This window comes from Polypterus senegalus, chromosome 13 (genome assembly GCF_016835505.1).
Source record: "Polypterus senegalus isolate Bchr_013 chromosome 13, ASM1683550v1, whole genome shotgun sequence".
NCBI classification, from domain to species: domain Eukaryota; kingdom Metazoa; phylum Chordata; class Cladistia; order Polypteriformes; family Polypteridae; genus Polypterus; species Polypterus senegalus.
The window spans coordinates 18,327,805-18,471,983 of NC_053166.1; the positions used below are offsets into that span (position 1 = coordinate 18,327,805).

The 144,179-nt window shown below is 40.0% G+C and overlaps 3 protein-coding genes across 9 annotated transcripts in view; all 3 read right to left on the reverse strand.

The window, feature by feature from the left end:
* Positions 1 to 25,859: 25,859 nt before the first annotated feature.
* arl3l1 (ADP ribosylation factor like GTPase 3, like 1) lies at positions 25,860 to 46,314 on the reverse strand. Its single transcript, XM_039775239.1, has 6 exons — positions 46,071 to 46,314; positions 41,642 to 41,785; positions 37,047 to 37,163; positions 33,047 to 33,097; positions 30,601 to 30,786; positions 25,860 to 26,425 (listed from the first exon to the last, which is right to left on the reverse strand). Exons 1-6 carry the CDS (start codon positions 46,086 to 46,088, stop codon positions 26,378 to 26,380), a joined length of 564 nt encoding a protein of 187 aa, XP_039631173.1. The 5' UTR covers positions 46,089 to 46,314; the 3' UTR covers positions 25,860 to 26,377.
* A 331-nt stretch (positions 46,315 to 46,645) lies between these two features.
* On the reverse strand, positions 46,646 to 85,984 carry LOC120543056. Of its 4 annotated transcripts, none has more exons than XM_039775898.1 (9): positions 85,880 to 85,984; positions 82,333 to 82,458; positions 76,740 to 76,799; positions 73,789 to 73,890; positions 70,799 to 71,011; positions 61,933 to 62,199; positions 53,692 to 53,805; positions 50,056 to 50,104; positions 46,646 to 47,267 (listed from the first exon to the last, which is right to left on the reverse strand). In XM_039775898.1, exons 2-9 carry the CDS (start codon positions 82,397 to 82,399, stop codon positions 47,258 to 47,260), a joined length of 882 nt encoding a protein of 293 aa, XP_039631832.1. In that variant the 5' UTR covers positions 82,400 to 82,458; positions 85,880 to 85,984; the 3' UTR covers positions 46,646 to 47,257. The 4 variants fall into 4 exon arrangements, with proteins under 4 accessions (XP_039631832.1, XP_039631833.1, XP_039631834.1 ...); XM_039775899.1 differs by having other exon boundaries at positions 85,825 to 85,884; XM_039775900.1 differs by lacking the exon at positions 82,333 to 82,458 and having other exon boundaries at positions 85,880 to 85,982.
* Positions 85,985 to 104,831: 18,847 nt separating this feature from the next.
* Positions 104,832 to 144,179, reverse strand: part of LOC120542298 (vegetative incompatibility protein HET-E-1-like) — a 117,915-nt gene continuing 78,567 nt past the window's right edge. For all 4 annotated transcript variants that reach the window (XM_039774644.1, XM_039774646.1, XM_039774643.1 and 1 more), the window contains 7 exons: positions 140,178 to 140,274; positions 136,128 to 136,222; positions 130,919 to 131,073; positions 124,510 to 124,693; positions 123,811 to 123,923; positions 107,060 to 107,153; positions 104,832 to 105,676 (listed from right to left, as the gene is read on the reverse strand). In XM_039774644.1, coding sequence (XP_039630578.1) covers positions 105,611 to 105,676; positions 107,060 to 107,153; positions 123,811 to 123,923; positions 124,510 to 124,693; positions 130,919 to 131,073; positions 136,128 to 136,222; positions 140,178 to 140,274 — 804 coding nt within the window. In that variant the 3' untranslated portion in view covers positions 104,832 to 105,610. The remainder of the gene's footprint in view (positions 105,677 to 107,059; positions 107,154 to 123,810; positions 123,924 to 124,509; positions 124,694 to 130,918; positions 131,074 to 136,127; positions 136,223 to 140,177; positions 140,275 to 144,179) is intronic.

Below are 144,179 nucleotides of genomic sequence, written 5' to 3' on the forward strand. Positions count from 1 at the left end.
AGGAATTCGCCAGGCTGATACAGTAGAGCACTTTAAAACACTGCTGAAAACACATTACTTTAACATGGCCTTTTTATAACTTCATTTTAATCGTAATTTAACTTATTTCTGATACTCTGTATGTTCAATTCATCATAACAACTATTCATGGTGGCTCTAAAATCCGTACTGACCCCTACTCTCTTTTCTGTTTCTTTTTCCGGTTTCTTTGTGGTGGTGGCCTGCGCCACCACCACCTACTCAAAGCTTCATGATGCACCAACAATGATGGACGGATTAAAAGGAAGAAGTCTACGTGACCATCATAATCATCAAGCCCTTCCGTGAGAATCCTAAATCCAAAGAGGACTGTTTCATTTATGTTAGGTAGAATGCCCAGAGGGGACTGGGTGGTCTCATGGTCTGGAATCCCTATAGATTTTATTTTTTCTCCAGCCGTCTGGAGTTTTTTTTTTCTGTCCCCCCTGGCCATTGAACCTTACTCTTATTCGATGTTAATGTTGATTTATTATCTATCTATCTATCTATTATATAGTGCCTTCTATCTATCTATCTATCTATCTATCTATCTATCTATCTATCTATCTATCTATCTATCTATCTATCTATCTATCTATCTATCTTTATCTAAACAATGTTTGCAATTCAGAAAGTTTAACAAAACCATTCATTTTGAATTTTTAGCGTTGAATTTTGCATTTATTTAAGTTTTTGGCTGAAAGTCCCCGAGTGTGTGACACTTCAGGTGTTTGTGTTGCTTCTTCCTGGTGCAATCGTACACTCAGGCTGAGGGTGACAGCACTTTATTTCCACTACCAGTTAGTTTATTGTGAATGTTTTATAACAATATGTTTGTCAAGCCAACCTGGCGTATCAGTTTTATGGATGTTGACTTCAAAACACATCCTTTCAGCAAACAGACAATACCCTTTGACTCATAACGAAAGTGAAAGTTTTAGACAAAACCATCTTCTTATTAATTACCACCCGTCAACTGAATAAATAGGGCTAACACTTTCTTCACAAGCCATTCACTCCAGCAGAAGCCCCAAGTGGACACACCAGAGACGCTGGCCAGGTAAGTCCATCTGTCCGTCTGTCTACATCTGCACTTTTAACACAACTGACGCCTGAGCTTTGCACTCTTTGATTGGCGACTTGCGTTGTTTTAGGTGAAGGAATCAAACGCGACTTCCCAAAGACCGCAGGGCCGGCAGGACTCCATGGCAGCCAACTGGTGCTATTAGGTTGTTTTTTATTTTCTGAATGCTTGCACGTGGTTTTTGAAACTAAAGTTTCTTCAAAACTCTACACCCAGTACCCCCAATGCACTTAACACTGCATGAAAGCAACTGTTACTATTAAGCAGAACTTCAATAGAATTTCTTCATTTTTCTTACTTAGTTTATAGAAGCATGAAAATTATGGTGGGGCCGTAAAAGATGTCTCTAACTTAAAACATCAGACTAGTGATGAAACTGTGACAAGAACAGGCCCCTCGGCCCAACCTGCTTGTCCATACTGTTCACCAGGACTGTCCAAAATAACATCAAGCCAAGATTTGAAGGTCTCTAAAGCCCTACTGTGACAGGTGTCTAGTGACACTTTAGATAATCAAACATAAACACAGTTAAAATATCCGACCACGCCACCCAATCTTATTAAGAATCTGGGAACTCTTGAAATTTACAGATAATGGCACAGTTGTGACCCACTGGGCTGGCTACTATGAGCAGCTGTTTAAAGCTGATCCTCAAGCTGGGACGTTGGACATCTCTTGGTCCACAGTTCATGAGGCTTATCCTCCAATTAGCTGTCAGTCTTACAGAGATTGCACAGATGGTGAACCACCTTAGGGTAGGTAAGGCTTCTGTGATCTATGGTATTGGGTTGAACTTCTCCAGGATGGTGGTAAGGCTGTCCTCCTGGCATTTCAAACAATCTTTGCTTCCATTGGGGAGAGTGCCATCTGGAAAACGGGACTTCTCATCCCTACCTGGAACGGCAAGGATGATCGCCTATGCCTAAGGTCGTCCTCAATAGAATCCGTGATCACTTGCTCACCTACCAGCGACCGGAACAGTCTGGTGTTACGCCTAAGAAGTCTACCATCAACCGCATCCTGGCACTGAGGGTTCTCATGGACCACAGAAGCGAATATCAGCAGTTTCTTTGCAGCCTTTGTTGATTTTCATAAAGCGTTTGACTCAGTTGATTGGGATCCCCCTAAAGATGCTGGATATCATGTACACTGGTACTGGGAGTGTTGTGCAGAGTTGAGGTAGACCTTCTGTGTTTTTCCCAATTGATTCTGTGGTTTGTCAGGGGTGTGTTCTGCTCCTACTCTGTTCAATGTTTGTATGGACTGAGTCTTGGGCAGAGTCATGGGGCATCTGTTGGTGAAGAAAGATTCACGGATCTTTTGCTGACGATGCTGTGATCTTCGCTGAGTCAATGGAGGCTCTGATCAGTGTGCTTGAGAGACTGAGTGAGGAGTCTGAGTGTCTGGGTTTGTGAGGATCCTGATAAAAACAAAGAGTCAGGCCTTTAATGACCTATTGGGCATGGCCATCATCAGGGTGTCTGTCTGTGGAGAGAGTGTCGACCTCATCGACAGGTTTACTTACCTTGGTAGTGACATTCATGTCTCTGGTGACTCTTCCTATGAAGTCAGTAGATGGACTGGGAGAGCATGGAGGGTCATGAGGACGCTGGAAAGGGGTGTGTGGTGCTCCCGATATCTCAGCAAAAGGACGAAGGTCCAAGTCTTTAGAGTCCTGGTGCTTCCTGTCTTGCTATGTGGTTGTGAGACATGGACGCTATCCAGTGACCTGAGATGAAGACTGGACTCCTTCAGTACTGTGTGTCTTTGGAGAATCCTTGGGTACCGTTGGTTTGACTTTGTATTGCTCATGGACTCCCGAATGAGGCACATTAACAGCATTGTGAGGGAGCGTCAGTTACGACACTACGGCCATGTGGCGTGATTCCCTGAGGGTGATCCAGCTGACAGGATCCTCATTGTTGAGGACCCAAGCAGCTGGACCAGGCCAAGGGGATGCCCACCTAACCCTAGAACGCCATCTTTATATTTCATGTGGGAAGAAACAGAGAGGACACAGACACAGGAGAACATACAATCTCCATGCCTTGGCCAGCCCAGCATTCTGGAGCTGTGAGGGAGCCAATGTCTCGCACTTCTTTACAATTTGATGATTGAACTGTAAAGGTGTAACTGTAGTAACTTTCTAAGTGTACTTAATGTAAGGATGGAGAAGTTTTCCTGGTGGTTAAATAATTACAGAATTCCCAGAACGGACCTTCAGAAGACATGCCTCTACACTCCTGGCTGCTCCTCCTTCTGTCTCATCAAGTTCTCTGGACCAAAGTCAAGTCGGTAAGCAGCTCTTGCTCTCAGATGTTTTCCGATGTTCCTTCTGGCTCCTGTTGGTCTTAATAAGCAGCAGAGCACTTTTCTTGGTGTGGCTTTGGTCACACAGAATAGTTACTGACCCTCATTTCTGTCTCCTTTCAGTCCTCCTACATGCATGAAAGCTCCTATGATGACAATTATAAGGGGTGCCAGCTAGAAAGAAAGAAGGAAGTCAAAGAGAGCTTCCTGACCTATGAACTTAACAACAACACGGCCTTCAGATGTGCCTGGAAGAAAGCAGAGCAATACTGGAAAAGCAAGACATTCCCTTCTGGTGTGGACAAGGAGGTACTCCTGGCTGTCACGGCCTACACAAGTAATTCATGCCATTCTAATTTAAATGAAGTTGTGAAAGCTGGCGTGAAAAACGTGACAAGCAGCAACTACAGGTCCATGCATTTTCTGCTCACCACGGCCATGAAAAACTTAACAGTTTACACTAATGTTACATATAGAGGAGTAAATGTAACAATTAGGCCTAAGGTAGGAGAGGCTTTTCGCTTTGGAAGATTTGCATCATCTTCTAGAAATCGTAGCAAAGCTGAGAAGTTTGGAAATGAAACAGTATTCATCATCACGACACGTCATGGCATAGACATTGCCAATTATTCTCTTTTCCTAGATGAAGAGGAGGTGCTGATTCCCCCCTATGAAGAGTTTCAGGTGACTGCAGTCAATAACAATGAAGTCACGCTCCTCTCCCAGAAGGCGACCGTCTACTACAGATGTGTTCCTCTGAGCGGTAAGTTAAGGGGATGTTTCCTACTCCCGTGTGTTGCTGGGCTTGACATTTATGGTCAGATGTTTGGGACCACAGACTATGTTACCTGGTGGATGTGTTTAGCGTATCATTAGTGATGACCTGGTCTTCCACGACCAGACGTGAATCTTGAAAATAGAGAACACACATCTTGGGACAACTTGCTTGGTAGTGGACAGCAGTGAAGTCCGTCACTGAAATGGCTACTTCCACACAAGTTCTTTTCTAAAGAGCTGTCCCTCCATTTCCTCCAGTGCTGTCAGTGCAAACATTCGGAGGTACAACCAAAAACTCAAACAAAGCAGCATTCATTTTTATTTGGTCAGTGCTTTCATCCAAAGTGACTTACAATGTTTGCGATACAACTGGTTACATTTCTTCTTGTTTTTTTCCCAACCGGAGCACAGGTGGGTGAAGTGACTTGCTCAGGGTCACAGAGAGGTGTCAGTGGTGGGATTTGTACCCACAACCTCAGGGCTTGAAGTTCAAAGCCTTAACCACCACATCACACTGCCTGCCTCATTCTGATGGCTGGCGAAATGAATTGAATTTGTTATTAGTGGAAAAAGATTTCAGTATTGTGGTCTGAATATATTAGGGTATGGCATGTTTGACACATGCAATTCATAATTTTAATTTACGTCAGTTACTTGTTTAGGCGTGCACTCAGAACATGTCTTCTGTTCTGCTACTTTTACCAGCGCTCGACATGTTAGACGCGTTCAAGTGAACCGAGTACAGAAATCTGCTCCTCCTGTGGCTCTCCATTGTCACCTCACTTGGCGGGAGCTCCTTTGAACTGGCTGTGGTGACACAGCGCTTTGCTCGGACGCACATTCTTTCTGAAGAGGATGCTGCTGCTGTCTTTGAGCCTCACATGATGCCCGACTGCATCGTTGTAACTGTGAGTGACAAACGCCATTTACGGTCGGCGGCGACTGACTGTTCTCTATGACCGCTAGTCCAGTGGTATCTGGGAATGCCAAAGTGCAGTCTGGTTTTACAGAAGGGTGTAAAACGTTATTATTATTGTTAACGTGTAAATATGTTCTTCATACACGGCACACATTTACACGTATAACTGAAGGACTTTTCAGCCTGAGACGTTTTATCCATCGCAGCCACAGGCTTGCTACTCATCTGATGACGTCAACATGAACACCGTTGCTCCCTGCAGTTTAAACTGGCGGCCCTACATTGAGCTCAGCCTTTATGAGGCATTGGATTGGCTTAGAAATGTAACATTGAGTGAAACATCTAGTTGTTCTCACTCACATTTAAACCAAATTCATTCACAGTTGACTCATTCAGATGATTCAGAAAATTTTCAGATGTAAGAACATTAGGAAACCTTTGATAAGAACAGGCCAATAGGCCCACAAAACGCTTGTCAATCCTATTCTCCTAATTCCCTTAAAACAACATCAAGTTGAGTTCTGAAGGTCCCTAAGGTCCACCTTTCCACCACATGAATTGGTTACTTACTCCAAGTGTCCATAGTTGTCTGAGTGGAGAAAAACTTCCTGATGTTTGTGCGAGATTTACCTTTACTGAGTTACATCTGTGTCTCTGTGTCCTTGCTGAGCTCATTTTAACGTCATCGTCTCGATCCACAGGACTAATTCCCTTCATAATTTTAATCACTTCAGTCAGATCAGCTCTTAATCTTCTTTTCCTTAAACTGTAAAGGCTCAGCTCTTTTGATCTTTCCTCATAACTCATCCCCTGTAGTCCTGGACTCAGCCTAGTCGCTCTTCTCTGGACCTTCTCTACTGCTGTTATGTCCTTTTTGTAGCCTGGAGACCAAAACTGCACTCAGTACTCCAGATGAGGCCTCACCAGTGTGTTATAAAGGTTAAGCAGAACCTCCTGTGACTTGTACTCCACACACACATCAAGGCGCTATATAACCTGACATTCTGCTACCCTTCTTAATGGCTTCTGAGAACTATCTGGCAATTGATAGCTTAGAGTCCACTACGACTCCTAAATCCTTAAGGTGTACTTTCAATTTTCAGGCCCCCCATTGTCTATTCAAACTTGACATTTTTACTTCCTATGTGTGATACTTTACTGATATTAAATTTCATGCTATATAACCTCACATTCTGTTAGCCTTCTTAACGTCCTGAGTTGACAGTGTGGAGTCCTCTGTGATCCCTAATTCCTTCTCATAAGATGTACTCTCGATTTTTCACACCCCATTGTGTATTCAAACCTCAAACTTCTACTTCCAACATGTAAAACTTTATACAGGTAGTCCCCAAGTTACGGACATCCGATATACGACTTACGAACGGGGCCGCAGCTGCTCTTTCATCTGTCTGGGGGACGCGACGCAGGCGCCTCAGAACTGCCACTCCGTCACCTTCGGCCTGGGGACACTGCAAGCGGTGGCTGGAGAGGGCGATTTCACTGCTCACGCTGTGTAGTGTCCCTCGGGCGGCTCCAGTTGATGGATGGGGTGGTGGGAGCCTCAGCCCATTCATTCTCAGTGGGCGGTAAGCGGTGACCCGGGGTCCATAGTATATATGTGTATATATGTTGTGCCGGGCGACTGGGTCCAATGCCCGGCCGGGAAGCCCCTTCTGCATATGTTCCAGGGGAGCAGCCATGTGCTCCTCAGTACCTCCCTCAGAACGCTTGGTGGCAGCCTCCCTGGATGACGTGGGTGCCTCAGTTTCCCGCAGGGCTCCATGGCAGATGGAGTTCTCCACAACCCTGTGGGGATCTTGGGTGGCCGCCAGGGGTGCTGCCTGGATCCCAGAGCCTGTGTGGACACCTCTACAGCCCTGTCCGGAAGTGCAATTAGCCACAGGTGATCAAGCACTGGCTAGGCTGGGCCGGATGGGCTATAAAAAGGGACAGCATCCACGACTAATTAGCCAGAATCAGGAGTGGCAGCATAAAGATGAAAGACGCCTCACGCCTGGAAAAACTTGTTAAGAAGGCAGGCTCTATTGTAGGAATAAAGCTGGACAGTTTAACATCTGTGGCAGAGCGACGGGCGCTGAGCAGAATCCACTGCATCCACTGAACAGGATCATCTCCAGACAGAGGAGCAGCTTCAGTGACAGACTGCTGTCACCATCCTGCTCCACTGACAGACTGAGGAGATCGTTCAGACCCCACACTATGCGACTCTTCAATTCCATCCGGGGGAGTAAACGTTAACATTACTCAAAGTTATTGTCTGCTTTTACATGCATTTTTATTACTATTTAATTTAATATTGTTTTTTGTATCAGTATACTGCTGCTGGATTATGTGAATTTCCCCTTGGGATTAATAAAGTATCTATCTATCTATCTATCTATCTATTATATAGTGCCTTTCCTATCTATCTATCTATCTATCTATCTAATATATAGTGCCTTTCCTATCTATCTATCTATCTATCTATCTATCTATCTATCTATCTATCTATCTATCTATCTATCTATCTATCTAATATATAGTGCCTTTCATATCTATCTATCTATCTATCTATCTATCTTAAGGGGCAGACAGCACTTTTTGAATGAGCTGGAAGAGCACCATCACGTATGTCCACATCTGTACAGACAGCTACATGTGTGCGCCTTTCTAAATGATGCCCAGTCACTTCATTTTGCAACAGATGGACTCCAGTCAAGTTCTCAAGGTGTGTAAACATTTGCAGACCTTTATGAGCAGATGTTGCCACTTTGTCATTGTGGGTTACTGAGTGTAGTTTGATGGGCAAAAATGGCCGATGTGTCCATTTAAAACACTACAAAGCGTGCAGAGAGTGTGGGGTCTGAATACTTTCATTGTGAGCCTACTGTACGTCTGGCCCTGTGAGGCTGGTGATGGGCCAACGACTCCAGAGAAATTGAATTTAGTGCAGAACTTGGAGTTTTGCTTTGCAAAAAGAGTCTTAATATTGTTTCCCCACCTTCTCTTATGCTGTGGCGTTTTAATAAATGAAGCAGACGGTCTAATTGTGTGTTTGTCTTTCTTGCAGGTTCACCCAGGATTGGCATCACCACGCTGGAAGTGGGCCTGTGCTCTTCTTTCATTGTAACTCTTCAGATATTCTTCAATACTTCTATATTGTAATGGAATTTACTCGAGAGTTCTGAAACACACAAAGGCCCAAAAATACTCAAAATGTCCAGTAGAGAGGGTAAAACCTTCAAAACCTGGTTGATCACCAAAAAACAGCGACAAAGAATCTTTACAAACACAGTAACAACTAGTAATTAACAAAGCTACCAAAGAGCACAAAAGGCAAGTCTGCAAAGGCAAAGGAATTCCAAAACAAACAAACAATGTTCCAAAATACAAATCCAAAAAATAGACAAGAAACAAAGGACAGAGGTCAAAAACTCAATAAATCACAAAAGCACAATAACAGTAATTATTACAGAAACTAACCACTACCACGAGAACATCCGCAATGAACTGCAAAGGACTCTGTATTTTCCTCAGCCTTTCTAGGCTGGTCACAGTCAGGTGGCTCCGCCTCTCGGAGTGCCACTCACTGATATATTTCAGCCAGGGTCCCTCCCCAGTCTGGAGTTTAAATCTTTGTTTTGTGTCTGCTTAGATTAGGGGTGTCCAACTCCAGTCCTGGTGGGCCGAAGTGGCTGCAGGTTTTAATTCTAACCATCTTCTTAATTAGTCTGCCGTTTTTGCTGCCGATTCACTTGTTTTGCCTTTGTGTTAATTGACGTGATTCAGACCCCTTAGTTCAGGGGTGCCCACACTTTTTTGGCTTGCGAGCTACTTTTAAAATGACCAGGTTGAAATGATCTACCTACATTAAAAATGCTGTGTGTATATATATATATATATATACTGCTCAAAAGAATTAAAGGAACACTTTTTAATCAGAGTATAGCATAAAGTCAATGAAACTTCTGGGATATTAATCTGGTCAGTTAAGTAGCAGAGGGGGTTGTTAATCAGTTTCAGCTGCTGTGGTGTTAATGAAATTAACAACAGATGCACTAGAGGGGCAACAATGAGATGACCCCCAAAACAGGAATGAATGGTTTAACAGGTGGAGGCCACTGACATTTTTCCCTCCTCATCTTTTCTGACTGTTTCTTCACTAGTTTTGCATTTGGCTACAGTCAGTGTCACTACTGGTAGCATGAGGCGATACCTGGACCCTACAGAGGTTGCACAGGTAGTCCAACTTCTCCAGGATGGCACATCAATACGTGTCATTGCCAGAAGGTTTGCTGTGTCTCCCTGCACAGTCTCAAGGGCATGGAGGAGATTCTAGGAGACAAGCAGTTACTCTAGGAGAGCTGGAGAGGGCCATAGAAGGTCCATAACCCATCAGCAGGACCAGTATCTGCTCCTTTGGGCAAGGAGGAACAGGATGAGCACTGCCAGAGCCCTACAAAATGACCTCCAGCAGGCCACTGGTGTGAATGTCTCTGACCAAACAACCATAAAGACTTCATGAGGGTTGCCTGAGGGCCCAAATGTCTACTGCGCCCTGTGCTCACTGCACAGCACGGGGAGCTCAATTGACATTTGCCATAGAATACCAGAATTGGCAGGTCCACCACTGGCGTCCTGTGCTTTTCACAGATGAGAGCAGGTTCACCCTGAGTATATGTGAAAGACGTGAAAGGGTCAGGAGAAGCCGTGGAGAATATTATGCTGCCTGTAACATCATTTAGCATGACTGGTTTGGTGGTGGGTCAGTGATGATCTTGGAGGCATATCCATGGAGCGACTCACAGACCTCTACAGGCTAGACAACGGCATCTTGACTGCTATTAGGTATCAGGATGAAATCCTTGGACCCATTGTCGGACTCTATGCTGGTGCAGTAGGTCCTGGTTTCCTCCTAATGCACGACAATGCCCGGCCTCATGTGGCAAGAGTATGCAGGCAATACCTGGAGGATGAAGGAATTGAAACAATTGAATGGCCTTCACGATCCCCTGACTTAAACCCAATAGAACATCTGTGGGACATTATGTTTCGGTCCATTAGGCGCCGCCAGGTTGCTCCTCAGACTGTACAACAGCTCAGGGATGCCCTCATACAGATCTGGGAGGAAATGCCACAAGACACCATCCGTCGTCTCATTAGGAGCATGCCCCGACGTTGTCAAGCATGCATACAAGCTCGTGGGGTCCACACAAGATACTGAAAAGCATTTTGAGTAGCAGAAATTAAGTTTTGAAAAAATGGACTAGCCTGCCACATCTTCATTTCACTCTGATTTTAGGGTGTCTACACAATTGAGCCCTCTGTAGGCAGAAAACTTTTATTTCCATTAAAAGACTTGGCATCCTTTTGCTCCTAAGACATTGCCCTGTCGTTATTTGTATAGATATCCAACTTCATATTGAGATCTGATGTATCTAATGTGTTTCTTTAAAGTGTTCCTTTAATTTTTGTGAGCAGTGTATATACATAGCATTCGAAGTCTGAATCAAAATCTGATTGTATAGGTGGTTACCTACCAGGTAACGCGTATGGTTGGTCTGCAAGTCAGCAAACATCCGCCACAGGTGCCCTCTCAGTTGCGAGAAGCACATCACAGAATGTTACATAGCTGACTGTTAAATAATGCAAAGAGTACGTGACGCGTGTTTCGGCCTATTTTGGGCTCATCAGGCGTACACACTCACTGCACCCCTCATCGAGGATCGAACTTGGGACGTCAGACAAACGCACTCCGATTGTGACATTGTGAGAAAAAAATCCTCTTCCAATTCCAAATCCAGCCCATAAACAACATTTTTTTTTTAAATCCCTTCTTTGGTCGATATAAATTGGAAGGCTAACTAGATCACAGCTGGAGTTTTGCAGTAGCTGGCGTGTTTGATTGTGCATGCGGGATGACCAGTGTGTTGGAAGAAAGGAGATCTCAGACTGGCCGCCCTGTGTGTCAATCAAGAGGCAAATGCCATAGGGAGGATATATGATAGACTAACATTTAAAAAAATATTTGTTGAGTGCAAAACGATCTACCTGCACTACCTTTGTGATCTACCGGTCGATCGCGATCGACGTATCGGGTACCCCTGCCTTAGTTGTTTCTTTTTCCATCGTGAGCAGCCAAACAATAATGAGACACAAAATGAGCCTCCATATGATCAGCTAACCTGAACATAAAGAAAGGTGAAGGTCTCGGCCATGTTGGACTGCTCAGGTCACCAAAACATCTTGATGGAAGTCTTCGAAAAAACAGAAAATCAAGAGTTTGTTGTTGCAGAATGAGAGCAGCAACAAGTCCTGATATTCAATAACGACTTTAATTAACAGCAAGAATTGGCTTCTCATTAAGAAAATGGATGGATTGAAATAGGCTGGAGGTTGAAGCCCCAGTTTAGCTGGTCATCTGTCAGCTCGTTTTACGTCTCGTTTCTGTTTGGCTGCCATTCACTGAAGAAATGAATCAATTCAGAGGACTGACTCCTTCAAAACAGGGCTATTAAAATGAAGGGCAAAGGAGTTAATTAGCAGTGAAAAATGATTAGGAAAAGGGTCAGAATGAAAACCTGCAGCCACTGCGGCCCTCCAGGACAGGAGTTGGATACCCCTGGCTTAGATCATGTTTAACTTTTTTTGTTTATGCAAATATTGTAAGTTATGTTAGAAATCTGCTATTACTTCTATATGTTATTAGTTTGGGGTATTAGTTTTGTCTGAGTGTGTACAAGCTGCCTTTGTTATGTGCCTTGAGTTTTGTGGGTGGTCCCCCAAGAGGTGGGACCACCTGCCCATCACTCTATTGAGGTGAGGGATTCCCACAGTTCCTGGAGGTTCATTTCGATTGCACTAGTGGTGTGCTGAGCTTCCCTTTTTTTTCTATGCTTAGTTTACTGTTGTGATTTTCTGTTTTTTGACCCCCTCGTTTTCCTTGGCAACTCCTTTGTTGGCTTTGTGCTCCACGGAGCCCTTTTATTACACAGTATTATCAAAGTGTCTGTGGTAAAATTAAAAGGCATAGAAATTGAGATATACAATACCTATAAAAAATTTTCACCCCTTGGAAATATTCATATTTTATTGTTACACAACAGTGGATTTAAGTTGGCTTTTTTTGGGCACTGGTAGGCAGAAAATGATTCTGTAATGTCCAAGTGAAAACCGATCTCTACAAAGTGATTAAAATTAATTACAATTCTAAAACCAAACATAACTGATCAGATAAGTATTCGACCCCTCTAATATCCATCCATCATCCAGCCCATTATATCCTAACTACAGGGTCACGGGGGTCTGCTGGAGCCAGCACTGGGCGCAAGGCAGGAAACAAAGCCCAGGCATGGCGCCAGCCCACCGCAGGGCACACACGCACACACTAGGGACAATTTAGGATCGCCAGTGCACCTAACCTGCATGTCTTTGGACTGTGGGAGGAAACCCACGCAGACACGGGGAGAACATGCAAACTCCACACAGGGAGGATCCGGGAAGCGAACCGGGGTCTCCTAACTGCGAGGCAGCAGCAGCACTACCCACTGCGCCACCGTGCCGCCCCCCTCTAATATGACACCCACAAGGTTTTAGAAGTCATAGAAGCAGCTCAATGGAGGTGACCTGACTGTATGTTCGGCTGATTGCAGTTTCAATGCGCCTGAATGTGGAAGGCCAGTGTGTCGAGTCACCGCACCCGTCTGTCCCGGCAGCTCAATTCTCCAGCTCCTCGAGACCACAGTCAATAAATTACAGGGTCCTTTGTAACTGCTGTGAACGCTGGCCCTGGCACAGACAGACGGACATCATATTGTCACCACGCACCATTTATTATATACACTATGTACAAAGTTTTCTCACGTGCACCCCCAGTGCCTTCTTGCACCGATCTCCCCAAGTCCAGGCCACACAGTCCTTTTGCCTTCCTGGCTGCCTCCCGTCCTCTCTCTCCAGTTCAGTCAACTTCCTCCCGACTTCCACCACCAACTGGAGGGAGGCGGCCCCTTAAATAACGCTCCCAGATGAGCCCCAGGTGTTCCCGACATTCCCTCCTTAAACACGCCCCAGCGTGGCAGAAGTGTCGGCTGTCTTACTGGCAGCTCTCCGGGCGCCACATAAAGTCTTCCCCCCGGCACTTCCTGGTGTGGCTGAAGTGCCGGGTTCCCGGGATAATTAGGCACTGGGGCGCCGCCTGGCGGTGGCCACGGGTCCCTACAGGGCTGGGCTTCCAAGCCCTTTACCCGAGGCACCCTGCATAACCAGGACGGACGCCCCCACTCGGTCTGGAGGAGGCACTCGCCCTCCTCTGGTCCTCCAAGGCGTCCCGGCCAGGCTCCAGCCCCAGCTGAGGACCGTACGGGATAAACCGGCAATGGGGCGCCGCCTGGCGGTGGCCACGGGCCCCTACAGGGTAGGTCTTCCATGCCCTCGACCCGTGGCTCCCAACAGAACTAGGACGGACGCCCCCTCACAAGGCACAAGCCCTCCTCACGTCCTCCTGGGACCACACCGCAAAAGCAAAAAATGCAAGTAACTTATGCGGAAATGAATGAAAAAGTAAAGCAGCTCTCTAGCCGAGGCCGAGTGACGCATTTTGCATGCAGTGAATAAACGAGTGCGCGTGGTTTGTGTTACGCTAAGGACAACCTCACGGCTGCTTTATCTGCAGATATTTCTCTGACACTTTAGTTTATCAGTGAAGCCTCAGCTCTCCATCCTGGCTGTTGAGATTTCATCAGAGATTTTAGCTTTCCCTCAGTATTGCATGTCATGTTTATGATATTTAGGCTCTTCACAGCCAACAATTCAGTCGATGCCATTTTTACATCATTTAGGCCGTCTATGAACGCAGTTGAGCGACTCCATGCACACTCTGCCTGTGTTTTTGAACTAAACGACCCTGTAAAGCGCTGTATTTAATGGAGTCTATGAATGAACTCAATGTGTAGCTGCATCTTTTCCAGGTTGTCAGAATCGAGTGGGTACCGAGTTGGCCTGGTGGTGCCCAGCATGAATCAAACACGTAACACAAGATCTTCCACGGTCCAATAAAGTCTGTTTTACAAAAAAAGTCAAAATAGAGCTGATCAGAAAATTCGGGAAAGTGTTACTAATATAGAAAGGTGTATCCTTAAATCTTAAAGAGAATCATGAGCATATATGAAAATAAGCAATGTATCTTGATGCACGTTAAAATAGTAAGGGTTACAGTTAGTCTTAGACCATGAAGGAGTTAATTAAGATTTTAGCATAAAAGAGCGGCCTGTCTGCTCTTTAACTCGCTTTGTCGTGAGTTTCTGTGAGTCCAGGACGTTGTGTTCTTTGAGGGAGGTGAGCTAACGAGCACAGAGGTTTCGTTTTGGGGTCTTCTGCCTGAAATAACAGATTAAACAAGTTTATCTAAGCAAGTCAAGTCAAGTTGGGGAGCATGCACTGGTGCAGTGGGTTTCTGCACCGACCACACGACGAAACAACTCAGGATCCCAGTTGGTAGCCCCCCAGGCAGACACGCGGTCCAGTCCCACCCTCCGGGAATGACCCTCTATCTGCCGTAGCCAGGTGTTACGTGGGTGACCCCTTGGCCTGATCCAGCCAATCAGGTCCCCAACAATGAGGATCTTATGAGCCGGATCATCCTCGGGGAAACGCGCCACATGGCCGTAGTGCCATAACTGACGCTCCTTCACAATGCAGGTAATCTGCCTCATTCGGGACTCCATGAGCAACACAAAGTCAAACCAACGGTACCCAAGGATTTTCTGGAGAGACTCAGTACCAAAGGAGTCCATTCTTCATCTTAGGTCACTGGATAGCGTCCATGTCTCACAACCATATAGCAAGACAGGAAGCACTGATGGAACGGTCCTCATGGATGACACTGCAGTTGTGACCCGCTGGGCTGGCTACTTTGAGCAGTTGTTCAAAGCTGATCCTCTGGCTAGGACGTCTGGGTCCACGGTTCTTCAGGCTGATCCTCCAGTTAGCTGTGATCCCCCCAGTCTCACTGAGATTACACAGATGGTGAACCAGCTGAGGAGAGGAATGGTTGCAGGGATCTGTGGTATCTGGGGTGAACTTCTCCAGGCTGGTGGTGAGGCTGTCCTCCTTGCATTGCAAGCCATCTTTGCTTCCATTTGGGAGACTGGCATCATCCCAACTGACTGGAAAGCAGGACTTGTCGTCCCTATCTGGAAAGGGAAGGGTGATCGCTTGGATTGTGGCAACTACAGGGGGATAGCACAGGTCTCGGTGCTGGGTAAGGTCCTTGCTAGGGTCACCATTAATCGGATCCGTGATCACTTGCTCACCTACCAGCGACCAGTACAGTCTGGTTTTATGCCTAAGAAGTCTACCATCGACCACATCCTGGCACTGAGGGTTCTCATGGAGCTCAAACACAAATATCGGCAGGGTTTCTTTGCAGCCTTTGTCGATTTTCGTAAAGTGTTTGACATCCTGAGGGTTCGCGGGATCCCCTCGAGGTTGCTGGATGTCATGGCTGGCCTATACACTGGTACTAAGAGTGCTGTGCAGAGTGGAGGCAGGACTTCTGTTGTTTTCCCAGTTGATTCTGGGGTTCGTCAGGGGTGTGTTTTGTTCCTACTCTGTTCAATGCTTGTATGGACCGGGTGTTGTGCAGGTCGTGGGGTCCAGCGGCTGGGGGGCATCTGTTGGTGAAGAAAGATTCACGGATCTTGACTTTGCTGACGATGTTGTGATCTTCGCGGGGTCAATGGAGGCTCTGATCGGGGCGCTCGAGAGACTGAGTGAGGAGTCTGAGTGTCTGGGCTTGTGAGGGTCCCGATAAAAAACAACAGCCAGGCCTTTAATGACCTCTTGGGCACGGCCATCATCAGTGTGTCTGTCTGTAGAGAGAGTGTCGACCTCGTCGACAGGTTTACTTACCTTGGGTGTGACGTTCATGTGACTCTGGTGACACTTCCTATGAAGTCAGTAGATGGATTGGGAGAGCATGGGTGGTCATGAGATCGCTGGAAGGGGTGTGTGGCGCTCCCGATATCTCAGCAAAAGGACGAAGGTCCAAGTCTTTAGAGTCCTGGTGCTTCCTTCCTTATCTAAGCATTCATAGGAACACAAGCTTTCCTATTAGCGTGTATACATATAGGTTAAAGGTGCATTGAAGTTTATATGTTTGTCCCTGTAAGAGCTAATCTTAGAAAGTTAATGCTTTAAGTTAACTTCATATTAGTGTTTGTTTAATTTGAATACAATATCATTTTCTTTCATAGCCATAGACAATGGTATAGCCTTTTTCCCCCTGTAAGTTTTTGCAAACTTCAAGAAATGAAACAAGAATTTTAGACAACTTTTCTTAAACAAGATTGTTTCTTTTCTTTGCTACATCAGTTTTTCTCATATTTTGTGTTTTACTTTGAATTTTTACTAAAGTTTTTAAAATGAAGATATCTTGTCTGTTGAATCATTTCGACGTGTCAACCTTTGCCTGAATCCCATTTTGCATATTAGAGCTGCTGAACTTTGGTCACTTTGGGAAAACGCAGCTACAGTTCCTCTTTATGAATAATAATGATAATAATAATAAAGTTACAGAAGAGTATATTAAACCAGTTTTAAACTACGTAAGAAGGAATTGTTAAGGACCTGTACTTTTATTTAAAGACGGGGGTCAAGGGGCATCTTGCAGCTTAGCCCTTATCAGTGAAGCTGTGTCCTGCCACCTGACTGGCATGGCTGTCTGTTATGAGATGCCAGTGCAACAAGTAAACTTTAATTGAATTATTAATTAAGCAGTCCAGTTTTCACAGGTGGGTTCTACTGAGTCCAAAGTAGCGGTGAGAACTAATTAACCAAAGGCCCTCAATCTTCAACAGCTCAGGATTAGGGAGGAGTGATTAGGTGACGCTCACCTTCAGGTGGCAAATGTGTCCTTGGAGCCAAAGGGATTTTAATGAAGAAACAGATAGTGAGGGGTCAATTGTCATGAGAAAGTTTATGATGACAGGTGATTAATAGGAGAAAAGGTGCTGACCGAGGTCATTATTATTAGAAACTCCGTAAAGCAGATGATGGGAAATTGTGTGGAGAGGAGATATTTTGTGACAAGAATTGTAATAAATCTGAAGCTCATGGAATGTTTGGGGCTCAATTCATCTGAACTGGGACCGTGTGGGCATCACGAACTGTAATAAAGCTCGATTCTGCTGCCTGTGAGTCCCTCTCTTGCACCTCAGTACTTTAGTGGCACCAGCTTTATTCAGCTTGAAACAGGAAGAGCACGGATATTTATTGTAGCGGGATCTGCCGCGCTCCTATACACAGACACAGCCATCAGGCAGGGTTGGGGGTTTGCAGGTTAATGGTCACGTAATACTGTGCCCCTATGCAGACGCATGGATGCCAAAACCGAACTGCCCAAAGATAGATTTCGACGTACCAAGCAAATGGCGACACGTTCTAAATTACTTACGGTTTCCGGAGCTGTCGAAAGGTTTAAGTCAGTCGACGATGTAAGTCCTGGAAAGTACGCCCCACCAAACCAACATTCCAAAAACCAACCGAACTTACTGTTATCTGCTCGAACCAACACCGACTTACTATACTCGGCCGTCCAGCGGCGTCACTGTAGCGTTCAAACATTCTTAGCCAATCATGCAATACCGTGTCCACGTGTGCCATGTTGCCTTCTAACTACAGAGGCATGGTTCTAACTTGTATTGAGTCGCGGTATTGAGGCGAACACCATACTTACGGATAGTATCAAATTATATATAGGATATAAAATCCAATATCTGTCTGTCTGTCAGTCCGCTTTTTGCAACAGAACTACTTAATGGGTTTAGATCGGGTTTTTTTCTATAATTTGCTTGAACATTCCGGTTGATTTTGCGACTTCTCTCATTTCGCTATGTATCATAGTTCGCTTGAGGTATCGATTTATTAAGAAACGCACAGCAGGCCCGGGGGGAGGAGGGCCTTCCTCACTCACTCGCCATCTTCGGCGCGTGGTCCTTAACTCCGCTTAGCTAGCAAACGAGAGAACAATTGAATTCCACTTTGTTTGATATTTAAAATGAAGTGTTACTTAGGTCTTGATGAGTTTGAGTCCGAACATTCTCTTAAGTGTATGCCACATTGAAAAGACAGATTGCAATTCAGATTGTGGATTATGATTTTGTGTTAAAAGGATCGTGATGTGATTTTTTGGAATGATCACCCACCCCTAATTTGACTAATCAAGTTTTCAAATTTATGTAGGACTAGCAAAATACCCGCGCTTCGCAGCGGAGAAGTAATGTGTTAAAGAAGTAATGAAAAAGAAAAGGAAACATTTTAATAATAACATAACATGATTGTCAATGTAATTGTTTTGTCATTGTCATGAGTGTTGCTGGCATATACCTGTATATATATATATATATATACACATATATATATATATATATATATATATATATATATATATATACACATATATATATATATATATACACATATACACACACATATCTATCTATCTATGTATATATATATATATATATATATATATATATATATATATATATATATATATATATATATATCTCCTTTGGGATGCGAGCAACTGTTGCTGGGGGTGCCAGAATCCATCAAGGAAGAAAAATGAAAAACATTATTTGTACAAAATCTTAATTTATTTATCCATTCCTAAATAATTAAATGGGCAGGCTATTCCGTATCAGTGCAAAACGCTGTTTGTTAAAACGGATGACTCGTAATCTTACGTGCACTTAGTGCTGCGTGGGTATTATGAACTATCGTATTTGTTCAAGTTCTATTTAAATTTTAAATATAAGTAATTTTTATTTGGTCGACAGAAATATGTTTAGTAGGAATGTAAGTTAAATTTAGTCATCATTGCATAAATTTTTCTTTACCATAGAAATTTAAAGACTAAATTCAACTTCCATTCCTAACAAAGATATTTCTGGCGACTAAATAGAACCTACTTATATCCAAATTCGAGGTATTGAGCTGTCGCCTGCCTGCCTGAATAAGTCATCCTCGCTTCGCTCTTACTTTTTTACCGTTCATTTAATCCTGGCTAGTGGCGGAAAAATAATAAAATGGAAGGACAATTACACTGAGTATGGCTTTACCAAAACAATTATTGATGGCGAATCGATTATTCATAAAGCTTCAATTGGTGATGTTTTTCTGTGTTAACCGCATATTTTTTCAAACTTCTTCTCAAACCAAGGGGGTGCGAGGGTAAAATGAACCGGGAAGCGCTGATATATATATATTGAATATATTGAAATAGTTTTACTGTCAAATAATGCAAACAGTACGCGGCACGTGTTTCGCTCCAATTCTGGGCTCATGAGGCATACACACTCATTGCACCCACTCTCAGGAATCGAACTTCGGACGTCAGCGCCAGGGTGTGTGGTTTGTTTATTTGACAGTATGTATATCGTGTATATATATATATATATATTACTTTTGAGAATGCAACGTACAGTTTTGTCCAGGAGGAAAGCAATGTTGCCTCAAATCAATGGCAACCTTTTGTAGGGTGTGTCCCTGAGACTTATTAATTGTCATCGCGAAGCAGAGCCTTACTGGAAATTGGAGGTACCTGAATTGAAATGGGAGATCAGAGGGTGTAAAGGGGACGCGAGTAATACATTGAGTGTGGAGAAACTGTAGAGACAGCGTGTGTATTAACTTGTGGATTTTTCTGTGAGTATTTGGTGGCAGTCTGACGAAGTTGCTTCGAAAGACGGTGTTAGCCGCGGAGCTCAGCTCAGAGCGAAATGAGGTGAATGGGAGGGGAGATGATGACGTGACTCCCCCACCTGCCTTAACTGTCAATCCCCCCACAAATTTGCATAAGCACAGCCCTTCACCTGCAATTTTAACTTAGTTACAAAGTGATCAAAACTCTCGTTTATATCCTGCGTCCTCTCATTAAACTTGTATCCCGCATTACCTGTGGGCATGTGAAATGCCAGCGGTAGCCTGTCTATGAACTTAATATAAACTTTAGGTTTACACTGTGCTTTGTTTCCGAATAGCAGCACTTATGAATATGGTTGTATATGTCACTCGCTCGCTTCTTATTGTTTTGCTGCCTTCTCAATTATATAATGCATGTTTTCTTCAGCGATTTTTGGAGCTCTTCCTTGTTTTCTACGTACTGCGTTGACAGTCAGTTCACGTGATTACGTGGGAGGCGTGATGATGTCACACGAAACTCCACCCCCCACGGCCATCGAGCTCAACTCCATTACAGTATATGGAGAAAAATAGATTCCAGTTATGACCCTCACGTGTAGAATTTCAAAATGAAACCTGCTTAACTTTTGCAAGTAAACTGTAAGGAATGAGCCTGACAAATTTCAGCCTTCTACCTACACGGGAAGTTGGAGAATTAGTGATGAGTCAGTGAGTGAGTGAGTGAGTGAGTGAGTGAGTGAGTGAGTGAGTGAGTGAGTGAGCGAGTGAGTGAGTGAGTGAGTGAGTGAGTCGAGTGAGTGAGTGAGTGAGTGAGTGAGTGAGTGAGTGGAGTGAGTGAGTGAGTGAGTGAGTGAGTGAGTGAGTGAGTGAGTGAGTGAGTGAGTGAGTGAGTGAGTGAGTGAGTGAGCGAGGACTTTGCCTTTTATTAGTGTAGATTCATTAACCCTTTGGCGAGCTACTTGGAAAGGGGTTGGGAGCTACCGGCAGCTTGCGAGCGATGTGTTGGATACTCCAGACTCTAGACAAATTTTTTGCATTAATGTGGTGTTATTTTGTTTACTGTGGCTCCCATGATGCAATGCTTGGTTTTTAAGGGGCTTTAAAAGCTGTCCCCGTATGCTCATTGATATCCACAATGGTTGTTGGTTAATCTTCGGGGTATTTAACTGTTAACTATGATATACTATTTAAGACTAACAGCGAACCCTTTTTTTGACTACAACTGTTGCTAGCGTTTTGGTTTTGTTTACTGATTTTCTTGATCTCTTGATTTTGACTTCCGTATTCAGTCCGATTTTGATCGCTTCATTTAAGTTTCTGGTCCATCCCCGATAACCTTTTTGCCAGCTTCTTATTGTAGCAGGGATATCAGGTGGGCTACATACAACACAACAGACCTACTAGGAGAAATTGTGTTTTGGTTTTCTTTTTTTATGTTACTGTTTTGGGTTAAAACTTAGCAAAGCAGACATTTCCCAAAGTCTCTGCATCCTGAGTAGAGTCGCAGGAGCCAATCCCAGCAAGCATAAGGCAGGAACAATGCCTGGACAAGGCCAGCTTAGCATTACCAGTTCACCCAACCTGCATGTCTTTGGGAGGAAATGGGGAGGACATGCAAACTCCACACAAGGAGAACCCGACTCCTGAACCAAGCAGCCTTACTTACCATTGCGCCACCCTAGCAGAACATTAATTAACTAGAATAAATTATTTAGCTTAACATTTTATAAGATGTGTGCAAAACTGCTTAAATGTCTAAGAAGAATGAATAATGACAGGCGCTGCATCATTTGAATGATACATTTGCACATGTTTGAGTCATACAAAGAGATATAATATAATTTAAATAATATTATAAAGAATGTAATCTCTTTTCAAGCCTGTTTAATCCAATTTGATGGTATGGAACTGGCGCCCATCCAAGAATCAGCACTGGACGGGACAGACGTCTACACAAACCCAAACTCACTTAGCGTATCTGAGGCCAGTTTAGAGAGCCCACTCAACGTAAACCCTGACAGTCTTCACATAAAGGAGGAAAATCGAAGACAAGAACAAGCAAGTGCCACACACAAACTGACTGGGCCGGGGATCAAACCAGTCTGCTTGGGCTGTGATCCATCAGTGGGTCAAACACAATGGAATAAGAAAACGGCAATGAAATAATCACAATAACAATGTGAACTTTAATAATAAAAAGCAAGAAATCCAAAACAAATGAACTCGGTTGAGTGCCTTCACAGCCTGTCTAATGGGTTACAGTGGCATTAACAGCCTGCACCACTGGCACATGCTTTACAGAGCAAACACAATTACAACACGGCAGTGGGGAATAAATTACTCACAAACACGGCAAACAGAAGCAAATGCAAGCAGAGCAACACTGAAGAAGATGAAAAGAGACAGAAACAGAAATGATTAACAGAGGCAACACAATCAAAAGCAGCTACAGTGTGACACTTCACAGATATAAACCCACTGTGCTACCCCAGATGAACAACTCTTGGACCCTTGTAGTTGCTAAAGCTAATGACTTTATGTGAGATTTAGGAGGACATCTCTACACTCCTGAAATATGTCAAACTGAAAAAAGAAAATGGATCCAATGAAGAAGGAGCCTGCACTGTGTGCTCACTGATCAGACCAGTCATTCGATGGAGCAACATTTAACAAGAGCAGCTTAGATGCTGGTTATTATGCTGTGTTCACAGTCTACCGGACAGACGGTAAATTGGAGTTTCCGAGTCAGAAATTCCACTTGAACACCCTGCTGTCTTTAACCAGATAATAATAAAAATGATAAAAATCAATTGCTGCCATCTGCTGGATGGAGGTTTCAACTTTATTTATCCAACTTCTATCTTATTAAAAGCATAAATGTCTGTGTGTCTGTCTGTATGTTTGTCCAATTGTTATGTCTATGTCATACCAAATGATGGTGCATCTGCAGTAATAAAATGCATCATATTTTTTATTCCAACAGATGGCGCATCACAAACAATAACACTGCTTTTATGAATCCCATACTAAATGTCATATAACGGACACACATGCATTTCATTTGTTGTTTAAAGTGATGCATCACATTTGTCATTCCAACAGATGGCACATCACAAACAATAACACTGATTTTATGAATCCCACACCAAATGGCATGACAGAGACATAGTCATTACATTTGTTGTTCCAACAGATGGCATCTCACAAAATTTGTTGTAATAAAATGCATTGCATTTGTCATTCCAACCGATGGCACATCACAAATATTAACACTGCTTTTATGAATCCCATACCAAATGTCACATAACAGAAACACATGTATATCATTTGTTGTTTAAACAGGTGGTGCATCACAAATATTTGTAGTAATAAGATGGATTGCATTTATGCTTCCAACAAAGGGCGCATCACAAACATTAACACTGATTTTATGAATCCCATACCAAATGGCATAAGACAGAGACATAGTCATTGCATTTGCCATTCCAACAGATGGCGCATCACATCACATTTGTCATTCCAACAGATGGCGCCTCACAACATCACATTTGTCATTCCAACAGATGGCGCCTCACAACATCACATTTGTCATTCCAACAGATGGCGCCTCACAACATCACATTTGTCATTCCAACAGATGGCGCATCACAAACATTAACATTGTTTTTATGAATCCCATACCAAATGTCATATTACAGAGAAAAATTAATTTCATTTGTTGTTTAAACAGATAGTGCATCACAAATATTTGTGGTAATAAAATGGATTGCATTTATGCTTCCAACAAAGGGCGCATCACAAATATTAACACTGATTTAATGAATCCCATACCAAATGGCATATGACAGAGACATAGTCATTGCATTTGTCATTTCAACAGATGGCACCTCACAAAATTTGTAGTAATTAATTGCATTGCATTTATCATTCCAACAGATGGTGCACACAAACATAAACACTGCTTTTATGAATCCCATACCAAATGGTATAACAGAGACATATGAATTGTATTTTACATTCCAATAGTTGGTGCATCACATACATTAACACTGCTTTTAGGAATCCCTTGTCAAATGGCACATAACAGAGATGTCTGCATTGCATTTGTCATTCCAACAGATGGTGCATCACAAATATTAACACAACTTTTATCAATCCTTTAACAAATGTCTTATAATAGAGACGTATCCAATGCATGGTGCACTGCAGCTGTTAATGTTGAGGTCAGCATTGATTACTTAGATTTCAACCCGTTGTAGATGGATAGCACAGCTATTTATAATTATAATTTTTAATGCTAGTATTAGTAGTAGTATTTAGTAAAGACTTTAAAAAGAATTTTAACAGAAGTGGTGTTTTTTTTGCATAAATTTTTCAATTAGATTTTGTCTTACCCTACTATGTTTCAAACATGAGACCATTTAATGTTTTAATGTTTCTTTAGTACCACATTGTTCACATTTCCTCGCATTATGATTGAAAATATAATAATAGCATTAATGTAAACCAATACGCCCAAGCTGTAATCTGTTAACTGCAGACCTGAAGACTGGCGGCCACCACCACTGATGTCACTTCCTACGTCTTCCTGCCGGAAGGACTGATAAGCAGAAGATCGGCCGTCTTAGTTCAGCTCACTTTGGGCCTCAAATCTGCAGAAGGCGTCTCCCCCATCGTTCAATGAGTTTTGTTATTTTTCAGTCATACAGCATCACCAGGGTGGTGCCACAGCTTTTTGTCTTTGTCTGTCTCATCATTTACAACAGATATTGTTGGTTTCCATTTATGTTTAGTCAGTTTCTATGTAGTTCTCTGTGTTTTTAACAAATCTGTATTTATAAGTGTATCTGTTCTGTGTTTAATAATTCGTATATGTTATATTTGTATTTTAACTGAGTATTGTTCACAGTGCTCTGCACCAGCACTCATACAAAAAAATAAGCTGTATTGGGGTTGTACAGTGATGCCCACTATGAAAGGCGCTATATACTGTAAAACAAAGAGAAGTCTTAATACAATGACTTATTATGGTGCCAACAAAGACAATTGCTAAAGAAAAAGAGATTAGTGTCACAAAACTCTTTATGATGGTGCAGCTGGAAAATAAAGACATGACCTTCATAAATCACTTGATGAAACGGCTCCTGACAAAAGGTGCTGTATAAGATCAGACTAAGGCTTATTTTTGCAAAGGTTTAACAAAAAATATTTCATCATTTTCTAGTCAATTGCTAACCCGCTTATCCCTGTGGAGGATGGCCGGCTGTTTATCCCGGTCAATACCCCCAAGCCGCCAGGTGGAGCCCTCCTTGCAGCATGGAGATCCCCAGAAGACCAGCAGGGCATCATGGACAATGGAGTTTTTATGCACCGCCCTGCTGGATGCAATGGGGGCCACGAGAGGGAGCTGCAGGGAGGACCGAAGAGTTCTTCGTGCCCTATGACCCGGAAGTTCGTCATAGGAAGAGCGACGGGCTTCCGGGGTGAGAAAAAGCATTGTTTACCCTGACCCGGAAGGAATAAGGACTTATGGACTGTTGAATTGGGAACACTTCCGGGTCGGGGGATATAAAAGGACTGTGGGAGCTCCCAGACGGCGAGCTGAGTTGGGAGGCAGGGTGGCTAAGCGTCTGGTAGTGGAGGATTGGTTTATTGTATTTTTGTGATTTATTATTGGAGAATTGTGGAGAGGAGCGTGCTTTGTGCACATAACTATTATAATAAATAATTATTTGGACTTTTATCTGGTGTCTGATATGTGGTCCGAGGGTACAAGGGTGCAAGAAAACCCTTTTAATCTGTCACACCCTCAACAGGGTCTTATGAAGGAGCAAGGAGCCTAGTTCTGCTGGCACAGGGTGCAAGGCAGGAGCAAACCTTTGACAGGACGGCAGTCCATCGCTGGGTGAATACACGCCAAACAATCACTAGGGCCAATTTAGTGTTTCCAATCCACCTAACCTGCTTGTCTTTGGATTGTGAGAGGACAGCCAGGCAGACACGGGGAGAATCTGCAAACTCCACAGAGGGATACGAACCCCGGTCTCCTTACTGCAAGGCAGCAGCACTACCACTGCGCCAGCCAAACAAAAATGGCATCTTTCTAAACCCTCATGATATGAGTCAGTATGAGGAGTTTACGTGACACGTCTCATTCTATTCACTCACAAAACGCTTGGTTCGACTGCTCACCATTGAAGATGTCGCCGAGCAAACCAAAGGCCGCTGCTTCATCATCAGAGGCTGGTCGTTCTGAATTGACAGGCTGGTTAGGCTTCATTTCAGTTTCCTTCTCTTCAGCACACTGCGATCTCGTCATAAATTATTACGTTTTGCTCCAACAGCAATTTTCATTCCCCGGTCTTAGGAGTGTGTATTTCAAAATAGGAAGCAAAAAGGCAGAACTTTAAAACTTCTTTGGTAAATTTCAATGTTCGTAGTAACAAAACACAAAATATAACTGCAGCACTTAAAAGCAAGGGATTTTCAATTATCTTTTTAAACAAAATGAAAATAAAAAAAACAAAAGTGTACATGAAGACAGCCTGAGTCCATGGGTGAATTGCCTATTTTTTCTTTTCTACAATATTATTACAAATCCAGTTCATGCCATCCTGCAAGGAAAAGAGAAAAAACTATAAGCATTATATCTGACACTCATGTTCATCGTCACTCTTACAAGTTCTCACTATAAAGGAATGAAGAAGAGCAAAACTTTAGCATCCAGCCCTGCCGGCGGCCATTTTAAATAAGTAAAGGAAGGCGGACATTGGCAGAATACTCTCCTTGTATCTTTGCTTTTCTGTTTCTGTTTTGTTGGCATTTGGTTCAGAACCAGGGTTGTGTTTTTAAACATGCCAACTTTATACCAGCTTATTATTAACCAACCATCTGTAAAGCTTCTATCCTGATAATCTGCTTCAGGGCTGCAGGGAGCCGGTGCTGATCCAGCCATCATCCACAACAAGGCAGGAAAGAACCCTGGATGGGATACCAGCTCATTACAAGGCACTCTCAGGAGTGCCAGGCCAAAGTACAGATGCCAATCAACCGCACATACATCTGTGAGATGTGAGAGGAAAACTCGACGAGGACACAAGATAGAGAGCCTTCAGAACGCATTCAGGCCCCTTCATTTTTCACACATATTGCTCTGTTGCAGCCTTGTGCTAAAATCATTTAAATTCATTTTTTTTTCCTTCAATGCCCCAGAATGACAAAAAGAAAACAGGTTTTAAGGAGATTTTGCTAATTTATTAAAAATAAAAAAATGAAGTATCACACAGACACGCGTATTCAGAGCCTTTGCTTTGGCTCCAGTGCACCCTGCTCTATTGATCATCATTGAGATGTTTCTACAGCTTATTTGGAGTCCAATTGTGGTTAATTCAATGCACTGGACTGTTTGAGAAAGACGCCCACCTGTCTATAGGGGGTCCTACAGATGCACAAAAACCAAGCCCAGTGCAGGATTTATGTATAAGCTACACAAGCTATAGCTTAGGGCCCCCCCAAAACAAATTGTCCGAGTGAGCAATTGTCATATATGCTTATAAAGGGCCCCATGTCTCAAATAGCTTAGGGCCTTATCAAGTCTAAATCCGGCACTGACCAAGCCATGAGGTCAAAGGCATTGCCTGCAGAGTTAGAGACAGGGCTGTGTTGAGCTCCAGATCTGGGGAAGGAAACTGAAGCACTGAAGGCTCTCAAGATCACAGCGGCCTCCATAATTCTTAAATGTAAGTGATTTGGAACAAACACGACTCTTCCTAGTGCTAGGACCTTGGTAAGAGAGGTGACAAGTAACCTGATGTTGGGCTCAGGTACACCATGAGATGTTTCTGCACCTCTTTGGAGTCCACCTGTGCTCAGTTCAAATGACTGGACTGATTAGGAAAGGCACACGTCTGTCTGAAGAAGGTCCCACACTGGAGTGAAAACCAAGCCATGAGGAGGAAGGAATTTCCTGCAGAGCTCAGAGAGAGGAGTGTGTTGAGGCCCTGATCTGGGAATGGCTACAAAACAGATTCCTGCTGTTCGTAAGATCACTTTGGCCTCCATAATTCTGGAAATGGAAAAAGTTTAGAACAACCTTGTCTTTTCCTAGAACTGGCCACTCGGCCAAACTGAGCAATGTGCTAGAAGGGCCTTTTTTTCTTGTGGAGACTCAAGGGAGATCTGCTCTAGAGTGGAGGTCAGTAGGAAGAAGACAGAATACATGTGTGTGAATGAGAGGGAGATCAGAGGAATGGGAGTAGATTTGTTGAAGGTGACATTGTGATGTGTAGCGATAGTAGGGAGCAGGTTGAGGAGACCCTGGAGAGGTGGAGATCTGCTCTAGAGAGGAGAGGAATGAAGGTCAGTAGGACCACCAAGACAGAATACATGTGTATGAATGAGAGGGAGGTCAGTGGAATGGTGAGGATACAATGGTTAGAGTTGGTGATGGTGGATGACTTTAAATACTCGGGATCAACCGTACAGAGGACTGGGGATTGTGGAAGAGAGGTGAAGAAGAGAGTGCAGGCAGGTAGAATGGGTGGAGAAGAGTGTCAGGAGTAATTTGTGACAGACGGGTATCAGCAAGAGTGAAAGGGAAGGTCTACAGGACGGTAGTGAGACCAGCTATGTTATATGGGCTGGAGACGATGGCACTGACCAGAAAGTAGGAGACAGAGCTGGAGGTGGCAGAGTTAAAGATGTTAAGATTTGCATTGTGTGTGACGAGGACGAAGATGATTAGAAATGAGGACATTAGAGGGTCAGCTCAAGTTGGACGGCTGAGAGACAAAGTCAGAGAGGCAAGATTGCGTTGGTTTGGACATGTGCAGAGGAGAGATGAGGGGTATATTAGGAGAAGGATAGAGCTGCCAGGTAAGAGGAGAAGAGGAAGGCCTAAGAGAAGGTTTATGGATGTGGTGAGAAAGGACATGCAGGTGATGGTGTAACAGAACAAGATGACGAGGACAGAAAGATATGGAAAAAGATGATCTGCTGTGGCAACCTCTAATGGGAGCAGCTGAAAGAAGAAGAAGAGTACTGAAGGGAATTGGTTGGCCATAAGTCATTCTTACCACCTTTTACAGGGGAAATGTGGAGAGCGTCCTGACATACTGAATCACTGAGTGGTTTGGGCACAGCAAAGCCCCTGAGCACAAGAGACACTGCAGCACGCAGTGATGACAGCTGATGACATTTTTCAGACACACTGTCTGTGTAGAACCTGTACTATTGTAAAAGATGTCTCTCACCCGTCACACACACCGTTTAACCTCCTGCTGTCAGGTAGAAGATACTGCAACATTAGGACCAGCACAGCCATGTCCTATAACAAGCTGCCAGACTCCTGCATGTCACCCAGCGCCATATCCCCATTAGATTCCCCCAATTATGTACTGTCACTTGACACTCTGCACTTTACTGTGGATATACAGAGTTGTTTGAGCTGTACAGTTCTGTGACTTTTGTTTTGTTATATTGTATTGTTGCACTGGTTTTGGTAATGTTATAGTGTATATTAAATGTACTTTGTGTTGCCTGTGCACTGGGGACAGTAAGGAACAAATTTTGTTTGGCCATGTACGATATATGTAGATGAATGACAATAAATGTAGAGCTGAGTTAGTAAGAGAGGAATCAAGAACTGGGTGATTGTTCTGAGGAAACTCCAGAGAACATGTGTGGAAACTTCCAGAAAAGCATTCATCACTGGAACACTTCACTAATCTGGGTCAGGCAACACATGAAAGTCACTTGGAGATGCCAAAAAATCACCTAAAGGATTCTAGAAACAAGATTCTCTGGTCTGATGAAACCAACATTGACGTGTCTGGCGGAAGTTCTGGAGGAAACCTGGCACTGCTGATCACCTGTGCAATAGCATTCCTACAGTGGAGAATGGAGGTGAAACATCAGACCATGGCAGGGACTAGAAGACCACTCAGAGTATAGGGAAAGCCTAAAGGAGTAAATACAGAAATATGCTTAATGAAGAAAAGCTCTAAAGCACTCAGGACCACAGACTGGGTCAAAGGTTCACCTTCCAACAGAACAAAGCAAAGTCATCACAGGAGAGGCTGGGAGTCAACCCAGTGAATGTCATTGAGCCTGGACTTGAACTCCATGAAAGATCTCTGGAAAGACTTGAACATCGCTGTCCACCGCTATGAGTAGTGAGAAAAGCGCTATATAAAATGTAAGGAATTATTATTATTATTATTACCTGATCAGTACTCCGGCCAAATTTCCCATCCTGCATAAGCTTAAAAAAAACCTGGAATATTTTAATTTGAGGGGTACATCAGCTAACCATAATGAGAATATTATGAAAATACTTAATTGTTTTCCATTGAATGCTGTTTCTTTCACTTCTGTATGAAGCATGTTATGCTTCTTGCTATGTAGCACAGATTGGGTAGTGACAAGGACAGATTTCGCCCCAGTATGTAGCACTGATCCCCTTCATCACAGCCTCAGCAAGGTGTGTGTTAGTCGTAGTGACAGGAGCTCGAGATGAGCAGCAGCATGAAGCATAATTTTATTTGAAGGAGGTACGGTGGTGTAGTGATTAGCACTGTTGCTGCACACTTCTTGTCCCATTTTGGCCCACAATAGTCGGGCCAGCATCAGAGGTTCTGTAGCTCTCTGGGACCCTTCAAAGACCACTGTACCATTAATAGCCACTCAGAAACGAGTTCACCCTCTCCTTCCCCATTGACTTTTATGGAGTCCCACTAACTCAAGGTAAAGCGAATTCAGCGGGGTTTGCTCAACGCTAGTTGACACTTACTTGCACGCCTTCTCCTGAAAGGGCTGAGCAGGCCTGGATCTGCCACTGCCTGTCTCTGTATGTGTGCAGGTTTAGTCCTTCAGCAATTTCACTCGCTGGAGCGGCGGCGACAAGGTCTTGTTTATTGGCAAAAATCAACACAGGAACACCTTTCAGATTCTCCTCGTCTATAAGATCTGACAGCTCCTAGAAAATAAAATGAGTAAAGTATTGCTGGGTGTTAAAATTGAGAATCAGGTAACACATACACTTACTGGCCACTTTATTAGGTACACCTTGCTAGTACCAGGTTGGACCCCGTTTTGTCTTCAGAACTGCTGTAATTCTTCTTGGCGTAGATTCAACAAGGTACTGGAAACATTCCTCAGGGATTGTGGTCCATATTGACATGATAGCATGATAGTTGTTGTAGATTTGTCAGCTGCACATCAATGATGTGAATCTCCTGTTCCACCACATCCCAAAGGTGTTCTATTGGATTGAGATCTGCTGACTGTGGAGGCCATTTGAGTCCAGTGAACTCATTGTCACGTTCAAGAAACCAGTTTGAGATGATTTGAGCTTTGCGACATGTCACGTTATCCTGCTGAAAGGAGCCATCAGATGATGGGTACACTGCAGTCATAAAGGGATGGACAACAGCAAGAATACTCAGGTAGGCTGTGGCATTTAAACAATGCTCAATTGGTACTAAAGGGTCCAAAGTATGCCAAGAAAATATCCCCCACACCATTACAACACCAGCACCAGCCTGAACCATTGATGCACGGCAGGATTGATTCATGCTTTCATGTTACTGATGCCAAATTCTGAGCCAACAATCTGAATATTATAGCAGAAATCAAGACTCATCAGACCAGGCAAAGTTTTTACAGGATTCTATTACCTAATTTTGGTGAGCCCATGTGAATTGTAGCCTCCGTTGCCTGTTCTTAACTGACAGGAGTGGCACCCGGTGTGGTCTCCTGCTACTGTACCCCATCTGCTTCAAGGTTTGACGTGTTGTGTGTTCATTGATGCTCTTCTGCATACCTCGGTTGTAGCGAGTGCTTGCTTGAGTTTCTGTTGCCTTTCTATCCACTCGAACCACTCTGGCCATTCTCCTCTGCCATTTGGCATCAGCAAGGCATTTGTGCCCTGAGAACTGCCACTCACTGGATATTCTCTCTTTATTCGGACCATTCTCTGTAAACCCTAGAGATGGCAGTGTGTGAAAATCCCAGGAGGTCAGCAGTTTCTGAAAAACTCAGAGCAGCCTGATTGGCACCAACAACCATGTCACGCTCAAAGTCATTTCAATAACCTTCCTTCCAGTTCTGATGCTCTGTTTGATCTTCAGCAGGTGGTCTTGACAAGGTCTACCTACCTAAATGCCTTGAGTTCCTGCCATATGACTGGCTGATTACATACTGTATCTGCATTAATAAGCAGTTGAACTGGTGTACCTAATAAAGTGGCCAGTGAGTGTATATAGCCATCATGCACACATACATTAGAAGTGTGACTCCCAGGATGAGACCATTCAGTCCATCAAGATTGTGTTTTTAGCTATTAGCCGCACAGTCCTCACATCTCCACTGGGTCTCTGCTTCAGCTCCATGTCTCAGTAGTTTGTTCAGAGTCCCACAACTCTTTGCATACAGAAGTGCTTCCTGGTGTCAGTTTCAAATGCACTTCCCCTTAATTTCCATTAATGTCCTTGAGTATGCGATTCACCCTTAAGCCGACAGAATGTTGCTGGAAAAAGCCGCCATTTAAGGGTTAGTGTCAGGGTTTAATGTCTATTCTGCGCAGTGCATTTCATGGCAGTAGAGCTGCAGTGTGATTTACAAAATGAATAAGAACAATTCTGGAAAAGAGCAGTGAGACACGGAGTGACAGGAAGTATCAGGAGGGTGCAAAATAATGTATGAAAATGTCAGAAATTTTTAAATCCCAAAGTAAAAATCATGCAATGTGAGAAAAAACAGAAACAGCAACAGAACTACAAGTGTCATAACTCGGGAGTAAAGGAAGAGTTCACTGGTTCAAGTGTGCTGAGGTGGCATTGACCAGATCTGTGGTCCGGAAAACAACTGAAAAGCTCCTCCAGGAAGAAGGAACCAGGAAACGTGAACTCTGAGAAGTAAGGAGCCACTAGGTGGCAGCATTGTCATTTTATTCTTGATGTGGGACTCAACTCTGCTTTCCATAACGAGGTGCTAAACTGGCAATTCAAAGCTGCCCTTTTAAATGTGAGCATATCTGAACTGCATTAAAGGAACACACCACTGAAAAATGATATTTGACTCTGGCTACATTTATGGGTTAGGAGGGCCTGTTAAAAAAGTCCATTCTGAGAGGCCATACTGACGCTGATGGGATCGAAACGCCATATGAGTCGGGCTCAGTGTGAATGTCCATCTAGTCAATTTAAAGAATGGCAGGCTGAAATAAAACTGTGTACCTGTCCAGTTTCTTCTAACCTCTTCTTGTCGGCACTGTCTATGACGTAAATCTGAAAGAACAAGAAAACAGCACACTTCACTTGATATAAACACGGGACGTATCACAAGAAGCAGTCGCTGCTGCAGCAAATGTCCATAATGTCCATTTCTACTGTACTTACTGACCCAGTAGACGTCGTGAAGCCTTTAAATGTCAAACACCCCCAAGTTACAAGTACAACCCCACTGGTGGGTTACAAGGAGCTTTTGCAGCCAGTCTTGAGAGTCTGAATGTATTTGTTGTATAAAAATGTCAGAATGAAGTTTTATTACATTTGGGGTAACTCTTTAAATTGGGTGCTACCTGTTAATTTATCTCTTAGTCACAAGCTGTTATGTAATAAGATATTAAAAAGGCTTCTTCTGGTCTTAATGACACTTAAAAAACATCAATACGCTGGATAGCCATCTCTGCACAGTCTGACATATTGAAAGCTTCTGATATGCTGGTAAAATATGAAAATATATGAGAGCTTGTGGACCCTTAAGTAGGGATTACTGAAGAATGCACACTTATCACCACATAGTTAAACATCAAATCATTTAGTATTCCACATTACACAGAGATAAAGTGCCTACAGAAAGTATTCAGACCCCTTCATTTTTTACACATTTTGTTACGTTGCAACCTTGTTCAAAAATCATTTACATTCATTTTTTTCCCTCATCAAAGGAAACTGCCCTTGATGCTTTCTTGATTCCTGTAGATGAAAGTTTGTTTGCTTCAAGCAGCTTGGAGCGTTGAGTTTCATTACTTTAGGAATGAGATTGGCAAGACTGTCACCACAACTGGCAAAGTGGGTGTCCTCTTACCAGTACAAGCACAATACACGTCTCAGGGCGCAACAACACGTCTACATGTCACTGGGAATGACACGGGGATTCATTTATGTTTTCCAATAGAGAGCTAAATGACATGCAAACACACGTGGAATTAATGCATGTGAACAGGACAGACAGGAGCTGAACGTCTCGCTTCTCGTGTCAATGACACAGACTTCGCTGGAAGTGAAACATCGCTTGTGAAACGCTGAGTTTTGCTGCAGATTCAGTTGATTAGATAGATAGATAGATAGATAGATAGATAGATAGATAGATGTGATAGGCGCTATATGATAGATAGATAGATAGATAGATAGATAGATAGATAGATGTGATAGGCGCTATATGATAGATAGATGTATAGATAGATAGATAGATAGATGTGAAAGGCACTATATAATAGATAGATAGATAGATAGATAGATAGATAGATAGATAGATAGATAGATAGATGTGATAGGCTATATGATAGATAGATAGACAGATAGATAGATAGATAGATGTGAAAGGCGCTATATGATAGATAGATAGATAGATAGATAGATAGATAGATAGATAGATGTGATAGGCTATATGATAGATAGATAGATAGATAGATAGATAGATAGATAGATAGATGTGAAAGGCACTTATTAGATAGAGATAGATGTATAGATAGATAGATAGATAGATAGATAGATAGATGTGATAGGCTATATGATAGATAGATAGATAGATAGATAGATAGATAGATAGATAGATAGATAGATGTGAAAGGCACTATATGATAGAGATAGATAGATAGATAGATAGATAGATAGATAGATAGATAGATAGATAGATGTGATAGGCACTGTATAATAGATAGATAGATAGATAGATAGATAGATAGATAGATAGATAGATAGATAGATAGATGTGATAGGCTATATGATAGATAGATAGATGTATAGATAGATAGATAGATAGATAGATAGATAGATGTGAAAGGCTATATGATAGATAGATAGATAGATAGATAGATAGATAGATGTGATAGGCGCTATATGATAGATAGATAGATAGATAGATAGATGTGATAGGTGCTATATGATAGATAGATGTATAGATAGATAGATAGATAGATAGATAGATAGATAGATAGATAGATGTGAAAGGCACTATATGATAGAGATAGATAGATAGATAGATAGATAGATAGATAGATAGATAGATAGATAGATAGATAGATAGATGTGAAAGGCACTATATAATAGATAGATAGATAGATAGATAGGCTATATGATAGATAGATGTATAGATAGATAGATAGATAGATAGATAGATAGATAGATAGATAGATAGATAGATAGATAGATAGATAGATGTGAAAGGCACTGTATAATAGATAGATAGATAGATAGATAGATAGATAGATAGATAGATAGATAGATAGATGTGAAAGGCACTATTAGATAGATAGATAGATAGATAGATAGATAGATAGATAGATAGATAGATAGATAGATAGATAGATAGATAGATACTATGGTCTGTACAAACACCAGAATGACTGAAAAGAAATAAAACTGCAAAGGAAAGAAAGCTTCTGACGTTTCGGTGAGGCGCTATACAGGCATAATTCCATTGTTATAAAGGAGCCCTCATAGTGTTTCTTGACACATTTCTGCTGAATAATGTGTTGTTTGAAAGTCCTCAGTGTTGGAGTGTCAGAGAGAGGATGTGCAGCTTTGTTCATAACGGCACTCAGTTTTGCTTTCATTCTCTCCTTCACTACGACCTTCAGGGGGTCCAGACTTTTCAGGGGTTTTTCTTTTGCTGATCATTAGTGACACCCATAGCATTATTTACAGTAAAAAGTACTGAGAAGACACCATTAATCAGTCCGGAACTTTCTATATCATTAATGATCTGCATTGTCTTTACCACTGCTGTAATGTCTTGCAGTTGTAAATTTAGCAATTTTTAAACCAGATTAAAGCATTTTAAACCTAAATATTTTACAGTACATGAGAGGTTTGGAAGTACTCATGAACCTTATATGTGGCCAGTCCAAGGAAATCTCCTTGTTACGACCATAAAATAATGAGTAAGAAAACACAATGTTGATTTTCTTGAAGTAAAAGTACGTGTTACATTACAAAACAGATATGCTTTAATGTGTTACTAAGGAGGCTTATTCCTGACAGTCCAAAAAAAGCAAGAGTGTATCTTTCAAACAAGTGAAAAGAAACAACAAAAGCTGTCAGTATTCATTCAGTCCTGCATGTGCTCAGTTTGGGGTCACAAGGAGTCAGTGATTATCATAGCAGCACTGGGCGTAAGGCAAGAAGCAAACATGGTGGGCAGTACGGTGGTCCTATGCAGGGCTCAATTGCACAGCTGAGCAGTAAAGTGTGCTGTGTGTGATTCATCAGAAGAAACGTATAAATAAAGATATAGTTTCGTTTCCATGCTGCTATTTGCTATTGATATGTTAAAACAGTGTGATCGGGGGGCACAGGGGCCGATGTTCATATCATTATTTTCTGCACTCGGGCTGGGATTTGAAAAAGAGGATGGATGGCACTTAACCTCATGGCATAAGAACGTATCTACAAAACATAAGAAGATTCATATCTGGGCATAGAATTTAGGCAGTGCCTGAAGAGGAGACAAATAAGTGCTGATAATTTCCGCTTTTGTCAGCTTCTTAGTCTTTGGTCCTCCTCGCAATGCATTTCAACTTACATACATTAGATCAGAGGGCGGGGTGGTGGGTTGCAGTGATAGGTTTCCCCTTGGAGTGTCCATCTGAATGTTATTCGTAAATTTGAAATAAGAGCGGGGTGTGTATTGGAGGTTAGATGCTGAATGGGATATGCTGGTTACACCAAGGCGAGAAATGGAGTAAAGTCGGTAAACTGTATGTCTGCTTCAAGCACTGGGCTTAATAACAAATGCTGACAGGTCTTCATACAAAAGAAGAAAAATGTACGCAGTGTTTGTAATGCACAACATTTTATAATAATTAACTACAGTACATATCATATTTAGTTACTTTTTTGTAAGAAGTGAGCAATGCAACTAAGTTACTTTTAAAAGAAACGTTGCCCACCACTGGTGGTGACAGAGTCTCAGCGTCTCATATGGGAATCATAAAAAAGTGGACAGACTCACCAGCACGTCGGTGTCTTCCAAATATTTCTTCCAAAAAGGGCGGATCTTCCTTTGACCTCCAATGTCCCACACATTCAGTTTCATGCCATTTGATGCCACACTTTTAATATTGAAGCCCTTTATGAAAAAGCAAATGTTTAACAAAGACATGTAAAAAAACATGTACCCAATTCATCAGATCAGATTCAAGCTCGAAGACGCCACTTCCGGTTCCGGAGCCAAGAAGCAGGTCACTTCCGGTTTATGACACCACTTCCGGCTGCCACATTTTCAACCTTTCAACAGTTTAGCTACGGACTCCAACCGATGCACATCAGTGCTATTTCCAAACCCCATTTGCAGCCAGGCAGATTATACAGGTGACTGCTCTAAACCTCTCTGAATGTGTTGAGTCTAATCATTTCACTATATATATATATATAAACTACTCAAAAAAATTAAAGGAACACTTTGAAAACACATCAGATCTCAATGGGAAAAAGAAATCCTCCTGGATATCTATACTGATATAGACTGGGTAATGTGTTAGGAACGAAAGGATGCCACATCGTTTGATGGAAATGAAAATGATCAACCTACAGAGCCCTGAATTCAAAGACGCCCCAAAAATCAGAGTGAAAAAATGATGTGGCAGGCTAGTCCATTTTGCCAAAATTTAATTGCAGCAACTCAAAATTGTACGCAGCACTTTGTATGGCCCCTGTGTTCTTGTATACATGCCTGACAACATCGGTGCATGCTTCTAATGAGATGACAGATGGTGTTGTGGGGGATCTCCTCCCAGATCTGGACCAGGGCATCACTGAGCTCCTGGACAGTCTGAGGTGCAACCTGGTGGCATTGGATGGACCAAAACATAATGTCCCAGAGGTGTTCTATTGGATTTAGGTCAGGAAAGTGTGGTGGCCAGTCAATGGTATCAATTCCTTCATCCTCCAGGAACTGCCTGCATACTCTCACCACATGAGGCCAGGAATTGTCGTGCACCAGGAGCCACTGTACCAGCATAGGGTCTGACAATGGGTCCAAGGATTTCATCCTGATACCTAATGGCAGCCAAGGTGCCTTTGTCAAGCCTGTAGCGGTCTGTGTGACCCTCCATGGATATGCCTCCCCAGACAATCATTAACCCACCACCAAACTGCTCATGCTGAATGATGTTACAGGCAGCATAATGTTCTCCATGGCTTCTCCAGACCCTTTCACTTCTGTCACGTGCTCAGGGTGAACCTGCTCTCATCTGTAAAAAGCACAGGGCACCAGTGGTGCATCTGCCAATTCTGGTATTCTATGGTGAATGCCAATCGAGCTGCATGCTGCTGGGCAGTGAGCTCAGGGCCCATTAGAGGACATGGGGCCCTTGGGTCACCCTCATGAAGTCTTTCTGATTGTTTGGTCAGAGACATTCACACCAGTGGCCTGCTGGAGGTCATTTTGTAGGGCTCTGGCAGTGCTCATCCTGTTCCTCCTTGCCCAAAGGAGCAGATACTGGTCCTGCTGATGGGTTATGGACCTTCTATGGCCCTCTCCAGCTCTCCTAGAGTAACTGCTTGTCTCCTAGAATCTCCTCCATGCCCTTGAGACTGTGCAGGGAGACACAGCAAACCTTCTGGCAATGACACGTATTGATGTGCCATCCTGGAGAAGTTGGACTACCTGTGCAACCTCTGTAGGGTCCAGGTATCGCCTCATGCTACCAGTAGTGACACTGACTGTAGCCAAATGCAAAACTAGTGAAGAAACAGTCAGAAAAGATGAGGAGGGAAAAATGTCAGTGGCCTCCACCTGTTAAACCATTCATTCCTGTTTTGGGGGTCATCTCATTGTTGCCCCTCTAGTGCATCTGTTGTTAATTTCATTAACACCACAGCAGCTGAAACTGATTAACAACCCCCTCTGCTACTTAACTGACCAGATTAATATCCCATAAGTTTCATTGACTTTATGCTATACTCTGATTAAAAAGTGTTCCTTTAATTCTTTTGAGCAGTATATATACTGTATATATCATCCCACAATATTCACCTGTTTGTAAGAACACCCCGAAAATCATCACATCCTTGTGCTGCACCCTTTCTTTTCATTTTGACATTTTGAGCTCCACTGTCCTTTTACCTCACCAGCTTCTCTTTGTATTTCTTGTGTGTGTCTTTGTTTGTCATTGACTCAGTCTGAATGTTTCGCAAGTTATAAGAGGGTGGTGGTGTCATAGGGAATTTTTATAACATTTTTGCAAATGAAAGCTCTCTGTGATGTGTAAATGGCATTGTTTCACTTAACTACAGCTGTAAATAGTACACCAAATAGATGGCACTGTATAATTTATGCTTGGGCACATTTGGCTAATATTACTACACAGTCATGCATGTGGTGACCCATCACAGTCATGTCACCTGTCATTGTCTAACAAGGCTTAGTCCTGAAATGGGTTGCAGGGAGTGTTGGAGCCTCTCCCAGCTAGAATCGGGAACAAGGCAGGAACAAACCCTGGACAGGGCGCTAGTCCATCACAGGGTGAACACACACACACACTACCCACACACTTTGGCCAATTTCAGCATCACCAATCCACCTGCCCTCAATGTCATTGGACTGTGGGAAGAAACTGTAGCGCCAGGAGGGGACACAGACAGATATGGGGAGAACATGCAGGGTGGACCCGGGGTGCAAACCCAGGTCTCCTAACTGTGAAGCAGCAGTGCTACCACTGCACCACCATGCCAATTTGGGTCATCAACAATAGGCTGATCTAAAGAGGTTACGCTAAAAGAATCAAAGAAGAGAGCGATTGAAGACACTAAGGAATTCACATACTTGTCTGTTTCCTTCACAGTTCTGAAGTCTGAGGAGTATCTGTGATCTTCGGCTAACTCCTAACCCTCAACGCCCTCTGCTACTTCAGTTTAAGTGCATATTACAAAGTTGTCTAAATCATGTTTCTTCCATTTTAAAAATGTTGGGGAATTAAGGTATTTTCTAAATAACCGGGATTCTGAGAAATTATTTCTCGCAGAATTTGACAACTGCAATGTGGTGTTCACTGGATGTTCAAACTGTTCTGCATACAGCTTCCAGTTTATCCAAAATGCTGCTGCAAGAATTATTACAAGAACAAGAAAATACGAACTCATAACTCCAGTTTTTAAATGCTTACACTGGTTCCTGGTTAAGTTTCAAAATCCTCCTTTTAACAAATAAAGCTTCAGATGGCCAAGGTCCAGCTTACTGCTGTCTGAACTTATCTTGACTTAAGATCTCAAGATACCAGACTGCTTATGATTCCAACGATTAATAAAATAACAGTAGGAGGTCGAGCTTTTAGTTACAGGGCCCCTAAACTGTGGAATGGTCTGCCTGTTACTATAAGAGATGCCCCTTTGGCCTCAGCTTTGAAGTCCCAGCTGAAGATTCACTACTTCAGTTTAGCACACCCTGACTGGAGCTGCTGATTAACTGTACAGACTGCATCTCTGCTGTTAGTCCTTAGCAAAGCTTCATGATGCTCCAACAATGATGGACGGATTAAAAGGCAGAAGTCTATGTGACCATCATCATCATCATCAAGCCCTTCCGTGAGAACCCTAAATCCAAAGAGGACTGTTTCATTTATGTTAGGTAGAATGCCCAGAGGGGACTGGGCGGTCTCATGGTCTGGAATCCCTACAGATTTTATTTTTCTCCAGCCGTCTGGAGTTTTTTTGTTTTTCTGTCCCCCCTGGCCATTGAACCTTACTCTTATTCGATGTTAATTAATGTTGATTTATTTTGTTTTATAATTGTGTCTTTCATTTTTCTATTCTTTAATATGTAAAGCACTTTGAGCTACTGTTTGTATGAAAATGTGCTATATAAATAAATGTTGTTGTTGTTGTTGCTTATATCTAAAACATAAGTAACATGATAGTTAGAATTTGTTACTAACCCTCACCTCTTCTCTTTCTCTTGTTGGCACTCAAATGTGGCACTTGGTGCCACTGCCCACCTGCCAAGTTGTTCTGCCTGCCTAAGGTAAAGTCATCCCTGATGGAGGATCGCAGGAATCATCAGGTAGAGGGGTCCTTTCATCAGATTGGCTGGTCCAGCGCCGACTCCAATAGGGGCAGTCAGCTTGATGGCTGAGGTCTCCAGGACTCTGAACAAATTCAAATCCTATTATTTGATATCATCTACTGTTGAATTCTGATCTGTACTTGTAATATTTCTATTGCACAATTATATTGTATTGAGGATGACTTCTGTTCTGCTCTGTGTATTGTATTGCGTTTACCCCCCTTTTTTTTGATGCCCACTGCACGCCCAACCTACCTGGAAAGAGGTCTCTGTTTGAACTGCCTTTCCTAAGGTTTCTTCAGTTTTTTCCCTACAAGATTTTTTTGGGAGTTTTTCCTTGTCTTCTTTGAGAATCAAGGTTGGGGTGTTAAAAGGCTGGGCCTGGTAAAGCCCATTGCGGCACTCCTTGTGTGATTTTGGGCTATACCAAAATAAACTGCATTATATTGTATTATATAACTGCACCTTTGGTTCGTCAATATTAATTGGGACCCCAAATCGACTATCCTTGGTTGTGTTTCTTTTACATATGGTACGGCACTTACCTGGGTCGGTGTGATTGTGCTCACATCTTCAGAAGCTAATTTTCTCAGCAAAGTTGTTTTCCCTGCATTGTCCAAGCCCAGCAGAACAATCCGTAGTTCCTGTTCTGTGGTGCCTTTCAGTTTCTGGATGACAGAGAATAAGCCCTGTGAGAAGAGAAAAAAAAAAGTTGTGCATCTCTCAAGGGGATACGAGAGGCCGCAAGGACAAGACAGAACCTTTTATTCTGCTGGAATTCAGGCAGGTGGCACAAGTGCATTGAGAAGGGTGGAGTCTCCATGGAGAAATGACAGCATCAGTTTTGTTAAGGTTTGTTCCATTTTCTAATAAATCCCATTTTCTAACTTTAGCTTGACCCCCTCGTAGTTTACTAGTTTCAAACTATTTGGTTTTCCTGTTTGTATAAACAAATCTGTGTCTTGCGGGGCAGTGGCAAGAGCCAAGGCAGAGGCTTTGGAAGAAGTTTAAGAAAAATTGGAGGTGACAGAGGGAGACAGAATGATATTTAGAATAGTGATGGACAAGAATAAGGCTGGAGAGGATTTTAGTCAGATAAAGCAGATGAAAGATGAGCAAGGTGTGGTCTTGATTAAGCGTGATAGGATCAAGAACAGATGGAAGAGGTACTCTAAAAAGCTGAAGAATGAAGAAAATCCAAGGTAGTATTCAGAGATGGAGTCATAAGTGAAGAGTTAGTACTGAGGAAGTAAAGGAAGCACTGTACAGGATGAAGAATGGAAAGGCAACAGGGAGAGATGGAATATAAAACAAGTGCGGAAGAGTTTAGGAGAAGAGGAAGAAGATGTGTTGTAGTATTTAATTCAGATAATTAATGAACAGGAGGGAATACCAGAGGAGTAGAGGAACAGTGTGATTGTACTCATTTGTAAGGATGATATTCAGAATTGTGGAAACTATAGAGGGATAAAGCTGTAAAGTTATAAAGAGAAGAGAAGAAGATACCACCAAAGGAGAGGAGCAGTTTGGTTTTATACCAGAGAGAAGAACAACTGATGCAGTTATTGCATTGTGACAGCTTACAGTGAAGCATCAAGGAAAACAGAAAAGTTTGCAATGGTGTTTATTGATTTGGAGAAGGCTTATGGTAAGAGTGCCAAGTCAAGAGGTCTGGAGGTGCACGAGAGAGAATCAAAGACCGGAGAAGAATGTGAGGATTGTCCAGGATATGTATGAGGGAGTGAAGGCTCAGGTTAACAACAGTGTTGAGGTACCAGACAAGATCCAGTTAGAGTACGTCTGCACCAGGAGTCTTCTTGATGTTCTTATCTGTTTGATCTAGTTATGAATGCTTCAAGTCATGGGATAAAAGACCAATCAACCTGGTGCAGGCATTTTCTGATGACATTATGTTGTGTAACACCAGAAAAGAAGAAGTGGAAAGGATGTTGGAAGAATGGAGAAGGGCTTTGAAAGATGGATGGTTAAAGAAAATTATGAAGAAGACAGAAAATATGATGTTAAATGATGATCAGGATACAGGAATTAGCCTGCATGGAGATGAGAAGTTTAAATAGCTAAGATCTGTGGTAGCCCAAGATGGAGAATTAGAAGGTATCAGGAGTATTGTGTGATCAAAGAATTAAGATGAAGGTTAAAGGTCAGGGCTGATAAGACCAGTGATGATGTACGGATCTGTGACATGAGCAGTTAAAGGGAATGTTGGGGAAGAAGTTGGATGTGGCAGAAATGAGGACGTTGAGGTGGATGTGTAGAGTTACAAACAAAAGACAGAATAAGAAATTAGACCTTCAGAGGTACAACAAAAGTGGGAGAGAAATCTAAGAAAGCACAGGAAAGTAGGCTTAGGTGGTATGGACATGTGATGAGGAGAGAAAAAGAGTATGTGGGCAAAAGAGTAATGGGAATAGAAGTACAGAAGAAAAAGTCAGGGAGGCCAAAGTGGAGGTGTATGGATAAAGTAAAGAAGATCTGAATTAAAGATCTTGACTGGTGAGGAGGTACAGGACAGAGCTGTTTGGAGAAGGTTGATCAAACACATGGACCCCACATAGAAGTGGGAAAAGATGAAGAGGAAGATAAAGAAGAAGAAGTGAGGGAATACTTTTCTCATCTATATACACATAGCACCTTCTATATCTCTATTTATATAAAATCCAACGTCTGTCTGTCTGTCTGTCTGTCTGTCTATCCGCTTTTCACGAGAGAACTACTTAATGAGTTTAGATCAGGTTTTTTTCTATAATTTGCTTGAACATTCAGGTTAATTTTGTGACTTCTCTCATTGCATTAAGTTCGCTTGTGGTACCGATTGATTTGCGTGAATCCGAGAGAGACGCAGTGGGCCGAGGGGAGGGGGGCCCTCCTCACTCATGCGCCATTCTTGGGGCATATCTTACACCCACTTAGCTAGTGAACGAGAGTACTACTTTTTTTCTAGAATTTGATTGAACATTCCGGTTCATTTTGCGACTTCGCTTATCGTGCTAAGAATCATAGTTCGCTTGCAAGAGCGATATATTTGCACTAATCTGAGACAGAGGCTGCGAGCCGAGGGGAGGGGGAAGCATGATGTCAGGAGTGGGAAGCCGGAAAGGACCCTCCTCACTGTCCTGTTTTACTTCTACACGGGCGAAGCCATGGGAGACGGCTAGTACTGTATGTATTGCCTGTCATTATTTATCTAATAATGAGGAGGAAACAAATATACTTATATTTAATTATGCTTAAATAATTAAGGCTACAGCCCTGAGTGAGTCAGAATATTCAGGTGTTACTAGGTATTTAATTATGAATTTAGGAAACAAAAAGGTTAATCAACGCCATAAGGTCTGATAAGACCTGATGACAGATGGCTGAAATAAGGGTTAAAAAAATAGACAGCAGCCAGTACAGCAGAAACATTTGCATGACTGTCTACACGAGGTAGGGACTGGGTTAAATGGCGACAAAACAACAATTTGAACAAGTGGAAAGAGGAGATTGAATTCAGACACAATAGACAAAAGGAACAAGAAGCCTTAGAGTCTTCCTGAAAATGAATGAAAAACATTAAAACTAAAACAGAGTAAGCAAGTTGGATTTTTTCTGTGGCAGTCTTTATGTGTAGTCATTATGTAATTAGTAATTTGTAAAGTGTAATTATATCTACTAAAACAATTGTTACAGCACTTTGGCCTGAACTCAGTGAATAGCTATGCAGTAATGAACTGAGTTGAAATGAAAAACTTATATAAAGTCCAACTTAATATATGAAGTGAATTCTCAACATATAAAGTGAAACTTTAAATATATAAAGTATATAGAGAGTGAATTCTGAATAGCATACCATTGTTAAACCTCACTTAATCCACTTTAGGGCCGCCAGATTTTTCTTTCACCACTGAACTCAAGACAGGAACCCCAGCATTGTTCATCACAGGAGAATTTTCAAAATACTAAGTCAGCTTTAATATTCAAAATTCACTCCATATCCTGCATGTCTACTGTACTTTATATATACAAAATTGACAATTACTTTCCAGAATTTGTGCCATAGAAGAGACTGAAATGCTCTGTAGGGATAATACGCAGCATGTCATAAATGAAGAGATGTAGACAGCACGTGAAAAGAGGTAATAAAGGAGCTTTGCTCTCCCTGATCCCACATCTTATTGGTCATTAAAGCAGGGTGGGCAGCAATGTTCCCTCTAAGCTGAGCGCGTGAGCGATCGCTCACACGAATTCAGAGCGTCGCTCATACTTCCCGCACGATCGCTCATTCCGACGGCGATCGCGAAAATTGGTGCTTATAAATTTTTGGCTTAAACAAAATGTCGCTCATAAACAATGTTTTTTGCTCACTATATGCTACTCCTTAGAGGGAAAATTGGTGGGCAGCACTAAGTTCGAACATCTAATGGAATGATACCTCCTGAAAGGTGTAGAATTAAGTCTGAATATTTTGGTACGTTTATTTTTATTTTCTTTAATGTATATGGTAAGTTCTGAGAGTGTCTACAAATATTGTCTGACAGTACCTTGCTTCTGTATTTGTTAAACAGATTTTAGAGATGCTCCAAAACTGGACCTACTGTATAAACAAATTAAGTGTCACCTCATATTTACACACTTTCATTATTTTACTAACCAGGATTAATAAACATTTAAATTAGGTAACACATGCAGAAACAAACTAATACTGCCTGGTTTTACTTTGCATTTCAGGCTCCTCTACTTGGCTGAATATAATTAAACAACAAGAATTCAATAATCAATCAATCAATCAACATTTATTTATATAGCACATATTCATACAAAAAATGAAGCTCAAAGTGCTTTACAAAATGAATAGAAAAACAGAAGACACAATAAAAGATAAACATAAGTCAACATTAATTAACATAGAATAAGAGTAAGGTCAGAAAAAACAAAAAAAAACTCCAAAGGCTGGAGAAAAAAATAAGTGCCTACCTTCTGAACTTCTCCCATGGTGACTTGTTTTCTTTAAAATCCCTGTGGGACAAATCTACATTATAGAGCAAGTCAGCCAGCCTCGGTAGTCCACAGGAATTAGGTGAAGTGTCCTGCAAGTGTTCTATTTCTCTGTCTCACCCCACGACGGCGGTGGATGTGATGAGGATTACAGGTCCTGAAATGGATGTCGGCTTCCACATATATCCTGAGTATTAAATCATTACCTGGATAATCCCGTCACGTCCAGCTGTCTTTCTTTCAGGAAGTTATATAAAAGCAGAGGGAGGCCAGCACAAATGGCTAATTTTAGCAGCTCCTTGCAAATCTCCGACTGGTGACTGAATGCCAATTGGTTGGCAGATCTTTTCGTAACAAAGGTTTCAGGCCCTGGTATTGAGCTCCACCAGGGTATCTGCACCTGTTGCACATCACATTTTCAAAGGCTTACCTGAACATTAATGTTACCATTGAAAATATTCAATCATTACATAAAGTTTATTTATCATTCTAATTCTTGTAACTACAGTATATACAGTATCAGTAAAAATCCATCAGGCAGTATTTCTTGTTAATGTACATTTTTATTTATTCTCTTTAAGAATGCCCAATGAATGCTGGGCATGAGGGCAGAGATGACAGTTTTAAATGAGAATCTTAAGCAGTATGAATAATTTAAATTAAATACCCTTATCTTTGGCATGCATGACTGAATACCACCCCACTGTCGCCAAGCATTCCAGAGAAAATATATAGAAAACATATCAACATAATAATTCCTAATAATCATTTTTTATGTAAACTTTTCATTTGTCTAGGTAAAAATTATACAGGATTTTAAATATGAAATTCAAATTAAAGAAAAAAATACAAGATTATCTAACATACCTTTTATAGCTTTTAAACTGCAAGGTAGCTATTTGATACCATGAAATATATACAGTTATAAATGACATTACAAAAAATTATTACAAAAAAAATGACAAATTAACAATGCATAGTCTATGATGTATGTACAGGACAAGTGAAGAAGGTTAGCCACTCAAATCGGGTGACTCATTCATCAGAGGAAGACGGGTACCTCCATTATTTAGCCTAAGATGGGACAGACAGTCACTTTTTGCTCACAGTGTTCTGCTTTTTCTTCATCAAAAGGCCAGTGTTTATAAACTTTATAATTATCTTGCTCAATATTCCCTATAAGAGAAAAAGAAAATCAGGCGGAATTTACAGCGTGAAATTTTATGAAAGACCTATCAGTCGTTTACTAACCCACTTACCGGCTAGAGCCTATCCCAACTAGCATAGGGCGCCAGGCAGGAACAAACCCTGGACAAGGTGCCAGCCCATCACAAGGTGAACAGACATACACACGCACATCTACTAGGGCTAAATTAGCATCACCAATCCACCTAATTGCATGCCTTTGGACTGTGGGTGGAAACCCACGCAGAGATGTTTAGAACATGCACATTTCATGCAGGGTGGACCCGGGATGTGAACCCCGGTCTACTTACTGCGCTACAGTACCACTGTGCCACCATGCCACCCAAGAGACCAGTGCCTGTAGTTATTAAGCGTCTCAGAGTAGGAAAAGGGTCCTAGCTGGCTCAAAAATCGCAGTGTGATGCAAACGTGGTCAGTGTATCAGTGCGCATATCCTGGGAAAGGCGGAATGTATTGAAAACACCAGACAACACTGAACTCTTAAAAACCTATTGATCTGACAAAAATGGGAATAATAGTAAAAGTCATAAATCTTGAATGTTACGTCAGTGGTGATTAATGTCCGACTCGGATAGCCACAGTGGCTGCAGCCTTTTGTTCCAACCCAATTGCTTAATTAGAAACTAATCCTGATCAATCACCGTTCTTATTTAATTTCATGGCTTGTGTCACATTAATGCACTTTGGAGGCAACTTAAGGGCTCTGATGATGATAATTCCTCAACTAACCAGGGGTTGGCGCTGTGTTCTAATGCCTTCTCTCTTCCGGACAGAAGCTTAATTACCACTCCACCGCTGACATCACTTCCATTGTCTGCCCTCCTGGACCCTCTTGGTCCTGCCTGGAGCCCATATAACCGCAACACAGGCAACATTGTGTTAGTTCTGTGCTGTATTTGCCTCTGAAAAGATGCTGCTAAAATCTTTTTTAAAAAGATCATCCATTTTTTTCCACTTAGATTATGGAAACAGAAGCTTAATAAATACGGCCACAGGTCTGACGTTGTGTTGTGTTTAATACTGTAGAGGGCATCCCTCACCCTTTAAAATCCTAGTTCTTTAATGGCACTTTATGGATCTTCACGGAGTTGTGTGGTTCCACATAGAGCTATTACTTGACCAAGCACCATTTCATTCTGGGAAGGTTTCTTTGCAAGTTAAGTTGGTCCTTTGTGCTTTGAAAAACTTCCTAATACGTAGAAGAAACCTGAAACCTGAACCCCTGTGTTATTGTGTGAAGCAAAAGTCCTTTAAAAATCGTGAAGAATTGGTACTTCACAAATTTGTTAACATCTCTTCATGGTTATTTACTGCACAGATCTAAGTTAAGTTTTTTTTTTCTGGAAACTTCAAGTGGATGGGTCATTTGGGAACCAAAAATGGTTCCCCCTATATGGCAACGCTCAGAAGAACCACTCTGGCACCTTTATTTTTAAGAGTACTCCAGGGATTTGTCCTGCTTTATGTGCGAGTCTGTGTGGCATTTAAAAGGCAGAAGGAGAATGATTTTGCAAGGAATAAGATGACAACATTGCATGGTGCAGCCATCTCTCAGTCTGGCAAATTCAATCTACAGTATATAACATCTGCAAGATCAGAACAAATCTGGCAGAGTATTCAGCACAGCACCTGGTCCAAGTTTTGGTCTTGTCACATCTGAACTACTGCAACACTTTGCTGATAGGTGTCACCAAACCACTGCAGAAGATTCAAGATGCTGCGACATGTCTAGTGTTCAACCAGCCAAGGAGGTCACGTCACTGTGCCTTCCTATAGCAGCATGTATTGAGTTCAAATCTTTGATGCCTGCCTACAGAGTAAATAATGGGTCAGCACCTATAGACATGGAGGCATTTCTGAGGTTCTATGTACCTTCTTTACCACTCAGGTCTGCTGATGAATGCCACCTGTTGATGCCACCTCTGTGTGGATTCAAATCTCAATCCAATCTCTCTTCATGTTTAGCTCCTAGTTGGTGGAACGAGCTGCCCACCTCCATTCAAAATTCTGACTATCTCAATGTGTTTAAGAAATGTTTGAAGACTCTCGCTGGGTGAATTTCTGCCTAACTGATTTTAGCTGTTAGGTTTTTATAACCTAGAAATTGTAATTCGTTTCTATATTGCTCTGAGCTCTTCACTTTTATCAATTTTGTACCGTTGACCTATGACACTCTATTATATTGAACTCTATTGTGAGTTGCTTTGGATAAAAACATCTGTTGAGCAAAAATATATATAATTGCAAACGCAGTCAATGCATGTCACACATGCTCATCAGAGGATCTCCTTACGGGCTCTGTCGAGGTGTATGCTAACCCACTGGGACGAGAGGGGTCGCTATCGCTAACATTGTCTTCTCATTGTCTCCCTGCCACATAGAGAAACCACCCAGTGAGCGCACTTGACTCCTTCCTTTTCAGTACCCCGTTCATAAGAACTCCAGCTATTTGGCATCATTTTGGCAAGAGCAGACAACTGGACGGAGCTCCTGAGCAAACTGTTCCTAATCCATGGCTAAGAAGCCAAGTCTTTCTTTTTTTTAATTTGCAGCCCAGAGACAAGGCCAACAATGCCTAAGGGACATTTCTTTTGTTTATTTTGACTTCTCATTAAACAGGATGACCCTGTTGGTGCCCCAAATTTTCTTCCAGCAGTCTGTCATTCCTGCACCCACCAAAGTCAGTATGGAAGTGAATGAATACTTTCAAACAGGTGATTGGATCACTTCTTGGGTCAGTTGGGAGGTTTATACTTACATGGTGCTGGTCACATTGGAGTCCATACGTGCTCTTGACTGTGACTTGACTGCATAAAATAAAGAAACAAGTAAATAAAAAGCAACTTAGGTGTCATACAGTAAGTGATTATCTCACTGTGAGCTCACAGAGGTAAAAAGCACAGCCGAGAATAAAACAGGAATAAAGTGTTGAAATAAAAAACAGCAAACAGCGCACAGTTTACAGTAATGGATGGAAATACACTAAGTGGTAAGTGTTATATATGCTGCCTTTTATTTTATATAAGTTAAAATGTCACGAAAGTAGCAATGAGCAGAACAGGCAAATTTTGATTCACATACAATTTTAAACTAACACTAAAATGTATTTTTCAGGAGATTTCGCAGTTGTGAAAGGCAAAATTCAGAAACCAATTATTTTGGGATTTTAAAGATTTTTAGGATGCCCCTTGTCACCACTGCTTTTTGTAATTGTCATTGAGCCACTGACAATTCGCTGTCGAAATGTTATTGAGATAAAGGGGATTATCAGAGAAGGACTTGAACAGAAAGTTTCTCTATATGCAGATGATATGGTACTGTATATATCAGATCCACAAAGTACTGGAGCTGCAGTGCTAACAGCACTAAGAGAATTTCAAAAGATTTCTGGTCTCAGAATTAATTTGAATAAAAGTGTGCTCTTTCCAGTGAATTCTCAAGCATACAATATTACAGTTGTGCTTGAAAGTTTGTGAACCCTTTAGAATGTTCTGTATTTCTGCATAAATATGACCTAAAACATCATCAGATTTTCACTCAAGTCCTAAAAGTAGATAAAGAGAAACCAGTTAAACAAATGAGACAAAAATATTATACTTGGTCATTTATTTATTGAAGAAAATGATCGACTATTACATATTTGTGAGTGGCTAAAGTATGTGAACCTTTGCATTCAGTATCTGGTGTGACCCCCCAATAACTGCAACTAAATATTTCCGGTAACTTTTGTTCATTTCTGCACACCGGCTTTGAGGAATTTGAGCCCATTCCTCCATCCAGAACAGCTTCAACTCTGGGATGTTGGTGAGTTTCTTCACATGAACTGCTCGCTTCAGGTCCTTCCACAACATTTCGATTGGATTAAGGTCAGGACTTTGACTTGGCCATTCCAAAACATTTACTTTATTCTTCTTTAGCCATTCTTTGGTAGAACGATTGTGTGCTTAGAGTCGTTGTCTTGCTGCCTGACCCACCTTCTCTTGAGATTCAGTTCATGGACAGATGTCCTGACATTTTCCTTTAGTATTCTCTGATATAATTCAGAATTCATTGTTCCATCAAGGAAGGCAAGCCGTCCTGGCCCAGATGCAGCACAACAGGCCCACACCATGATACTCCCACCACCATGTTTCACAGATGGGATGAGGTTCTTATGCTGAAATGCAGTGTTTTCCTTTCTCTAAACATAACACTTTTCATTTAAACCAAAAAGTTCTATTTTGGTCTCATCCGTCCACAGAACATTCTTCCAATAGCCTTCTGGTTTGTCCTCATGATCTTTAGCAAACTGCAGACGAGCAGCAATGTTTTTTTTTGGAGAGAAGTGGCTTTTTCCTTGCAACCCTGCCATCCACACCATTGTTGTTCAGTGTTCTCCTGATGGTGGACTCATGAACATGAACATTAGCCAATGTGAGAGAGACCTTCAGATGCTTAGAAGTTACCCTGGGGTCCTTCGTGACCTCGCCGACTATTACACGCCTTGCTCTTGGAGTGATCTTTGTTGGTCGACCACTCCTGGGGAGGGTAACAATGGTCTTGAATTTCCTCCATTTGTACTCAGTCTGTCTGACTGTGGATTGGTGGAGTCCAAACTCTTTAGAGATGGTTTTGTAACCTTTTCCAGCCTGATGAGCATCAACAACTGTTTTTCTGAGGTCCTCAGAAATCTCCTTTGTTCGTGCCATGATACACTTCCAGAAACACGTGTTGTGAAGAGCAGACTTTGATAGATCCTGTTCTTTAAATAACACAGGGTGCCCACTCACACCTGATTGGCATCCCATTGATTGAGAACACCGGACTCGAATTTCACCTTCAAACTAACTGATCATCCGTGAGGTTCACATACTTTTGCCACTCACAAATATGTCATATTCAATCATTTTCCTTAATAAATAAATGACCAAGTCTAATATTTTTGTCTCATTTGTTTAACTGGTTTCTCTTTATCTACTTTTAGGACTTGAGTGAAAATCTGATGATGTTTTAGGTCATATTTATGCAGAAATATAGAAAATTCTAAAGGGTTCACAAACTTTCAAGCACCACTGTACATTGGACACATTCCCTTTTATCATCGCAGATCAGTTTAAATATCTAGGGGTAAACATGACAAGTAAGTTCTTTATCAACAAAATTTTGCTGTCTGTATAGAAAAAAAGTAAGCAAGACTTGCATAGATGGTCTACCCTTCATCTCACTTTAGCTGGAAGAATTAACATTGTTAAGAAGAATATCTTGCCATGCCACCTTCTGCCTTAGGTCTTTGTAGTCACCTTTTAAATGCATGGGCATCTTCCAGATAAATGAAGCTATAATTGAGTCTAGTTTCTTAATGAACTGTTTTTTCATGTATATAGGGATGCTCTGAAATAAAAAATAAGCTTAGGAAAGATATTCTCCCTGCTAATATAAGATTAAGGGTAGACCATTTTATATGATTTTTTTTCCATGCTGTTAGAAAAATTGTGTTGAAAAAGATCTTTATATTTACTTGTGACATTTACTCCTAGATATTTAAAATGTTTCGGTAGAATGAACACATAGATGTCCATTCTAGTATGTTGTGCTGGAGAGTTCACTGGAAAAAGCACACTTTAATTCAAATATATTTTAAGCCCAGATGTATTTTGAAATTCTGCTAATGTCTTCATAACTATAGGCAAAGATGTTTGTGGGTCTGATATATAAAGTACCGTATTATCTGCGTATAGTGATATCTCCTGTTTGAGTCTTCCTCTGATAATTCCTTTTATCTCTGATGTCCATCCATCCATCCATTTTCCAACCTGCTGAATCCGAACACAGGGTCACGGGGGTCTGCTGGAGCCAATCCCAGCCAACACAGGGCACAAGGCAGGAACCAATCCTGGGCAGGGTGCCAACCCACCGCAGATCTCTGATGTATTTCTGAAATTAATGACTAATAGGTCATGCAAAAAGCAATGATGATAGAGGGCACCCTTGTGCTTTCCTTTTTTAGACAAATTGTTTTACCAGCTAACATTTGTTGATAACTACAACTTTACCCAATTTTATCAAAAATTGTGTAGCAGTAGTAGTGACTGCAGGGTCATTGGTTGAATTAACTATAATTATTTGTGAAACTGGCAGGTTGTAAACTTTAAATGAAGGGGTTGTGTGAAATTGTACTGTCACAGGTGAAAAGAAAAAGTGCCAGTTTCATAAGGTAAAGGGTTGTGAAAACGCAAAAGGACTTTTTTGTGTTTGCAAAATCATACATAATTTGAAGAAAAATAGCCCAAAATGAAGAGTCATGGCCAAGGCATTTTTTTTTACTCACTATGGAGTTACAAATAGCCCAAGTGGGTGTGAAACCATTTCACCTGTCAACTATGAACAGAAATCAAAATACACTCCACAGACTTACCATTTGCCTGATTAGCTGCACATCTCATTAGCAATATGAAGCCAAGCAGAAAGAAAACTGCAATCACTCCACAGATAATTATTAATACAAATGATGGCGGATTGGTTTTGGATGCTAGGAAAATAAAAATAAGAAAATTACTAATTAGCTGTTTTTTTAGATAGATAGATAGATAGATAGATACTTTATTAATCCCAAGGGGAAATTCACATAATCCAGCAGCAGTATACTGATACAAAGAAACAATATTAAATTAAATTAAATAGTAATAAAAATGAAAAGAAAGTTTTTGGGGACCCCAGCTACTGCAGGGTTTATACTAGGACTTGCAGACATAGGAGACAAATTAAAAACCCCAGTTACATGACATGACTTAAACCATGTAAGTTACTTAGACATACAGTATTTATTCTGACTTATGTGTTACAACCAATTTTTTTTCCTGGCTTGTATTCATTTTCTGTTTAATTGTTGTTTTATTATTTTCAAATTATTATAATGTTTGATGTTTTGGGAAAAGATAAAGAGGAAAAAGAAGATTTAGATTTGTTTTGTTATTTAACATTAATGTACTGGTGGAGCCCCAGGAGGCGGGGACACTCTGATGTCACTGCTGATTGGTTTTCTCTCTGCATTTCCATTCAGCTGAGAAGGAAGGCGCTAGCAGGAGATCCTTGAGTTTGTAAGGAGCTGATGGTGAGTTGTGCTTTTTCATTGGATTCTCTGTTTTTTTTTTTTTATAATTATTTGCTTCTGTCTTTGGATTTTGCTTTCAGGTTATGGGCTGGAAGTGTTTGCATTGAACAGCCTTTTTAGGCACACCGTTTTGCCCTTTTTGTGCTTTTTTTTTTCTATTTTTTGTTAATAAAGCACCCATTTATAAAGATTCCTGTTTGGGTTGTCTTTACAAGCCTGAGTTTTTATGGTTTTGTTTTTCTTGTAAGACATTTTTATATATTTTTGGAACTAGTTTCGCATTTTGGCCATGATGGATGCTTAGGGGGGAGGTTACATTCAGGGGAGACTCTAGTAGGGTTACTAGGTCCCTAAAAAATGTATAGCTGAAGGACAGCTTAAAGATAATGAATTTGCCCAAAAAATAGCCCAATGCCTGAGGTCGACAAAATAATAACACTAGAAAGAGGGGGTTAGGTACACACCATCAAAGATCTTTAAGGTTGGAGGCTGTCCCCTCAGAGATGTTTCAGAGTGATAGAATGGGTATATACCATCACACAATGAGGGAGATTGGTGATTTTACAATTGTAAAGACCTGATACGAGTCAAGCAGGGAAAACAGTGCCAGATAGATGAAAAACATATTAAAAATGCAGTGGCAGGGGGTTGAAAATTAGAGCAAAATACCACAATGTTTTTAAACATCCATCCATCCATTTTGCAACCCGCTATATCCTAACTGGTCTGCTAGAGCCAATCCCAGCCAACACAGGGCGCAAGGCAGGAAACAAACCCCGGGCAGGATGCCAGCCCACCTCTGGTTTTTAAACATGTAGCCCAAAACAATGAAGCCTGCAAAAGCCCATTTTTTCCAACAGACAACGATAAAAAATCACATATTTGAGTCAGGAAACCATGGACCTGGCAACACTGGCTAGGCTAAGGTTGAATAGGCATCAGCTTAGACACACCATGACTTGAGTGGTGCTAAGACACAGCCAACTACAACACCTCCACCCACCCAACGCATCTACTAAATGTCACACTAGCGTGAAAAGTACAAGAGGACCTCACCCCACTCTTTGATTTCACATCTAAATATGAATGTGCTATAATATCCAAGAGGGAACCCCCAAAGGCATGATTTTATATATTATTATGAACATGTTTAGAACTTTAGGGGGTACCTAAATTGTGCTCTTCGACTTAATTTATTAATATGAATATTCTCTCTCCAAAGCCCCCCATTCAATTTTAATATATTACTATAAATGCACTATGATGGGCAAGGGGGAACACCCACCCACTAAAGCCTAGGGACACCATGTACCTTTGAGCTGGCGCTGTCACTGGCTACATTAAGATCGGCCAGTGAAGGTCCTGACCTGCGTTGTGGTTCATTTTTAGGCCTCACACTCCCTTTCACCATGTCTGCAACGTCTTTTCACAAAAGTGACAATCTGACTGAAAATTTTGTCATGACTAGAAGAGTTTTTTTTTAATATTCTACTTTATTTTTAAAAAGATTGCAGGATTTAATAACATTTTAGAATACCGTATTCACAACATTTCATTAAAAAGAATTTTTGATTTTTCCGTATGTAATATACATAGTTATAGAATTTTTCTAGGGTTGGGTCCCACCTCTCATCCAGCTTTGCCAAGAGTGACGCTGGCTACCCATGAACCTAAACAATAATAAAACTAAAAAGATTTCAAAATAGCATCAAATTGAATGGCATTATAATAAAAGTAATAATGAAGTCACTGAATATGAGCTGTGCACTCTGTGTGTTACAACTAATGAACTTCAAAACACAAGGTGCAGGACAGAAGTGGACATTAGGCCAGCAGTGGTGTTGTGGAGTGAATCGCTTGAAAACCGAGCCAAGACATTCGGTTAATCATCGTCACGTGTCAAATCCAGTCTGTAATTCTGAGATACACCTAGTTGGTATAGTCAGTTAGTATTTTGGTCAAGATGAACATGGCTTGTCCTAAAAACCAAGAGATTTGGAGCTTGAAAAGTGGAAACCAAATGGCTAGTCTGAGAGCAATGAGATCAGAACTGGCTTAGTCAAAAGAACAAAGCTAAAGGTCTTAAGTAGTTGTTTCCAAAATTTATTGCTAAGGAAAACACTGACTCCTTTTATCAGGCATAAGGTGATGTCCCCAGAAACAACAAGGCCATGGCCATTAAAAAGCAACAGCAAAACAACACCATATAACGGAAATGATACAATGATAAAAATAAATAACTATAACAAATCTGATATCGAAACGAAATAAAGCATACAAAACGACACTCCCAAAATGTCTTCAGAACAATTAGCCTATCTGTCTGAAAAACATGTTCAATAAAAATAAAGTTTAACTTATATCTGAATCAAATGTTATGCCCGCAAGAGAATTTGGATTATCATAACTGTAATGGACGTTCAAACTCTGCATTTATGTATGTGTCAGCTTGAGACTTCATCCCCAAAAATGGGATGCAAAGATTCTTGTGTATGTATTGTGGACATCAGGATTTTTTTTACCTTAAAAGCATCACAGACCACTTTTACTAAATTGAGTAACAGAGATTAAAGAAATGTTAGGGAGAGCAAATAAGATCAACGCAAGAGGTTGGTGTCATTTGTAGTCAAAAGGACCCCTAAAGTCATAACCAGGTATTTTTAAGCAGAAAAGTACTCAAAAACAAAGATTATTTAGTAAGTGTTTCATCTGTTTTTCAAAAACATTCAGATATAATTTTAACTGCACAGCCACTTTAGAGATTAGTGACATTAGTTAAACAAAATGGCAGTGCCCATTAAAACAAAACAATTGCAGGAAAAACCTACATAAACAATGAAAGAAGTGCTATGTGAAACTGTCATTATGTACCGAATTCACTTTGGATTGCATACTTGTCTTTTATTTTTTTATAAAAGGGTTGAGGGTTCTGTATTTTATTCGTATCTTGTCAGGCTAATACTGTGGAACATTTTAAAAACTGCTAAAAACACATCATTTTCATGTGGCTTTTTGTAGCTACTTTCAGTTGTATTCTTAACAGACTATATGGGCATAGAATTAACATCTTTAGGGATCTGCTATTTGCATTACACCCATCCTCACTATTCTCTGTGGTTTCTTTCTGGTTCTTATGTGGTGGCAATCTGTGCCACCGCCACCTGATCAAGGCACCCTGCAGCCTCCTTAGATGTTGGAATGACAGGAGATGTATCAGCTGTCCACAACTTCATCAGAATCCTATCAAGTGATGCATGAAAACTAATAGTTTTGATTTAGCAACATTTGTGTTAAGTAGAATGTCCAGTGGTGGCTGGGCAGACTTTTGGCCTTGGAGCCCTGGCAGATTTTGTTTTTCTCTCCAGCCTAACTGGAGTTGTTTTTTTTTTTCTGTCCTCCAGGTCATCTGACCTTACCTTGTTTTGTTGTTATTTATTTGTTAATCTGTAGTCAGTCAGTCATTTTCCAACCTGCTATATCCTAACACAGAGTCACGGGGGTCTGCTGGAGCCAATCCCAGCCAGCACAGGGCGCAAGGCTGGAACAAACCCCGGGCAGGGCACCAGCCCACTACACTTAATCTGTAGTGCCTAATCTTACATTTATTTCTTCTTGTAACTTTCTTTTGTCATCTTGTATAGTTTCTAACCCCAAGTGTCATGAAGTTCTCTCTCTTTTTTTCAGGGTGACTGCCTTTTTGCTGTTAGAACATTGCAATATTAGAACAATCTGGATCAGAACAAGCCATTCAACCCCAAAAAAGCTCACCAGTCCCATCCACTTAATTCTTTCAAAATAACATCAAGTTGTGTTTTGAAAGTCTGTAAAGTCCTTCTGTATTCCACACCACTTAGTCACTTATTCTGTCTGTGGTCCTCTGAGTAAAGAGAAACTTCTTAATGTTTGTGTGAAATTTATCTTTAACAAGTTTTCAACTGTGACTCAATTTAAAGTCTCAGTCCAGACCCACTGGACTAATTCCCTTCATAATTTATAACACTTTGGTTATGTCACTACTTATTATCTGTTTGCTTAAACTGAAAGGGCTCAACTCTTTTAATCTTTCTTCAAAATTCATAACTTCCTCATAGCACTGAAATCAGCTTAGTCGCTCTTCTCTTGACAGGACTCCAGATGAGGCTTCACCAGTGTGTTATAAAGCTTGAGCAGAACCTCCTTGGACTTGGACTCTACTACACATCAGGGCGCTATATAACCTTACATTCTCTTAGCCTTCTTAATGGCTTCTGAACAATGTCTGGCAGTTGATAGTGACGAGTCCACTGCGACTACTAAATCCTTCTCATAAGATGTACTTTCGATTTTCACACCTCCCATTGTATAGTAACAAGGGTAGTTGCTACCTACATGATTGTTGACATCGGCATGTTCATGTTATGAAGGCTGTAACATCTGTAGAGATTTAGGATGATACTGGGACTGTAACTTATATATACCAAATGGGAAAGCCTTATTAAAGAGGTTCATGATATTAAAAATGTGCAGCCCATAAATCACTTGTTGACCCAAAAATATTTTTGCTTCATATAAAACTTAGACTGATGAACAGTTTTGTGAAAGCGACGAACAAGGAAGGTGACAGATTTCAAAATCTGAAGCAGATATTTCTATAAATAAATGATACTAAGATCAAGGAAGACATTTTTGTTGGTCCACAAATCAGACACGCCATTAAGTGACAGGTGGTTTGAAGATCTGCTAGCACGGCACACAGAAATTGTATGAAAGGCATTCAAGGATGCTTTTGATCATTTTTTGGCATCTACAGATGCAATTCAGTTGGTTCACAACATGCTTCTAGCATACAAATCCATGAAAGGCAATATATCACAAAAGGTTCATTTTTTTTTATTCATACGTGGACTTTGTCTCTGCTAATCTTGGAGCAGACCATGACAAGCACAGTGAAAGATTTCACAAGGACATTGCTATGATGGAAAAGTGGGATCAGGGCAAGTGGAATCCACCAATACTGGCCGACTATTGTCAGACATTGAAATGTGAAGCATCAGATGCTGAGTACAAATAAAAATCAGCTGCCAAACACTTTTAGCTCAACTGAACTAATGTAATGTAACAGCATTCTTAAGTGATTAAACACACTAAATTCGATAAACGTTAATTTAGTGTTTCTCCAAATTTACATGTGATAGAGTCAATCTGAAAGTACATTACTGTTAAACTTGAATCTGTCCAGCATAATCACAAAAAATGTTCAGGAAGCAAATTTGTTCTCAGTGGTTGTAGTTTTGGAACGACTTTTGACTCTGATCTTTGATTCCTGATAATTGATTTTATTGTGCAATTTTCTAGTTTTGACGCATCCTGTTTCCTGACTACTCTAAACCCACTGTGATAAATCAAGAGTCCAAGACGTTACAAAGGTTTGGGGCAGACACCCGTATATTGTTTTTCCCAGCTGCAAAAGGGTTTTTCGTATCACCGTGTCCAAAACAGAACTGACTATAATAGACCAAGATGGAGGCTTTTAAGGTCTGGAGAGGAAATGATGTCATCAGAATGGCCGGAACCAGAAGTGACGTCAGCAAAGGGGCCGGCTTTGGAAGTGACGCCTGAAAGCGCCGGAACCTTGCAGGATTTCCCGGGAAAGGTCTGTAGGGAACTGAGAAAGACAGTTAGCGCACTCCGCCACACCCTGGTCAGATGTTTTATTACACTTACTCAGACCCTTTAGCTGCCTCCTACTGGCACATGTGTGACAACACATAATCTATTTTGCTGTACCTCTGAATTTGATCAACTTTCAGTCCTGGTCACAACTTATGATAAAGTCAGTGCTACAATATTGAACATATTTTGAAACATGTAGATAGTATTTTTTTTTTCCTTGTTTAAATTATAACTTGAAAACAAAACACTGTGTTTTGAATTTTTTTTTTTTGTGTGATTGCTTTGAGATATACCTGTATATTACTGATTTCACGTTTTGCCATTGTCACACACATCCAGGCCCTGATGACACCACTTCCGGTTCCGACCCCATTGATGACGTCACTTTCTCTGCTTGCCTTTAAAACCATCATCTCAAATCAGTTCTGTTTTGGACTCCAACCTGTTCACTTCAATACAATAATTCATTCTATTTTGCAGCCAGGAAATAACCTTTCTGTGGTTTTTGTCGAGTTTGTGACACCATGTTCAGTGATTTTGTTTGAGTGGTTGTTAAGGTAACGTCTGGTACTGTCCAAACTAGTTACCATAGCACAACAAATGATGACGCCCATAAAAAAAAAAACAAATGGAGTCAAAAAGGACGTGAAAAAACGAATCTGAAAAAGATTTACTGAGCAGATATTAAAGTTTTCAAAGATATTTACAGTAATCCCTCGCTATATCGCGCTTCGACTTTCGCGGTTTCACTCTATCGCGGATTTTAAATGTAAGCACATCTAAATATATATCACAGATTTTTCGCTGGTTCGCGGATTTCTGCAGACAATGGGTCTTTTAATTTATGCTACACGCTTCCTCAGTTTGTTTGCCCTGTTGATTTCATACAAGGGACGCTATTGGCGGATGGCTTAGAAGCTACCCAATCAGAGCATGTATTACATATTAACTAAAACTCCTCAATGCTATAAGATATGCATCCCACACGGAGCTCGATTGTTTGCTTGTCTCTGCCTCTCTCTCACCCTCTCTGACATTCTCTGCACCTGACGGAGGGGCTGTGAGCAGAGGTGCTGTTTGCTTAAAAGATACTGACGCTCCTCTAAAAATGCGCTTTATTGCGGTGCTCGGCATATTTAAAAGCACACGTATTGATTTTTTGATTGTTGCTTTAATCTCGCTCTCTCTCTCTCTGACGTTCTCTGCGCCTGACGGAGGAGATGTGAGCAGAGGGGCTGTTTGCACAGAGGCTGTTTGCTTAGAAGATACTGACGCTCCTCTAAAACATGCCGCGGCAAACTTAAAAGCACAAGTATTGATTTTTTGATTGTTTGCTTTTCTTTGCGAGCGCTCTCTCTCTCTGAAATTCTCTGCTTCTGAAGAGAAGATCTATTTGCATTCTTTTAATTGTGAGAAAGAACTGTCATCTCTGTCTTGTCATGGAGGACAGTTTAAACTTTTGACTAAAGGGTGTTATTTCATGTCTAGAGGGCTCTAATAATGTTAACAGTGTGGGAGAGTTTATAAGGGCTTAAAATATATAAAAATAACTACACAAACAAATGGTTTCTACTTCGTGGATTTTTAGTCTATCGCGGGGGGTTCTGGAACGCAACCCTCGCGATCGAGGAGGGATTACTGTACTGATATTCCCATCTCTACTAGTACTTTTCCTGACCAACATCATTTACCTCATTCTGCCCAGTGAAATCAAGCATTTGTTATTGCAAAGAACAACAGTTTTAATAAGTATAATTGAAAATTCTCCTGTCATGTGTTACTATATACTAAGTGATAGCAGAATGAATTCATGCGACTGGACCTCTATACCAAGTGCATTCAATCCAAAGCATTTTGTATATTTCATCATCTGTATTTTTTCCCCAGACTCACCAGTAATTGTCACTTGTATCATGGCCAATACTAGTCCAGACGCAGATGTGCCAACGCAGAAGTACGTTCCATTTTGGTCCATTGTTGCTTTCCCAAGATGCAGCATATTGTTGCTGATGTTGCTTGAGGAGATCTGAGTAGAGTTTTTGAACCAGGAAACATTTTGTATAGTTTCATTATAGCAAGAAATATTAAATTCTGTATTCAATAAGACTGAGATGTTCATAACACTCAGTGTTGCTGGAATGCAGTTGTTGGAATATTTTCCTGCAGGGAAAAAAACAAAAATCTATTCAGTACTTTACCATAGAAAACATTTTAAAAAGCAGAACTGGGCATGAATCATTTGGCATTACTAAGTGGAAGAGGGTCCTCCAGGTGCAAAAGCTTTGCAAGATAAATGGGGTAAAGCTGCCACAATCACAGTCTGCCACAAGAAGCCCGGGTATAGCAATTAAGACCTTCAAATATATTAAACTGTGTGTACAGAATGATATTTTATGTATGATATAAATACACATATACACTGCTCAAAAAATGAAGAGAACACTTAATCACCTCAGTCTAACACCAAGTCAATGAAGCTTCGGGGATATCAATCTCTCCGGTTAGGAAGCACGAGTGATTGTGAATCAACTTCACCTGCTTTGGTGCAAATGAAAGTGACATCAGGTGACTTGGAGAGGTAACAGCAAGATACCCCCCATCTTCCAGCATGACCAATTTGGCAGTGGGTCATTGATGGTCTGGGGTGGCCTATCCTTAGAGAGTTGCACAGGCGTCCACTTACTAGGCAATGATACCCTGACTGCTGATGAAATCCTCTGAGCCATTGTCAGACCTTACATTGGTGCAGTGGGCCCTGGGTTCCTCTTGGTGCAGGACAATGGGCAGTGTATGGGCAGTTACTGGATGACGAAGGCATTGATGCCATTGACTGGCCCGCATGTTCCCCAGACCTTAATCAAATTTGAGAACCTCTGGGATGTTATGTATCAGTGGATCTGATAGCACCACTGACTGTCCAGGAGCTCACTGATGCAGGTCTGGGAGTTGATTCCCCAAGACACAATCCACTGTCTCATGTGCAGAATGCCCAGACATTGTCGGGAGTGCATTACAGGCACATGAGGGCCATACACACTACTACACTGTGTGCACAATTATTAGGCAAGTTGTATTTTTGAGGATTAATTTTAATATGGAACAAACACAGTGCTATCAGTCAATCCAAAATGTTAATAAACCTGAAACCTGAATGTTTCACAACGGAAATGTGAGTGTGAACATCATCAGGGGAATACATATGTGCGCACAATTATTAGGCAACTATTAGTGTGCAGATTTATTATGCAACTAAAGGAAAAATGAAAATTTTCCCATCTCACTTGTTTATTTTCATCTGTTATAGTGAGAATAATAAACAAACACCTCAAAATTTACAAATAAACATCTCTGACATTTCAAAAAAAATCAATCAATCAATCAATGACCAATAGAGCCACCCTTCTTTCCAATAACAGTCATAAGCCTTTCCATTCATGGAGTCTGTCTGTTTCTTGATCTGTTGACGATCAGCTTTTTGTGGAGCAGTGACTACAGCCTCCCAGACACTCTTCAGAGAGGTGTATTGTTTCTCTCCCCCGTAAATCTAGCGTTTAAGAAGTGCCCACAAGTTCTCGATAGGGTTTAGGTCAGATGAGGAAGGGGGCCATGTCATTATTCCTTCATCTTTAAGGCCTTTACTGGCTGGCCACGCAGTGGAGAACTTCGATGCAAGTGATGGAGCATTGGCTTGCATAAAAATCATGGTCTTTTTCCTGTATCACTGTTTGAAGAAAGTGTCTTCGAAAAACTGGCAGTAGGTTTGGGAGTTGATTTTGAGTTCATCTTCAATGCAAAAGGTCCAACTAGCTCATCTTTAAAAATACCAGCTCATACCAGTACCCCACCTCCACGTTGGAGTGGAGCTCTGTGCCCATTACTGATCCACAGGTCCATCCATCTGGTCCATCAAGAGTCACTCTCATCTCATCGGTCCATAAAACCTTTGAAAAAATCTGTCTTCAGATATTTCTTGGCCCAGTTTTGACGTTTCAACTTATGTTTCTTGTTCAGTGGTGGTTGGGTTTCAGCCCTCCTTACCTTGGCCATGTCTTTGAGCACTGAACACCTTGTACTTCTGGGCACTCCAGGTAGGTTGCAGCTCTGGAATATGAAAGTACTGGAGGATAATGGGTTCCTGGTAGCTTCACGTTTGATTCTTCTCAAATCTTTGGCAGCTAATTTGCATCTTTTGTTCTCAACACGTTTCTTGCGACCCTGTTGACTATTTGCAACAAAATGTTTGATGGTTCTGTGATCACACACCAATATCTTAGCAATTCCAAAAGTGCTGCATCCCTCTGAAAGACTTTTTACAATTTTTGACTTTTCAGAGTCAGTTAAATCTCTTTTTGGCCCATTTTGCCTGAGGAAAACTAGCTGCCTAATAATTCTGCACACCTTGATATAGGGTGTTGATCTCCTTAGGCCACACCCTCCCTCATTACACAAATACACATCACCTGACGTGCTTAAATCCAATAAGCATTCAAGTTAATACAGCTTGGAGTTGGAATATATGCATTAAAAATGATGATATGGTCAAAATACTCACTTGCCTAATAATTGTGCACACAGTGTAAGTCACATTAGGAGTTGCCAACTTGTTCCTACAAGTTGGATCAGACTGGGATTTCAATTTTTGACATTGATTTTCGGTGTGATGTTGAATACAGGACTCAATGGGTTGGTGATTTTGGTTTCCATTCACCGTTGTTACATCATTTTGTTCATTTTATTTTGTGATGTGCAATATAAGTATCCTTAATTTTTTGAGCAGTGTAATCAGTGCATGCTCCAAACCTATTATGGCCAGGAGGCTATAATGGTTGGATTAAATTAGCATGGGTGCTGGAAGCAGATTGCTCCCCCACACCACAGGTGGCAGTGTTTCTCAGGGCTGGTCCCACTCAGGACACCCACAGGGCATGCTGGGAATTGGAGTTCTAGGACATAGCCTGTCAGGGTCCTCAGGTGCCACCAGAGGGCGATACTTGGGTGGACAGCCCTGGTTTCCACATGACCTGGAAGTGCACTGGATGATTTGTGTGATACCAGAAACAGTTCCCAGGTCTAATTCAAAAGAACTCAGAGAGTCAGATTTAAGAGGACACTCATTTGGAGGAAGGAAGAAGTGAGGAAATCGATTACTTATTGCATTTTGATATTGACCTTTTGTCTGGTAATTATTAGAAACATGCTGTTGATAAATAAATACATTTATCTGAACCTGGAATCGTTTTGGGTGATGATGTGACTGAGGTTTAGTGCTCAGCGGCACCACCCTTGTGGTTACTATATACATGTGCTGTTAAGATATAAGTCCTGTTACAATAAAGATGGGCTAATAAATGGAGAGATGACTTTCATAAAAATGGCTTATAAGGGTGAGAAACGGCTCTGTAAAGCATGTAATCAAAAACTGGCAATGAGAAATGTTAATAAAGAAGATCTGTACTGGAACTAGGCAAACATAAATAAATATGTTGTGTCATGTATGTGCATCAGATGAACTCCTCACAGGCTCCACTGGGACGAGAAGGAGTACTATCACTAACACTGTTATCTCATTCTGTCCCTACAGTGCTGAGATACCATCCAATGAGAGCAACTGATCCCACTCCTACCAGTTCAAACTCAATAAAAACCCGAACCTCCCAGAAGGAGGCATCATTTCTGGCGCAAGCAACCTGCCAGTTGGAGTTCTGTTACGAGTTCTGTTACGAGTTCTGTTACGATTGTGACCCGAATGCTGGCTAATCAGCCAGTTGGAGTAGCTAGGGGTGGACGGAGGGGGTGGTCCACCCCGGGTGGCACATTTTTGGGGGCAGAATTATTGGCCAAAAGGCTCAGTACAATTCTTTAAAATTAAATTACAACAAAACTGAACTCAAATTGCAAATTGGGACTAAAATGCAACTTAATAAAATGAGCTCCTTCCCAGTCCATCTCGGTGGTGATCTCATCAGACCTGCCTCTACTGCAAAGAATCTTGGTGTCATTTTTGATTCCTCCCTCTCTTATTCTGCCCACGTAAATCAAATTAAGAAACTTTCTTACTTTCACCTCCGTAACATATCCCGTGTTCACTCCTTCGTCTCCTTTTCTAATGCTGAGAAACGTGTCTCTGCTTTTATCACATCCCGCATTGATTATTGTAACTCACTGCTGGCAGGTGCCCCTTCTAATCTTATATCACAGCTCCAGTTTATTCAAAACTCAACTGCAAGAGTCCTGACTCAAACCAGCAGCACATCACACCCATCCTGCTCCGTCTTCACTGGCTCCCTGTGTCTTACAGAATCAAATATAAAATCCTACTAATAAACCTACAAAGCCTTAAATAACCTCGCGCCAAACTACATCAGTGACCTTCTCTATCACTAGGTGCCTGTCCGCCCACTAAGGTCCTCTGATTCTGACAATCTTATTGTGCTCCACACTAACCTACACTCCATGGATGACAGCAGGGCCTTCAGCTGTATAGCGAGTGCCCAGACTCTGGAATGACCTACCGAAATGAATCAGATCAGCCGACTCCATGAAATCTTTTAAAAAACAACTCAAGACTCATCTGTTCAGGAAGGCGTTTAGCTCTACTTGACTTTATTACCCTTCTCTCAGTTTACCTCTCTGTCAAGATGCTCATATAACTGGTGTGTGTGTGCGCTAGACCATCAATTAGATAGATAGATAGATAGATAGATAGATAGATAGATAGATAGATAGATAGATAGATAGATAGATAGATAGATAGATACTTTATTAATCCCAAGGGGAAATTCACAATTATGTTGTTTGTTAGGCTTTATCTCTGACTTTACTATCTTAATCTTCTTTATTTATTTATTTGGTTTGTACAATGCTATATACTGTATACCCTGCCGCTCTTTCTTATATTCTGTAAGCGACGTGAGCATGGGAAAGGCGCTATATAAATAAAATGTATTATTATTATTTATGTGTAAGCAGCAGCATTTGGAAACATATTACTCATGGATAAAAAAGTAAAATTCTTTGATTTTTATCCACAGATGCTTCAAAAATAATTTTCAGGCTGTCCTTCTGTGACGGCATCAGACACAGCAGTTGAAATTTATGAGGCAATAACAAAGATAAACATAAGCATTACACCGAGAATAATTTCTAGGAAGATAAACAACTAGTTTACAATTTATAATTTTGTTTTGTTATCAATCCAAATGCGTTCTTGTTCTGCACAGAAAACATCCCCACCTATCACTAGTACACTACACTGGTTCTGGTTTTCGCAGTGTAATTATCTTAAACTAATAATGAGAACACGGCTTATCAGTGCTTCTATACTATATTCTTGTCTAGCTGATGCTTATAAATAATTATATGTGAAAAATTATTGCTGTTTCTCCATATATGAATAAAACTATGAAAAATATATCTTAACTTTTCTCTATATATCATTTTAAGTTTTTATTTAAATAGGTTAACATATTCAGATATGTTGGAGGGTTGGCAAATTAAAGCACCACCCCGCCCCGAGTGGCACGAAGTCAAGCTACGTCACTGTTATCAGCCCATCGGCTTTATTTACTTGTTTAGATTTTCCTACATAATGGGAAATCCATGCCAAAAAGCACTTCTTTTGTTTTCCTTTTGTGTCCTTGGACGATAAAAGGGGCAACCTGGTTGGCACCCCAGATTTTCCCAGTTTGTGAAGCTGTTATTCCTGCACCCAGCCAGTTTCTAAAAGGCAATCCAAAACTAATACTTAAAGTATACATTCATCGTTTTTCAAGCAAAAGTTATTTCTTCACAATCTTTGTATATATTATTTTGCCACATAAAACTGAAGTTTTTTTTTTATTTTTAAAATACCTTGTCTTTTTGTGCAGTTTACAATGGGCCTGAAGGGTACCAGGGCCCATACATGAATGACAAAGCCTTAAAAGTTCGAAACAGCAAAAGATTTGGGTTTAAGAAAACATGAGTTCCACATTTATGAGGAATTCTTACGATAATGAAAGGAAATCAGAAATAATTATTTTATCACAGATTCACAGAGGTAAGAATGAATTTCCTGCTTGCTTGTCTCCTCACATCTGTCATCATGGGTGACATTTAGACAAACATAAGGAAATTGATCAACAGAAAACCAAACAGTTTTTTTGTCCTTTGAGAAAACCATTTGAAAATGCACAGAATCTAGACTGTGAATAAAAACTAAAAAAACAAAGTCACAGTTTCTATCGACTTTCTTGTGGTAATCACGATACCTTCAAGTTACGGCTTGTGGCCTGTAGGTTAAATGCAAACTTTCGTTTGGAAGACCTACTGAAAGTGGACTTGTGTGTTTTTTGCACTCATTTCTCCATGGACAGCTACTTGCAGCCAAAGAGGAAAAGACAATGTGTTCATGATCAGCCATTATTGAAGCCAAATAAAGTTCCACACATATTTCAGGCGAGTCATTTCAGCAGCTGTAAGTGAAGTGGACAGAAACGTAGAGCCGTAGAATAATAGTAACAATGGAAATGTCATTTACTAGCAAACTGAATGCTGTTCCAATAGCTAGCTCTTACGTGTTGCAGCAAAGTTGAACAATCGTTACTGGTGGTGCATCACAGATTTAGTATCTTGGGTGTGATTCATGTGTCTGGTCTTTGTTAATCTGGAGTTTGCACCTTCTCTCAGATTGAGTACAGTATTCTCTTTAGCACTTATACAACACCAAAAAGCTAATTTGAAATGTCTACTCCACGTTAGCATGATGGGCGTGTGTATGTGTGTCTCAGCTCTTCCTGATAGGCTGGCTCCCATTTCTTGTCTTCCACACAGTGACGTAGAGGAAGAGACAATCGGCGAGATAAGAAGCAGAACCAGTTTCTGTTAAAATGACTGAATTTCACAAATGGCTTATTTAACTTTTTTATTCCTTAATAAAGCAAATTGGATACACTGTGTTAGAGACATTTGCACAATCTCAGTACATTAATTAATATCTGATAACAGTCTTCACTGCACATTAAATAAATGAGGGTAGAGCGTTATCCTGCACTTCTCTAAAACATCCACAAAATGAATTACAATATTTTGACACATTCAGATCTTGTTTCGGTTTTACATGAAGTCACATGGTCATGACAAAAGTGTGCCCGAGGCCAGAATGTTAAATGCAGTGTGAGTGCAGGCCAGCGGGGGAGTAGAGAGGAGGGACAATCACGTTTGGGCATGGTACAGAACAAACGTGCCTACTGTGAGTATACCCTAAATGTAACTGAAGCATAGTGTGGCATTTTAGCACAGATGACAAAGTTGACAAGAGAATGCTGAACTTGATGGCAGCTCTTTTATCTTCATGACAGCATCAATGACAACGTTTTCTGTAATGGAATTTTCTGCTGTTTGTTCTATAGCGAGTTGCCCATGTGGTCCCCGGCCGGGGCTGGAGCCTGGCCGGGACGCCCAGGAGGACCGGAGGAGGGCTTGTGCCTCCTCCAGACCGCGAGGGGGCGTCCGCCCTGGTTATGTTGGGGGCCTCGGGTAAAGGGCTTGGAAGCCCAGCCCTGTAGGGACCCATGGCCACCGTCAGGCGGCACCCCAGTGCCTGAATATCCCGGGAGCCCAGCACTTCCGCCACACCAGGAAGTGCTGGGGGGAAGGACAACAGGGGACACCTGGACGGCTTCCGGGTGTGCAGTCGGCACTTCCGCCACACTGGGGTGTGGCTATGGAGGAATGCCGGGAAGCAGCTGGAGCCCATCCGGTTCCCATTTAAGGGGCCGCCTCCCTCCAGTCATCGGCAGAAGTCGGGTGGAAGAGGACGGAGCTGGAGAAAGGACTAGAGGTGGCCAGGAGAAAGGCAGTGGAACTGAGAGGCCTGGACATTGGGGGAATAGGTGCAGGAGGCACTGGGGTTTTGTGAGTGCACGAAAACTGTAAATATATTGTTAATAGACGTGTGTTGGGTGAACTTACGATGTCTGTCTGTGTGTGTCCGGGCCAGCGTCCACACCCATTTATTTTTTAACCTGGAAAAATTTTACATAGATCATGAAAACAAGATCACAGGATGCATAAATTTGCTAGCACAAAATTCAAAGACACATTCAAATGTAACAAAAAAAAAAGATTATGGTGTGCAGCTGCCGAAAGGGTAAAATCACGGTGAGTTTATGAAAGTGGTCGAGTAACATAAGCAAGGGGGAACCTTAGCCTTAGGGTGACCAAATATGAATCCCCCTATCTAGTTGATGTGCCGAGTGTGCCTCAAGGAACCCGGAAATAAGTGACACAGTCTAGCTGTGGACTTCCACAGTCCTGCAAACAGAGCTGAAGTCCAATTTAATTGACAATTGGCCCAGTCCTAGATCCACCCAAAATGTCTCCACTCTGCAATAATACGCTAGTCGAGCTCCACTCAGATGTAGGATTATGATGACTGTCAAGTGAACCAAGTGACATAAATGTGCAATCCAATTGGCTATTCAGTGGAGCTCCTGAATCGTGATTTTTGGGCCACGGTAAAAAAAATGTGCATTTTGCTGCTTTTTTTGTGAAAAACAACTTCATTGTATGGATTTTGCAGAGAAAATCACTTTTCTCTAATTAGGCTTTTTTTTTACAATCCTAGTTCTATGAGAAACTCTTAATGAAAATAGAAATCACAACAAACAAGCCTTATAATTAACCAAGGCTTCAATGACACTGATGTTCAGCTGATCTTCTTTCCAGGGTAGATCAGACTTACTTCTGCATATTAAAATTACATTCCATTCAGACTCACCGTTTAAAATTTGTTGAATTCCAAGCAGTAAAAAACTTTTGCTCACAGGTGTTTCAGTACAGGTTTTATTTTGGGAAGAGTTTGCAGTGCCTGTCGTTACGTTTTTGGAAAAGGAAATGCTTAATGTTCTTTCATTAGGACAACCAGGAAGACTTTTTATTGAGAGTTGGTCATCACCAGATATTGTTTGAACACAGACATTGTAAGTATCACCTGAAAGATAAAAATTACAAGATATCCAGCATTGTTATATAATTTGAAAACTCGAACAATATCAAGCTGTATTGGACAAGGTTAATCTCCATGACAGGAGCAGAACAGCTGTGGCTAGTAACATAGGAAAATCTGTTCTATCGATGGTCTCTTCTTCACAATTCACATGGAGACCTAAATTCTTTATTTAGGTACTTCCATTTATTCAACTGACACTTTTCCCTTGAACAACTTACAAAATCATAAGTTGAAAGTGCAACATCAAGATTCATTTCAAATACTGTACTGCAAAATTTTGTTCCATATTTGTACCTCTATGGTGTTAGTGCAGAGCTATGCAGTAGAGTGTCGAATGGGTGAGCGAGAGAGAGCCCAACTGGCATCACCAGGAAGTCATTAGAATCCAGAGGTGGTGGGTTGGCAGTTCGGTTAACGCAGTTCAAATTTGCAAACTTAGAAGGCTTGTGGTGTGACCCCTCGACAGAACAATTGGTATAGTCGGCAGGATATGCAGTGTGGTGGGGGTGGATTGTGGTGTTGGTGCAGAGCTGTGCAGCAGAGTGGGGACTAGGTGAGAAAGAGAGTCCAGCTGACATCAACACAGAATCGTTGGAATCCAGTGATCACAGGTTTGGAGGCTGGCACTTAACCCAGTACAGATTTGCAAAGTTGTGTGGTGTGCAAATCCTCAACAGAACAATTGGTGTAGTCAGCCGGATTTGCACTGTGGTGAGTGTGGATTATAGTGGTGCTCAGCTACACAGCTACACTAGGAATAGCTCTGCTCTGTTTACAGCCTCTTCTTGTGCTTAGAGATAAAGGACAGTCTTAATTACAGACATTATTGCTGAAAAGCGCTTTATTATTTTTCATTTACAATATATGTGGTTGTGGTATCGCCCCAAATCTTTATCTGCTATTGTCTTCTTTTACAGAATGTTCTTTCATTTGCAAACCATTTTTCAGACTTACAGTGCATCCAGACAGTATTCCCAGCGCATCACTTTTTCCACATTTTGTTATTTTACAGTCTTATCCCAAAATGGATTAAATTCATTTTTTCCTCAGAATTCTACACACAACACCCCATAATGACAACATGAAAAAAGTTTACTTGAGGTTTTTGCAAATTTACTAAAAATAAAAAAATTGAGAAAGCACATGTACATAAATATTCACAGCCTTTGCCATGAAGCTCCAGAATGAGCTCAGGTGCATCCTGTTTCCCCTGATCATCCTTGAGATGTTTCTGCAGCTTCATTGGAGTCCACCTGTGGTAAATTCAGGTGATGTGACATGATTTGGAAAGGCACACACCTGTCTATAGAAGGTCCCACAGTTGACAGTTCATGTCAGAGCACAAACCAAGTATGAAGTCAAAGTAATTGTCTGTAGACCTCCGAGACAGGATTGTCTCGAGGCACAAATCTGGGGAAGGTGACAGAAAAATTTCTGCTGCTTTTAAGGTCCCAATGAGCACAGTGGCCACCATCATCCGTAAGTGGAAGAAGTTTGAAACCACCAGGTCTCTTCCTAGAGCTGGCCGGCCATCTAAAAATCAGGGGAGAAGGGCCTTAGTCAGGGAGGTGACCAAGAACACGATGGTCACTCTGTCAGAGCTCCAGAGGTCCTCTGTGGAGAGAGGAGAACCTTCCAGAAGGACAACCATCTCTGCAGCAATCCACCAATCAGGCCTGTATGGCCAGACAGAAGCCACTCCTTAGTAAAAGGCACATGGCAGCCTGCCTAGAGTTTGCCAAAAGGCACCTGAAGGACTCTCAGACCATGAGAAACAAAATTCTCTGGTCTGATGAGACAAAGATTGAACTCTTTGGTGTGAATGCCAGGCGTCACGTTTGGAGGAAACCAGGCACCGCTCATCACCAGGCCAATACCATCCCTACATTGAAGCATGGTGGTGGTAGCACCATGCTGTGGGAATGTTTTTCAGTGGCAGTAACTGGGAGCCTAGTCAGGATAAAGGGAAAGATGACAGCAGCAATGTACAGAGACATCCTGGATGAAAACCTGCTCCAGAGCGCTCTTGACCTCAGACTGGGGCGACGGTTCATCTTTCAGCAGGAAAACAACCCTAAGCACACAGCCAAGATATCAAAGGAGTGGCTTCAGGACAACTCTGCGAATGTCCTTGAGTGGCCCAGCCAGAGCCCAGACTTGAATCCGATTGAACATCTCTGGAGAGATCTTAAAATGGCTGTGCACCGACGCTTCCCATCCAACCTGATGGAGCTTGAGAGGTGCTGCAAAGAGGAATGGGCGAAACTGGCCAAGGATAGGTGTGCCATAATGTTGTCATTATGGGGTGTTGTGTGTAGAATTCTGAGGACAAAAATTAATTTAATCCATTTTGGAATAAGGCTGTAACATAACAAAATGTGGAAAAAGTGATGCGCTGTGAATACTTTCCGGATGCACTGTATGTGATCCCACTCAGAGTGCGCCCTAGAAGCAACAGGAAAAGTCACATCCACTTTTTGAAGGAAAGCTCACTCATATCAGTTCAACATCCTTCATTGTTGCTTTCATAGAAAAAGGCAAAGGGTTTATGCACGATGAAGGGAATCCAGAGTGAAACAGTAAAAGAGATTATGTGTTACATCAATGACTCCCTAAAACATTACAAATGAGTGAACAGATGCTCAGATTTAGAAAACCCACAAATTACTCCAAACAAACAGAAAGAAAAGAGACAAATTTAATGACTAAACAGAAACCATGAAATGCACTTCAGAAGTTTACTAACTAAAGGTACATACCAAAATCTTCAAAACAGAAGAATGAGGCGTTATAATCTGGGAAGCACAATGTCTCCCACTCTGATGCTTCGGGTAGGAGTGTGGTTTGAAGAAACCACATACCTGAAATGAAAAATACAGAATTCTTCAGTAGGGTGAATTAGTAGTGATATTAAGACCCCCTCAGTGATGTGCCCTGGCCCGGTTCTTAGGTGTCTTTGCTATATTTGAGTCTGTAACTAGCAGGGTCTGCTGTTCATGCTTATTCAGATATGCTGCTGTGTATCACTAAAACTGATCTGGACTACGGGAACCTTTCCTGCTTACCTCCAGTTTAGAGGGGCTGTCCACGTAAGATTTTTGTATAATTACAGAGGGACATCATTTCAGCCAAATTCTAAGAGTTAAACTCTTGTTGTATTTGGTCACTACCTGATCAAGAATTCCCATTGCGACTTTAAGTTCATTACTGCAGACAGCTATTAGGCAGTGAAGAACAGTTTTATGACTCACAAGTGAGAGTATTAGAAAAAATGAGAAATGTCTAGGAGGTTTGTGGTCAAGGAACAGGAGTCAAACAGATCTTTCATCAAATCAATCAAAGATTTGTTAGCCAGAAAGTGACACAGTCTTAGAATAATCTGTCAAGCTTGGATATCTGGGAACCACAGAGGATGATCTTTGATCTGTTACTTTGATGATGTCTGAAACGAGTGTATTTCAGGGAATTCTGGAATAGCATTCCATGGGGACGGCCATAACTAGAGCCTAAAATGGCAATGGCTGTTGTGATAAAACGTAAACAAAAGTATGAACTTTTTAATGAAGTCTTCTTTTTCTTTTGGCTGCTCCTGTTAGGGGATGCCACAGCAGATATATTTTTCCATATCTTTCTGTCCTCTGCATCTTGATCTTTCACACCCACCACTGCATGTCCTCTCTCTCCATATCCATAAACCTTCTCTTAGGCCTTCCTCTGTTCCTCTTGTCTGGCAGCTCTATCCTTAACATCCTTTTCCCAATATGCCCTGCATCTCCCCTCTGCACATGTCCAAACCAACACAATCTCAACTCTCTGACTTTGTCTCCCAACTGTCCAACCTGAGCTGACTCTCTAATGTCCTCATTTCTATCTTTAACTCTGCCACCTCCAGCTCTGTCTCCTATCTTTCTGGTCATTGCCACCATCTCCAGCCCATATACCATAGCTGCTCTCACTACCGTCCTGTAGACCTTCCCTTTCACTCTTCCTGGTAACCATCTGTCACAAATCATTCCTGACATTCTTCTCCACCCACCAACCATCTCTAACCATTGGAATGCAATTGTGCAACTGGTGAGCGGTGCTTCGTTTCCCCCAGACATGTTTAATGCAGTGAAAGTCAAAACATGAGACACAAAACAAAGTTGAAGAACAGAAAATAATTTGTTACCGGAGACACTTTGAAACAATAATAACAGAGGGTTTTGTTAAGTTCAGATTAATCTGCAGACTTGAGCAGCAGGAAGTGTATGACACTGACCTTTATATGGATGGGGTCAAAATGTCATGCATCTCACACTCCCAGCCCTGCATCACAAACAGCAACAACAGAACCACCCACGATAAAAACAAAAGGGTGCCGTGACAAGACGTTAGTGTAAAAGGTAGAGAGAGAGTGAGAGGTTAGGAGCATTGCCACACTCACCACATGACAAACCAACAAAGGATCCCAGATTGGGACCCAAGTGTAGCCATGCAACGAGTGACACCTCAGCACCACACAAGTTCAGATGGAATGGAATCAGTGTGAGTTTTTCTTATGGCGGCCGGAGTGCCAATTTCTACCACCAACCCGAGGTTTTTCCCTACATGCAGGGCTGGGTGCAGATTAACATCATACCCAGGAGGGAGCAATTGCAGTTTAAGGACCTTGTTCAAGGGCCCAACGAAGTAGAGTCACTTTTGGCATTTATGGGATTCGAACCGGCAACCTTCGGTTTACCAGTGCAAATCCCTAGCCACAGAGCCACCACTCTGTGTATGCTTTAACTATTTTTCCAGGGGAAAACAGAGAAAATATAAAATAAAGTCCATATCATGGCAAACATAAGGCATAAGATGATAAAGTTCAGAAAGGACAGCTATGGGGTTGTACCACCAGGTAAGGTCAATTCAGGTTTAAATGTCTGTCATATTTCCCAGCTGCTTTATATTTGGTGATTTTTAAGCCTATGCCTAATTAAAAATAAGTTTTGCATAATCATATATATAATAAACACATAGGAAAATGTCCAGGATTCATACCAAGGTCGCCAGAACCGAGAGGCAGTCCCACTATACTTCCTTAGAAGGCTGGCGTCCTTCAACATCTGCAATAAAATGCTGCAGATGTTCTATCAGACAGTTGTGGCGAGTGCCCTCTTCTACACGGTGGTGTGCTGGGGAGGCAGCATAAAGAAGAGGGATGCCTCACGCCTGGACAAACTGGTGAGGAAGGCAGGCTCTAATGAAAACACGGAGCTGGACAGTTTGACATCCGTGGCAGAGCGACGAGCGCTGAGCAGGCTCCTGTCAATAATTGAAAATCCAGAGGAGCAGTTTCAGCGACAGACTGCTGTCACCATCCTGCTCCACTGACAGACTGAGGAGACCCCACACTATGCGACTCTTCAATTCCACCCGGGGGGTAAACGTTAACATTATACAAAGTTATTTTCTGTCTGTTATACCTTCATTGTTATCACTTTTCAATTTAATATTGTTCTTTATCAGTATGCTGCTGCTGGAGTATGTGAATTTCCCCTTGGGATTGATAAATGTATCTATCTATCTATTATATAGTGCCTTTCACATCTATCTATCTATCTATCTATTATATAGTGCCTTTCATATCTATCTATCTATCTATCTATAGAACTGCTTCTTCAAAAGCACATTATTATACTCCACACACAAATTTAACTAAAAATGTACGCATGGGTTTACTTACCCGTGAAGAGACACCACAACCTCACAGAAAAGGAAATTCCAGATAGAGCCATATCTTGGACTATAGAAAAAAATGAAGAAATAATCTGTAGTTAGGAAGGTTATGTGCATTCAAGGTGAAGAGGTAAAGCCAGAAATTTCAGTATGACCGCTGCTTGACATTTTGTAGCTCCAAATGTTAAATGGTAGAATTTTTTCAAAACACATTTTAGTACCATGATGAGGTAACTCACTGATGTCATGGGATGGGTAGGGAGGAGCCACGTAATTACCATTCCATCACCAATGGATCAAATGTGTAGTAAAAGGAAATCCACAGGGCAATAACATTTGTTTTAAAAACTTTAGTGGAAATTCAAAGAAGAACAAATCATAAAAAATGTTCAAGAAATAATATTATACCAGTATAAAATAAAATGGGAAAAAAATGGGAAAATCCTCTCTATGTCGTTACAACTTTAGCTTTCTCATGTTAATTAAGTTCAGCCACATTCTCTGATAGTCTCACAAAACAGAGTTACAGATGATATGTTTTATTACATTGTAGTTTGCCAACTACAAGGCAGAACAAAAACATAATAATCCTCTACTCAGAATGACAAGTAAATAAGTCAGAATTTTCAATTTACATGCAAGCTTGTTGGGTTCCAAGTAAAAACTTCCATTGTCTACTTAACCAGGTGTTCTATATAATAATATAAAGCCAGCCATTTTAACATAACTAGGTGACATACATGAAAGGAGGGAAGACTACCAAATTTAAAGGGATGACCAGGTAAGGAAACATAAACAAGCAGAAAGTCAAAACCAAACATCAGTCTTTTCAAACGCCAATACCCAAATCTAAACCTTGAAAATCATAGCAGAAATTAAAGTAAAAGTCATAACAGGCAAATCTTAATAGTACAACTAACACAAGAAGGTTTTGCTTTCATATCTGTAAACTTGGATGGTGACAGATCCAACGTGCTGGTTCTTGTTGTGGCATCTTGATGAGTTCAACCACATAACTTCCAGAACTGCATACCGCTGTCACATCTTGATGACAGCAATACAACAAGGCAGCACCCAGGAAAAAAAACAAAACACAGCCAAAAATAGTTTCTAATAACTGATGAGAATAAATGCAAAAATCAGATCAAGCATCTCTAAAGCTCTAACTGGGAAGTAACCATTAAAAAACGCTTAAGCTAATGCACAAAATAATAACAAGTATTAACTGTTATGTTTCAACCAGGATTCTGACTCAAGTTTAATTCTTATTTGTTTAACCTTTTTGTCACTTTTTTTAGCATAATTTTGTGTGTTGCGTTATTTATTCTGTTTTTGCTTTTGTTCTTTCTATGTTTTATTTATTGTGCATTTATTCTTCATTTTTGTATATTACTAAATTTCAGTGTCTTAACCCAGCCACAGGGGATGCACAAACCAGTGTGTTTCTTCGTACCAGTCCTAAGCCCAGATAAATGGGGAGGGTTACATCAGGAAGGGCATCCGGTATAAAATTTTGCCAAATCAATATGCGGACAACAATACAAATTTCCATACCGGATCGGTTGAGGCCCGGGTTAACAACGGCCGCAACCAGTACTATTAGCCAACAGGATAGTGGCGGAAATTGGGCTACTGTTGGCCAAAGAAGGAGAAGAAGAGGAGGGAAGATGTGTCCAGAGGCAGGAGGAGAGGAGGAAGGTAAAGAGAGTGGAACTGAGGGTAGGAACTTTGAATGTTGGCAGTATGACGGGTAAGGGGAGAGAGTTAGCAGATATGATGGAAAGAAGGAAGGTTGATATATTGTGCGTGCAAGAGACTAAATGGAAGGGGAGTAAGGCCAGGTGGATTGGAGGTGGATTCAAATTGTTCTATCATGGTGTGGATAGGAGGAGAAATGGAGTAGGGGTTATTCTGAAGGAACAGCATGTCAAGAGTGTTTTGGAGGTGTTGCTGTGGTGAGATAAGCAGTTCCACCCTTGAAATAAAACCGGGAACCTGATATCAGACTTTGACCGTCCAGAAGGCAGGACAGAGCTCCCAATCTAAAAATGATTCTACTGCCTAGACAGTAGAGGCTGTTAAAAAAGAAAACTTCTGTTTAAAATTTTGCCACTGTGTGGCTGTCTTTTTGCTCTAATTAAACAGGTGACTTTGCTGGCACCCTAACTTTTAGCCTGTGACAGTGTGTTTCCCAGCCATGTCACTATATATACTGCTCAAAAGAATTAAAGGAACACTTTTTAATCAGAGTATAGCATAAAGTCAATGAAACTTCTGGGATATTAATCTGGTCAGTTAAATAGCAGAGGGGTTGTTAATCAGTTTCAGCTGCTGTGGTGTTAATGAAATTAACAACAGATGCACTAGAGGGGCAACAATGAGATGACCCCCAAAACAGGAATGGTTTAACAGGTGGAGGCCACTGACATTTTTCCCTCCTCATCTTTTCTGACTGTTTCTTCACTAGTTTTGCATTTGGCTACAGTCAGTGTCACTACTGGTAGCATGAGGCGATACCTGGACCCTACAGAGGTTGCACAGGTAGTCCAACTTCTCCAGGATGGCACATCAATACGTGTCATTGCCAGAAGGTTTGCTGTGTCTCCCTGCACAGTCTCAAGGGCATGGAGGAGATTCTAGGAGACAAGCAGTTACTCTAGGAGAGCTGGAGAGGGCCATAGAAGGTCCATAACCCATCAGCAGGACCAGTATCTGCTCCTTTGGGCAAGGAGGAACAGGATGAGCACTGCCAGAGCCCTACAAAATGACCTCCAGCAGGCCACTGGTGTGAATGTCTCTGACCAAACAATCAGAAACAGACTTCATGAGGGTTGCCTGAGGGCCCAAATGTCTACTGCGCCCTGTACTCACTGCACAGCACCGGGAGCTCAATTGGCATTTGCCATAGAATACCAGAATTGGCAGGTCCACCACTGGCGTCCTGTGCTTTTCACAGATGAGAGCAGGTTCACCCTGAGTATATGTGAAAGACGTGAAAGGGTCAGGAGAAGCCGTGGAGAATATTATGCTGCCTGTAACATCGTTTAGCATGACTGGTTTGGTGGTGGGTCAGTGATGATCTTGGAGGCATATCCATGGAGCGACTCACAGACCTCTACAGGCTAGACAACGGCATCTTGACTGCCATTAGGTATCAGGATGAAATCCTTGGACCCATTGTCAGACCCTACGCTGGTGCAGTAGGTCCTGGTTTCCTCTAATGCACGACAATGCCCGGCCTCATGTGGCAAGAGTATGCAGGCAGTACCTGGAGGATGAAGGAATTGAAACAATTGAATGGCCTTCACGATCCCCTGACTTAAACCCAATAGAACATCTGTGGGACATTATGTTTCGGTCCATTAGGCGCCGCCAGGTTGCTCCTCAGACTGTACAACAGCTCAGGGATGCCCTCATACAGATCTGGGAGGAAATGCCACAAGACACCATCCGTCGTCTCATTAGGAGCATGCCCGACGTTGTCAAGCATGCATACAAGCTCGTGGGGCCACACAAGATACTGAAAAGCATTTTGAGTAGCAGAAATTAAGTTTTTGAAAAATGGACTAGCCTGCCACATCTTCATTTCACTCTGATTTTAGGGTGTCTACACAATTGAGCCCTCTGTAGGCAGAAAACTTTTATTTCCATTAAAAGACTTGGCATCCTTTTGTTCCTAAGACATTGCCCTGTCGTTATTTGTATAGATATCCAACTTCATATTGAGATCTGATGTATCTAATGTGTTTCTTTAAAGTGTTCCTTTAATTTTTGTGAGCAGTGTATATATTGCACAGTATATATATATATATATATATATATATATATATATATATATACTGTGACCCGACATTTGCGCGATAGACATATGAGCGCCGACAAAATAGCGCCGATTAAAACGCGGTATCAAAATCTCACCGACAAAATCAGGAAAGTTTCATTAAATATGAATTACTAGTTTAAAGCATATATAATAATGTTTATTTTAGAAGTCAATATTATGAGACGCTGCATGCCATCAGCACGCCACGCAGATTGTCCTTAAGATCACGCCCTGCATATGTAGGAAGAATTGCAGCAAGACGTCTTGATAGTTGAGCGTATTTAGACTTGCTGGCTGCCTGACTGCTGGTAATTCCGCTTTGTATACGACGCGTTATGCCAACCCTCGACTGAGTTATTTGTTCGCGGCATGCCATCAGCAGTTATAACCTAGCACATAATGTGTACATAATGCGCACGAATGTGTCCCACTCTCTTGGCCTTTCTCGCGATTTTGTCGTGGCAATTTTGTCGGTGCGCATTTGTGGAAAACCAGTTAGCGGGTTTGTTGGCGCTCATTTGTCCGTCGCGGTTTTGTCGGGGTACAAATGTCTATTGCGCTTTTGTCGGTGAACCATATATACACATACTTGTGCAAGGTATGATATGGGATCCAAAATAAATATATTGGGGCATCAGTTAGGTCACCCAATTTAATTACCAAAGAATTTGCGCAGACAAAACAAAAAAATGAGATGTTAAGCCTTTCAAAGCTTTATAGGTCTGGAGCAGAGCTCCGTCTCTGTTGGGCGTTAGTCCAGAATGAGACGCCATCTTCTGCGAGTGCCTTGGATATACAACCCTCTGACCAGAAGAGGTGGAGTAAGTTGCCTTTGTTGGGCATTTCTCTGTGATCTGGGAACAAAAATAGACTATACCATTAACGACAGAGCTCCTTCTTTTTCTGGGTACTGCTTACCAAAGATGAGCCAGAAAGGTAATCCTTAGATATGCATGTGTGATTACATACAGTATATATATATATATATATATATATATATATATATATATATATATATATATATATATAGGCTATATATAGTAAAAGATTCAGCCCGGACACAGACAGACAAGGACTTTGACTGTTCCAAAACACACACGTCTATTGTACAATTCTTCTCACCTGCACAACACACAGTGCACAAAGCACCAATAATAATGCTCACAGTCCTTTCTTCTCGGTCCTCTTCCACCCAACTCCGGTTCTTTAAATGGAGTGAGGCGGCCCCTTTAATAATGCACCCAGATGTGCTCCAGGTGCTCCCTGATGACCTGGTGTGATGGAAGTGCTGCATAGGCACCTGAAAGCACTCCGGGTGTACCCGCTTCCTGGTCTGGCAGCACTTCCTGGTGTGGTGGAAGTATTGCGGTCCAAGGCTCCATAGTCCTTCAGGTGCCTCCTGGTGGTGGCCTTGAATACCCACAGGGTTTTATTCTTTCAGCTCTTTCTTTCCTTCCTTCACATGAGTGTCACTTGCTGCCTCTCGACTCTGACTCCCCAAAAAGCTGTGGTGGGCTCTTTTTAAACCGGACTCAGAAATGCTTTGGTGTCACAGCAGTTGTCATATGGAAACTAGGGCAGTGTTCCCCTGATTGTGCCCTCTTGTGGCACCTAAGGACCCCGACATGGCTCCTCTTCTAAACTCCAATTTCCATGCAACCCTGCAGGAGTCTTAACTGGCACCTATCTGGAGGGACACTGCCTCCTATTGCGTGAGGGAATGAACTGCCTCGGGAATCTCTTTCTGCTCCCTCCATCCATTACAGTAGTATTATACCTTGACTGGGATAAGGATCGCCAACCATCCCGGTGGGGTTACTGTTCCTTCCATGCTGTCCTTCCATTATGGCCTCCTGAGGTAACGTTTGACTCTTTGTCCCAGTCGGGATGGCAGTCCATTTGCCTATACACACACACATACACACACCATTAATTTTTTTTTTCTTTTTAACATATGTGGACTTATCAAGATTTGATCTTCGTTTTCCGCTGTTTTATTGAAACCTCAAAGATTTGATTTGTTTTTGAAGTGTACTGTTATTATCATGCTGAGATTGAAAGAGCTCTCTGATGCCATCAGAAAAGTTATCCTGATACCAGCTGTAAATCATGGCAGTGGAAATGCTCTGGTCTGGAGCTGCTTTGCTGTGTCAGGGCCTGGGCAGCTCGCCATCATAGCATCCACACTGAATTCTTCATTGTACTACTTGAGTCTAATATGAGACCGGAAGATTGAAGCTCTATTGAAAATGGACCTTGCAACATGGCAATGACTCCAGACATAAATCTGAGATCTTGTCAGACGGTTCAAGGAGACGCCAACTTGAGAGTGCAATACCAGCTATGAGAGTTCGAGGGTGGAGTGACTTTTTCCACAGATGAAAATTTCAACAGTTTATATTTCAATGATCTGGCGCCCCGCCCAGGGTTTGTTTCCTGCCTTGAGCCCTGTGTTGGCTGGGATTGGCTCCAGCAGACCCCCGTGACCCTGTAGTTAGGATATAGCGGGTTGGATACTGGATGGATGGATGGATATTTCAATGAATAAATTATTGAAAAGTCAAGTTTTTGTTCAATTACATCACCTTCATCTAAAGATACTGTTTAAATGAAGATCAAATCTTGATATGTCCACTTTTGCTAAAAAACAAAAACAACATTGCACGGGGTGTGTTTAGTTTATCACACGGCTGTATGTAAAGAAAACAAGCAAAGTTTGGCTTTCTCCTATTCCACTATCACGCATTTATTCAGAGGCCAGAACAACCAGTAGGCAGGGATAGTCATGCTGAAACTCAGGAGAAAAAGTGTGGGAAGAGAAAATGAAGTGTTTTCAAGCTGTGAGCGTTTGGATGGAAAGAAAAAACAAGAAAGATGTATGTTCTGTTTCAGGGAAGCTGGTGATTTATACATGAAGGTGCAGAGTGCAAGCTACTGTATGTAAATCAGAATACACAGTATGTCTTCATCGGCAGTATCAAGAAATGTAATGGCTGTTAATAGGGCTGCTGACATGGCCGCTGAACAGCATTGTGATGGACGAGTATAAGGTTGGCACATGTGAGTGGGTGTGTGGGTAAAGGAAATGGCGGCATTGTTCACTAAGCATTGGGACATTCAGAAAATGAGTTGATAGAAGAGAGGTGTGGATAACTAGTACAAGGTGAGCAGGTGTGTGCGCACATGTTTGAGAATTTAAAACTGTGTGTGTGTGTGTGCGTGGGGTGCCCGTCAGTTATTAATAACAGAGACTGAAAAAGATGAGCATTCTGACAAACAGCTTAAAGAGAAGGATAGGACAGGAAAGAGGGAAATGTTCAGCTCAGTTGTGACGACATCTCCAATATAATAGCTGCTGCTTAAGCATTGGCTACGATGAAGGTGTGGAGGTGAACGTATTGCTCATGTCTTGATGCTGAGATAACCATAGGGAAGAAATGAGACATATGGTAGTTTAATGAAAAATACACGAGTCTTCGTAATTGCAAGCCAGGAAAAGTGCGGGGAAAGAAAATAAGCATTTCCAGCAGTTTCAAGCTGAGAGTGTGGCATCACTTTGGAGAGAAAATGGAAAAAAAGAAAACTTTAAGTTCTATGTTTTTGTTTCAGAAGCTTTTGCAGAGCTGAGCAAATCACCTGAGGAACGTCTAAGACACGGATGTGTTTAAACCTGACCTGATATGATGCACTTACAATCCAGAACTGGATGAAGAAGGTCCGGATGATGGAAGAATGGATAACGTAAAGCACCTTCAATGCACAAACCCATCCATTAACTGGAAAAGCTTCATCCAGCTTTGGAGCTATGAATTGTCAGTGCCACCACTGATAAGATAGATAGACAGACAGACTGACGGATAGATAGATTTGAAAGGCACTATACAATAGATAGATAGATAGATAGATAGATAGATAGATAGATAGATGATAGATAGATAGATAGATCTCATATGCGTCTACTGTATATATTGTGACTGCCATTGAGGTCAGATTGCCATTCCGGCTAGACGATGGCATGACCTCTGGAGAAGATAGGGATAGACAAGCAGAAGCCAGAGGCCATGAGCAGTTCCATCCTCCATATATAAAGTGGCAATGGTCCGCTAGTCGTGTCCCAGTTGGGGGACCTGTAGGGGTTCAAGAGAATGGGAGTCAGGAAGTGCAACCTGGCCAGGGTCCCTGAGTGCCACAAGTTGGCGCTAATGGAGGAGGACTGCCCTGGTTCCCAAAAACCCAGAATTGCTCCCCACAAGTCTTGCCGGGTAACCAGACAGTTTCATTGTCTGTATGGCTATTGGCTGTGCTTCACTATACAAAATATTTGATGCATTTAAAAAAAATCCTTTATTGAACCTGTGACTGTGTTGGGTATTATTGGGTCTGGGTTTGGGGCTCAGTGACATCCCCTTCAGGTTATAATATATACAAATAGGAAAAGCTGCAGGATCTTATGATCTTAAGGCCTGTGCTGATCAAATTTGTGATGTCCTCTACAGTCTGCTCAGACTGCCACTGAGGCTGCAGACAAGGCCACTGTTGTGGAAATCATCCTCCGTTGCAAAGGCAGGTGCTTTTCACCTCATGACTATAGTCCATTGTCTCTTATGTTCCACATCATGAAGACCTTTCACAGGATGCTCTTGTACTATATGAGTCCTTTTGTGACAGACAACTTGGATCCAATGCAGTTTGTCTACTGGACAAAGATTGGAGCAGAAGAAGCCATCATCGATTGGCTCCACAAAGCTGGCAGCATGATGAGGGTGATATTTTTTGAGTTCTCCTGTTTATTCAATGCCATTTAGTCATCCTTGACTTAACAACCATAGGAAGCAACTTTGTGTACATGTCCCATGTCCCAAAAATACCTCCCAGTGGGAAATGCCATAATAAAGTGCAGGTGTCAGCAGCAAATAAAGCCCCTCAGGGGGTCATTTCTAGAATGAAATTTCCCCTGGGAAATCCATACAGTTTACATGTTGGACAAACACACATTCAGCGTTACATATTAGATAACATGTTTTCCTTAAATCACTCAATGACTCATACAGTATAGATAAATGCATTATGTACTGTATAGTGCCTAAGATTTAAATGTGTCTGTGTTTTACTATACTGATATTATAAAACATACAGCACATAATACATTTGTTATATTTAAATAATAATAATACATTGCATTTATAAAGCACTTTTCCCATATTCAAGGTGCTTAATACATGAATACATAAACAAATAAACTTTACATGAAGAAGTTCAGATGACCTACCGCTATGTAAATCATTCAGCAGCAGTCAAGCGTATTCCATGAGAGATCTTCCTACCTTTTGCTTTTTCGTTGATCCCAAGAAGGTTCTCCCTAAGGAAGCAGGTCCATTACCAAGACAGACTTTGGAAGTGACTGGCCGGCCTCTTTAAACAAGTCCAGGAATACAAACTGGAAGAGAGTTTTATGCAAATGCAATAGTAAAATAACTCCCACATTCAAAAGAGAGAACTGTTTATGTATGCAAGTTAGAAAAATGCAAATGCAAGTCCAGGCTTACTGTCTATAAGTAGTAGGTAGCAGTAGTATATATGTAGTAGTAGCTTGATGCTTTCATGTCCTCATCAGTAAAATCCCACTTTGTCAAAGTTCAGATTTCTTAAGGACACACAATATGGCAGTTTCTCTCATCTTAGTCATGAAAGACTGCCCCGTTAAATCCTCTTAGTGGCCTCCTTTACTGCTTAGATTCTGACTTTTTTAGGTAAACTCTGTACTGTACACTTTGTACCACATTATCTCTGTTTCTTTATAACGGGCTTTTGTTGGATTTATTGATGTCTTGACACTCTCCTTCCACCTTTACTCTGACTGCTACACTCCAGTGGACCTCTCATTTGATTTGAATGGCACTTTGTCTTTATGGTGCTGCTTTTGTAGAGCTGTACAAATCAACCCGAGGAACTTCTAAGACACAAATGTGTTTAAACCCCACCTGATATGACACACTTACAATCATGAACCAGGTGGAGAAAGTCCAGATGATGGAAGAATGGATCGTGTAAAGTGCCTTCAATGCACAAACTCATCCATTAACAGATAGAGAGATCTATTTGATTATTACAGATATAGAGGTAATTATTACAGACAGACAGCAGAAAGATAGATAGATCTATTTAATTATTACAGATATAAAAGTAATTATTACAGACAGACAGATAGATAGATAGATATATGGGGTCCTCACTACCTTCCCCGGGATGCTTGGTGGCAGCCTCCCTGGCTGACGATGGTGCCTCAGTTTCCCGCAGGGTTTTCCAGGAGATGGAGTTCTCCACAACCCTGTGGGGATCTGAGATGGCTGCCAGGGGGTGCTGCATGGATCCCGGAGCCCACCTGGACATCTCTACAGCCCCGCTCGGAGGTGCAATTAGCCACAGGTGATTAAGCACCTGGGGCACTTCCGGGTGGGCTATAAAAGGGCCAGCATCCACCACTCATTAGCCAGAATCGGGACGAAGAGGACGAGGTTACCTGAGAGAAGTGGTGGTGCCAGCGGAAGGATTGCTGTGTGAATATTAAGGTGATTTGAGACTGTGTTATACCTGTGGGGTTCAAGGGGAAGACGTGCCCCATAGGTGAAGAAAAATAAAAGATTTCTGTCCGTTTTATACGTGCCTCAGTGTGAATCTGTACTGTGTTGGGCACTTATATAGCGCCTTATTCACAATAGATAGATAGATAGATAGATAGATAAATAGATAGATAGGAAAGGCACTATATAATAGATAGATAGATAGATAGATAGATAGATAGATAGATAGATAGATAGATGTGAAAGGCACTATATAATAGATAGATAGATAGATAGATAGATAGATAGATAGATCTATTTAATTATTACAGATATAGAGGTAATTATTAAATACTGCATAGGTTCTAAGTTCTAGGTTATAAGGATAAGTTGCCGCATTTCCAGTTCAATGCCATGTCTTTAAGCGATTTCGGATCTGTAGCATGACTCTATTATCCTTTATCACAATCACAAACATATCCTCATATTCATGCGCCTCACAACAATTCAGTGTTACAAATCATGCTGACTGACATATTTTCCTTGGGATTGTGAGAGGTAACTGGAAATGAAAAACTGAAGGTTCTCAGGCATATAAAACTGGGCTCCCAACACTGTGTGCTGGTTAATAAGCTCATTGCACTCCCACAAGGGAACATCACAACAGTTGTGATGAAAAAAGCCATTCAGTCTATCAAGCCTGTCCATTGTATTCACCATGATTATCCAAAATAACATCAAGTCAAGATTTGAAGGTTCCTAATATCTGAAGTCAAAGCAAACATCATTAAATATCATTTTGAATTTCCCCATGGGATTAATAAAGTTTATCTAATCTAATCTAAAAAAATGATCCTCAGATGGCACTCTCACATATGTCCAGGTCAGTTGAGGCTCATTATCTTTATATGGAAGCTCAAAACTAAAGAACCCAAAGGAAAGCCTACACAGACAAGAGCAGGACATGCAAACTCCATACAGAGGTTAACATTCAGTCAATACTCTTGGAACTGTGAGGCTGTATAATGGTAACCACTGCACCAGCCATCATGGTTAAGTTTACATATATATTTAATTTAGTTGTTGTATTTCCACTTTAACATTACAGAGTCTGTGTTGATCAATGTCATAGAAATTTAAATTAAGCACATTTAAGCATATTTCATATTGTAGCACAATAATGTAAAAGGATGGCAAGGACTTTTTGAAAGACAATTCATGAAGTAGCAGAGTTTGCCAAAGATGTACTGATAACATTCATTTACTGATGTTTGCAAATACACTAAAACAGCGTATCTACCAGTTTCAATGCACTTCTGTAGTTTTACAGCATGGAGCTCAAAAAAAATACTGTGAGCACCAAGTGTGAAACAGAAGACTCTTGTCTGTTTTAGATCAGATTAAACTTGACTGTACACAGGAAATGTCACAAGCTAATATTATGAGAAGAAAAAGACTCACCACAGAAGTTACTGACGCTTAGAAAGAAGTGAAGAGGAAGGCACCAACCAAGATGTATAGATGTTGTCACAGAAGATGCTGAAATGCATATTCAAAATCTGAAAGGCAGACAAACGTAGAAAGATATCGCCCAATGGGGCACCACAAGTAGGAAACGGGTAAAAGAATTACAAATATACGTTGCTCATTTCATATTGGTGGCATAGTAGTAGCTGCTGCCTTATGGACCTTTGACTAAGGGCTGAAGGTAGGTCCAGACATTATCTGTGTGACATATGCATGCTCTCCCGGTGTCTTTTCCTGTTTTATATATATATGGTGTGGCAGCACCCCAGACACAACCTCACAGACACAAGTCCCAGAATTAAATAAGAAGTTTTACTACAAATATCTCAAAAGAGGCTTTTCATTAAACACAAATTTCTTTCTTTCTTTCCACTTCCCAGGCAAGCTTTGCCCTTCTTCTATCCAACTGCAACTTGCCCAGATGACACAGAACAGCTAGTATTATGTGAGACCTGGAAGTACCCCCGGTGCCACAGCATTGTCCATAAGAAGCACATCTGGACCAGATGGAAGTCAGAAAAGGTAGGGATAATATATCCCTGCAGTGCCACCTGGAGGCACCCACAGAACAAAAAAGGGATGCACACTGGGACTCCAATCCCCAGCATGCTGTGTGTAACCTGTAAGGCAACCAGAACCAGATTAGGACCTTTAGAGGCCCTAGGCACTTGATTTTGGTGTTTCATATACAATATATCTAATTCAAAACATAAAGAATAATAAAATGGACAGCTGATATGGCCAAGACAAGAACAATCATGTGAGCCTCGGTGAGCCATGTGGCAGTTACACAGATTCTAATTTTGTTGTATTCCCAAGATTAACATATATCTTTAACCTCTATTACTAGTATTTTATTTTTATTGTTGCATATAAATGTTAAATATAATTTTTTTTCATTTAATTTGGAAGTGCCTTTTTGTGGAACCAGGTTCAGTTGCACCTTTTGCAGTTTTTCACCATATGGTCCATGATAAATCTGGCAATGGAAAATGTCTGTGGTACCCCCCTTCCCTTGTTGCCCTAAGCCAATGCTTATTTTGCTTAATGGTTAATCCAGCCCTGAGGGTACCAAAGCTCAGAAATGCCATCATGTAGTGTACAAAGGCAGATATACAGTATATATATATGCAGGTAAATCAAAAAGTAAAGGCAATTTGAAAATTAGATGGTAAATGCAAAGTGTTTTGCAATGACTTATAGATTGTCTGAACATGCACAGCATAGAGCTCTGCCATTAGTTTAGTGAAATAAACATGGAAGCTCTGCTGCAGGATTGCACAATACACTAAAGTAAGATTTCTTTAGGCAAAGGCAATGAAACCTGCTGAAATTCACTGAACGGTGAATGATCACCCTTGTGAAATTTAAAGCCTCTTACTCTCTCAACATAGTTAGATGTAGATGGCAGTGTGGTCTGTATTTATCTTCCTTACTTTACTTTTGCTGATATTAAGCTTTACACTGTTGTCCTGGCACCGCTGTTAGGCTGGAGACCTATTCTCTGAAAGCTGACATGTTGGTAATCAGTCTTATGATGGTGGTGTCATCAGCAAACTGGATGAAGGAGGTGGAGCTGTGATTAGCATAACATGTAAGAGATATGGCAGGAGGAGAACATTCCTTCTTGTGACAGGAAGAATTGTCTGCAACTTACTGTAACTGCGGCAAAACTAAGGAAATGGTTATTGATTTCACTGCACCAAACAACCTCTATGCTCAGTCAGGGAGTGGATGTGGTGTACTGCCATTATGAACAATGCTGCACATCCTCTCTCTGACACACTAACACTGAGGACTTTCTGCCAGCAAATTATTCAGCAGAAACGTGTCATGAAACGTGACTGGGGATCTTCATACTAATAGTAATACACCTGCATGATGCTTCAGTTCTGTCAAGTCAGAACTTTTTTTCCTTTTTAGTCATTCTGTGTATTTATTTATTGAGATTCTGTGAAAGGCTACATTTCCACCACAGTTTTATCTATCTAAATAAAGTTCTTTCTATGCTGAGCACTGTGAGTTAGGAAGTCCAATTACAGCAGGTGGCACAAAGTCCTTAACTGAGGGGTTTAGTGGGCACCTTTGTGGGCATAAGAGTGCTAAGTGTCTATGTGAGATTTTCTTGGGGAACTCAAGCTTTTATTCGACATCCCCCAAAGATTTGAAACTTAGGTCAATTGACATTTCTAGATTAAGCCTGTGTGAGTGGGTGTGTGCAGGAGTAGGTGCTGTGATGAACTGGTGCCACATCTTGGGTGTCTTTTCTGCTTTTAATTCTAGTTTTGACATGAAAGGGGATGCCCTCAGTGACTTTGATTTGGACTGAGTGGGTCTGAGAATGCTGTTAGTGGTATATGTTGATAAACAATAGTCTAAGTTAGAAGTTATTTCCCATTTTTTCTTTTTAGATAATTTTTGTATTTTTTCAAATCAAAGTCATTTCTTCACAATCATGGCATACACATTTGCTATTGGAAACTGTATTTTCAAGTTAAGTGTTTCCTACAAATTTTAAAAAATGCACAGCATCAGTGACATTTTAAAATGGAAACCATGAGGTACAAAATGCTTGGAAAACAAAAGCCTAGAAAACGTATTATTATTAATATTATTATTAAGCCTACCGAATACATCCATTTTTCAAGCCAAGAAAGCTGCTGAGCATTGATCTGTGCTTTAAGATTACACACACAATGTAAAATAGCTTATACATGTCATTTTTGAAAAAAGAAAAACACAAATATTATGAGATTCTGCCATTTTTAAAGCAGACTAGCTGTACATGCTACCTCTGAGCTTGACTTCCCCTAAAAAAACATTTCACCCTAACAGCACTGGTTTCCAATTGAAAGACAAAATCTCAATAAACCATTCATGCCACGTGCTTCGTATTGTGTTGATTTAATTCATTATTTTTGTGAATACTCCTCCCAGGAAGGTCACTGAAAACTTACCCTTACCTCAAAAAATAGTATCAGGAATACATAATAAAATGATTATTTCCAGATCCCTTTTGTTGTCACAATCATGTATCAAAGTTAACTTTTGCCACTGCAAAGAGGAGGTATTCACTAAAGTTTTAGGCTTTTTAGGTTCAGATGTTCGCTCGGGCCCTACAGGTTCCATTCTAAAATCCCAGGAATGGCTATGTATTTTTTACAATTAATAGAAAACACTTATGCTTAGGACACAGTTTAGCATGACATATATATATATATATATATATATATATATATATATATATATTGTGGAGGATGGCCAATACCCCCAAGCCGCCAGGTGGAGCCCTCCTTGCAGCTTGGAGGTCCCCAGAAGACCAGCAGAGCATCATGGACAATGGAGTTTTTATGCACCGCCCTGCTGGATGCCATGGGGGCCACGAGAGGGAGCTGCAGGGAGGACTGAAGAATTCTTTGTGCCCTATGACCCGGAAGTTCGTCATAGGAAGAGCGGGCTTCGGGTTGAAAAAAGTACTATTTACCCTGACCCAGAAGGAATAAGGACTTGTGGACTGTTGGCTAGGAACACTTGCGGGTCAGGGAGTATAAAAGGACTGTGGGAGCTCCCAGACGGTGAGCTGAGCTGGGTGGAAGGGTGGCAACGCGTCTGGGAGCTGGAGGATTGGTTTATTGTGTTTATTATTGTAGTATTTGTTATTATATGAGTATTGTGGTGGAGAGTGTGCTTTGTACATTGTGGCAACAAAATAAAGTCAACTATTGGACTTTTAACTGGTTTTTGGAGTCGTGGACAGGGGTTCAAGGGAGAGAGAGCGCCCCCTATCTACCACTATATATATATATATATATATATATATATATATATATATATATATATATAACATGTTTGTGAAGAAATAACTTTGGCCTAAAAAGTACCTAAGTTATCCTTCAACAACCTTCACTCAGGTAATGGCCTTTATTTTGTCCTTGCAGACAGGCTGCTCTGAAAGTTTGTGCTGAAGGATGTCTAATACAGTATGTGCAAATCATTTGAAAACCCAAAGTCAAAATTTTGATCCTGTCGTTGTACTTACCCTGAATAAATCAAAAATGATGGTTGTAAAACTCTAAAGACAGAAAAACAAACTAATTATTTTAAAGCATACTTTGTGAGAGCAGAGAGTAATTGCTTGACCCCATAAGTGATCCTGCATTCTCTGTTTGTGTTACAGGTCCTCACAGCAGGTTGCTTGAATTAAGAGGTAAGAAGAGGTGATGTTAACAGGGTCAGAACATGCCTCATATTGGATTAACTGTCAGCTGCACTCAAAACCTTTAGTCATAAGAGAGAACATAATCTTGAGAGAAAATAGAAAACTTGCATCTGCTGAGAAAAATGTTTTGCACAAAGAAAGTATTTTTATATAAAAGCTGACAAGTGGGAATTTCATTGTACTATGCAAACATAATTATACATCTGAAGTTTCTATTAACAAAATCTCTAATAAAATGTAAAAAAGTAAATATGTGATCATAATAGAAGAAGAGTGTCTCTGAGTTTCCAAATTATTGAAAAGAAATAATCTGTAATCTGCAGCTGAGACGATCTGCCACTGACAGGGGGTTTGAGGATGAAGCTGCACCAACACACATCAAAACACAGTTAGGGATCAGCGTTTTAATGCTAAGTCCCTTTAGAATGTATAAAAAAAAAAATTATTTTTTTTTTCCCAAAAACAATTATGATTCAATGCTTAAGCCATACTAGCTGGTGGAATGCCCTTGTGGTCACGTAAAGCCGATGTCACATTACATGACTTTTAGTTGTTGAATATGTCAGACTTGTCGACTGTGATTTCGATTGCCACGTCAATGTACACAACCACAAATCAACACATCAAATTTAGCTACTGCATGACAAACTTTCCAGAACAGTTGTACTCACCCCTTTTTCTGTCTTTTGGAGCCAGTGCTGTATGAAGGGTTAACAGGTACAGATATTTCAGCTGTGACATTTTTTTCATTCTTTATTCAATTCTATCATGATATGCAAAACACAAGAAATAAGACAGACAGAAAAACAGATAGAGAAGGCACCATATAATGATAGATAGATAGATAAGAAAGGCACTATATAATTCTGTTTGTGAGCTCTAGGACAGCCACATTCCTTACTCCTTGTGGCTGTATTACTGTATTGTATTTCTGTATGAGCATTCATTGGTTGTAAACTCTCGTGCATACAAAGCTCGCCTCTATGATTAATGACAAAATAAAACCTGCTAAGGCATCCTGACTGCCTCACTCTTTTGATTAACTCTGGTGCTGTAAATATTTTTAATCTAGATATTGAACATGAGTCTTCAGCTCCATTGTCTCACGGCTCAAAGGTGTGAGATTATAACATATTTTAAACATGCATTTTGATGCCTTTTAGGTTTTTTATTATCAGGAATCTGTTCCTGAAGTCTAATTTAGTTTCAATGTATTTTGATGAATTTTTATTTTTATCCCATCTTAATTTACACTGTTTACATGAGACGTGGTGGAAGAGAAAAAAACAACAGATACAAAAGCAACAAAACAATAAGCTTTCACAAAGAGAGGACAGAGTGGCCAGGTACCCAACAGCTTACGTATTCTAATACCACAGCAAGTGTGATACAGATGAACAGAGGAGATACCTTTTATAGTCAAGAGTTTTGCCAGGATGTTAGTCACAGCAGAGAAGAAGGTATGTTACCAAAAGTGTCATTTTTGCTGTGCTTATTCATATGTGGGTCATAGTTACAAAATGCTAAACCGGGCCACTCTGTTCTCACTAACTTCTTATAAAATGATGAGACAAATTCCCAGACAAACTGAGAGAGATTAAATCCATTTTGTGTGCACTGGTCTACCTGAAGTCTTCTCTCAGACAGCAATGCCTTGTACAACACAAGTTCTGTGAGAGCATTCTAAATATATGCACAAAACCATAATAACTGGTTTCTCTTGATTCCAAAAAGTAAAGGTTCTATGCCACAGTTCTCTTGTATTCCTTAGCATCTCGCTCTAAAATACAGCCTCCCTAAGCAGTACTGTAAGTTCGTGTTGTCTCCTTGCAATAGTAACCTCATTCTTTAGGTCACTACCCAGAGTTCAAGATAGTAAGGAAGGATGGGGGTGGCAGCAGTAAATTGATAGCTTTGCCAATGACTTAGCTTTCACTAACTAACTTTCATGAAAATGCAAACTTATTATTAGTAATGAACAAAATAATTCACATGGAACAGAAATTGCAGAGAAACTTGGGGCTTTGCTTCACAAAATAATTTACCGAAAAAAATGGTGCTTCACAACTACCAAAATTCACACCATCACCACATACAGTATATCTTCATCTCATCTGAAATCTTTTTTTCCATGTGCAAAAGCACGGTGTTACCGACCTCAGGCCTAGGGGAACCTGGGCCAGGTACAAGCCACTGTTGCTACAGGGTGTAGCCACAGTGATATGGTGTAAAGCATAAAAGAAACAGACAGCAGTCCCGAGTCTCAGACCATACTTCTCTGTTTTCTTTATTCTCCTTTTCCCAGAAATATACATGTACTTCAATTTCTGCATAGATCAACATGGCAATCAGTGAAAACAATGGTGCAAGCCAATTTCCTCTGCATAACAAATAGTGTAAACACATTTACTTTGAGTCCTTGATTAGAAACCAATTTTCCAAGGAAGCAAACAGTTCTGTATCCCCACATTGTATGTAGATGAGATACTACATCAAAGCAGTCTGACTATTCAAAGCAGGTGACTCTTTAGCAAGACAGGTACATATTTATGTCCTGTAGATAGCCATCAGCAATAACCTGTAGCAGAATTTTCCAGAAATTCTGCCTTTTCTTTAAAACACTGATTTATAGCCCATTACACTAAGCAACACACCGAAATGCTATTTTCTTTATAATACTGAGATCTAGCCCATTACAATGGCACAATTAATTTTGATGCAGACTGTGGATAGGGGAACGCTGATAGTGAGCACATAAAGTACCTCCAAGCACTGTGAAGATTCTTCTTCTTTGAAAAATCCATTGTCCTGGGTGTGCAGCCACCAGCAAGTCCATAGAAAGATTCTGGTGTTGATCAGCTTATGGATTTGGGGAAAGTTAAGTTTAGTGATGTTACCTCAAACATGGGCAATGTGAAAAGAATGAATATGCAGACATGGGAAATAAGCCAAGGTCAAATTCAGAAAAAGGATCATTAAAAAGAAACTGAGCACCAAAAACTAGAATGATTAATCAAAAAAACTAAATCAGAATAATAAAGGTACATACATAAAAAAACATTTTTTTATTTTAAGATATTTAAGTCACAGATGGTGAATGGAGGATTGTGCTGTCGTGTAAGTCACATTAGATGTTGTAACACATTTAACCATGCCTCTATCAAAAGGGAATAGCATCGTAATAGCTGAACTCATGAAATGACAGAACCCACAAAAAAAACAAAACAGTGCAATGGAATGGTAATGATGTAATAAAAACAAAGTAAACTGTTATCCAGAAGTTGGAAAAATGAATCCATTCATCAAAAAATATTCTATGATACATTTAATATTCCCCTGAAAATTTTACACATAGAATACTGCAATACCAAGAAAAAAAATTCTAAGTAGCCATTTCAAAACAGCATGAATATTCAGACAGCCAATGTAACAAGGTTGAGGATCGCACATGGAAGATCAAGGAATGCAGCAGAACTGGAGGATGAGAGAGAACGGGGGGAAGTGGTTTCAGCTGTTGATATCCCTTAGGGAGCAATTTCATTACATTATTTAGTGATTTTCACATTTTTCAATTGCAAAATCATATGTAAAATTGATTTTATGAGCAATGTCATGAACCTTCACTGTTTTCCTCATCCTGCTTGTGATTATGTTTTCTCTGGAGAAACTGTAAAACCTTGGCTTGCAGAGACATTCTACAAAACAAAGGATCTTTATAAAAATCCATCCATCAATCTATTTTCTGAACTCACTTTCTGTTGAGCAGGGTCATGGGGCTGTATAAAAAATAAATGTATATAGTCAGCAAATTAAAAAAATAACAAAAGCTTGAAAAAAGAACAAAAAATAGAGCTGTCTAAAAGGCAATCCTCAACTAACTAGTCCAAATATGTAATCCGGATAACAGATCAATGAAATATCACAAAGGAGGTAAATCCAATAAAAAAATAGATAGATACTTTATCAATCCCAAGGGGAAAGTCACATACTCCAGCAGCAGCATACTCATAAAGAACAATATTACATTAAAGAGTGATAACAATGAAGGTATAACAGACAATAATTTTGTATAATATTAACATTCCTCACCCCCCAGGGTGGAATTGAAGAGTTGCATAGTGTGGGGTCTCCTCAGTCTGTCACTGAAGCTGCTCCTCTGTCTGGAAATGATCCTGTTCAGTGGATGCAGTGGATTTTCCATTATTGACAGGAGCCTGCTCAGTACCCGTCACTCTGCCATGGATGTCAAACTGCCCAGCTCTGTGTCTACAATAGAGCCTGCCTTCCTCACCAGTTTGTCCAGGCGTGAGGTGTTCCTCTTCTTTATGCTGTCTCCTCAGCACACCACCGCATAGAAGAGGGCGCTCATCACAACTGTCTGATAGAACATCTGCAGCATCTTATTGTAGATGTTGAAAGACGCCAGCCTTCTAAGGAAGTATAGTTGGCTCTGTCCTTTCTTACACAGAGCATCATAACAAATAACAACACTCATAACTGCAACGCATGTCACTGTTCCTTGTCTAAGATCTTCTTCTGCCTTGGCTTAAACAGCCAGAGGGAGGCTCCGGAGTGGTGACGTTTGGGTGGCACCAAATCTTATTAGAGTATCACACAAAACAAACAATGGAAATATATTTACACATAGAAACATAATGATATACGAATGGGACACTATAAAGATTAAATAAAGATATAGAATAAACATAAAAAAGAACCAAAACCAGGGATTAGGGAACACAATCTAGCAGTCAACATTATTTTATTTGTGAACAAAACCCTAAAATTCTTAAAGTACATTACCTGGTGTAGTTGCCCGCCCCTCATCTACAGGGAACAAGCCACTCTTTTTCTGGAGTGGAACATGACCTCAGATTTGTAGGTGCTAACTTATTATAACTGAATCTCATTGACCACTCACAAACCATTCCCATTGGGCACAGGAGATCACAGTTAGGTGGGGACATGAGAGCAACATCATCTATAAATGGCAGACAGGAAAACCTTTGGTTCCCATTCTTTTTTACTTTGTAATTTTTGCTTGTGACCTGATATCCTGTACATGAAGATCATCAACAAGAGGAGGCAAGATGCATCCTTGGTTAAATTTGTGTCCATATTAAATGACTTTGAATTAACACCATGTATGTGAAGACACGATTCATTCCACAAACGTAAGGGCACAATAGTACAGCTGGAACTCCCAAATCCAAAATCTTTTATCCCAACAATAACATATGCCCCATCTAGCCTGACTAAACTCCATATGTGATACACTATTAAGTGTGCACTGTATGTGAGTATTCATATTTTAAAAGGTTGTTTCCAGTTAAATCCATGTCCTTTTTACTTTAAACATTTTAGTATCAATGTTCTTTGATTCTTTTAATTTAAATTTGATTTATTCCCAAAACTTTGCACTACGAAAGAAGTGTAAAAATATGACAATCAACACATAAATGTCATTGCAACAGAATTAAGGACATTAAAAGTCTGTTCAATCAGAAATACGATCAACCCTATATAGCAATACAATCAACACCATATAGCACACCTATAATTAAGATCTGTGTTAAACATAAAACAACATGAGTTTTGCAGAAATAGAAGCCCAGCATACTTATTATAATAGAATATAATTCTTGCTGAAATTTTTCTCTCTGCACAGAAAAACATTTGATTTTTTTATCTAGTTTTACATAATGCAAAATATAATTTTCTCATTGAGTTATGGAGGATTCTTCCAATAGAGCAGAATTAGATGAAGAAGTAATAATGTTGATAGATGGAAAAAGAAAAACACTTCTGATTTTGTAAACGAAAAGAGAGCAGTTACAGTGAGGTATTATAAAGGTGTATTGCTGTAGGTATAAAGGTGCCCCAGTAGTGTTTCCTGACAGATGTCTGTTGAATAATGTGTTGAATAAGAACCCTCAGATCTGGTGTGTCTAAGGGAGAATCCGCAGCATTGATCATAAGAACAGTTTTGACTTCTCCACTACTACCTTCTGAGGGCCCAGAGTGCATCCCATAACTGAATTTGCCATCTTAATCAGCTTGTTAATTAAGTGATGTTACTGGCCCATCACACAAAAGCATAGGAAATTACACTGTCTTTTTGCATTTCAAAGAAATGGCATGAATTATTCATTTTTTTTATGAACATTAATATATTTTAATATGATACAGGTAGTCCCCAGGTTATGGACATCCAACCTACAACATATGAACGGGGCCGCAGCTGCGACGCATTCGCCTCAGTAACTGCCGCTCCGTCATCTTCGGCCTGGGGACACTGCAAGCAGTGGCTGGAGGGGGGCGATTTCGCTGTTCGCGCAGTGTAGAGTCCCTCGGGCAGCTCTTGGCGGCAAGAGGTTTCACTGCCTGCCCGCCACACACGGCAGCCCCGTTCGTTCTCGTTGGGCTGGTAATGCTGCAATCAGTGTCCCGGTTGTGGCTAAACAGAGGCCATTGAGGGTGAATGGGGCAGCGGGGGGTAGCATTGTAGTGTGCATCGGATGGCTGTCAATTGAATGGGGGCGATTCACTACCCGCCTTTGGTGTTCATTCTCGGTGGGCGGACACTGCAGGCAGCATACTGTAGTGGAGGTGGGCTGGTGATGAACTGCCCGTCGATGCCCCCATTCATTCTGAATAGCAAGCCTGCTTGTACTGTTACGCACATAGCAAAAAGTTGTCTCTTGTCAGTACATCAGACGTATTGACGACGGGTGCCTTCCTGCTGTGATAGTGTGTAGAGTGCTGTGCAGAAGAGTTCATCTTAATTTTTTGTCTTCACCCTTCAACGATGTCTCTGAAACACAAATCTGATGCAAGTGCTGGTGATACAGTAAAGAAGAGAAAAAACATCACCATTGAAAATAAAGTAGAAATAATAAAAAGGTCAGAGAGAGGTGACACTCCATCATTCATTGGCAGAGCACTAGGTTACAGTCGGTCAGCAATAGCATTTATTAAAATAATGGACCTGTTCCAACTTACATACAAATTCAACTTAAGTACAATCCTATAGTTCCTATCTCATACGTAACCCGGGGACTGCTTGTATTTATGATTTTGTTGCTCCACCCTTTTGTTTTGCGCTTAGAACTGCAGTTCCCCCCATTTTGTGTGTTTCTATATGGCTGTGGCCATATTGTTTATGGTTACTATGCTTGTTGCTAGGTGATTGACTCGGGGGTTTGTGGTCACATGCCATATTATGCCATGACTCACCACCTATATAAGATGCATTAGTAGGTTCACACTAAAATTGCAGTTGTTACATTTTTGGCTAGGTATTTGTGACTTTAATTACATAATGAGCAAAATATAATTTTTTTTTAACTTTGTGGTTTTTACATCTTTTTCTGGCTAAGATTTACAAACTGTTCTCCCTTCATCAACCGGTCCATCTCTCTGTTTAGCCTGCTATTGTCCTTCTTTCATTGAGAGAATACTATAATAGAGTTATAGAAAATGTCACTACCTACATGTAAGGAATACAGTCTCCTAAGGAAAAAAAAACTCCTTTTCCCTTTCTTCTATAGTTCCTCTTTGTTATGACAAGTCCAGCCAGCCTCTGATCTCGACCCTCAAGTGCTTGCCGAAGCGCACCACTTGCATCTACTCCCTGAACAGTAATTAAGTGTAGAAATTCTTTCGTTTGGTAAAACTCAGTAAGCAGATCCTGGGTTTTGCTGATATTGAGTTGCAGACAATTCTCAAAGTTCTTCACTTAACTCCTCTACCTTGTCAATAAGCCCCATTAGTGCAGCATCATTGGAGAATTCCTGCAAGTGACAAGACCTGGTGTTCTGTTGCTAGACTGTGGTATAATATTTGAACAGTTAAGGAGACAGGCCTGTTCCTTGTGCTGCTCCAGTGTTGCCAACATCCATATCACTGACACAGCCATTTTCCTCACAAATTATAACTTGCTGGACATATAGTTCATCGCCAAGATACCATAGTTTTGCCAAACAGCATATTATAGCTATTTAACTAAAAAGGCTATTTAGATAAAGGTATTAATATGATCTAATTAAAAAGGAAGCATTATATTTTTGACACATAGCACCTCATATTCATACCAACCACAAATGACCTTGGAGACAGCTAAGTACGAGAACATGACGAATGATGCATAAAATCTGCTGCAGACTGATATAAACATGCACCTGATATTTAGCCCATTTAAGTGCTTAGACAGAGGCAAGTGTACAAATGCATTGTTGCCAGGTGAACACTAAATAGAGACCAGACATTAACAGTTCAAAGTAAACAAAAGGAATTACCAATCAAAATGATTTATCATGTTTATGGACTATTAGTAGCTGTGGAGTTTGAAGGTCACAGATTAAATTGCCTTAATGGAGGTAATACATGTAGGATGCATAAGAAAAATAGAGAAAAATAAAAATAAAAAATGAACTGTGGTCATTATAGACCCATTAATATCACAAATATAACAAACTAAGGTAAAAAGAGGCCATTTGGTCCTCTCAATTAAGTTCATATTTGCGATTATAAAATAAAGTCGATATCAGAGAATATAAGATTTGAAAAACACATTTTTTGATGGGACAATGTATCATAGTGGCTGAGGAAAGCATTTTGACCTAAAGTCAGTTAATGACAGTTTTCAGAGCCAGGAGTCAAATGGTAAGCTAGAAAAGTGGTGTTCAAAAGTAGTTTTTCACTAAACACAAAACACTAATCAAAATACAAAGTCAAAAAGCATTGTAAGAAGTATATTTCAAAAAGAACCTAACACATCAAAAATCTTTGTAAGTGAAATCTACAATCTTAGACAAAATGTTTTTTCATGCTGCTGACCTTTATATAGTTATGCTGATGAGATTATCACACATTACATCCATGACCACATGCTGAGCAGTGGGTTGTTGCATCACAGCAATGACAAAACAAAACAGCAAGTGAGCATTAAAGAGCAAAAAGTCACTGTGAAGTTTACAACACATAATGCTAAAAATGAAAACCTTCAAAACAAAACAGAATTCAAATAATAATTCCATTCGATTCCCTAACATTCAGTGCCTCAGAGGAGGTTAAACGGAAGTCTGACAAAAATGTTTTCAACCCAGACAAAAGATGAACAAATTCTAAGAAACAGTAAACTACAAGGCTACCTTATTCTTTCCACTTTATTCACTCACTGTGTAGTTCTGCGTCTCTTCACATGCCTGTTATGATACTGCAACCCAAAATGGTCAAAAAGTGGTTAATATGTCTCACAATAAAATGAAAACCAGACAAGAACTTCTCCGGTCTTCCATAGAAACAGACCTCACCCAAGGCAACCTGATCACAAACTCAAAAGACAAATGGGGATCAAGCTTTAAAAGTTTAAAGACATCTTTGAGGACAGAGAATAATTACAAACCCTTGATGCAAAAAGGGACAAAAACAAAACAATGCTTTCAATTTTAAAGAATGTATTAAGTAAACAAAGAAAAAAAGTAAAAAATAAGGGGAAAAGGGTTTGCCTGAAAAGGAAATCAAGGCTAACAAGTCCAATTTATAATCCAAATGCAGAATCCTAGAACATAAAAAAATAACCTTCAACCAGAGCTCCAAATGATACCTACAATCTCAGCTATATTGTGGTAATAACGATAACTTCACAATGAACCTCTGAGGGATCTAAGTTCTCAGCGAGAATATAAAGGCTGAGGGTTCCACCCACAGAGCCCAAGGAGGACAGGCAAAAACATAAATTCACAATACATAAATAATATTTAAACAAAAAAATATTAGCAAAAAGTACATAATAACAAAAACCTGAAAAATAATTCAAAAACAACAGAAATAACAATAAAGCTGTGTTTGGGGTTCTTCCAGAGGGGCTTAAAGTGGAGAAGGATAAACAAATTGTGATTGCATTCACTACACTGTTGGCACGCAGACTCATTCTGATAAACTGGAAGAACCCAAACTCTCCTCTTTTAATTCAGTGGGAAACCGATGTGTTATATTATTTGAAATTGGAAAAAATCAAATACTCAGTTAGAGGATCCGTACAGACTTTTTTCAAAACATGGCAGGATCTAATCAGTAATATTTTAAAATAAGTTTATAAAGCACAGAGAATTTATTAATTTAGCCTTAAATTTTACACCGTTTGGCTTGCTCTCTCTCTCAGGGGTGGGGATTGATCTGTTCTGAACTCAATTCTTCTTTTTGTAAAAACTTGATTGCTTTGTATGGATTGTAATAAAATTAATAAAAAAATAAAAATAAAATAAAATAACAATAAAACTGAATATAAACATGAGTCAGGGAACAAACTCTTGCCAAAATGTATCAATACCACTGCTCCAGCTGCAAAGATAAACTATTTTGAAAATATATAATTATAATCATTGTAGAAATAAATAAAAAATAAAATGATCTGCTTGCTTGGTTTGAGACTGGGAGACACAGAATGTAGTCAGCAGCAAGACTTATGAACAAGTATACCTAAATAAGCCAAGAAAAGGGATACATTCAGATGCTAATTCAAAAAGGCAACCAAAGTCTTCAAGAATAAGACATTTCTCTAAACTAAGCAATGAAAAAAGAGTATATTATTTTACTATTACAGAAGCAGAACATAAAGAAATAGCAATATTCATCATTCTTGATAATAATGTTGGGATCTTTGCAGTAAATGAAAATGTCAATGTGACACTTTACTGTGAGATGTTAAATGAAAATATACAGAGTAGGAAGTTTTAAAAGGAAGAAATTTAGACACGTAACACTGAATGCATGAGAATGTCTGAACGGAGGAGTACAGCTGAAAAAACACTAAGATCACCAGAGTGGCAGACCTCATGCTTCAAATTAACCAGTTCAGAGTGTGAAGAGACCTTTTTTCAAGGCATTTCAGAGCTACTGGATCTTCTCAGACACTTTGTTGATGCTGCCTTGAATTCCTTATTTCAATCAAAAATAATTTATGTTCATTTATATTGGGTTTAGCTTTAAAAATCCAGTTAAGCTTATTAGTTTATACTGAGTGACTACATTTGTGCTTTATATTGGATTGAACAGACATATGACAGATAAAGATGAACATCAGCAAATGCAAAGTTATGTAAACTGTAGAACACAAGATAAAAGGAATCAAAAGCTGACTGTTAGCAGCAGTGCCACACCATGAAATATATTGAAAGATCTGCTAGGCTTGTATTTCTCAGAAACTCCTTATCAACCAATTTCATGAATTTGGGATTCAAAAATGAATGGATGGGTTCAAGGGAAACTCAGAACAGGGAAATGGCAGAAATTTAATCATGCAGACAGATGTTTTTCGATGTGTCACCTGAATTAAAGCAATGAGAGTGAAGGGGGTGGAAGGGTACGACTGCAAGGAGAAGAGGAGGTGATGGTAGATTAATTTAAATACAGTACTTGGGTTCAACAGTCCAAAGCAAGGTCTATAAAATGGCAGTGTGACCATGTTCTATGGTTTGGAGGCGGTGGCACTGACGAAAAGACAGGAGGCGCTGGAAGTGGCAGAGTTGAAGATGCTACGATTTTTGCTTGAAGTAACAAGGGTAGACAGGATTAGGAATGAGTATTATTAGAGGGACAACACAGGTATGACAGTTTGGTGACCAAGTGAGACAGGCCAGATTGAAATGGCTTAGGCATGTGTGGAGGAGAGGGGAGGGGTACATCGAAAAAAGAATGTTTAGAATGATGGAATAGCCAGGCAAAAGGAAAAGAGGAAGGCTAATGAGAAGGCTTATGGATGTGGTGATGGAGGGCATGAAGGCAGTCAGTGTAGTAGAAAATGATGTAATAGACAGGGATAGAAAGGGACGGATGATCCACTGTGGTGACCCCTAAATTAGCATTACTCTTTTCAGTTGACACCATCAGGACTTTGTTACAAAATTCCTTTGGAAAAAAATCCATTTATTCTAGTTCTGTGCAAAGTACAATATGTTAAGAAGAACAATTTACAAAAAGAGTTAACTTTCCATCATGGAGGTTTATTTTTGAGGTTATTTGCCATTCCTATCTACCTAATTTCTCCAAAATAACATCAAGTTGGGTTTTAAAGGTAGCTGAAGTTCAGCACTCCTCCACACTGTGCATTCTGTGTCTATGGTTGCACATGTTAAGACAAACGTTTTAATGATTGTGTGAAATTTACCCTTAGCAAGTTCATCACATGGGTTAATCATTCATCCGCACTAAAACAGGATTAATTTAAAGTCCTAACATGCTAGTCTTTGGAATGTGAGAGGAACTCTGGAGTATCATGGGAAACAAATGGAACAGATACACGGAGAACATGCTAACTCTACACAGAGAGTAAACAGGCTAAGACTCACTGACCCAGTGCTGTAGAGGTGTGAGGTAGCAGCATAAACTGCTGTGCCACCGTTTAAACATTAAATATTTTTAAAACATCATTATCAGTATAATCTCCTCACCCATTATGTAAACTACCACATGTAAAGTGTTGCCTACCTGGTCTGCATGGACATAACCTATAATATTGCCAGCTTACATTACACATATTCTTTTAAGTGACATGTTATAATTAATATGTACTAAACATAGCATGGAATAGTTTGATAAAACGCAAATTAAAAGCAACATAAAATGTCTCTTTAATATTTATTTAATCAAATGACAATAAAAAACAATGTGCAATCTGATGGGCTCATTTTTTTAAACAAAAGAAGAAAATGATTACTGAAAATGTTCCCTTCTCATCTCTACTGAATTCACGTGGGCAGCTTGTGATGAGACTTCCAAATTCGTATTGTCTTGTCTGATGAAGCTGTAATATACTGTAAACAGGAAATACATGCTTATATATTTTTCTTCAATTGTAATACTGGAGTAACACAGAATATTTTAAAGAAACACTAATAACGTTGAGATTAAAAAACAAAGTAAAATAAGGCAGTACCATCATCATTCCCTGTATTTTCTTCTAACAATCGTTATGGTTCTAGCTGTCCCTTACCAAAAACTGAACAGGATAATAATAAAAAAAAAAACCCTTACAACTATGGATATACATGGACAAACAGTACAACTACAATTTGAATAGTTATCTAGCCTCCTGCTCCATCCACATTGGCCAGCAAGTTATCTCCATCAATGTCTATTCTGAGCAGTCTTTCTTGCATTGTAAATGGTCACCATAAGGTGTTTTAACTCCTTTTTTAAAAGAGCATCCCAGGTCATTCTTCCTGTCCTTCCCTCATGATGAGATCCATGACAGTGTGATGCTGGCTAGCCATGATGGTGGGAGTTGCATGATATGACCTGCAAAACTAAATCTTTGCTCTTACATGATGTCCCTGAGTTATCTCACCTGTGCTTGTCTAACAACTTCCTCATTCATGAGCTGCTCTCTTCACATTAATCTGATTACTACAAATTAAATGCTCTGTACATTTTTCAAATTGTCTTATACCAGTAATGAGCTCTATAATTTGAGATATGTAGTACAATTCTCAGAGTTTATTTAGTTCATCCCATCAAATATGGGTTCACAGGAAGCTGTAATCTAACTGGGCAGCAGCCTGGAAATGATAAATGCTAACCATTGATATAATGTCACAAACCAAGCATAAACACATATCCATGTTCACTTATAGCAGGACAATTTGGGGTAGCAAATCAACCAGACTAACATATATTGCATTGGATACTGGGAGGAAACTGAAATCCTTCAAAAAACATACACTGATATCTAGTCAATAGTGTTCAAGCATCACAAAGTGGTAACTAAACTCACTATTGCACTCCCTTTATTAAGTAATATTATATGTATTTTGTCGTCCAATTCAATTCAAAGCAAACCAACCCTGGCTATGGGCTCATTTCATCACAGGACACATTTATTCCAGGACAATTAATATTAATCAATCAACATAACAAACAGGTCTTTGGGATGTGGGAGAAAAAAGTACATTATCCAGTCAAGTATCCAAAAGGAATATAAGGAGAGCATACAAACTCCACATTAACAGTTAACAGGCTGGGATCCAAACACCATCTCCTGAAATTGAGAGCAGCAGTGGGAACTATTAGCCACTGTGCCTCTCTTTTGTAAGTACAAAGTTGTTCCACAGTACTCTTTTCATTTAAATCCATCTTTACATCTATGATTTTTTAACTCAAAAATTATAAAAGGTATGCAGAGCAAAATATTTTATTACCTGGTTTCTTTCTGTGATGTGTATGACTGAGCGGATAGAATCTTTGTGTCCCACATTTCTTTGTACTTCCAAAAGTGTCCTAGCATCATATACCCTGTGATATAAGACAATAATTAACCAAACAAAATACATTCACATATAATAATAATAATAATAATAATAATAATAATAATAATAATAATAATGTGTTCAATTTTTTTCAATTCGGTTCATGGGTTGGTTATTGATCTTCTGTTTCCACTGATCTCCAGTGGCATTTGACTCTGGAACAGTCACTTCTCAAATTGTTCACCTTGGGTCTTCCTCTGGTCATTTTGCCATCTACAATGGTTGCAAAAAAGGATATGCTTTGGTATTATATACCTGTACTTTTGCTTGACATGTCCAGCTCACCTTAATTTTCATTTTCTAATCATATTCTTGTAAAGTATAGGGGAGTATTGCTTATTTTCAATTTTTTTCCTGTAAGTATGCTTCTTAATTTCTTTGTCTGGAGGGAACAGAGTTTAGCATAGTCAATGTCAGTGATGTCTAGGCCTCAGCTCAATTTAGAACTGCTGAGAGCACTGTGGCTTTACACACTAATGTTTGGTTTCAAGGCCAACACAGTTTTGATTAAACAGCAGTTTTTTCAGTTGGTTGAACCTGATTTGATTAAAATTAGGCATAAAAGTACAGAAGGGCATAATAGGCTTTAAAAATAAAAAGAGACTCAAGGGAGTCTGCCTGTAGACATGCAAAACATTAGACTGATTCACATCAGAATCCCCAATCTGGTTGTGACCTTGAATGATATTTAAGCATCTACAACCAGTTTGAAAGTGGGTTAAACTGTGTTGGAGTCAACATTTGAGATGATAACATGAAAACCAGTGTAGACTGCAAGTAGAAGAGATTATGTAACATACTGATGGCACAAAATAGCCCTTGTAAAAAGTAGTGTGTAAAAACATCAACTTGAGTCAAACAAGAAAGCTACAACCAGAGCTGCAGAACTAGTGTGAGGACTATAGTTTATTAGTTTGAGAGATACAGTACACCCATTCTTGGACCTTGAGTCAACAGGCAGGCAACAGGTTATATGGGTATTGTTTGGGAGTGTAAACAAATTTAATAGCTTCTGGAAGAGAACTGTACTAAAAAAAACAAAGATAACCTCAAAAGTCTGTACTTTAGTCACAAATATAAGATTTCACAAAACTTTATGTGATGTCCCGTGCAGGAGGCCTGTGGCATCTTATGGTTTTGGGGCATCTAGTAGATCCTAACCAAGATGAACCAGTGGGAAGTGAAGTGAAAGAAAACTGTTGCTAAGTATAAACCGAAGTTTATTCAGGTTCAAAAAGGGCAGTGCTAATAAGTAAGTAAAAGTGAATTTTCACATTTTAAAATTACACAAATAAAAATGCAGCAACGCACCATCAGGAGGTTAAAAATTTAAAAGTCAATGTATCAGAAAGAGTTTTCCTTCCTGTACAACCACCCAATAACAGCTGCGCACCCTGTGTTGTTACCATGCTTCCATCTTCCAGGCTATTTGGGATGTTTTGGCAAAGACCCCTGCAATTTTGCACCATGCTTTGCTATTGCACTGCCTTAAACATTCCACATGAAATTAGCCCCTTCTATTTCAGTTATCCTGTCAACCCATCCATCAAAAGTAAATCAGCAGGTCTCTTCCTCACTGACTAGTCCTAGATATCGCACCACTTCCTCTTTCTTGATGTTTAATTCCTGCTTAATGCTCTCTCTGTTCCATCTGGTTTTCCTTCTCTTCCTCTGCCAGCACTCAGCCTCTGTTTTAACAATTAATGTTACCTAGCAGAATACCCGCACTTCGCAGCGGAGAAGTAGTGTGTTAAAGAAGTTATGAAAAAGAAAAGGAAAAATTTTAAAAATAACGTAACATGATTGTTAATGTAATTGTTTTGTCATAGATATGAGTGTTGTTCTCATATCTACAGTATATACAGTATATATATATATCTATATCTATATAGGAAAATACCCGTGCTTGGCAGCGGAGAAGTAAAAAGAAAAGGAAACATTTTAATAATAACGTAACATGATTGACAATGTAATTGTTTTGTCATTGTCATGAGTGTTTCTGGCATATATATATATATAAATATATATATATATATATAAATATATACAGTATATATATATATATATATATATATATATATATATATATATATATATATATATATATATATATATATATATATATATATATATATATATACACATACATACATGTGTACATATATACACACACACATATACTATGGGGTGCCAAACAGGCAAATACATTGATTTTGTGAATATATAAAGTCAAGGCGTCGGAATATATAAAGTTAAAACTTGAATATATAAAGTCAGCGTCGGTATACATAAAGTCAAAACTTTTTTCTAAATATATAAAGTCAACGCTGGAATATATGAAGTCAAAACTTGAATATATAAAGTCAGCACTGGAATATATAAAGTCAAAACTTGAATATATAAAAGTCAGCGTCGGTATATATAAAGTCAAACTTGTTTCTGAATATATAAAGTCAAAACCCGAATATATAAAGTCAGCGTCGGAATTTATAAAGTCATTCCTGATTATATAAAGTCAACATTGGAGTATATAAACTCACTACTGAATATATAAAGTGAAAGTCAAAATCTATTGATTGAAACGACTCTGAACTGAACTAAGTTAACAAAAACGTATTCAGAAAAATAAATTAAAAAAACACTGTTCGGTTAATGTTTTGAAAATGATGCATGTGCCCTGCCCAGGATTGGTTCCTGCCTTGCGCCCAGTGTTGGCTGGGATTGGCTCCAGCAGACCCCCGTGACCCTGTGGTAGGATTCAACGGATTGGGAAATGGATGGATATTCCAGCGCTGACTTTGTATATTCCGACGCTGACTTTATATATTCAGAAATATTCCAACGCCGTCTTTATAAACTCAGGTTTTGATTTGATATATTTTGGAATGACTTTATATATTCAAGTTTTGACTTTATATATTCCAGCGCTGACTTTATATATTCAAGTTTTGACTTTATATATTCAGAAACAAGTTTTGACTTTATTTATTCCGACAGTGACTTTATATAATCAAGGTTTGACTTTATATATTCGGGAATGACTTTATATATAAAACTTTTGACTTTATATAGTTAAATTTAGTCATCATTGCATAACTTTTTCTTTACCATAGAAATTTAAAGACTAAATTCAACTTCCATTCCTAACAAAGATATTTCTGGCGACTAAATAGAACCTACTTATATCCAAATTCGAGGTATTGAGCTGTCGCCTGCCTGCCTGAATAAGTCACCCTCGCTTCGCTCTTACTTTTTTACCGTTCATTTAATCATGGCTAGTGGCGGAAAAATAATAAAATGGAAGGACAATTACACTGAGTATGGCTTTACCAAAACAATTATTGATGATGAATTGATTATTCATAAAGCTTCAATTGGTGATCTGTTTTTCTGTGTTAACCTCATATTTTTTCATACTTCTTCTCAAACCAAGGGGGTGCGAGGGTAAAATGAATTGGGAAGCGCTAATCAATGTAATCGGTGTACCAGGAAATCATGCATTGCAAAGTTCCCCTTTGTTTGTAATGCAAAGTGTGATTAAATGCGTGATTTTTTAACGCGTTATGGAGCACATGCATCGAAGCTTCTCAGCTGTGCTTGTGCTAAGAAAAGGAAAGATTTTAAAAATAACGTAACATGATTGTCAATGTAACCTTTTGTAAGTAGTGCCTGGAGGATTCAGTGTGGAGAAACTGTAGAGACATCGTGTGTATTAACTTGTGGATTTTTCTGTGAGTATTTGGTGGCAGCGTCACAAAGTCGCTTCTGTAACACTGCGTTAGCTGCGAAGCTCAGCTCAAAGCGAAATGAGGTGAATGGGAGGGGAGATGATGACGTGACTCCCCCACCCGCCTTAACTGTCAATCCCCAACAAACTTGGAATTTGCATAAGCACAGCCCTTCACCTGCAATTTTAACTTAGTTACAAAGTGATCGAAACTCTAGTTTATATCCTGAGTCCTCTCATTAAACTTGCATCCCGCATTACCCGTGGGCATGACAAACGCCAGCGGCAGCCTGTCTATGAACTTAATTTAAACTTTAGGTTTACACCGTGCTTTGTTTCCGAAGTAGCAGCACTCATGAATATGCTTGTATGTGTCACTTGCTCGCTTCTTATTGTTTCGCTGCCTTCTCAATTATATAATGCATGTTTTCTTCAGTGCTTTTTGGAGCTCTTCCTGGTTTTCTACGCACTGCGTTGACAGTCAGTTCACGTGATTACGTGGGAGGCGTGATGATGTCACACGAAACTCCGCCCCCACGGCTTTCGAGCTCAACTCCATTACAGTAAATGGAGAAAAATAGCTTCCAGTTATGACCATTACGCGTAGAATTTCGAAATGAAACCTGCCCAACTTTTGTAAGGAAGCTGTAAGGAATGAGCCTGCCAAATTTCAGCCTTCTACCCACACGGGAAGTTGGAGAATTAGTGATGAGTCAGTGAGTGAGTCAGTGAGTCAGTCAGTCAGTGAAGGCTTTGCCTTTTATTAGTATAGATTAGTGCTCACCCCTTCATCAATTGCCACAACGCTCGGTGTTATGCTCTAATTAGCCTCGGATAATCTGGCTGCCTGATTGCATTTTGCACAAGGCACACTATATCTATATATATAATTCAATAAGGCAAGACAACCATGGAAAGCACGCCGGAAGGGGCATGGATTCACTAAGCCGCTGACAAGTGAGACACCTATGGCGCACGCAGAAAGGAGCCACGCCCACCAACTCCAAGACCATTGGATACGACGACAACTCACAGGGCCACGCCCACCAACTCGGACGCGACTTCACAGAAAAAATGGCGTCATTTGTATTCGTCTGTCGTAGAGGCCACATGCAGTGCAGGTCAGGTTAATGTCATGTGCATGTCATGCACCTCCGAGCTACGTTGACTGTTCATAGAGGCATGTTTCTCGCGGAGGTGAATCGCCATATGCAGCGTGTGAAACGGTTTGCGAGGGGTATCCCATGGGATCCTTAAAACATTCCTTTACAACTGTGGTTAAAACACAATGAAGTAAGCAGTGTTTAAAAACCAAGTTTTCGGTTACGACTCACGACCGCGTGCACCATAGCAAACTGTTTTACACGCTACATTCAGCAATTCGCATCCGCGACAAACATGCGTCTTCTTAGATGCTCCTGCACTTTGCTCACACCCCCCTCCCACCTCACTACTACCGTGGTCGGGTGGATTATATATAGAAAGGCAGCCAAAACCACACAGAGCAATGAAAAGTCTAGAGTTCCATCTTTTCATTCACTTTGTTGTATCCTCAAACCCTCCCTTTTTAGACAAAGGTGTCTTTCCAGAAGTGTTCAACCATCCATCCATTTTCCAAACCATCAATAAATAATTATGCGGCGTTTGTTATGCCACGGGTTCACTATTGTGTTGTATTTTGCTCTCTCCAGAGTTCCATCTTTTCATTCGCTTACTGTTGTATTCGCACACCAACCCGTTTTAGACAACCGTGTCTTTCCAGAAGTGTTTAGCATTCAATAAATAATTATGCATGAGATTAAGCGTATGTCTACCTGGCGTGAGCCGTTGAACCCCATTCGGGCTGCAAACTGTGGAATTCCCACTAAGTGTGACTCATACGCTCCCACTGGTTGCGTCCCAACCCTTTGTACACACCCTCCCTCCCACCTCGCTACTACCGTGGTCGGGTGTCTTGGTGGATTATATATAGAAAAGCAGCCAAAACCGCACAGAGCAATGAAAAGTCAGTCACAGGTACATCTGGACTGTGTAAAGACGACTACTCAAGTGACGAGTTGGAGGTGGGCACAAGAGCGGGCAGTGTATACTGGACGAGAAATCAGCAGACTAGCATGACGAACGAAGCTGAATGGTCGTCTTTCTCCTCTCGTCCCGTTCCACACTCCGCGCCATGCACCCCCATCCCTCCGTCTGGCAGGAGAAGGCGAGGACGGTCCGCCAGTTTTCAGTCACGGACGATTGTGTGTTGGTTCGTTCCGTGCATTGTTACAATGTTGCTTTTCTTGCTGATTTATTACATTACCGATTTTTCAAATGTTAATTTTCTCCCTGTGCTTAAAAATCATTAAAAAACCGGCCTGATTATGTGGCGTATGGTACGCCGCGGGTTGGCTAGTTGTTAATAATCAAGGGAAAAAACTGCTTTATAAGGTATATAAGGCTAATGACTGCAAAGTGCACCGTAGAACATATGAGAACATGAGGACAACCATTAAGAAGGATATTTGGAAGGCTAAAAGACAGTTGGAGAGGAATATAGCAGACAAGGCAAAAGAAGACCCTAAGAGATTCTTTCAGTGTTTTAGCAGCAAAAGAACACTCAAGGAGGAGGTGAAGTGCATCAGAAATAGTAAAGGGGAATTAAAAGATACAGAAGATGAAATAGCGGATGCCCTAAACTTACATTTTTCTGAGGTGTTCACAAGTGAGCAAGTGGATTACCTCCCAGAGGTAACAGGGACTACTAAGGAGGCACTGAGGAACATGGAAATTGTAGAGGGAGAAGTGCTGCTCAGATTAAACAGGCTGAATTCAAACAAATCAGGGCTACAGGGGTTGAATTATGAGGAAAGATTAAAAGAGCTGAGCCTTTACAGTTTAAGCAAAAAAAGATTAGAAGGTGACATGATCAAATTGCTTAAAATTATAAAGGGAATTAGTACAGTGGATCGAGAATGTTAATTTAAAATAAGTTCATTAAGAACACGGGGAAACTTGTTAAGGGTAAATTTCGCACAAACATTAGGAAGTTTTTCTTTACACAAAGAACGATAGACACTTGGAATAAGCTACCAAGGAGTGTGGTAGAGATTAAGACTTTAGGGACTTTCAAAACTCGACTTGATTTTTTTTTGGAAGAAAAATGTGGATAGGACTAGTGAGCATTTTTGAGCTGAATGGCCTGTTCTCATCTAGATTGCTCTAATAAAAGTCTATGTATCTTCTAAACTCACTTATCCATAGCAGTAACACAAGAAGGCTGGAGCATAAACCAGTAATCATAACGTACAAGGCAGGAACAATCCCTGGACAGGGCCACGGCCCATTTTAGGGTGCACACACACACACACAGACACACACACACAGGGGTCAATTTAACAAGGACATGGGAAAAACAAACAAACAAGGCAGGGAGCACCTGGGACTTGAATCCTTGTTTCCTTGGTGTCAGGCAGCAGCAAGAACACTGTGCTACACTAATTATCAGGCATACATTCAGATTATTTAAATGAATATTGTGTTCTGATTCACAATTTAACATGCATAGTAATGGGACATGCTATATAAAATTAACAAACCAGGCCAAATGAATGACAGTAAGATTTAAACAATAACAAAATAATGTTTGAAATCTTTCTTCCAATTATAAGTTGGTCTTAGTTTTAAACACATTTCTAATTCTGAATTACAACATATCTTCTTGCTTATTGTTACTTGTCCCTTCAAAACCTGTCTTTTAACAGCAGATATTGTTACAGAGTTTGGCATTTTCACAGACATATTAAATGCCTTACTGAGAGAATCAGTGCTCCTCTTATTTCTTCAAAAATACAACAATAATTCTTGTGCCAAAAAACACAAGTAAACTGATTAGATAGATAGATAGATAGATAGATAGATAGATAGATAGATAGATAGATAGATAGATAGATAGATAGATAGATAGATAGATAGATAGATAGATACTTAATTAATCCCAAGGGGAAATTCAAAGGTAACAGACTGTTTGAACTCACCATTGTTCACAGTCCTTGTGAGACTGGAGCTGGGACACGTTAAAATATTATCCCACATGGTTTTTGACAACTTTGACTTTGCATACCGCCACAATCATGATATAGAAGATGCCATATCTCTTGGACATCATGTCATCCTTGAACACCTGGATAATACAAACTACCATGCCAAAGTCCAGTTCAGTACCATTAAAACAGATCATCAAGTTCCTTGACATATGATTTTATGTCACTTCTACAATAATTTTGAAGTTCCTAACTGACAGGTCTCAGCATACATCAACAGAGTCTTGTCACTTTTTCCATGGAGATCTCAAACAGATCTGCTTGTCCACCTGCGACTATGGGGTTAAACAAAGCATCATATACATTATTAAATCAGCTGATGACACCACCATCACCTGCTTGATAAATAACAATAACCAGCCATCTTACATGTACGAAATGTGTCTTTTGACACAATGGTGCCAGGACCTCCTTAATCTCATCAAAATCAAGCAGATAGCCAGAAACTTTAAGAAGCAAAAAGGCAGATCTGTCGTTATGTTCAGAGGCAGATGCCTACCGACACTGTCTGGTGAATAATAAGGTTTGTTCTCACTGGCTGTATAAATTGCAATACTATATCAGATCAGCTCAGCACCACAAAGAACTAGAGGGTAATGTGGTTGGTCCAGAATATGACAGGCACACAGCTCTCTTTTTCAGGACATATATGACCCTTCAGTGTTATTAAAGACCTCAGTCATCCTGCACAATCACTTTTTTACAATCTTCTTTCAAAAACATTCATACTCCAGAAAATTATGGGACAGACTTTACACACAGGTCATAAAAAGTTAGAAAATGTATGCATGTTTGTTTACCAACTAAGTTAACTGATATGAAAGTTCTTAGAATCTTATATTTTTTAGAACTTCAGCTGTCACATTTGTTCATTAAATATTTTTGCAACAATGAGTCATATTCAAAAATAACAATATTAATAACATGAAATTATACATGTTATAAGACTACATTAAATTTGTGCTTTTTAACAGCACTTCATAATGCCATGTAGTTAACAAAGTAGCCTAATAAGGCTTGAGGTGGTTTAATAGCTTTTATACAGAGCAAGTTCCAATTCCAGCGATGTTAAAATGGATTTGCCAATGCTTTTCAATAGGCGAGTTTTAAATTTGAGTACTTTATACAGCAGTATCTCTTTGAAATATCGCAACAAAAAATGAAATGTTGCAACAAATTTCTTTAAAGAATAAGGGTGCCATGGAGGGCTGAATTGGTTTGTGCAGAGTTTGTGCTATCACAGTAGGTGCTTCTCACATAATATACGAACGCAACTAAAACCATTAAGCATCCATATACTGACATGTACTGTACATGATTGCTTCTTGACGTTATACAGTCAAAACTCTGTGCCTCTGATTTTCTTCTCTTGTCAGTGTGCAAATCTTCACTAACTCCATTTACAATTTGTATATACAGCATATTAACATATCAGTTGTTTCTTGTGTATACTTGGTGTGTGTGTGTGTGTATATAATGTGTATACATAAACAGGAATCCCAATGGAGGTGGACCCTGTTCCCTTACTAGGACGAGAGACTGACACAGGAGATGTTCTTCACCAACTATATGGAACATGCAGCCAGAATGGTGTTATGGCAGGGATGGATAGGAAATTCTTACCTGGCTGCGAGACCGCTACAATGGATGGACACTTGGGGGCATCCTGGCTGGAACAGTTAGCATTCAGACAAGTGGAGGAAACTCGGAGGCTGCCTCTTGTGCTCCCATCGCTCCCCTTTATACTGTGACGAGGGTATTTTCTGTTTAATACAAGAGCTGGATTGAATCCGGGACTGTTACCTGTGTACTTGTGTTAAGGGATTGGGGCTCATTTGCACCCCTAGTGTCGACAACTGTATCCTCTTTAATAAAAGCCCTGTGTGCGTCCAGGTGTCCGTGTGTGTGTGTCTTCTGGTGAAGTGCGCAAGAGCGGGGCCGGCACATCGCACCGTGCCCCGCCCATGCGCAAGGCATCTTGGTCGCACACACACTCGAAGCTGGGAACACAGTGAATGGCCTATCCTCGGCAGTGCATAATAAGCAAATAAAGCACACACACTGGAAGCTGGGCACACAGTGAATGGCCTTGCCGCGGCAGCGCATGATCCTCTTTAATAAAAGCCCTGTGTGCGTCCAGGTGTCCGTGTGTGTCTTCTGGTGAAGTGCGCATTTGCGGGGCTGCGACGCACATCGCACCGTGCACCGCACATCGCACCGTGCACCGCCCATGCGCACGGCACCTTGGTCGCACACACACTCGAAGCTGGGCACACAGTGAATGGCCTATCTGCGGCAGCGCATAATAAGCAAATAAAGCACACACACTGAAAGCTGGGCACACAGTGAATGGCCTTGCCGCGGCAGCGCATGATAAGCAAATAAAAGACATAATTGCTGGGAGAGTGCTGATTAGGTAGTCGCGGCTGCGCACATAAAATCCGTTGCTGGAGAGATGCCACACATACAATAATCAGCTACACGCTAGCACAGATTAAAATACTTGCTGGGGAACTGCACAGTACTTGCTGGGGAGACGACACATTCACGATTATCAACTGCACTCCACACATTACATCAGTTGCTGGGGATACTCTGCTGATTGCTCACTGTTGTGACAGAAAATTAAAGTCATATTACGGACATCAAAGCCAGTATTACTGTCAGAGAAAATTACAGGCATTTTATGGAAATACAAACCAGTATTACTGCAAGAGAAATTTAAAGGCACACAATACATTGACGCATATTACAGACACATACAAGCCAGTACTACTGTAAGAGAAAATATTACGGACATATCTACTAACAACATGCCACCCAAAAAAAAGGACACGTCAAGTAGGACAAAAGACACAGACAATCAAATACAATATAAGTAACATCTCCTGGAAGAACGGTCAGCTCAACAAGTAAACATCAACAAAAGAGAGGCTGAAAGACAAAAAAAAAATACGAACAAATAGATTGATTGAAGAAAAAGAAAATGAGCGTCAGAAAAACGCTAAAAGAGAGAGACTCAGAAGAGCGAACCTTACAAAAAGTTGGCATTTACTTGCCAGAACCAGTATTCAGCCATGGTCAGTTATATGTTGCATTATCATGAGTTAGAAGTTATCCAGATGTTGTTGTCAAGGTTGTAGATTGTCCTGAACAAGGCAAACTCTTGCCAAACTCAGAAAGAATATTTACAAGAAATGTTGTCTATAATGAAATTTTATAGAAAAATTTAATGAGGTAAAAAATAGAACATTTTTCCAAAATATCTTCTTCAGATATTGTGTATTACAGACTGTTACAAATGTTTACACTAAGGCAATATTAATTATACTTACTGTATTGTTATACGTTTCTATTTTATTTTTATTATTATTTTACTTTAGGCTTCGTGCAAAAATATTTTTGACAAAAAAAAAATTAAGACAAGAAACAGAATGAGGTCAAGGTCCTTGCCATTTAATATAGACTGTTCCTACTAATGTTTATGCACTACTGTTCTAGCGCCCGTTATTGTAACGGGCTTAATGTCTAGTATGTTATATTTAATCTACTGCATGAAACTGTATTCACTGCACTTTTCTGTTTTTTTTTGCATTACTGTCATTAGTTGTGGGAGTTAACAGTTGTAATGTATACGAATGGTTGACTGCTTAACTAATTTCAGCACTGTGGTAATCCAGAGGCACTAAAAAACATTGCAATATTTTTCAGGACCTGTTATGTAATATCACATCCTGGATCAGCCTTTTCATTAAATTGTGGAGCTTGAACTATCACTAGCAAAACAGGAAGGCTGCTTCGTTAAAACTGACAAATTATAATGGGATAGATATTGCTACTCAACCCCTGTGCTCCCCCTAGATATAGAGTTGCAGTGATTAGAGGACTGTATGGGACTGATATTTTAAATACCTCTCCCACAACTTCAAAGTATCAGTAACTTGTGGTACCTGACATTACCATTACATATTAAAATTTTGAAACATTCACTACAACTTCAGTGGAGGAAAAGAACTAATCTAGGTGGAGAACAGCAAGTTAAATTTTTATTTGTATGTACAGATAGATCTGGGTTCAGAAGACTTTCAAAGATCTCTGGGTAACAAAGCAGCTGCAATTATCTTTATACTATACCGAAAAAAAGACGCATGAAGGATAGCACAAGCTAAGCTTATCTAATGACCAAGGTCATAATGAATCAAGAATATAAAGACAGTTCAGTTTCTCTCACAGCTGCAAGTAATTACAGCCTATAACGTCAAATTAAGTTTACAGCACAGTTAGGTATATGAGTAATCCAATCATTCAATCCGCCTTAATACTGAGAGAAAAACATGGCAGACAAAAGTAAAATCAAGTTACAAAAAAACCCCACTCCCATACAGTATTCATAATGAGACCCCACACAGCTTTTGTAGCCAGCACCAGCAACTGGTTTCTTTTCTTTACAAAGACAATGGAAAATGACTGTCATATGTCAGATTTTATTAGGGTCTTTTCAATGACTTTAAATTTCCTATTTTACTAACCCCTTGAGTGTTGGCAATGTTCATTCAGTTACCAAATTTCAAACCATTTTAGGTACAGCTGCTTGAGTGATCGGAGCATTTCCTACTGTCTGTATTTTAACTGGCTGTAGAGTTGAAACACATTACCATAAATGTCCCATGTTATCCCACGGTTGGCTGGTCAGACCGACAGCACTGAACTCATATTCAATAACACTGCTGAACATGTCAACTTCCTGGACACAAAGGATTTTATTTGGCGTACTAGTTTTCATTTAGAAATGAAACTAATGCTAGCCTAGGCTTCTTGTGCTCTATATTAACACTGTATTCTGTATCATTAACTTTGCACTATTGTGATGAACACTAATAATACCATCCTGATGAACGATGAATATAATAAACGCTCAAATGCATTTTATGTATATTAATTTCTTATAATCATTACTTTGGAAAAAAAATAACGATAATGACAAAGGAAGCGCTGGCTGATCATTATAATACAGCTTTTAATTCATTCAACCATGCAATTTGTGAAACACATACAGACTCTTAGCACCCCCGGTTACATAAAAGAGAAAGTGGCAGTAACATTACCTGTTCTAGCATCTGGTTCTTACAGGGTAGTGCAGCAAAAGCACCTCATTTCACACCAGGATGTCTCATTAATGGGTCACCAAGTAAACAGACAGAAACATCTAAACTGAGATCTCCTTGGCACATTACAGCAGCAGGTGAAATAACTTTTATTACTAGAATTTTTTCCTGACTTTGCTATTACAGCAGTTGCTATTTATCAACTATTACACTTGGGCAGAACTTTTCAGTGATGCACAGCAGAACACAAGCCATTTTAAACATTAACAGATGGCCTTTGCATGTCCTAGCATCCCCAATTCCAACTTATTCATTGTTCAGATTTTTGTACAGCTAAAAAGCCCAGTCCATAACTCTTACTTCGAAAACAGTGGGTAGCTGCACCTATGGAGTAAGTTGGGATAGATATCCTCTTACAACTCCAGACAGACAGGTTGGCTGAGAAATGTACCTATATCCTCCCTACTCAGCTATGCCTTGCTACCAGTGATGATTATTTCATCTGGGTTGGTCATTTGCCACTTATTTTAAATGGTGTGCCACAGAATCATACAAGTCTGTAATAACTGTTATTTGGTTTTATTCTTGCTGGACTGCAAATTAAAGACATCTGTGTCCTTTGAGTTTACATTACCTCTTGATATCCTGACAGGACCTCAAGGCTCAGAAAATCTAAGGAATGAAGGATACTGCCAGAGTAGCACACAATTTGCTGTGCAGACAGTTTACTGTATATACATTGTTTGGAGGCTAAGGATTACGTTTGGGTTTACAGGCCCAGAAATGGCAGTCCTCCACACTTGTTAGCTTGTGGGAAGGCTCCTGTCAAGTTTTAGAAAGAGTATGAGAGGTGATCTACTAGGTTGAGGGGGAAGGATCTTCCTCCACCAAGACTGCATGGTTGCCTATTGGGGTTGGGTAGCCCAGACAGCCACCATGAAGATGCTCACAATATCTTTGATGCTCTTTTTATTAATCATTCAAAATCCAAATGTATCAAATAACTTTTCTGCCATTGTTCTGCATTGTCCCTGGTCCCTTCCTGCTATTAAACCCTGAAGTAAATCAGGTTAGACCAGTTTTTCCATCTACTAAACAGACTATGTGCTGTAGATAAGGAATTTAGTTATGGGCAGTGCAGCATCTGGCAGACTATTTGCATGTGTTGACAACAATCCTGCCAGAAGGACCTTCACAGAATCTTTCTGGAAGTATGTTTTCAGTGGCTGAAATCCCCCAAATGATGATGATTTAAATTAAAGAGAGCACTATGAAAGTTGTAATAAAATTCCATATAATGGTATTTGTGCAGTAAAATGACTAATGTAGACTGAAAGAAAGTCTATAAGGATGCCACCATGTGTTTTGAAGAAAGCAGATGTCTGTAAGTATGACCTCCTCTAATAGAAGTGAGTATACCAAAATAAAGAACTTAGTAACTAACCTTTATTTAGACGTGAATATTATTTGTTTCAGAAGAATTTCTTGTCACTCAAAACATCAAATTTCATTTACTAGTTGGAGCTAGAGATTGATTTGTTTGGTAAAAAAAGTTCATTTACATAGGGTTTTAATTGAGTATCTTGTGTGGTGTTTCTTGGTCATAAGAACACAAGAAATTTGACAAACTAGAGGAAACCATTCAGTACATCAGGCTTTTTTGTTCAACTAAAAGTTAAGCAGTCCCAATATATTATCCAGATACCTGTTAAAGGTTGTGAAGGCTTCTACTTCAACATGTTTGATTAGTATGTTCCAGATTCCTGCATTCCTTTTAGATGTGCGCCCAGGAGGACCAGAGGACGGCGTGTGTCTCCTCCAGACCGCGAGGGGGCATCCGCCCTGGTTATGTTGGGGGCCTCAGGTAAAGGGCCCTGTAGGGACCTGTGGCCATCGCCAGGCGGCGCCCCAGTGCCTGAATATCCCGGGAGCCCAGCACTTCCGCCACACAAGGACGTGCTGGGGGGAAGACAATAGGGGACACCAGGACGGCTTCTGGGTGCGCAGCCGGCACTTCCGCCACACTGGGGCGTGGCTACAGAGGAATGCCGGGAAGCAGCTGGAGCCCATCCGGGTTCCTATTTAAGGGGCCGCCTCCCTCCAGTCATCGGCAGAAGTCGGGTGGAAGAGGACGGAGCTGGAGGGAGGACTAGAGGCGGCCAGGAGAAAGGCAGTGGAACTGAGAGGCCTGGACATTGGGGGAATAGGTGCAGGAGGCACTGGGGTGTGTCGTGCACGTGAACTGTAAATATTTACAAAATAAACAGTGTGTTGGGTGAAACATCGATGTCCGTTTGTGTGTGTCCGGGCCAGCGTCCACAGCTTCTTGGCTTTAGTCCCAAATGCACTTTCCTTTAATTTCCAAATAACCACCTTGGTGGTTGATATAATATGGAACTTAGCATCGTATAGAAAGGAAACAATGTTCAAGACATTTTCCATTTTGTGACCATGGCCTAACGAATATATATTATGCTATGTACCTAGAGTTTTCACCATACATCCAAATATATTTCAACAAATACATATTTTAAAGGAGTACTCCACTCTAAAATAGTCGTCATTTTCATCTGTTGCTTACGCCGTGTTGTTTGTAGTAACAGGCAAAAAATAATAATTTAAACTCACAAATTATTTGTGTCACATAATCCACATGACAGATATCTAGTTGCATACTCACAACATCCAAAACGTGTAAAAATATTGTTAAATAAACCACTTCCGGAAAACTCTCTTATGTCGCATGGAGAAATGACAACCAGCTTTCCAACTGAAGGCCACTCTTACCCTTCAATCATTGGGTAGGAGTTCTGTCCAGTAACAGCTGATTTATTGGCTACCATGGCACTTCACGTGATATCAGCACTGTAGGGTATGGTCTGGGAATATGCACAATTAGAGATTAAAAGGTGAAGTGAATGAAAATACAATTCAAACTGGTATATATCCAAGATGCTTCAACAGACAGATGAACAACCTGGAAGTACTGAATTTGTGGTTTAACAAACAGCAAATGAGAGGAGAGATGGGTCTTCAATTCAAAAGCTTGGTTCCATTTTAATGCACTTTCATTGTGCATAAATACATTTTTCAGAAGTGGTTTATGTAACAATAGTTTTGTAGAAATACACATTTAGAGCATTGAGCTAGATACCTGAATTATATGACATGAGTAACATGAGTTTTTTCATGGATGTTTTGATATTGCTTTACTGTTATTTAGCATTGGCCCCCATTAATGCGTACTGTATCAGTAATTTTGTTATCTTTTTTTCTCCATTAAAATTTGACATTAATAATTTTTCTCAATCACTGAAAACAGGATAGGGAAAGAAAGAGATAAAATAGTTATCATCTTTGGTGGATTATGTTTTTAATATAAACATCTGAACATGAATTATTGGTTAATTTGACATCCTGGTGGTATATACAGGACAGGGAAGAGGTACCAAAAAATGAGATATATAGCAGCTTAATGGCTGACGGAATGGTTTACAGATCTTTTGTACTGGGTTTGAATCATGTGTTTAGATGTTGCATATGTGGAGTCTGCACTTTTTTTCCATATCTGCATTTTTTTCTCAGTGTCCAAGTTTTCCTCCTAATGTGGGTATGTGAGTAAGTGAACACTGTGATAGACTGGTGCCCTCATCCAGGGATAATTCCTGCCCCATACTGTAATGAACAGAACAAAATGAGAGAAGACCAGACAAACAGTAGGATTACCTTAACACATTGTGAACTCCAGCCATAATGCATCCATTGACTGTATCAAAGTTGAGGCAACTGACAGCTCCATTAGTCTCAAGGACATGTTCACATTGCATACCATCTTCACTCTTGAAATACATAAAGTGTGAAATTTAAGAGAATTAAAGCGAAATAAGAAATATTGTGTGATCATTTTTATTTAGAAATTTAAATATGTTAAGTATAAATTATATGAACTATATTTTGTTTGACTGACATTAATACACAAATTATTACAAACTTATAAATAAGACATTCTTGTCCCTATGCAAATGTGATGTGATTTTTTTTCACAATATCTTATAAATCAAAGAAAAAAGCACAAAAGGTCTGTTTCTATTGACTGCAGTTAAAATCAATCATATCCATGACTGTTACATATTGCTTTACTGAATTTCATTTTAACTGGTTAAGCAGGTATATGTGGACAAATGATTTAGGGAAAAATACATATAAATTAATAGTTCCATGAATACACAACGCAGGTACTCACATGGACATATTCAGGTGCACAAAAATATGTTCCATAGGAGGAAAAGAACTTACATTTGCCTATTCACATATATAGCAGGTAGCATGGGCCACATATTAAAAACCTCTTGGAATCTTTAATTTACTTGTCTATAGTGTATATTATGTATACACAAAGCAGATTAATAAACACATGACTCTTACCCATATCCGTATTGTACCATCCTCTGAGCCACTAATCCACTTGTCTATAAGAGAATGCCACACAATGGAGGTAACATCAGATTCATGCCCTTGGAGCACATTGACCAGTTTCATTTCTTTGCCCACTGGGCTGAACTGGCGCATATAAATCATCCCATCACTAGATGAGTATGCAATCTCGTTCCTGCAAACACCACACAATTTCATTAAACATTCATATTAAGCTAGTAATAAACCTATAGCCATTACACACTGCCATTAATTAAAAATCAAACTGAAAGTATATTAAATAGTAATATGTAGTAGCATATAGGATAACGAATAAAGCACTCCATTTAAATGAACTACCAGTAAATTATAATAAACACAACCTGACCAAAGTTCTTTTAGGACAAAGCCGGAAGTTAAAATTTGTTTTAGAAAAGGGAAGTGGTAACACTGATGACACAAAGGAAAAATATGATGTAAATTATATTACTGCACAGCCTTTATGCAACAACAGAGAAGTATAAGATCATGCTAAGAGTTAATAATATATTGTTTAAAGAGGTAAAGCATTGTAAAAGGTCTATGTGTAGGAAAATCCTACATAGAAATGCAGTGCAAACAAACAGCCTTTTTCTTCCTATTGAAAGTAGGAAACAGCCATACAGCCTACAAGCAGGGGGCAGCTGGTGTTTATTTAGTTGCCAAGGTTTTGCTATTGAGTAATGAAGTATAAAGGTTAATCACAGTCAGTTATTATTTTAAGGCTAACAAGAATGAGCAGCAGAGTGGGAGAAAGGGATTTAAAAGTTTTTTTTTTATGTTAGAAACAACCTTATATCTACTCCTATATGTAATTATGGAAGGTGAACCATAAATATTCTGGAGATGAAAATGTGACCACTGTGCATCAACTACTTTAGACAGAAGCAGACAAAACCTTTTTAACTATGGATCATTAGCAAAAAGAGAAAGATTTAGCAATGCAATCTCTTCCTGAAGACTGATAGGGGGTAAGACTGGGATTCTGAAGAGAAACTGGTACGGACTATAAGAGTTATTAGTTTGATATAGCTGCACCACTGACTTTTCTTTCTGTAATATGAATAAAATGATGAACAGCTCTTGTGACCATCCTAAATGGAATTCTGGGATCTCACTGTCATGATTAGTGATGAGTGAACCCTGCTTTGCTTCATGTTCACAGAAAATGCAGAAATGTTTGGCAATTTGGGCAAAATACTTTGAAATCAATTTGGAAAGAGAAAGTGAACAAGTCAACTATGATAGCCAGATTACTGCAGCCAAAAATATGACCTTAACTGCGAGGCAGCAGTTCTAACAACTATGCCACATTGCCTCCATGAGATAAAATTATAGTCCAAGTCTACAATATTTCTGGTCCTTTGTCTCTCTCTCTCAGTCACCTGAGCTACTATTACTAGGAATACCCAGCATTCACAGAGCCTGTAATGTAAGGAATCTATGTTATATACTTGGGGGGACTGTCCCTATCACTACTCAATCTGCTCTACATATGTAATGAACATAATCTGCTTAAGCCAGCAGTGAAGACACAACCTACAATGAATCTATGCAGAACAACCAAGAATTTTCATAATTTATTCATTATGGTCAGCTAATGTAGGCCTACTCCTCAAATGAAAATACTAACGCTGTGTGTCTGCATGCACAGTTTAGATTGGTCTATGCCAGGAAGTGTAATTTTGAGGTTTTTTTAATGTTTCCAGGGTACAAATCTGGATGGAGTATCATGTAGGAAGTGATATCATGCATGAGTGTATACAACATAAATTATTCACACATGCACGAAGCAGATCAGGCAGCACCATAAAGTGAGAGGTGGGGTGCACTTATAGTACACATGCAGGAAAATTCTGCACAAGTGTGATGCAAATCAGGCAGGTAGCACAGATAGAGTAGTGGGATTCCCATCCAAAATACTACAGATTTTTGATGTCATGCTAGCTTCTCAATGCATCATGAGGCACTGGGGAAAAAAAAGTTTGCCTAAGCCGGCCACATTGCAAATTTTCGGGGAAAAACTGGGTGAACCCAGCAAATTCATTGCAAAAAGCTCATTGTTGAATTTTGAAGATCAGCACTAGTCATGATTAGGCTTGTTTCCAATTCTTTTTATAAACTAAAAATTATTTAGAACTTGTTTAAGAGATTTATAGGGCAATGAATCTCATGGTTACATCTAAATTATTTTGGTGTTTGAAACATTTTTAAAAATGTTGAACATAAGTAGTATTCTCATTTTGTTTTGGGAACTGCCTTTGGATGCTTGTGGATTGTTGCTATGCTGTTAATGGGCAAGGTCAAACAAAAGTGTGCAACGTGTAACATATCTAAGTCTAGAAGTTGTGCTTTATCGCATTCAAACTAAATCTGTAAACTTTAATTCCTTAACTTTTTAAAAATGTTTTTGTATAACATTTGCTGGTTCTACTTTTTGTCTAAACATTTAAAATTATTTTGGATTTGGTTATGTAAGTGTGTGTTTATTGGTTTTTGAATTCCCACCATCTCTATTTGACTAGGATTTTTGTCACATGTATTAAACTGTAGTCATTTGTTTTTGATTTCCTGGTTATAACCCAACATTTGTTGCTTTGGTTATTCATTTGCTGATTGCTTTTCTATCTAAATTCAGCTACTGTACTGTGCAGTAAGCACACCTTCATACATAAGTAGGTGCATATTTTTGCAACTTTAACGTGGCCAGCAGTTTGCTGACTATTGGTTTTTGTCAACTAGTGTCAATTAGTCGTCAACTCTGAGAGACAGAGAAAGACAGAAAGGCACAATTGCCTAACTAAACTGAAAATGTCCTCTCTGACATGACTTTATAGTAATTCAATACTTCAATACTCTAACAGGTACTAACAAAAATCTAAACAGTTGAAATAATTCTAATTTTTACATTGGTAAGAAACAAGTTGTATACATAGTTAAATATTTAAAGGCTGTAATCACTTTATGAAAGAACCTGAATTATCTTAATTGGGGTACAAGAATAAGAAGACAACATACTAAGTTAAACATACTTCCATCTAACAATAGAGAGGAGCTAAGAAATATAAAGTACAGCAAAATCTCAATGGGAAAAAGAAATCCTCCTGGATATCTATACTGATATAGACTGGGTAATGTGTTAGGAACAAAAGGATGCCACATCGTTTGATGGAAATGAAAATGATCAACCTACAGAGCCCTGAATTCAAAGACGCCCCAAAAATCAGAGTGAAAAAATTATGTGGCAGGCTAGTCCATTTTGCCAAAATTTAATTGCAGCAACTCAAAATTGTACGCAGCACTTTGTATGGCCCCTGTGTTCTTGTATACATGCCTGACAACATCGGTGCATGCTTCTAATGAGATGACAGATGGTGTTGTGGGGGATCTCCTCCCAGATCTGGACCAGGGCATCACTGAGCTCCTGGACAGTCTGAGGTGCAACCTGGTGGCATTGGATGGACCAAAACATAATGTCCCAGAGGTGTTCTATTGGATTTAGGTCAGGAAAGTGTGGTGGCCAGTCAATGGTATCAATTCCTTCATCCTCCAGGAACTGCCTGCATACTCTCAAAACATGAGGCCAGGAATTGTCGTGCACCAGGAGCCACTGTACCAGCATAGGGTCTGACAATGGGTCCAAGGATTTCATCCTGATACCTAATGGCAGCCAAGGTGCCTTTGTCAAGCCTGTAGCGGTCTGTGTGACCCTCCATGGATATGCCTCCCCAGACAATCATTAACCCATCACCAAACTGCTCATGCTGAATGATGTTACAGGCAGCATAATGTTCTCCATGGCTTCTCCAGACCCTTTCACTTCTGTCACGTGCTCAGGGTGAACCTGCTCTCATTTGTAAAAAGCACAGGGCACCCGTGGTGCATCTGCCAATTCTGGTATTCTATGGCGAATGCCAATCGAGCTGTATGCTGCTGGGCAGTGAGCTCAGGGCCCATTAGAGGACATGGGGCACTAGGGGTCACCCTCATGAAGTCTTTCTGGTTGTTTGGTCAGAGACATTCACACCAGTGGCCTGCTGGAGGTCATTTTGTAGGGCTCTGGCAGTGCTCATCCTGTTCCTCCTTGCCCAAAGGAGCAGATACTGGTCCTGCTGATGGGTTATGGACCTTCTATGGCCCTCTCCAGCTCTCCTAGAGTAACTGCTTGTCTCCTAGAATTTCCTCCATGCCCTTGAGACTGTGCAGGGAGACACAGCAAACCTTCTGGCAATGACACGTATTGATGTGCCATCCTGGAGAAGTTGGACTACCTGTGCAACCTCTGTAGGGTCCAGGTATCGCCTCATGCTACCAGTAGTGACACTGACTGTAGCCAAATGCAAAACTAGTGAAGAAACAGTCAGAAAAGATGAGGAGGGAAAAATGTCAGTGGCCTCCACCTGTTAAACCATTCCTGGTTTGGGGTCATCTCATTGTTGCCCCTCTAGTGCATCTGTTGTTAATTTCATTAACACCACAGCAGCTGAAACTGATTAACAACCCCCTCTGCTACTTAACTGACCAGATTAATATCCCATAAGTTTCATTGACTTTACGCTATACTCTGATTAAAAAGTGTTCCTTTAATTCTTTTGAGCAGTATACAGTATATACAGTGGTGTGAAAAACTATTTGCCCCCTTCCTGATTTCTTATTCTTTTGCATGTTTGTCACACAAAATGTTTCTGATCATCAAACACATTTAACCATTAGTCAAATATAACACAAGTAAACACAAAATGCAGTTTTTAAATGATGGTTTTATTATTTAGGGAGAAAAAATCCAAACCTACATGGCCCTGTGTGAAAAAGTAATTGCCCCTGAACCTAATAACTGGTTGGGCCACCTTAGCAGCAATAACTGCAATCAAGCGTTTGCGATAACTTGCAATGAGTTTTTTACAGCTCTGGAGGAATTTTGGCCCACTCATCTTTGCAGAATTGTTGTAATTCAGCTTTATTTGAGGGTTTTCTAGCATGAACCGCCTTTTTAAGGTCAGGCCATAGCATCTCATTTTGATTCAGGTCAGGACTTTGACTAGGCCACTCCAAAGTCTTCATTTTGTTTTTCTTCAGCCATTCAGAGGTGGATTTGCTGGTGTGTTTTGGGTCATTGTCCTGTTGCAGCACCCAAGATCGCTTCAGCTTGAGTTGACGAACAGATGGCCGGACATTCTCCTTCAGGATTTTTTGGTAGACAGTAGAATTCATGGTTCCATCTATCACAGCAAGCCTTTCAGGTCCTGAAGCAGCAAAACAACCTCAGACCATCACACTACCACCACCATATTTTACTGTTGGTATGATGTTCTTTTTCTGAAATGCTGTGTTCCTTTTACGCCAGATGTAACGGGACATTTGCCTTCCAAAAGTTCAACTTTTGTCTCATCAGTCCACAAGGTATTTTCCCAAAAGTCTTGGCAATCATTGAGATGTTTCTTAGCAAAATTGAGATGAGCCCTAATGTTCTTTTGCTTAACAGTGGTTTGCGTCTTGGAAATCTGCCATGCAGGCCGTTTTGCCCAGTCTCTTTTTATGGTGGAGTCGTGAACACTGACCTTAATTGAGGCAAGTGAGGCCTGCAGTTCTTTAGACGTTGTCCTGGGGTCTTTTGTGACCTCTCAGATGAGTCGTCTCTGCGCTCTTGGGGTAATTTTGGTCGGCCGGCCACTACTGGGAAGGTTCACCACTGTTCCATGTTTTTGCCATTTGTGGATAATGGCTCTCACTGTGGTTCGCTGGAGTCCCAAAGCTTTAGAAATGGCTTTATAACCTTTACCAGACTGATAGATCTCAATTACTTCTGTTCTCATTTGTTCCTGAATTTCTTTGGATCTTGGCATGATGTCTAGATTTTGAGGTGCTTTTGGTCTACTTCTCTGTGTCAGGCAGCTCCTATTTAAGTGATTTCTTGATTGAAACAGGTGTGGCAGTAATCAGGCCTGGGGTGGCTACGGAAATTGAACTCAGGTGTGATACACCACAGTTAGGTTATTTTTTAACAAGGGGCAATTACTTTTCACACAGGGCCATGTAGGTTTGGATTTTTTCTCCTAAATAATAAAACCATCATTTAAAAACTGCATTTTGTGTTTACTTGTGTTATATTTGACTAATGGTTAAATGTGTTTGATGATCAGAAACATTTTGTGTGACAAACATGCAAAAGAATAAGAAATCAGGAAGGGGCAAATAGTTTTTCACACCACTGTATATATATATATATATATATATATATATATATATATATATATAGTATAGAAATTTATTGCATGCATGTTTACTTCAAAATGTGGGAAAAGCCAATCTTTATTATATACTACTGGCTTTAATATACTGGAAAGGAACTTTTAGAATTTATTATGAAACAGCAGAGACCCACCTCTTTGGAGCATATGCAAGATCCAGTATAGCTCCATCACAAGCCACCTCTTTTAATTCATGCCATTTTTCTAAGTCTGGATTGCAAAAAGTGTCTTGAAGTTTACCAGCTTTCACATCCCAAATGCAGAGCCGCCTGTCCCAGCCACCACTGACCTGAAGAATGCACAAGGAAAGGGGAGGAAAAAGTCAATCAGTACTTTATAAGCAGGACATGCATATAGCATCTATTTCAAATTTAGATATTAAAAATCATTCAGTCATTTACAACACACATCACATTAAAACCAATTATACAAACATTTATTTAGGATATAAAACCAAAAAAGATTATTTTTTCAAATGAAAACAAGAAACCTATGTTTTTACATACATGTCAACAAAATAAATTACAGTTTAAAAATTACATTAACAAATGCAATGTATGTATAAATATGTATTCCTTACAACAGTCCCAATCCCACTATCTGTTGATGAAAGGCAGAGTTCCATTCTTGAAAGCATGCCAGTCCATAAGAGGGTCAGTCCTGCATATGCTAAACACAAAATTACTATGAGAGTCACCTAATAACCTGAAAGTATTCTTTTCGACGGCAAGAAGAAAACCAAACTCCACACATAAATAGAGGTAATGCAGACTGCACAGAGAAGATATGTTGATCCAAACTCAAAACTAATTCCACATGGACTGCAATTATAATAACACAATAACTAATTTCTGTTCATTTTGAGACATCAGGTGGATGGGGCACCACAAGGAACAGTTCTGTCTCCTTTTCTCTTCACTCTGTACACCTCAGATTACAAATACTGTATAACACCAGGTCATGTCACATGCAGAAATTCTCAGATGATTCTGCACTTATGGGGTGTATTAATAATGGGGATGAGACAGAGGAGAGGAGTCAGGTGGATGTTTCTTGGGAAAAACAAAATTGCCTGCATCTTAACATCAGTTCCATTGGTTCTGCTGGTAATTGACGTTTGCCACACCAAATAACCTCTATTTCTGATCACTATTCAAGGAGTGGATGTAAAGGTGGTTTACTCCTACAAGTACTTGGGGGTCCACATTAATGACAGGTTGGACTGGTCTCTGAACACAGAGGAACTGTTTAAGAAAGGGCAGAGCAAACTCTTTTTCCTTCTTAGGAGACTGTGTTTCTTTAATGTGGGAAGTGTAAGTGTTCATGTCTTCCATAACTCTGTGATGACCAGTGTAATTTTCTATGCTGTGGTGTGCTGAGCTGGTAGCATTACTTCAAGAGAAGCCCACTGAATCAACAGGCTAATTAAAAGAGTAGACACAGTTATAGGATGCAGTCTGGACCCTCTGGAGCTCACAGCAAGAGAATTAAAACAAAACTGAGTGCCATTATGAACAATGCTGCAGATCCTCTCTTTGACACACTAACACTGTGTACTTTCAGTCAAAGAATTATTCATCAGAAGTGTGTCAGGAAACGCTACTGGAGCTCATTTATACCAACAGGAATACAGCTACATAATGCCTCACTGTCAGAACCTTTCTTTCTTTCTTTCAAATTTTCTTGCTTTACAGTCATTGCAGTGTGTGTTCAGAACAAAGTGTGTGCATATTTACCTACCTCATTGTGTACCTATTTATTTATTATTAATATTATTATTTAAAAAGCCAAAATTTCCCCTGGGGACAAATAAAGTTTGTTTGTTCATTGGTTTCATATCTCATCTGAAGGATGGCACCATTGCATTGGGATCTACACACAGATCACAGGGTAAATACGCCTGCGGGCTTCATCAACACTTCTTTCAGCAGCAACCCAAGTTTTCCTAGTTAGACTACTATAGACATACTGGCTGGACCCAAACATGCTTAGCTTGTTTGAGCAGCAATTCCACTTGCATTGTTATGAAGTGCAGGTGAATGGCTGTTGGAACCATTTATATCTTCCCATATTGCATCAGGGGATCCAAGCAAAGATCCTTCCAAAGATCTCCAAAAGCCATGCACAAAAGCTAATGGATACAAGTTGCAAAGTGTGTCTCATAGTTGCTGTTAAAATGCTTCATCATCTTTCAGTTTCACTCTGTGACTCACACATCTAGACCCTCTGCATTGATTCCCAGAATGGCTTTGTCTATTCTGACAGTGCAGACATACATTCATATCTGTGAAGTGTACCTCTAGATTCTTTAGACCCACCCCAGCTTGTGTAAAATACTAACTGGCCAGGGGAATGCCACTACTCTGGTCCTACATACTCCCCTAAATACCTTGATCTGTGACATCTTTTATTAGAAGATATTTAACACTAGATAGCATTTTAGTTAACTGTCCTAATTTAATCCAGAATTTCACAGATCTAGATCAGTTTTACTCCATCTTCTTAATAAGCACAGATCACACAGTTTCAACCACACAGAATTTGAACGGAGTCCATCAGTGATGCTAATTCTGTCTTCACCCATGACATAGCCAAATATAAACTGCATATTTTTTCTTATGACACTGCAATAACTAGACTGACCAACAAAAATATAACTGCATAAAGGAAGGAAATGGCAGATCTGATAAAGTGGTGAAACATCCTGCCCCTGAAAGACATCAAAACAAAAGACTTCACTTTAGACAGATACTGAAAATATCTGCTGTCACCATTAATGTAGCATTGTTGGGTAGATTTATTGTCATCTGTTGGTTAATTTGGGATTTCTTTCATCTTTTCTTCCCTTTTATTATTGCCACTCATTTGGTTAGACTTATTTGAATTGTCCGTGTTCAATTATTGGATGACATGGTGATGGCTGATCGAGATTTCTGTGTCTGACTATCGGATCATTGTCCATGTGGAGTTTGCATGTTCTCTCTGTGTCTGAGTTGGTCTTCTTTCCACATCCCAAAGGTGTGCTTATCGGGCTATGTGATGACTCTGAATAGACTGCATTTGAATTTGGAAGTGTTTGTGGGAGTGTACACTGTGCCACCCTGTTTAGGACTGATTGCTGCAATGCACTTTATTGTACATTGCCAGTATGTTAATTACAATGTATTTCTGAATTTGATCTATGCAACACCACAATTTAATCACAGAGGTCTGCAGAGACTTCCTTGGACTCCATTTTGTCCTGACATGCATTGTGAATCGTGGGACTTAGTTGTATATAAACAGGTAGATGTGTGCCTTTCAAAACCATATCCAATCAATTAAATTTGCCACAGGTGGGCTCCAGTCAAGATCTAGACACATCACAGGGTAATTAAAGCAAACAGGCCGCACCTGAACACAATCTGGAGTGCATCATCACTGTCTAAATAAAAGATTTCAGTTGCTCATTTTATGCTAAATTTGCAAACCTTTCTGAAAACTTTTTTTTAACGTATTATGGTTTATTGAGTGTAGATTGCTATGATAAAATGGCAAAATTAAATCTAAAACTCAGTAAAGCAGCTCATAAACACTAATGCCACCCAAGCTATATTCATAACTTGACACATTTTTCAGGTTTTTAAACAGTTGCATACTGTAAAAACATGAAAATTAATCACCTAATTAATAAATCCTAGAAATGCTTGAGTCTTTTAGCATTAGCAAATCTGGGAATGATTAGGTAAGGTAAGCAACACTAGAGGGTTAGGCAGTGATGAAGCCCAGAATTAGCAACTGGGTGGTGTTGATTGAGTTCAAATATATTTTAAAAGTTTATGTATATTAAGCTACAGAAAAGATGCCTGGTTAGCATCTTAACTTCTATAAACAAAGAACAGTTCTGAACAGGGCGCTGCTCTTCATAAAACATGTATACAATAAAGCTAACAGCACATACATTTGCTAAAGTGTTCTTCAGTGCATAACAAATTAAATTATGTATGTGTTCATGTAATTAACAAATAATCCAAAGTGAATAAAAAAAGGAATCATGATGTTTATGAACCTTCATCAGAAAATGATGAGAAATATCACTTAAAGCATCATCTGTTGCCCACAAATCATTAATTTGTTAAGTATGAATAATACAATTAACATTGTCATTTATGTTCAACAAGGGAATCTAACAGCCCAGTACTGGGTTCTAAAAGTCCCAGATCTATATAAGCAGTGGGGAATCTCAGTACAGTGTGTCTGAGCTCACCTAAGTCGTCAGAAAACTAGCTGTCTGAATGGGTAGAACAACCAGGAAAAGACTAGAATGATTTCTTGCAGTCCCATTATTGTTTGCATACCGTCTTTGCCATATTTGTTTACATAAACATTAACTTGCATATGTTGCCATTTAGGGGCGGCACGGTGGCGCAGTGGTAGCGCTGCTGCCTCGCAGTTAGGAGACCCGGGTTCGCTTCCCAGGTCCTCCCTGTGTGGAGTTTGCATGTTCTCCCCGTGTCTGCGTGGGTTTCCTCCAGGCGCTCCGGTTTCCTCCCACAATTCAAAGACATGCAGGTTAGGTGGATTGGCGACTCTAGATTGGCCCTAGTGTGTGCTTGGTGTGTGGGTGTGTTTGTGTGTGTCCTGCGGTGGGTTGGCGCCATGCCCAGGATTGGTTCCTGCCTTGCGCCCTGTGTTGGCTCCAGCAGACCCCCGTGACCCTGTATTCAGATTCAGCGGGTTAGACAATGGATGGATGGATGTTGCCATTTAACTACCTTTTTTGAAAGGTTGAAGTTCAAATTCTATGTTGCTTATTACCATGACTCATTATACCATAGGTATCATTTTAATATTCAGATATCATTTTTTGGGCTTATTTGTATTATTTTATGGATCTGTTGTACCCAAATGGAGTTTTAAAGGTTCAAGATTACATCTATGGTGCTAATATGCCATGAATTCAAGTATAAGGAGTTTGTTATTTTGTTTTGTACCATTTCTGGCACCATTTTGAGTACTTGTCTTTAGGTTGCGTGTCCTCTGTGGTTATAAACTTCATGAAATGGGTTAAAAAGTCAACAATTAACACATTTTTCTAATAATGGATAACGTGAACGTTGTAAATAATTTTGCTTTCTAAATATATATCTCTAGTTTCAAACTTTCGATCTGTACCTTTGGTTACAATATTTGCTTAACATTCTGGTTTTATCATTTTTGATGCTTTCATTTTTATGGCTTTGGCCCTTTGCTTTGTTTACTGACTATGCCTTATTCACTGGTTTATTTCTTCCTTATAGCCGTTGCTAACATAACAATAGGCAGTCCTTCTCAATCGATATCCTGTGCCAATAACCAACTTACCAAATATATAGTGCTGTAGAGTGCTTTATTTTTAATCACAGCCAAACCTGAGACACTGTGAAAATGACCAGTCAAAAGCTTCTTACAAACAATACCTGGAAAATTCAGAAAATTGTATTTCAGGAAAGGCATAACTCATTACTTAAATATAACAGAAACCTAGCAATACTATCACACATTACAATCTTAAAGTTTTCACTTATTTAGTGATTTAGTGTCTTTTTTTAAAAGTAAGCATGTAACAAAGCAACTAATCTTGTCAATGCTCTGCAAATACAAAAATGCCTATAGTGCTATATAAACTGTACTTCATTTTAAGGTTTATTGAGTATGACTGCTTTAGTTAAGTACACTACTGTGTTGCTGCACCTGTTCTTACAGTTTCTAACTTATTTTTCCCTAGTCTTGATGACAATAAATGATAAGCATTAGGTGTTTGATTGCAGCAATATTAAGTACATGAATCAGTACTCTGTATGAAAGGAACTAGACTTGTTTATACACCAGGCTGTCTGTATTTGATTACTGTATTTCATTTGTGGGCAGTGTTGTGTAAAGTACCCAAGAGCCATACTTGAGTAAAGTAAAGATACCTTAATGAAAATTGACTCAAGTAAAAGTAAAATTTGCTCATGAGCAAACTACTCAAATTATCAGATATTATTGTACTTATAATAAGTATCAAAAGTACAAGTGAATGTAGGTTCTTTCCCTCTGTTAAATATAGTCACATGGTCTTATAAACTTTAACTAAGGCCACCTTCTTTTTGCATGTCATGTGCGTTGGATTACAATCACTAATGTATGAGTTAAGCAACATCAACTGAAGCAGTGACATTAAGTGTAAGTGGATATCTATATGATTCTCTCCTAATTTAGTTAAATAGTGAATAATAGGAGAGGTGCACCAGCTTCTGTAACTTTAAGGTGGATCTAATCCATTCCTGAAAACAGAGTTTTCAAAATCTTAACATATAATTACAATTAAATAAAACAAAATGTAAACTTTCACTGTCTCCCACTACAAGAAAATTGACAGAACTAGGATAAGTTTAGCATTTTTCAAATCAAAGCGGTTTCTTCACAATCGTGGTATATAATAATTTGCCACATGAAACTACATTCTAAATTGAAGCATGTTTTATATTATTTTAAAAATAACTAGCTAGCTCTTGCATTTCACAATGAAGCCAATAGCCATTGGGGTTTTAATCTGAAAGAAAAAGCCTTACTACTAAGTCACTAAAACAAACCCTAATAAGGCATGGCCTTAATGATTTAATAAAGAGATTTACCTACATTTCATTGCTTCTAATTATACAAATTAAATGAATGACCTTTAGACTTATCTTATTTCACAATCTGTTTTCCTAGTTAGACTACTATAGACATACTGGCTGGACCCAAACATGCTTAGCTTGTTTGAGCAGCAAGTCCACATGCATTGTTATGAAGTCCAGGTCATATCCATTGTTCATTCATTGTTATGAAGCGCAGGTGATGTCCAGGATAATGTGACAAGAAATATGAGCCACACACATGAAAGCACTTGTCGCAGCCTGAATACAGTGGCATCAGCTGAGGAAATAACTGAGAACGAGATTGCACATTACCAATGGCCAGCTCTGCTCCATTCATGTAGCCAGTGTCTGACCGCAGGACCATCAGCTATGGATAAACCTGAGACTGGTATTGTACATGACCAATGTCGCTCCCTAGTGAAGAATGTGTACTCAGAATGACTGTACAGATAACCAGGTATTAGCACCAGCGTTGCACATTTCAAAATCATCCCACATTCTTAATATGCATACATTTTAATAAAGCAGGTGAAGCCTGAATTTTAGATAATTTACAGAATAAAACATTTATGTAGGCCTTTTGTTTTCTGATATAATATTGCAATAGTTAAGATGTCATAAAAAAAGAACCAGAGTAGAAGTTGCCTTTTTTGTTTGAAAATGTAGTGGAGAGAAACAGTAGAAACAGTAGGACGACGAGAACGTGATCTTCACGTTACAATCACGGAAGACACTTAAAAGACTTCCGCTTTTCAGTCTTTTCTCCGCGCTGCTTTCTTCTTCGCTTAGTCGTCTACGTTTCTCATGTTTAATTTCCCCGCGAGACGCTCCGTGGCCAATCTTTTTAGTCACCCGGGGACCTTAAACACGAGACTTTGTACCAAGAGCTTGACCCAGGACCGTCTCGTGATGACGTAGAACATGCGATTCTTGCAAGACACGCCCTACTTACAAATAAATAAGAGCAAGGGCAGCCAGCAACACACTCAGTTGTGTTTTGGCTTTGAGCACACACAGATCAAGGGCTCTCAGTGCATATAATGCGTATAAGGACAATACGTTATAAATGAAACGTAGACGACTAAGCGAAGAAGAAAGCAGCACGGAGAAAAGACACAAAAGCGTTGTAGAGACAAAAAAGAAAAAGAATAATCTAGGTGCAAATTCAGAAAATAAAGAAAGTAATTATCAGCCCGGAACAAGTGAAACTGAAGAAAAAGCATGTCCAATCGGGACGTTGGCACTATACACATGCAGAGCAGGTTAGAGATTTTGAAAGCAGTGGAATTTGAAAGGCTCAAAAAAATGTTGGCGTGATACACATGTGGAGAAAGTTAAAGAATATGAAAGTAGGAAAATTAGAAAGTATAAAAAAAAGAAAGCATAGATCGCAGGAGCGCAAACAAATGGAAATTATTACTTGAAAAAGGGAAAATAATCACCATGGTCCAGGTGGCATTAAAAAAAAAGCAGGAAAAAGCGAGGTCACAAATAAAAGACAGAGTAGAAAATAAAGTACCTGTAAAACGTCATAAAAACATTAAAAAACAAGGGGGCCAAACACATGCAGAGCAGGTTAGAGATAATGAAAACTGGAATTTAAAAGACTCAAGAAAAAGTAGGAGCGAAAAACATGTAGAGCAAGATACAGAATATGAAAGCAGGAAAAAACGACAGTGTCAAAACAAAGAACGTAAACATTGCATTAGCGCAAAGAAAGAGAAATTATTATTCGGAGAAATAATGAAAAGGCGAATAGAGAGGGAATATATGGATATAGGTGATATGTCAGAAGTATGTAAATATTGTAAGGCTTTGACGTTTCAGAGAATTTCAAAAACAGAGTTTACCTCACATGCCTTTATTGGTTACTTTGCAAAAAAAATTATTAACTGCTGATGATGTAGATCGTTTTGTCTGTGCTGAAATTCCAAACAGAGAAATCTATCCTGAATTATGGTACAAAGTCATTATACATGTCTCACGGAGCTCATTTAAAAGATTCAGAACATTGGGACTTGAAAGATTCCAAATATTGTTTTTCAAGAAGTTCTGAAATAAAAGTGAAACTAATGAAATAGCAACAATTCAAAGAAAAAAAAAATCTTAAAAGTGTGTATCCGGAAAAACAAAAACGGGGGTTGGCAAGCAAAGCCCCCTAGTACTCAAATAAAATAGAAATATTCTCACAACACACTCAAGTAAAGTAATGAAAAAATTCTACTTCATTACAATACAACACTTTTTGTAAAATGTGAAGACAAACAGGGCAAAATATTACTTCATTCAGTGACAGTGAACATAGCATGAGTTTGCCAGCTTCTGTCAATCAGAATGTTCAGTGGTCATAGACTACAAGTAATCAATGCAATAAGTCACATTGAAGCCATTGTCAGAGAAACAATGGAAAATGGATATTTATTATGACAAAATACTGTAAAGAGTGACAAAATTAATGATTTCCTTCATCCTGCAGCTAGTACTTAAGAAAATTTCCTTTTATTATATAATCTCTGTTGCCTTGGAACAACTAGGTTGGGCACAGATACACTGCTATACATTTGGGATATTTCTGTTAGCACACAATAAAGATGGTCTTTATAGAGGCAAAAGGCAATAAGAGCCAACTGCATACATGTGACTATAAAGCAAAATTTATATTATAGCACCTATGTAAAATCAGTGAAATAATCAATTTACAAGTATAATTGAAAGACTACACTTTTTATTGTTTTTTTTTTTTTTTTACCAGAAAGCCGACTTGAGAAAGAGTCTGAAATATGGTCCTTTCCATTTGCATCACTCTGCTTTAACTCATTAGATGTGTTTAGCTGAATCTTCAATTTCTGAAAAACACATTTAGAAAAGGTTAGATACACAGATGATATCACTTTTATTCTGTTATGCTAAAAATGAAATAAAGATCAGTGCAAATACAAGACAAATGATAAAACAGATGAAAAATAAGATGCATAAATTATCATTCCATTTTAAATGACATCATTCCTATGCACCAAAAACAAAGCATACAGTGTCACAGTTTATAATATCAATATTTTAAATCAAATCTTGCATTACATGCACTGTATTTATCCAGCTGACACTTTTATACAAAGCAGGTTAGAAACCAACTTTAAAGACAGTGTTTCCATATTTCTACAATATGATCACTGAAAGGTTAAGTGACTCATGCAGGACCACACAGGGAGTAAGTAATGGGGACTGAACAGGCAATCTTTCTGAACACTGCCTAATACCATGGCAAGCAGAGCACGTTGCTGACAGTCCTGTATATGGTTTTCAGCTGTGGCAGCGTAGGATTAGATATAGTTGCACTACAATTTAAACTTTTATATTTGCATAGTGGTTAGACGTAGACAAGCTAGAAAGTGCTATATTGTAGCTGACAGCAATTCCAAATAGTAAACATGCACCATTGCTTTCATGGGCTCTCCTAATTTACAGCTGAATAATCGACCTATCATGTTCATCTTTACAAATGTGGGAGCAAGACATATATAGACATAAGTAGAACATGCAAACACCATTGAGACAAGCATGATTTGAACTGGAGATGCAGGATGTGTGAGGCAGAAGTGCTAGCCACTATGCCAACTGTTGCTCTGAAATAGCAGTAAATACTTTTTTTAGAATGAATTACATATGAGTGTGTTCATACTGAATAACTATTTAACTAGAACACTTTGACCAAGCATTGCAGATCACAAGAAATTCACATTCTTTTAAAATCATGAAGTTTTTAACATGTTTATTATGCTATATAATGAATATGGGAGAAAGCTAGGCTCACACAGGGTATTGTCACCCAGTTTGTGTGATTTATTAACCATACTTTGTTTAAGAATTTTTGGCCATAGATTATGAATAATATTAATGGTTTTCTTCTTTGGAAAAAAAAAAAACAATTACATTATAGGAAATGTGCTGCCCAGTACAATGTCCACTTAGTAATAGGCTGTCAAGTATTTTACTATTACTACACACTTGATGACTTATTTAAGGCAAAATTTATAAGTAAAATATTCAAACTGCTTTCTAACCACTGAAGTGTTGCACCAGAACTCGTGAAACAAACTTTCAATACAGGTTTCCTTAGTGAAGACAATACTCTCTGAATCCTGTCCACAGTAAGATATGTCACCCCTCAAGGTTCATTGTGGGGACTAATTCCCTTTTCTCTTTATATTTGCCAAAAGGTGATAAAATTCAGAAACACAATGTTAACATTAATTCATTTGCTGATGGCTCCAAGCTGTATTTATCATTTAAATCAACATTACAACTTTGTTTAACACTTTAATCAACTAATGATGCAAAGCAGTGGATGTATGGCAATTATATGTGCTGTAATTCAGAAAAAAGACTTCAGAATTCAGAAAAAACTCAGTGAATAGTCTACAAATACTAAAAACATTAACCTCAAAAGCCTTGAATTTTAGAGTGGCTGAATTAATCCAAAATGAAGATGTTAACTGCTTGAAAAATTATCCTTCGGTAGTCACATCTCTAAACTTTCTAACATTTGCTCTTTCCCCTTTAGAAATACATTGAAAAACGTAATGGAGTTTCATAAGCATTCACTCATCTGAGGTTACTGTAATGTCTTATGGTCAGGCTGTTTCAAATCTTACTTACTAGTACAGACATAATCAAAATAATGTGGCAAATATTATATTTAGAATTAAGATGTACAGCAAGACCATATCACTCCAGTTCTAAAATCTCTTTTCCAGTTAAGTTGAGAGAAAATTTTAAATTCCCCCTTGTCAAATATAAACTCATGAATTGTTTAGCCTCACCTTACTTTACAGAACTTATTAATGCTCTCATACTGCAGGGCATGAGTGCAGCCTATCAAGATGCTGCCATCTTTGAAATTCTGAGGATAAATAGAACTACTGTAGGAGGCAGAGCCTTTAGCCGCAAGAGACGCAAATTCTGGAATGATCTGTACCACTCATAGAGGCTCCTTTGATTTCAGCATTTACGGTGCCTATAAAAAGTATTCACCCTCTAGGAAGTTTTCACATATTATTATTCAGCATTGAATCACAGTGGATTTAATTTGGCTTTTTTAAACCAAAAAGACTCTTTAATGTCAACGTGAAAACAGATCTCTGCCAAGTGATCAAATTAATTACAAAACCTAAAATAATTAATTGCCTAGGTATTTACCTACTTTAAATCAGTATTTAGTAGATGTGCCTTTGGTAGCTATGACAGTCTTCAGTCGGTGAGCACAGGCCTCACTCTCTCTCTGTCTTCAATAACTTTGCAAATCTGAAATACACGTTCTTTTTTGCAAAACTGCTTAAGCTCTGCAAGGTTGCATGATTGTAACTGACCAGTTTATGTCAGGTTCAACCACTAATTTTTAATTGGATTGAGATCACTCCAGGACAAAAGGTTATATTAAGCCACTTCTGTGTTACTTTGTCTTTATGTTTGGGGTCATGCTCTTACTGGAAAACAAATCTTCTCCCAAACCACAGGTTTTTTGCAGAGTGCTTCAGGTTTTCCTCCAGAACTTCTGTGTATTTTGTTGCATTCATCTTCAGAAGCCTTCCAGGGCTTGCTGCAGAGAAGCATCTCCATAGCCTGATGCTGCCTTCAACATGCTTTTCAATGGGGATGGTGTGTTCTTGATATGTTCAGTGTTTTTGCCGTTTAGTCTAATGGCCAAAAAGATACATTTTGGTCTCATTAAACCACTGAACCTTCTTCCAATTGACTTTAGAGTTTCTTATATGCTTTCTGCTAGACTCTAGTTGAGATGTCATGTTTTTTAACAATGACTTTCTCTTTGCCACTCTCCAATAGCTTGTAACTCCTTTACAGTTCTAAAATGTCTCTTATTGACCTCCTTCACTCGTCTTCTTGGATGATCAGTTTTTGCAGATGGCATGCTATAGGCAAATTTACAACTGTGCCACACTCTTTGGATTTCTTAATAAATGATTTAAGTGGATATTCAGTGACTTGGTTATTTTCTTGTTTCCATTCCCTGGTGTATGCTTTATAATTACATTTTCATTTGAGTTGCCTGGAGTGTTCTTTTATCTTCATTGTGTAAGTCAGGACACCGCACTGACTCACATCGAGTTGGTGGTTATACTACAGTTAACTGAAACTCCAAAGAGGTCTATCATATTAAGGGGTGAATACTTATGTAATCAGTTATTTTGTGTTTTATATATAAAATTCATATAATCAAATTTTATGTTTGAAAAACAGAGAGCGTCTTTTCTGTCGATCAATGTCAAAAAAGCCAAATTAAGCCCACTATGCCAAACCCACTGTGATTAAGTGTTCTAATGCATAACAATAAAATGTGAAAAAGTTCAGCGGGGTGAATACTTTTTATAGCACTATATATCAAAGCTGAACCTCAGTGTGTAACAATAGCCTATGACTGTGAGTGCTGACAATGAATTTGTTTAATATTATACTTCTATATCCTTGGACTGGAAATTGCTGTCACATATAATTGCATGTTTTCAGAACTTCAGCCAAAGGAAATGGTCATTGTTTGCTAAGTTAATTAATCATTTCAGAACATCTCACTTCGCTCACCAACCCCCGGGGCGGGCGCTATGCGCTAGCCACTTCATGGATGTGCCGCTTGCGTATGGGGAAGCAGATGTATAATTTAAACAGATTGTTATTTTCATGGGAATTGTTAAATACGCATAATAGAACTAACTTTTTTACATTATAGCAAGTAATTAAC

Bases quoted from the DNA above. Each gene is read 5' to 3' on its own strand.
- arl3l1 (XM_039775239.1), bottom strand. The intron at 37,164-41,641 runs GTAAGTGCCGTA...TTTTTCATAAAG, and splicing joins GCACAATCACACCGACCCAG to GGCTTCAATATTAAAAGTGT. The intron at 26,426-30,600 runs GTAAGTGTCAAC...TTTTCCTTGCAG, and splicing joins TTTCAGGAGAAGGCGTGCAA to GATGGCATGAACTGGATTTG.
- LOC120543056 (XM_039775898.1), bottom strand. From the start codon at position 82,399: ATGGAAGGACAGCATGGAAGGAACAGTAACCCCACCGGGATGGTTGGC. The intron at 73,891-76,739 runs GTAAGTAAACCC...TTTTCATTTCAG, and splicing joins GTTGTGGTGTCTCTTCACGG to GTATGTGGTTTCTTCAAACC. The intron at 62,200-70,798 runs GTGAGTCTGAAT...TTTTCCCTGCAG, and splicing joins AATTCAACAAATTTTAAACG to GAAAATATTCCAACAACTGC.